This window comes from Manduca sexta, chromosome 21, assembly GCF_014839805.1.
Source record: "Manduca sexta isolate Smith_Timp_Sample1 chromosome 21, JHU_Msex_v1.0, whole genome shotgun sequence".
Taxonomy (NCBI): Eukaryota; Metazoa; Arthropoda; class Insecta; order Lepidoptera; family Sphingidae; genus Manduca; species Manduca sexta.
Window position 1 is genome coordinate 1,107,382 of NC_051135.1, and position 144,179 is coordinate 1,251,560.

General features: G+C 33.7%; 10 protein-coding genes across 11 annotated transcripts; 2 read left to right on the top strand and 8 right to left on the bottom strand.

Moving 5' to 3' along the window:
- Positions 1-9,415: 9,415 nt before the first annotated feature.
- Positions 9,416-15,876, bottom strand: LOC115447733. Of its 2 annotated transcripts, XM_030174951.1 has the most exons (6): positions 15,708-15,876; positions 14,254-14,313; positions 12,158-12,247; positions 11,050-11,155; positions 10,222-10,270; positions 9,416-9,584 (listed from the first exon to the last, which is right to left on the bottom strand). In XM_030174951.1, the coding sequence occupies exons 1-5, from the start codon at positions 15,799-15,801 to the stop codon at positions 10,237-10,239; spliced, it is 384 nt and encodes a 127-aa protein (XP_030030811.1). In that variant the 5' UTR covers positions 15,802-15,876; the 3' UTR covers positions 9,416-9,584; positions 10,222-10,236. The 2 variants fall into 2 exon arrangements, with proteins under 2 accessions (XP_030030811.1, XP_030030805.1); XM_030174945.1 differs by lacking the exon at positions 10,222-10,270.
- Positions 15,877-22,809: 6,933 nt separating this feature from the next.
- On the bottom strand, positions 22,810-38,839 carry LOC115451869 (tetraspanin-5). The gene is made up of 8 exons (XM_037440915.1): positions 38,586-38,839; positions 35,617-35,737; positions 34,620-34,693; positions 32,965-33,039; positions 32,785-32,883; positions 30,541-30,720; positions 27,311-27,427; positions 22,810-26,843 (listed from the first exon to the last, which is right to left on the bottom strand). The coding sequence occupies exons 1-8, from the start codon at positions 38,673-38,675 to the stop codon at positions 26,775-26,777; spliced, it is 825 nt and encodes a 274-aa protein (XP_037296812.1). The 5' UTR covers positions 38,676-38,839; the 3' UTR covers positions 22,810-26,774.
- Positions 38,840-39,773: 934 nt separating this feature from the next.
- On the bottom strand, positions 39,774-47,220 carry LOC115451866 (coagulation factor VII). The gene is made up of 13 exons (XM_030180265.2): positions 46,943-47,220; positions 46,835-46,865; positions 46,495-46,660; positions 46,091-46,296; positions 45,647-45,849; positions 45,232-45,298; positions 45,099-45,143; positions 42,691-42,862; positions 41,826-42,034; positions 41,203-41,396; positions 40,809-40,866; positions 40,387-40,431; positions 39,774-39,933 (listed from the first exon to the last, which is right to left on the bottom strand). The coding sequence occupies exons 1-13, from the start codon at positions 47,081-47,083 to the stop codon at positions 39,860-39,862; spliced, it is 1,611 nt and encodes a 536-aa protein (XP_030036125.1). The 5' UTR covers positions 47,084-47,220; the 3' UTR covers positions 39,774-39,859.
- A 149-nt stretch (positions 47,221-47,369) lies between these two features.
- Positions 47,370-51,439, top strand: LOC115451863 (acyl-CoA desaturase-like). The gene is made up of 6 exons (XM_030180260.2): positions 47,370-48,198; positions 48,836-48,966; positions 49,115-49,320; positions 49,534-49,719; positions 50,341-50,536; positions 51,079-51,439. Exons 1-6 carry the CDS (start codon positions 47,949-47,951, stop codon positions 51,307-51,309), a joined length of 1,200 nt encoding a protein of 399 aa, XP_030036120.1. The 5' UTR covers positions 47,370-47,948; the 3' UTR covers positions 51,310-51,439.
- Positions 51,440-51,790: 351 nt separating this feature from the next.
- On the bottom strand, positions 51,791-55,795 carry LOC115451865 (trypsin-1). The gene is made up of 7 exons (XM_030180264.2): positions 55,612-55,795; positions 55,321-55,384; positions 54,275-54,437; positions 53,718-53,923; positions 52,985-53,190; positions 52,392-52,449; positions 51,791-52,072 (listed from the first exon to the last, which is right to left on the bottom strand). Exons 1-7 carry the CDS (start codon positions 55,663-55,665, stop codon positions 51,948-51,950), a joined length of 876 nt encoding a protein of 291 aa, XP_030036124.1. The 5' UTR covers positions 55,666-55,795; the 3' UTR covers positions 51,791-51,947.
- A 583-nt stretch (positions 55,796-56,378) lies between these two features.
- On the bottom strand, positions 56,379-79,549 carry LOC115451873 (transmembrane protease serine 9). Its single transcript, XM_030180271.2, has 14 exons — positions 79,342-79,549; positions 78,617-78,731; positions 76,548-76,710; positions 72,861-73,066; positions 71,694-71,899; positions 70,460-70,520; positions 69,019-69,135; positions 66,069-66,166; positions 65,883-65,961; positions 64,198-64,360; positions 60,649-60,854; positions 57,113-57,318; positions 56,849-56,906; positions 56,379-56,545 (listed from the first exon to the last, which is right to left on the bottom strand). The coding sequence occupies exons 1-14, from the start codon at positions 79,396-79,398 to the stop codon at positions 56,424-56,426; spliced, it is 1,857 nt and encodes a 618-aa protein (XP_030036131.1). The 5' UTR covers positions 79,399-79,549; the 3' UTR covers positions 56,379-56,423.
- A 3,374-nt stretch (positions 79,550-82,923) lies between these two features.
- Positions 82,924-104,337, bottom strand: LOC115451864 (trypsin-1). The gene is given in 9 exon segments (XM_037440916.1): positions 82,924-84,879; positions 87,578-87,604; positions 87,607-87,667; positions 88,693-88,853; positions 90,233-90,441; positions 91,437-91,599; positions 92,701-92,736; positions 93,240-93,366; positions 103,831-104,337. Coding segments are annotated over 7 exon segments (747 nt in total). The 5' UTR covers positions 92,705-92,736; positions 93,240-93,366; positions 103,831-104,337; the 3' UTR covers positions 82,924-84,757.
- A 7,130-nt stretch (positions 104,338-111,467) lies between these two features.
- Positions 111,468-114,567, bottom strand: LOC115445572 (heterogeneous nuclear ribonucleoprotein 87F). Its single transcript, XM_030171891.2, has 6 exons — positions 114,318-114,567; positions 113,897-114,120; positions 113,389-113,633; positions 113,011-113,136; positions 112,605-112,925; positions 111,468-112,324 (listed from the first exon to the last, which is right to left on the bottom strand). Exons 1-5 carry the CDS (start codon positions 114,345-114,347, stop codon positions 112,609-112,611), a joined length of 942 nt encoding a protein of 313 aa, XP_030027751.1. The 5' UTR covers positions 114,348-114,567; the 3' UTR covers positions 111,468-112,324; positions 112,605-112,608.
- A 1,703-nt stretch (positions 114,568-116,270) lies between these two features.
- Positions 116,271-122,680, top strand: LOC115445586 (heterogeneous nuclear ribonucleoprotein A1). Its single transcript, XM_030171906.2, has 7 exons — positions 116,271-116,471; positions 118,526-118,749; positions 118,889-119,133; positions 119,692-119,862; positions 120,351-120,557; positions 120,830-120,958; positions 121,266-122,680. The coding sequence occupies exons 1-6, from the start codon at positions 116,439-116,441 to the stop codon at positions 120,949-120,951; spliced, it is 1,002 nt and encodes a 333-aa protein (XP_030027766.2). The 5' UTR covers positions 116,271-116,438; the 3' UTR covers positions 120,952-120,958; positions 121,266-122,680.
- A 541-nt stretch (positions 122,681-123,221) lies between these two features.
- Positions 123,222-141,405, bottom strand: LOC115445571 (homeobox protein Hox-D3). Its single transcript, XM_037441122.1, has 7 exons — positions 141,310-141,405; positions 141,073-141,256; positions 132,602-132,658; positions 127,857-127,961; positions 127,117-127,237; positions 124,846-124,959; positions 123,222-124,414 (listed from the first exon to the last, which is right to left on the bottom strand). The coding sequence occupies exons 1-7, from the start codon at positions 141,403-141,405 to the stop codon at positions 124,303-124,305; spliced, it is 789 nt and encodes a 262-aa protein (XP_037297019.1). The 3' UTR covers positions 123,222-124,302.
- Between the last annotated feature and the right edge of the window lie 2,774 nt (positions 141,406-144,179).

Below are 144,179 nucleotides of genomic sequence, written 5' to 3' on the forward strand. Positions count from 1 at the left end.
TTCGTTATCTATAATTAAGGGCACCAATGAAACGATTATATTGCTCAGTAACTTTTGTTGTCGACTGTACAAGACAATATATTATAAAAATATATTTGCTACGATATATTAATGTCATAGGTTAATTATACCATATTATTTGGTAGCATTTATTTTCAATTTCAACTAAAAGAGACGAGAATGTAATTAACAGTGGTTGTGTTTGTTTACTTATATTTATCAAAACATTGAGCTAAAATTGACAACGAGATGAACAGCCGGCAGAAGTTGTGCTACCACAGACAGCATTTTATATAAACTTCCTTGCATCTTTTAGTTCTTAGTAACAGCGCCACCTAGCGGGTGCAAAATGATCCTATGATTGAAATTGAAACAAATCAATCTCTATCAAAAATGTTCATTGAAATTTATTAGATGAATTCAGAGACTAACGTGTGCGAAAAAATATTTTCATACAAAATTATCACCGTAATTGTCTACTTGACCTATTGATTTTTGGAATTTTTTCTTTAATACAAACCCTATCCTTGTAATTAGGAATATATAAAAAATAAAGAATCAGTCAACCCGGTCGAACCGTTCTCAAGTGATGCTTTTACATATGTACATGTAACAAATGATTCTCGCACAATGAATGCAGGTCCATGCACAGGGGAACATTTGCACGGCCCTGGGCACACAGCTCAGTGTGTATACGTCATGGTTGTAAATACACATTGGGACCTATGAGGATTCGCGAACAATTCCTCCCACCCTCCGGCCATCCTAAAAGAGGGTTCCTATCCATCCCGAACACATTCCTCCCCGGAATACTCCCAACTCTCCTCCGGGCCCCTGCAGTCTTTAAGCCGGGGGTTTCCAATATCCCATTCACAAGTTTCCCCCGGTGTTGATTTCAAGGACGCCTATTACAAAAAAAAATATAAATTTTAATATTGCATTAAATCACAGAATAAAGTTTCATCTAAAATTCTCGTAAGACAACCTACAAAATTGATGATGATGGACGGTGAACTCGAATGCTAGTTTCGACAGTTTAAAGTAAGCGATCACTTGGAACTTGCAAGAACGCTTTAACTTTGAAATAAATGTATTCGCAGCAAAGACCAAAGTTATGTTAGTTTTAATTCTTGGCAAAAATGTAATTAATAATCGTATGCTGTCGTAATAAAATTTAAGACAACGCACACTTAATGACAATTGTTCTGTATGAAGAGACGATTAATCACATCCTATATTCAGGATTTCGGTAGCGTCTCCCCGCCCCATTTCACCAAAACAGTTCTGTATTGTTGAGATAAATTAATGCGAATAATGTCAGAAAATTATATTAATTGCGAGTTACAGAAACGTTTGGCCACGTTTATGAGCCAGCTGCAGCGCCACCTACCGGCAGTTACTACGTTTAATATTCGAAACTTCTAGACACTGTGACTCGTCGTTGATTAATTTAACATTACCTGACATAATTTATGTAATAAAGGTGTATGTTTACCTATGTATTTTGAGAACATTAATTGTTTTTATATGTACTTTACCTATGTATTTTGAGAACATTAATTGTTTTTCTGAATAATTTAATAGTAATATTGCGAAGCCATTTTATTAATAGGTAATATAAAATGAAGCACTAACTGTTTATATTTTTTTTTTTTATTTATATAAATTTACATGGGAACTAAAAACAAAAATATGTTTGATAAGTTAATAATTCCGAATCAATATTAAGTAATATTACATCGATTACAATATCATTCATCGGTCAACAAACAATGATCTGCAAAGATTTAACATTTACGCACATAAATTATTTTAATAATGACAAGAACATGAGACTATTTACAACTAATTAAAACAAAGATAATATTGAAAAAATATGAACGCACCCTTCTTTCTAATGTAATTTATTGTGAATGCATAGTTTTTCTTCTTAAAACAAAAAACTCTACGCAGTGTCTTTCATGCTTCAACTCGTGTAATTCCTAATAGCAACTAACTTATATTATATACGATAAATTATTATTTTATCGAATATAAAAGCAGAACCGTCCGACAGATCAGTATCTTCAAAACCCAAGCCATAACCAGACCCTCCAAGACAATCAATGCCTATCCCACCTGTAGAAAATTCAAGATGTTAACGATCACTAGATTCCTGCTTAGAGCTCCTTTGAGCTCCGTCTGAATCATGCCCTTTAAACTTTATATCAGGCTAACTTCTTATCACAAGAGAAGATTTGAGTCGTTTGTGCCTGGTTCAAGTGTTCAAAATTATTTTGATCAAGGACTCACCTCAACTCTGGTCTGTTGTAAATTTCGCTTTGTTCAATGTTCCGTAAAGTTTATGAATAAATTCCAAGTACGCTCCTAATGGCCAGCTTTTAAATATCTCGCTGAGTGGGGAAACCATTGTACTGTGAACTACAAATAACGTTATCTTGAAGCTACGCTCTTGTTTATGTGTGCACGCAGTACAGTTAATGTAAGGTTTACGCATTGGTTTGGGTATATGCTTATCGCGCTAAGAAATACGATTTTACAATGTGACCTAGTCGTAACTACATAAATCTAAACGTATCTTCTTTATAATGATAATCTGTTTATGAATATAACTCGTCATGCGACATGATTACGAGAATTTACTTGTAAAAAAATTACCTACTGTAAAAATAAACAAATAATTTTACAAAAAGACCATCACCTTCCATCTGTGGTGATTGACATAAAAAAAGCAATTTAAAAATCATAAAAAAGCAAATTAACATAGCTCGACGCCTCATGGGAGAGGATTTAACCTGCACAACACGATCTCGAATGCAATTACCGCTTTGTATGAAACATGTTTGGATTCAAATATGCATGACTAAGCGCTGTTCAGCTACAGATTGCGCTGTAGAAACGAAATTCCCTCACGTTAATGCGAATAAAACTTGCCAGCTTTTGATTGTTGAGAAATGTTATTATTTTCACTACGTGGCTTGTTCCTCTTGATTTATTGTACATTGTCCTGAGCAATTTTTTCAGTGGCATATTGAGGAAAAAGTTATGTAGTAAGTGGGCTTGGAAGTAGAGGTCAGATTTAGGGTAGGAATGGATACGTTCTGTAATAGGAATTTGTTTAATAATTTCTAATATTAATTTAAAAATATTTAAATGTTATAATATTAATTAAAATATTAAAAAATAATAGCTCGTAATATGATAATTTTTTATGATCCTTTGAACAACCAAATCGATATTAGACATTAGAGCTAATATTAACTATCTATTCAATGATTCCAAAATTCAATAAACCCTAAACAAACACTAGTTTTAATTAAGAGACGACCATCGCCGCATAAGAATAAGGCTTAATTTGGTGTACACTAAATCATTACCACCTCGAGCACGTTCCAACAAATTGATACACTGTACGTGATCCACTCAATCCGATGACGCTCATTTCGGATCCCTACACCAAACGCCAAAGTGGGTCGTATGAGGAAAGTAATAAAGATGTCATTTTTGTCCTTTGACCTTGCGTTCCGCTTGATGACAGTTTACGGTGTTTAATTGTCTGTGAATTTAGAGACGTTTGTTGCCAAATGCGATGTTGCTCGGAACGAATTTTGCGGTGCTGCCAACATTCGCAATTTGAATTTGTAATGCGTTTTCGACTTATACATTCATGTGTTTTTTTCATTTCTGATTTCTTACTCGCTTTTTCAGATTCGCGAATAATATTTATGATATATTATGTTTTTTTAATAGGTAACCGTAAATCTAAGAGTTCAAAGACTATATCGAGCGGACATTGAATGGTAACTCAATCTACCGTGAAATACCAAAACATCAATGTGGAATACTTAATATTTTTTCCATATCGTTACTCGCACATTTTTGCATGCGCCTATTAGCATATGTTTTGTTTATAATATGTTCCATTTTGTATTAATACCTAAGAAGGCTGTGACATCTTGTCACATGGACATTTCAAATAAGACGACTTATTTCCAATTGCTAATAACTTTCGTCTGTCTAATACTTATGTCTGGTCTATAATTAACTATACTATTTTATGACTTCGCCATAAATATCGCTATTTACTTGAGTATTTCAGATAGCCCCTTTTCGACGTAACATGTCCACAGTATTTACCTATATTGCAGTAAAAAAACCCATACATATAGTCACACAAAGTGAGAACTGAGTTACACAATCATTAACAATCAATAACATAATTATCATGTGTGAGCTCATTTAAAGAAGTTAAACAACATCTTTAGAATCACTTGAAATCCATCGCCAAACATTACAATTTTGTTCACTTAGCTTGCAGTAAATTCATATTTTTAAAATCAATAAGAGTCGCCGAGTTGATTGCTGCATTATCCAAAGATGATGGCCGTGCAATTTGACTAAAATGGAGCCAATCAGCTGTGAGATTGCTTCTTTTACATCATTTTGTAACTTTTCTATAAAAGTTAATTATATTGCTTAAAGATTTTATCGAAATACTGAATAGTTTGCCGCAGTAGTTCGGTCAATTAATCTTGAAATTCTTGCTATATTTCTAGTCCATTATTTAGGTGCAGGTGCGTTAATTACATTTAAGGATTCTGTGTGCTCGTTGTATTTATTCAAAAAGTCAATTGAACATCAATATATATTAACAATATTTTGCACTCTAACTGTTTTTAGTCAAGATTAAAATTAAATATTCCATATGGGTGAGTTAAAATTATGACCTGAAACACAAGCAATCTTAGATCAGGCACCAGTCTCCATAAATAATGTTTATTTGTAATATTTTTTTTGATAGGTGGTTTTGTAATTGTTCATACTGGGCAGAAATAAATTAATAAATTATTATTATTATTATTAAAATTATCTAACTAACGTTAAGTAAAAAAATATTGGTCCTCGATCATTATCATCAGCCAAGAGATATTCATTACTGATCAGAGATTTCCAGACCGGCTTGGAAGCGGTTTGCATGCAACGACCTCTGTCACCCTTAATCACTTAATTTATGTTGTTATAATCCTGACATACAATTAACCAGAACAAAAGTTTTATTCCTCAAAAAACTGAGCCATCTTGTTTATTCAACAAACCACCGACACTCAATATCAAATCTCATACATAAATATAACCCGACGACATTTTAACAAAATCTCCAGTATTTATCACGGATTCATAACACCATTTACATAATCCCTGGCAATTTTCTTAATTAATATAAGGCAATACAAAGTTCAACCCTTTTGAACGAATGACAAGCAAATATCGTTAAATTACCATTATAAATATTTGGAATACTCCGTCAAGAATGCGCAGTATTTCGCCCTCTGATTACCGTCTCTTCAGGTTGAGGTTTTAGCAGCGTTTCACGGGTGAATCAATGGCATGAGCTTTGTGTAATTCAACAATGACTTTTTCAGCAGATACGTAATATTTATATTCATGTTATAATAGTGATTTGACAGCTTTAGATAATTTTTTGTCGTTTTTGATATTTTTTGGGTAGTATTGGATGTTACGCCATCAAGTTGCTACTTGCAACGTCACTGAGCCTCCTACTCGCCCATTTATGCTGATTTTTTAAAGTGTAGTGAATACTTCGTTGAAATAGGCGTTTCGAAATTAGTAAACATATTTTTTGAGAAAAATTTTCAAATTTTCAATAAATAGGGATTTTAGAAATGACTAATTCGGCCAAAAGATCAGCTCGTTGGACGGACTATTGGCTGATATCTCATTAGTTTATTGATGGAACGCAATGTCTTTCATAATATTTGACCTGAACTGTAATAAGCTCCAACTCTACCGTGCCAGAATAGAAATCGAAACAAATCCATATATAAGTAGCCTAAAAACCTGTTTTCTTTGTTGTATAAAATAATAATCATAAACTAAAGTGAATGGGGCCGGGATACTCCCGTTGAAGTACCCTCTTCCTGTGGCCTATATTCCTTTAAGACAGTAATAGGAATTGATGGCAGCCATACCATACAGAAATTTGGGAGCTGAAGTGGTCTCTTTGGCCAGATCCGATAATAATAGCGTAGTTATTATGACGATTATGTTTTATTCCATAAATTGTTTCAATGGTGAGGAGCCGTTCATTTTATTACATAAGCATTTTTTTTTATTTTTAACCCCTCTTGTTACCAAAAGTTAGGAAAGATCTTACCCCCTAACCTATGCTTACGTAAGCATAGGAAGGTACAATGTTCACAAAATCTGTATAAATTTCTTTATTTTTTTATTTATTTATCAAAAAATAATTTAATAAGTATCGCTGACCAAATCACTGTTCAGACCGCTCCCCTCGTACCCATTGTCATCGAAATTAAGTAAACCATAGATCCCCTAACCCCCTTAAGTGCCTTCGGAATACTTGAACTTGATAGTTTAGCATTATATGCCAGATTCTGCCGTCAAGCACCAGTATTCAAAAACTGTTAACAAAAAAAACTGTTGCGTTGGGATTTCAGTGTCAATATGCCAGTAAAAATGTAAAAATGGTGGTTAGCATAATTTATAAGATGGAATCTCAGTGTTACGAACATACGAGACAGAGATGCATCACGAAATCTTTGTAATTCCAAATTCTGGGTATAATTGCTACTACGGCTGTTGCTATAAAACGCGGATTACAAGTCATACGTCTTAACTCTTAACATTCGTATCAACACACAAAACTATAACATAAGAAAATCTATTATCATATTTGGAAACTTATTAGAATATTGCAGGTTGTAATACACCTTTATTAGTAATAAGTGAACCAATTTACTTGAGTGGACGCAATTTTTCGGAACCGCCATCAAGAATAGTGTACAGATTCCCTATGTAGCTCACGTATTATTCAATAAACCCAAAATTAATACTAAGAACGTGAGCGGCGTTCCCGAATGCCACTTTTCCGTTATTCTCCTTAATAAAGACACTGAACGCAAGCCCTATTTACTTAAGACAGACAACTCTCACCGTACCATTTGTAAGTTATCGAAGTATAATTATTTCATTCGAGTTGAAAAGAAAGTCGAGTAATTTGGAACAAGTTCCATCTGCGTTATACTTAACCGCAATAATTAATTAGATATAATAAATTTGAGAACAGCCGGCCGGTTTGGGAAGTCGTCATGACGGCGAAGTTTCCACGCCACTCATATACTTTATTAATTTCACTAGAAAATTATTTAAATCTAAGTAATTAAATGTGATAATTTTGTTTAATTACATGTATACAATATACATGATTTTTGTGCTAATAAATAATACCTAATACATATAAGAAACAAGAACAACGCAATTTAAATAATAATAATTGAATAGCCGATTGTTTCACGACCTGCGATGTTTGTCAACAATACGCGTAAACATTTAATTAGATGCCAAGTAACAATCCTAAGACAGTTACAATAAATATTTTTATTACATAAAATAGAATACTGAGTTTATCTAAGCAGAAAGCAGTAAACAATTATATTATTTTCTTCGGCGGCCAATAATCGTGTATCTAAATTTCACCAACCATTTGTGTTAGTTACGCAAAGGTTGGACGGGCGAGAGAAACCATACCGTAAACAATTTGCAAGACATTATCTTGGATATATTAATTTCTTTTTCCGTAGAAAATAAGGTGCCGTTAAATCTATTTCGGCTGTGGTTCTGTACATTGGTACTACGTTTATTAAAATGATTGAAGACGTTTTCATTATACATTAATAAAATGACTATAGGTAATTTACCAAGACCCATTGAATCTGTTCTCGCCTCCGTCAGATCATGCGCGGAATACACACGGCGAAAAGTAGGTATACTAGTTTCGCCTCTACCTACCCCTTTGGGGTTAAAAGGCGTGAGTGTGTACACACCCTTACTTACTTAAAATAATGCAGACGCGATGCTTCTGTCAAGTATTATTACACCTAAGCACAATTAAGTAAGTACTGTATTGTTTTTATTCTAATATATTTTCTTTTTTCATAATTTTATTTCATCATTGGGCCCTAAAACCAAAATAAATAAGTAAATTACAAACAAATGGATTCTGACGGGGCCTGGGAAAGATCTCACGGGATGAAATTACGGATATCTGGTAACCGAGCACTCTCAATATTACGCCATCCGAACTGATTAGGTGCGCACCGCCTCACAACTTGGTTACAGTTTTCATTTCTACTGATCGTTGATGCATATTATGCCTTTCTGTTTTAATACACCAGGATTAGAAGAACTTTCTGGAATGACCTCCACTGATATATATGTGACAGTTTGTGAAGACGTTCAAATGTTTGGACGCAATAATCGTTGATCAAATTCGTTTACAATTTACCACGCAGATAGACATTTGGACTATTCCCAAAAGGTCTTTCAGACGGCGAAACCGAACAGCACAAATAGTATCCAATAATAATAAATTCTTTATTTCAGGCAACACAGATCTGTAGTATTAGTAAAATAATAAAAACTTAAGCACTAATGTTAATATCAGAACAATAACAACACGTGAATAAAATCGTAATATTCAGTTTATTAGCTTAAAGTAGTAGCATAATAAAATTCCTGCATAATTCAACCCATTTTATAAGGTGTAGAATATAAAGTATCCCGAATCGATACCGTACATCAAGCCACTTGGCATGCAAACTAGCATCTAAGGTACTGCGAGGGAAATTTTCAATCCAACTGAAATCAAATAGTGTTCGCGCTCATTCCGCTTAACTCCAAGGAACTACACAACGCTCTCTAAACTTTACAACATTGTCTTAGAGTCTGAATGCATAAGCGAGCAGGCGAATGGCTGTGTACTAAACATAATTTTCTTTTATAGTTGAATATGGAATTCTGTACGGAGTTTCGTAAAGTTTGATAATATAAGAAAAGCACAGGGGCGGTAGTGTCGATACAAGTTTGCGATCGTAAAGTTTTGGATCGCGTTTTTTTGCTAATTAGATCTAGATTTAGAATTTTGGGGCAGGCCTAAGCCTAGAAGGGGATTAAACAAAAAATATTGTGTACAAATAATATAAATTCTATAGATGCGAAACAAAATATTATAAGAATCGTAATGTAATAATGATTATATTTTAAAGTATTTCCAATGATATCCAAATTTTTACAGGTTATTTTGGTATCGTTCACTAGAAAGTTAGAAACGTCAGTTTACGTCGAAATTACCGCACCGTATATTTTATGGACTCAGTAGTTTAGTAGACGTAGTAAGAAACTAGATGTCGCGAGTTTTAGTCCCACAAAAGACATTTGTATATTTTGTTGTCATGCAAATTTGAACCTTATTTTCAATATCAATGTCTCTTATATCTTACCTAAAGCTTAGGCAATTCAAATGTGTAATCAACAAGGAAATTTTAATGTAATAAAAAAAAGATTATTGTATATGTTATTTTATTATTTTACATGATATAATCCAACATCGCCAGTCGATTAACAACACAATATATAACCTTATTAATATGAGGTAAATGTTTATGATATTTAATAAAACAAGATATACATCAACAGATATTATTTAAATGAATAAGCCAATTTATACTTAAGATACTTCAACATTTCCCGAAGGTCTTTCAATGCTGTAACAAAAAAAAATATTGTGAATAAAGTACAAATATAATGACAATTCAGGAATAGCGAACCTTTGGTATTTGAAAAAAATGTTAAATATTGGTTAAATATTCCCAATAAATAAATATTTGTTGAAAAGCTAAGGGGTGAAAAGAACTCAAGGGATGGTACGAAATTAAGTTTGACGTTATAAAAGGAACTGTTTTAATTATTATATAAAGCTTATTGATAAGACTACATGGAACATTTCACTGGCTCACTATTACATGGTTCTATTGTTACATTTTATGTACACATTGAATTATATATCACATGATTCTATGATTTTTTCAGTAAAGAAAATATGCAAGTCACGAAAGATAAATAAATGCCACAATAAATTATTCCTTTTTTTATTATTCAATAACATAAAAAAAATTAATTCCATTTTGCCAACATAAATAAAAACTTACATTGGACCTTTTAATAGTGAGCCGGGGATTTGTCTTTAAATATTTTTAACTACTTTAAAAAAACTGATGTACCTTTCATTTCTTTTCGCCCCTTAACTTTATCCCCTTTAAACAGCATGCAATATATGTAACGGGTGAAAATAATCACAGAAAAGACAAAAGGTGCGCCATCCCTAAAGGATTTAAACATTACCTAAAGCAGGGTCCCCTATTTGCCGAACAGGCAATAATGATTTACGTCCCTGAAACGAATGAATGTTTTGACTGATTGGATTTTATTAAATAAGGCATACAGTAATTTGTGAAAACAAATGGCAGGGCTTCACATTCGTGTGTATAATTATTTGAGTATTGGTCTGTGATGTTGAAATATGTTTGACATTGTCAGCACGTTACGAAAACATAAAGATTTTTGTTTATTTTTTGATACAAAGAGCTTAACCGATTTAAATTATCATTTTAAGCTTACTACAAAATTAAGGCTTATAACACTCTATAAAATTAGTTAGTATCATGTATTACTAGACAAGCGTAAAATAAGAAAAATAATTTATTAGAAAATTATTTCATCTTATTACTGTTTTCAATGTGAATATTTATAAAAAAAAAATGCTTAGATCTATGTAGGAAGTAAACGCCGTAACCACTGAACGGATTTGGATAAAATTGGCACACGAATAGATTATATTCTGGATTAACAGAGTACTTTATCCCGGTAATTTCCAATCGTGGAAAATAATTTCATTTTTTAATCTTGCTGGCGACTAACAATGGCGATATATTGTATCGCAACAATCATGTAAGAACTTTAGTTACGGGAAAAACTCACGCAGGCGAAGCCGTGAGCAACACTTAACAATTTATATTATATTACTGTAAAAATCTACTTCTTTATCAAATGCGAAATTAGACAGAAAATGCTTGTTATAATGATTTTATCTTTAGATTCTTACTAAAATTATATTCTTAGAAATTGGTCTAGACTCTAGACAGTTTTGTTCACGGTAGAATTCCAACTTACATATAATAGGGTTGTTTATTCTGCATCAATAATGCTAGGCCGGTTTTGGAACTTCTTTTTCCTGGCATTTCCCCGTCGGTCCATAGCTCTTTGTTTAACATGTGATCTGTAAATAAATTTATAATTCAATACAATGACATAAAGTCTTTATTTCAGGTGCAGATAAATATCTTCTTAAGAAACTACTGAGCTGGTATCCCTTCTCCACACATCATGCAAAGAATCCGTTGTGTGCCTGGTATTGTTAACTGTGTGTGTGTGTGTGTTTTTTTTTCTTTCTTTTTTTTGGTGTATTTATGTGTGTGTAGAGAAATAAATGGTTTAAGAAAGCTATTCAATAGGGTGTAAATTACCTAGCACCAAATGTAGTATATAAACAGATATGATATATATTATTGATACATAATTATTTTTTTAGAAAATTCTTTAATCATAGGTACTTGAAAAGAGCAATACTATTCCATATTCAAGGAACAATCAAATTTTATATGCAAATCTGCCCCATTTAAATGACCTATTCTCAATTTATGTTATTGACAAATGAAAAATAAGGTATTCTTCGTTTTTTCCTAAATACAATATAGTATTGTTACAATATTTTCAAGTGACTGAAAGCCTTCGCCGCTCTATCTCACGTACTCTACCTTTTCCGTTAACTTCCTTCCTTTAGATATAATAATAATTCTTCTATAAAGGTATTAGGCTAACCAATGATGCATGAAGTGTGGTACCGCTACCTAAATCGAATATCTCACGTATGGTTGAAAATATATGCAATACGAATTTAAAGATGACTCTACTAAAAGTTTATAAAGACGATAGCAATTTTCGAATGGTTTTTTATTTATGTGGGATGCACGTTTTATATTAAAATGGCAGATTAGAAAAAAAAAGTATTTATGTTATACAATATTTTAATATTTAAACAATAGTTTAATTGTTTAACACCCGTAGAAATTCAATAAATCTCGCGTATGATCAACCAAAGTGGTTTCACAAGTCTTTTATTTTCTATGTATAAAGGAAAATAAAGTAATGCTTCAACAATATCCTCTGTAAAATTGGCCATACGTCTTATTTAAGTCTAACAATACGGGTATGTACTTACTTTTAAACGCGTTGACAGTTCTCTTCTTATATTCTTGCTCCAAAGCTGGCAGTAAACTAGGATACAGCTGGAGCGGAGTCCGGTAAAAATCTATAAAGGACATAATATTATGTAACTACTTAATAATATCTCTGGTAACAATAGGTATAATATTAAATATAACAATCGTCTAAATTCCCTAGCACTGATTAATTCGGAGAAAACAAACTGTCATCTAACTGATGAATTCAGAGAAAGGAAACTGTTATCTAAAGATACATCAAACGTCCATGCACTAAGGTAATCCTGGCAAGAAAAGGTAATGTATAACTAAAGACTATACAAAACAACTATAAAACTATTCAACCAAAATTATAACGTCTATAAAATATTTTATTCGACCTTAAATAAATCTTTATAAATATAATTTTAAGTGAACCATAAATTCTTTCTTTCAGGTAAGTAAACAAATCTTTAGACGTAATAGATATCGGGTTTGCCCAAAGGCATAATAATAAAGTAGCCGAAGTAATAAACCTATTTTATTCGTCCCAAGAACCTCTTGTTGTACGGTCCATACTAAAAAACTAATTGAAAAAGGTGTTTAAGGGTCGCTTTACGGGTTTAGCTAATTAGATATTTATGCTGTGACGTAAACGTGGTAGTTATGGTTGTAGGTACTTATTCCATAATTACTTGAGCTAAATGTTTCATAGAATATGATTTTCATTTAAAAATAATGCAGAGCCGGCGTCATCTTAGTTTCCAATTCTGGGACTCGATAAATTTTATAAATATAAGATAACACATATGAAATTAATTCCCATATAAAAATCTTTTACAAACAAATTAGTATTTTTTTTACTAAATCGTATGAAAAATAGACCGAACGTTTACAGTTAAATCCGCACAATCCTCGCTCCAATAAAAACACTACACATTTATTAGTTGTATTAGTTAAATCACGCATGGAATAAGCAGGTATTTATTCAGTTAGACACGTGGGATTTCATTAGCGCCCCACGTAATTATGTTTGATGTGTTAATAAATCATATAGGGCCATGAGTGTACTTACCTTGAGTGCCGGCAGTACATTCCGGTTGAGTTAACAGTAAATATTGTGTTGGATATTAAACCACATATCTAAATGTACTTAGGGCTGATTTTCAATCGTCAAAAAAATTATCCATCAATTAAATTAATAACGTACTACATGTTTATCACGACAATTTGTAAAGGTCGCTTTTGAAGGCATTGGATATCTGTGTATTTTTAAATCATAATAGTGCCTATTCAACAAATCTAAACATGACCTAACACGACAACTGAGGCAGGTACAGCTGGGGCCTTATTCTCTATCCCGCGCGTTATTTTGACAGTGTGTAACAAGCACGTAACACAACGCATCATGTTTAGGACTATAGAAATTTGGCTTACAGAATACCATTCCACACACATTTCTCGAAGATAACATGACACGGCCGCGTTACGCGTTTACACTATCATACAGAATAAGGGCCCTGGTCTTTCGATGTAATTACACCCTGTGTACTAGCGTTATTGTTTCGAATAGTGAATCAAGATATCGCTAATGCAATGACAAGGTTCTTTTATATATATTTGATGTGCAAATTGAATTATATATCGTATAATTTTAAGTATTTTTCAGAGAAAATTTCCAATAGTCTCGAAAGGTAAATAAAAGGGGAATCGTGAATAATTTTATTTTGAAAATTTTATTATTAAATAATACTAATATTAGCCCTGTATTATATACTGTCCTTCTGCATGGCACTGGCCTCCTCAACTACCGAGAGGCATTAGGCCTTAGTCCATCACGCTGGACTAGTGCGGGTTGTTAGACTTTACACACCCACAAAATCCGTATAGAGAAGGTATATAGGTTTCACGAGATTTTCCTCCACCGTAAAAGCAAGCGATAATTTACAAAGAATACACACATAATTTAAAAGTTAGTGTGTATGCCCTTGGGATTTGAACATTCGGACATAATTTTTTTACCAACATACAAATTTTTAATCTTATTTTTGCAACATACGTAAACATCGGACCTAGTAATAGTGAGCCAGCGCTATAAAAGAAAATATATACTTACAAAGCATTCGCTCTCCCGGCACAGGCCCTTCCGGCAAATCTGAACGCGCTCGTAAATAATCTGAAATAAGAAAAATAACTTATGGTTAGGTTTGTACTAAATTACTACCAAAACGTTTATTCAAAAATATTTTTAGACTAGTAAAGTATGCTTTTATAAAGATGGATTTTTAAAATTTATGTCCAAAAAAGCAATTCTAATATCAGATCACCGAAAAACTCATTACATGTACAAAGAATTTAATTTCATCATGTAATAAATATCTCCATCCCCTGACCCAACGAAAGAAATTAGGGTATTACAAATATAATATTTTTATTTCAAACTCCCTTTCATATTGCGCGTTGAAAGACTGTCTTTGAAAACATAATAAAGGCGTCCATCTTTTATTTTAGCCGGGAAATGATAGCTAACGAGAGCTGCGAGGTGAATTTTCTAATTAAAATTAACCTACAATGAAATCCAACAATACCTTTGGAGGTACTAATATTCTTGTACACACACGAGTATATTCAAGTGAACATACCACGTTAATTGGCATAGCTGTTTCGTTTCATTATTTCATCCTTCGCATTATACCTACTAATTATTTTGTATTAGAAAGAATTACTATATGTTCAATTAAATAGAGTAAACTCTCTATATGTTCAATTAAATAGAGTAAAAAATATAAATATTGCAATATTGCATTAAAATAGATGTAAAAAAAATAATGATAAGTCAACTAAAGTAACAATTAAATTCAATTTACGAAATGACAATTTCATATTTTTTAGTAGGCTTACAAGACGAAACTGTCAACTAAGGACGGAAGTAAATGATTCAACACTCCTTTCAAACAGGCCAGCATAATTTTGTCGACTGGCAAGGAATACTCTCTGGTCAGTCGATACACTATCTGGACCCTACTCTACTTATCAGGTGCGGTGGAGTCACTCGTATAAGAAAAAAAACGAAATATTTGAAATAGATGTGTACTAATTTCAAAAGTTGTTATAAGCTGGACTCCAAAAACTATTTTTTATAAAAGACAGTAAAGTAAAACAAGGTGTTAAAAACGGGAAAACAACCCATGTAAAAGTTTCAAACATTGACCCGAATACCGATATGGTTGTCAGTAACTGTAACTACATATTCGACAGTCGATATTATAGCTATTCCTTTATGCATAAAAAAGTATTGAGGGCCATTGATCGAGGTATTTGGAGGAGATAGCATATTTGCCGCCCCAAATCACCGAACCGATGGGCCATCGTGAACCGTCGTTTTATTTTATTCCCGTCTTGAATCTCACTCCGACCGCGCGGTCGTTTGCGAAAATAGTGATATTATAGAGTTTTGAATGTAAATATTAAATGGAACTATTTCTTGGTTGGGTTGGCATTAGTTGTCACAACAGCAATCCCTGGTATGCCATTATAAGAAAATAATTACAAAATATCACCACACATTACCTTTATAATAGTTGAATCCATCCTTGCCGATGTCGGAGCATTTCGCCTGTGCGAAGATAGCTAAGACGAGAATTGAAATAAATGCCTCACGCATTTTTGCTTCTTTATTAAGAGTAATGAGCTAGAAAACGGACATGGCACGGGGATTGGTCAGGATTTATAGCCGGTGAGCCGGTGAGAACAGTACTGAAGTGTATCCCACAGGTTTCCCTTTTTATAATGTCAAATGCGCAGGACTAGGGCTCGGTGGATGAGGGCTGTGGTAGTTTGAGGTTCGTTTTTTTAACTTGTTGCAAAATGGAAGTTTTAAGTGCATCATTGTGACCATGGTCACAATGCTAATTGTGCAACATTATTGCCATTAGTATTGTGGCAAAACTTTACCAAAAGATTTGACATCGATCTCCAATCAAATTTTCTATGTGTGTCTTTTGTGTTTTCATCGTTGCGGTATTTTAGCGTGTCATCAATAATAAAAAAGTTACTCTTCTTTTGATATTGGCTGTACAAGTAAACAGATATTAATCTGGCATTATTAGCAATAAAGGAAGATTCGATTCCAGATTAATTCCAAGCTCACCATAGATTCTAGATTCTAGTTATAACCAACGAAATAAATAGTCCTCATAAACATATTCATAGATGTCGTCAAATAGCAATAAACTAGAGTGAAGCTACCGCTCATAAAGAAACAGATAAGTATAAAACTGGCGTTGGAGTGTCGTAAAAAGGTCCACTTGCCGACGGCCATGCATCCGACAGAGCGCAGCGGGCGGCCCAACGCAATCTTATGGAAATAACGAGAAAGGCAAACCTTATTTCTACTGGACTTCCGAGATTGTCGTTGCAATACTAAATAGGTTCCTGCAAATGACAAGAATGTGCTATTGTGCGTGTACCGGGTATTCCGTTTAATTATGAGCACTCGGGAAAGGTATTTGGATTTTATACTGAGCTAATTTCGATATTTTGAAAGTACTGTTTGTTATTTAGACAATTCGGGCAGACTTTGTACCGTTTTGCTATTTTATTCAAGGGTGCGTTTCACAAATTACGATATGATGTTGTTCCAAGTTTGTGCAATGTCAGAAGTAATGAAATTTTGGTATATTGGTGTAAAAATCTACAATATCTCTCCTGGCTGCAAATTACGTTACTATTGACCTTAAATAATGAGCCAATACCATTCGTACATCTCAATAGAAAAGTAATAAAAATCCTTTTAAAAACATGGAACAAACTCCAAAAGAGACTGAACAGATAACAACACAATAGTGCAATGAGAACGCAGGAAAAATAGTTTCAAAGCAACTCGTTTTTAAATGCAAAAATGAAACGAAAATGGCCGGATTTCTGACGACACTTCAAGCGAGGCTTTCAGCAAATGAGCGACGGCCTCCGCAGTGCCTCGCGACGCGGACAAAGAGGCCCTTCTGGCGTCCTCAGGTCTTGCACACCGGCCAGGTAAACAAGAGCCCCCGAGCCTCGCACACACCCCAACCAACAACAATGCAAAAAGTAAGGCCACGGTTCTATTTAAATTAGACAGCCGCCGGTAAAATCCCCGGCGCTCCGTTGCACATTTTCTGCAAAAGGCAGTTGTGTTTCGTAATCTTAGGTGCCTATTTATGTTTCGCGTTGCACCGAAAATATAAACTTCGCCTTAAGTATTTGCTTTGTAAGTATAAAGTAATCAAGTGTAAAGTTACCGACCGAATTCGGCAACAAACTTAGTAACAACCCAGTACATTTAAAATGTAAGTGTATTCCAGCAAATAAAAACGTTACCGAACTATAGCTGTTTAAGTGGCCTGCTTTTAAACTGAATACACAATTGTATACATAGAGCATCCTGAAGTTAAAAAAAAACTGTTTATTTGCATCTAAGTACTCATATAATATGACCCATATAATCGCTGTTACAAGTACTAAAAAACTTTATTGCAGTACAGGAAAGCGTTTTTCAACAAAGTACCTATTAGGTAACATTAAAAGATACACTCGAGACCTAAGTTGGTAGGAGGATTGGTGTGAACATCCACTATTTGTGAACCGCGCAACTGTTAAACTGCACTTAAAAAGAAAAATTAGCTTTTTGGTCCATACTTTTATTTTGTTTTCACCGCTTGTGTTACTCCTAACTTGCTCACTAATAAACTGGAAAAGGACTTTTTGCCAATTTCAATGAAATTCAATGTCTATTTGTATTGGAATTTAATTTCGACGTATAAAAAATACCTAGCGGTAATCCTCCATTTAACCATACATTTATTCCATACATAAATAATTGTTATTAAAATTGTTTTATGTAGTAAATAATATCAAGATACCAAGAAAAAGCGCCAAATTCAAACTCTAAGGTAGAAATATAGAATATATCGTAAGTAATCATGACATACTCTTTATCTTTGAAAGACATGAACATTGAACAGAGCAAATGTAGAGTCCTACAAAAACCACTACAATTTTTCCAACACATTTCTTCTTACAATACGATATTATGAGATTGTCCGAAAATTGTATAATCCGTCAACATTCCCCAACATCACAAAACTTGCTAATTGTGTCGTGAACAACGAATTAATTGTATCGCACAATCTGTCCGGTTAATAGGTCGTTAGTCGTGGGTGTCGGCCGTCCAAGCGGAATGATTTATGTCCGTACCGGCGCCTCTTCTCTCGTTATACTCTTTGACGTCTGCAGGATTTGCTTTTTTAGTAAAAAAACACTATGAACTAGCTTTTTTTTTATTTCTTTGACGAGACTAGCTTGCCGTTCGTCTGATGGTAAACGATACGACCGCCCATAAAAAGCAGAAACACCATCCAACACCTTGAATGACAAAGTATTGTTTGGTATTCCACTGCGCTCGTCTGTGACATGAGATGTTAAGTCTTATTATGTCCGATAGTTACACTGGCTTTAGTCTGACTAAACGTTAAGGATAATGCTTTTATCAACCAGTTTGTACTCTACGTAGTAAGTACATAGTACTTAAGTTCATGTAAATATTACTAATAAGATATTGTCTCTATTAGGCGAGTGTGTCCGACCCGGGATTCGGATCCTGGATCTCGGAGGCAAAACCTTACCACAAACGCACAACCACGCCGCCGAGGCAGTCCCCCAAACTGTCAGGAACATTGTAACCAATGTAATTACTAAGTGTTATGAGCATCCATTGTCTGAAGACGCGCGTAATCCATATGAGAGCCACTATCTGCATCGATCACAAATAGTAGCTAATCACTTACCTTTTTATGAATAACTCAGATAATTCATTTTCTAACCTCAAATAATGGAAAACATATAACACATTCAAAACAGACCCCATATATCAGATCACAACAATGATATCAATATTTATTGAATTCAATACCTAATTTTCAACAAGAAAGGTAACTTTTTAGTTTACCCTAGTTGCTAAGTATAAGGTATATCTACCCGATATATCACCCAACACATACATCTTAGTAAACCTGTAGCACTAAAAGCCTTGTATATAACAAATACAGTGCAATAAGTACCTGTATTCGAATAACATGAGAATCCCATTAGGAGCTAATACAATCTGAAATAGGTTACTTACAGATATAAAGGCGACTTTATACTTACGTATTTTGTTTCAATTACTCTTCGTGCCCTGTTATCTTTACATATAATAAAATTGTAACAAGCCGATGTCTGTACATTAGAGATATTGAAGAAAAACTAATAAAGGCGCCTTTTTTAGAGTATGTTTGTACAAGAATTATGCAAAAACTACTGCATAGTATTTAATGCAGTTTCCACTGATGTATTGACAGAGGTTTAACTTAAAATATAGGCTCCATAATATTCCGGAAATATATAACATCGAACTTGTAAAAGAAAAAAGAAAATAAATTTACACCCATTTATTGGCTCTGGATAATTAAGTTATTTTCAACGATTTTATTTATTTCTTACTTCTTATCTTACTAATATTATAAATGCAAATGTTTTTAAAAATATTAGAAGTAATCGCAGAAAATAATGAACGGATTTGGATAAAATTTGACACGCAGATAGACTATGTCCTAAATTGACGTTAGGCAAGCTACTTACATTGACTTATCAATAAATAAATTATGATTACGAAGTTCAACATAAAAACAGTAAAAATGTCGGTTATCTCAACCCGTAGTTAATACAGATTATATTAAATTATATTAAAATCGTAATTTTCAATTTACACAACCATATGTAAAATCTGAAATGTTGCATAAATTAAATCACGTCACTGTTAAGCTGTGTGGCTCTCTGTGGCTAATGACACGTGCGTCAGGCGTCACGCTGCGTGCGACACGCTATTGCATCACGTGCCAATGCGACGGGACAAGCCGCTAATCGAATCCAGTGACGGGTGAGTTTTATTTACGTTGTGTATTTAAGGCGATACCTCAAGGTCCATTTTCATACATTTTGTTTCACCTTTAATCTGGGTAAGTAAACAAGTATTAGCAAGTAAAGAATTTAAATTCACGTCTAGTTAGTGATTAGTTCTCGCAGTTGAAAGAAAAACGTAAAAATAATTAATAATCATGGATATTTCGGCCTTTAAAATTTAATATGACGAAATTTAAGGTGAAACAAAATGTATGAAAATGGACCTTGAGGTATCGCCTTAAGGGATTTTGTCGTCACGTGATTTTAAATTAATATCAACAATTAATGCGTAAGTATACATTAATATAAATGTCATTCGCTAATAGTGACGTGTTTGATAAGGTGGTTTTTCCCGTGGTTGTGTCGCGTCACCTTTTCTATTTTTAAAGCCAAATAGAAATGTCCATGCACTGTCTTCTGAGTTTTAAGGACATTGTACCCTGTGTCAGACGAGGCGTAATTTTTTTGCCGGGTTTAAAAGGCCCAATATCCAATTAAGCATCACTAAAACTTTAAACACTTTCAATGTTCTCTATCTGTAATTAGTGTATAGTCTTTTGTACCTTTTTGATTATATATAATAAATTTAAATGATCAGCTCAATTGTTTTACAAATCCCTTTTTTTGCGTTACCAAAGAGCGTCACAAAATGTTACCCACATAAAATTAGGTCTTGCTCAATTTGAGCAGTCGTGACTTCGACATCAGGCGTACCACTAGCGCGTTTAATTGTTTTGTAAACCAAATTTATATGAGGGCTTATGTTGATAGGGGTTTAAAGAAAAAACAAAGTGAAAATAAGAAACTTCAATAACTATCTCATACTCTCATTAACTACAATACTTAAATATTAGTTATAAATAAAATAATCAAGCTAATGGGTAAGTACCTACCTACATAATATAATTCACCGCTATAGCTCTACACGTCTAAATCACGTTGTGGGTGTTTTCAATTTAACCGTACATCCTTTCCTGAGTCTAGGCAGAGGTACTCCGACGAGATCTATTATTAAAAGAAATATTACCGCTATATACTTATATACAAGGAACATCAAAGGTAGAGCTTACATATTTTGAAAGTATTTTCAACTAAATATTAAGGCTTTCACAGCAAAACGGCGCGCTAAACGGTAGTTTTAGAAGCTAATTCTATATTTATAATATACAGGCTTTTGCTCGTGACTTCGCCCGCAGGAGAGTTATCTGGGATCAAAGACCTTCCATATTTTTCCCACGATAGAATGTAGCCTATTTCCTTTCCAGGGTCTCGAACTATCTCCATACCAAATTTCATCGAAATCCATTGGGTAGTTTTTAGTTTATCATGTTCAGACAGGTTGACAGATGTGGCAGGGAACTTGGTTTTTTAATATATTTTTAATAACTTTTTAAGAGGAACAATTCCGTCATACTTTGTTGCGTAACTTTAACCGTTTACGCAGCGTACGCAACGCAAAAATTTTCCGTTTTCACAATTTTTTCATTGATGATCCGCTCCTATTGGTCATAGTTTAAAATTTTTATTGAAAAACCATAAACCAAATAAACAGGTCTTATCGTGAAAAACAATCTACTCCAACCTATACATTACCCACAAAGTAATGAAGTGAAAACTAACACTAACATTTACAGTTTATATCTGTCTGATCCGAGGTCCGAAGCTAAGTCACAATTCGGTGCGTCCGAGTCCATTTAGTCTAACTAAAAGGAATGCACCATTTCTGTCTTCGCTTATTACTGTTTACGCGTGGTACGTGTCCCACGTGTCGAACAAACTAACTACATTTTGTATTGCAGTTTACTACGCCCATATATTACGTATTCGTTGCAGGTTATCCTTGATAATGTTATTAATGGAATTCTTCTTCTTCTTTTTATTGATGGTATTATTAGAACGTATTAAGATGCTGGAATTAAGATTTTGATGTATTTACAGTCACCTACAAGTTAAGTTCAATCTATTATTTCTTCTTTTTGTAAAATAAATTCTTTTTGTAAAATAAATATAAATTAATTAAACCTTTATTGTATATTATAGTGATGAAAAAACGATTTTTGAATCAGGACACAATGTTCTTCAATATACCTTAATTAATGTACGCCTACCTGAGTATAATACAATAAATATCCTTACTAGGAAAATACAAAGCTTCGACATTGGGTGGTAAAATTTGACCATACGTTAACTTCAAAATAAAAATATAGGCGACTCCTCCAAAGTTTGAAGGCCATTTTGAAAATTTGAATTTGTTAACTCCTTTTGTGGCTGACTGTACCTATACTATTTACATTTAACAAAACACCTTAAAGGGATAAAATGTCTTACTTTTGTCTATTTTGATACTTTTCTTGCAGACATAAATATACTTAATTATAGAATCATTTAAGAACTTGCAAAAAAGCGCGCCATTTGGATCCCATATATCATGACAGGTATACTAGTAATATATAATACTTAAACTTTATTTATTAGCTAAAACCCACCTATTTTAAATTCATTAGTCAGGTCGAAACTTTAACTGTTGTATCACCCTGTATCACCCATGTCTACTTAAAATAAAAAAGTGTATTGTCAGTCATTATTATCATTCCATCAAGGCTATCCATATCTACAATAAAAAAAATTGTATCTCGTTATACTTAATACTATAGATCTGAAGGTAGGAAGTAGAATAGAATAAACAATACAAAAGTTTGCGTTACCATTTTTTTATTGTATGTAAAATATTAAGTCATTTATAAAGAAATAATATAAATGTCTACACTACGTTTTAATACAAATCTGTTTAACTAGTATACAATCTCTAACGTCTAATAAAAGCGAACATAACGTTATAAAATTACAAAATACTTTTTAATATCAGAAAAATAATTTCATTGTTTCATAATAATTTAAATATGTATATTTTTACAACAGCAAATAAAGGCACCGTCGGTAGCAAAACTTGCTGATTGTTTACTTATATAATGTTAAAGCAGAAACCGTAAAATTATATTTTGTGTGCTCAAAATGTAATGTTAAGTTTTAACGCCATATTTCACGTAAACATCATAATTGTATAAAAAGTTGTATTAATTATTTTAAAAAGCATTTTACCACACCATTTTCTTTATAATAAGTGATAATTCAAAATAAAATAAGACACCATAGAAACCACACACTGCGTAAATATTCTTAAATTTATAATAAATAAATTATTTTAAATAATGTACAATCAGCAAATTCCGCATAACATTAACAACATGTTGCGTCTAATGAAGCCAACATTAGCTTATAAATTCCAGTACTATTTTGCGCATTTCTTAATTCCTTTTGACAATCTATTATCAGAAGTAGGTAATTTTAGTACTTTCTGCGTATAACATCCAGGAGCCTTATTCTCTGACCATGTTCCGTTTTTTTCGTAACATTTGCTATCCTACAGTGGCGTAAAGGACGTGAGGCCCCAGGCAAAGTAAAAACAACACGACGTAAAGCCCCGGTCGGAGCAAACGAATGTTCCCCGATATTACCAATTTCACGGGTAAGATAGTAAAATAGACCCAAGGCACCCCGGATGATTGCGCGGTCCACCTTCCCTAAGGCCACCTTTGGCTGAATGCAATTTTCAATTCTCATAATCGTGGCTATACGTTATGGACTGTCAAAATAGCGTGTGACATGAGGAATCAGAGCTAAGGAGAATATAATCTATTTCAACTCAGTATATCAACATTGTGGATTAAATTTGCCCTTTACTCGATTGAATGGCGTAGACAGTGAGATCAAGAGGCTCGTGTAAGAGTTCTCGTTATAATAGTACTTTTATATATTAAGATATATTATGTAGAAGTACCAAAGAAAAAAATACGCTAAAATTACCTACTTCTTTAACATCGTGGCACAAATCCGTATAAACATTTTCTCAATAAAATTAGCCTAAGCAAAAAATAAATTCGAGTGTAGCATAAAAATAAATGTATAGTGCAAAAATATAGTTGTATTATTATTTTCTTGCGATTCAAAATATGCCAATAGAGCATCAAATCTGCAACACTAGTGGAACATAATAAATTCATTATAATACTTCAATAGGATTTTAAAACAAGACATCATATATATTATACAAAAAATTGGACAGAAAAATTATAAAAATATTAGTAAACGACAAACGAACACTTTAAGGAATGTTAATATTGATGATTCAATTAGAGATTTCAAAGTAAAAAAAAATACGAAAACCAGATTACAATTAAAATTATACTAAATCTAACTTGTGCAAAAAGAATTTTTCACGTTTTAATTTCACGTCAATACAGCATATTGATTTGTTATTCGTCACTATTAAGTAAACTCTGGCAATGTATCTCATCGGACAGTAAATTCCAGGGCAAAAAATTGTATAAAAACGCACACGCCCCAAATTATTAATTCCTATTCTAAGTCGATAAACGAGTTATCTTCAAATTGAACAGTTGTGTACAATATCAATACTGTTACAAAAATACATTTACTTACACGGAGAATTTTCAAAAATCTCATTTATATGTTTTTTGTTACTGAATCTTCTTGCATTAGGGATGAGATTCAATTAACATTTCCTCATTATTCGATAACTCGTTAATCGTTATGGCTTCTAACTTACATCAGAACGGATAAATGAGTATTGCCTATAATAATAGTAAAATATACTTTTTTAACTATAATGTAACTTAAATATTGTCAACCATTATTCTCCTGCAGCTCGACACTCGACCTCTATGCGCTTTACTTTAACAGGCAGTTTAGATCTACATCAGTTAATACTATCTATAAATCTACATTAGGATTGTCACTCTTGTACGTTATAATCGATATATCGATTCCAAATTATTAATCGATATCAATAGTATCGATTTTTACAACTTAAAAATATCAAAATAATTCTTTTAAATTAGTATTTTATAGATTTAAAGATTGCATTTTTTACTCTCCATTTTTAGTGTGTTATTGTCGATTTTGCATATCGTATCATATCGATTGAAATGAACACCTGGTTATTATTAAATCGTTGCTAAATCGTAAGAAATTTTTAACCACCTTTATTATTTTCAAAACACGTAAAAACAAGTTATCATTGATCTTATTGATAACTTTTTTTCATTCTATTGGCAGAAATGCATCGACTTTTACACAGCGTAACAATCCTATATACAATGTGGCTGTAACTTTATAATACTAATTTCTTTCTAGATTCATCTCACAGCTCCCATTAAGGCTAATATTGGCGAATTTTTGAACACTTCACTATAAAATCCAATCAGTTTTAAAATTAATTTTGATATAAAATTGTATATACTGAAAAAGGATTTTTGTTTCCATATTTAAGGTGTAAGTTCAGTTTTTTTGGATTGTTGAGTTATGGCTCCGTTTGTATCAGTTTTATTTAAAAATATGCCATATATAATGTATATTATAACGTCAAGGTTTTAGTCAATCTAGCGATTTATTGTATCCAAGTATCACTATCAAAGGTAAAGATGATTTATATCGTATTTTAATTTTAAAACTGACCGTCTCTATAGATATTTAGATACTGGACTATCTTAACAATTTAATAACATTTTATAAAATTCACTTTGACAGATGTAAGGGTAGGGAAAGTCGAAGAATTATCCAAGTAGCAAGAAATTTCATGAGATAGCCTGGGAATAGTAAGAGATGAAATTGAAGCGATTCAGTTATAACACGCGTTAAAATTTTTAAACACAATGATTTAAGCTTCTATCTACCATTTTAATAATAATCCCGATCTTAATCTTCGATCCGATGCCAAGAATAAACCAATCAAAATGAGTCATTTGCAATGTCAAAACAAACTTTGTTCTGATTGGTCTGTTTTAGCGATACATCGAAAAAGCGATTGGGATCGTTTATTCAAAACAGCAGGGTATGGACATTGTAAGGCATCATTCAAAAACTTTTCTCGCATCATAAATGCCCTTTTAGTCAGTCAGTCATCTACATATCTAAAGGCTTATTCTTGCTGTATCTAATCTAAGTAAAATTACTGCCCGTTGGAATAATCTAGAAACCAGTAGTCCCTGTGACCTCGCTGACATCACGGTCGTTTTTCACTTATCAGGGACGGCAATCTCGAAATTAACTCTTAATATTTCGAGTGACTTAACAGTTAATTCCCATGGCAGGAGTTTACGTTCGCTGCTTTTTCTCGAGACTACCGCCTCAGCATTATAAAATTCTGGTCACCTAGAAACACTACAATTGCTATTCTACCAGTGACCATTTCACCCATATTCACAAACAATACTATGAGGACGCACAGTGCGACCGAACGCATAGTGACGGTAATTTCCAGTTTTATTTGACTTTTCGACAGCCAACTAAAGTAGACTTGTATGTCAATATAAGCCACTGCGTCCCTACGCTTACACACTGCAAAAGCTGTCCTGAAAATCAGATTTATTATCACAGCATTGCTCCGTACTTTTGTAAGTAACGTTTGTGAACACGGGCCTTAGTCTTGAATTAATTCACGAAGAGACCTGTTTAATTATTAGCCAAGAGGGACTATCCCGGAGTGACTCGTTAGGTTCCCGGGCGGAGTTAAGAGTAGAGCGCGGTGTAGAGGGCGGCGGCGCGACGGTGACGTCACACGGCGGCAGGAGAGGCTGATTGTCAGTGCCACTTCGCCTTCTGCGCGAATATGTCCGCGCGCAGGTTCTGAGCGAAGCAGATGCCCAGGATCTGGTATTGGAAAAATGTTTTATTATTTGGAGTGTTCGGGCTAATGGATTTTGGATAAAATGTAAACATTTATGTGATATTATTTGTCTTCATATCGAATGCGTCAATACATTAACATAAAGTTGACTATTGCAATTCATGCACATCGTTAATGAAGTACAAAATGCTGCGATGTTCATTGGAGATTCAACCTTAATATTATTTAACTGTAATTCTTGTTTACATTTTATCCAAAAATTGTGGGGTCACACTATAGCGACAATTATAAGTAAAACTTTAATAATATAATACAATGGAAAATGTAGCGTGGATTAACAGCCAATGTGCTAACTAATATTTATACCTTTTCATACGTGTAAACACAATTTTATTACAAACTAAGCTAATCTGAATGCAATATAAAATGAAACAAACTAAAAAAAACCTTATATACAAACCTACAAGTGCCACTACGAATGAAAACTTACTTGTGCAAAAGCGATACAAACAGCGGATGTAGCTACAGTCAACAGGTTTCGGTCGAGCCACTCCTCGGCCGCCTCTATACAGCCCCTGTCATATATTATCTTAGCAACATCAAAACTCTAGAACAAAAAGAAACGGAAAACAATGAATCCAACGAAATAGAAACAGTGCTCTCTACTGGCATTATATAAAACAATTTATTCACAAACCAGTCAAAGTACAATAATAAAAAAAAATATCATACAATAATGTGTTCATTTTTGTGATACTTTCTTCACGATAATATATTAACTATATCAATGCAGAGTAATTCAAATTTAAAGTTGAAAAAAAAACATATATATCCGCATAACTGACGGAATCAAAATACTGATAATATCGTGAAATAGCTTTTGTTTAAATATATACTCGTGAAAAGTTTAGTCACTTAGTGAAAAGAGAGGCCTATTTCTGTACGAAACAATTAAGACGTACTTAAATTCAGGCATCATATTACACATCTATTTTTATTTTTATAGGGTGAAATTGTATGTACAAAATTTTTTAGTGCCACAAAATATCGGAGAAAATGAAGTAGCCAATATTTATTAGAATTGCGCAATTTGTATTATTTGTGTACGCCTTACTTTTAGACAAGTTTAGACCCTCTTTATAATAAGCGACTCTGGTAGTCAGCGCCAACGAATAGTCGTAGCGATGAGACTAAAGTTAAAAGCAAATTCAAACTAGTTTTTCGAAAAAATATGGCTCATATTCGTATCACCAAAAAAAACGTAGCGTATCTCTTATCTGTGATTGACTTGATGTCGGTGACCATATCCGCACTGTGAATTCTACAGTTTCTCACATCCTCTAAAATAATAGCTATGATTTCAATCCAAGGCTATAGTATGAGCTGTTTGAAGTTACCTCCTAAATCGCGAAAATATAACAATTTTAATATAGGTGGTGTTGGGACAGACACACTTGCGCAGCTATGTAAGTGTACGTGCGTAGTTGTGCGAGAACGCTGTGTCACACCATACCTCCCATATAAAAGCAACGTACGCCCTTGTTGAATTACTACGTCTTACGATTTGTTACTATTACCACCTAAGTACGCCACTGTGTATTATACGTACTCTGGAGCTTTGAAATACGTAATATATTTAATGCCATCTTTGGAGTTTCATTATAGCTAGAGTTGTGACTCCCATACATTACCACCAAAAACACAACAATAAACTCTACAGGTGGCTTAAAAATGATTAATTTTGATTGGATTATTCTTGGATCATAGTTATTGGGGTTTATTATTCATACTTTGACCTCTTCGCTACGACTCAGTAGGCTAGCAGTGACCCTAAACTACTCGCAGCATGTACGAGACCCGCGTGGTGTGACCTTGACGGCCCCGGGCGTGAGTAGCGCGGCGGCGAGGAGCGGCGCGCGGCGCTGCGCCCACTCCGCGCCCGCCGCCGCGCACCCGCGCCAGTGGATCACTCCCGCGCCGCCCGCCTACACAACGGCACACGTGTACACTCCGCACGATCTCCGATGAATTTTAACATGACAGCTACATTGACATTTACGTGTGTCACGGGAATATAACCTTATATACTACATAATAAGGTTATTTTTCCGTGACACGCGTAATGTCATGTAGCTGTCAGGTTTGCCGGCAAACCAGAGAGGACCCACGAGTTGACGCTGTCGCTTTGTGCGATAACTTACCCCCTTTTTCATAGACGTTTTTTTTATCTAAGGACGGAGTATTCCTGTGATAACAAGTCTGTTTCTGAGTGCTGACGGCATGGCATTGTTGTATCTCAGTATTAGATTACAACGGTCCTATATCTACGCACTGGGAAGGCTGCCATGCCGTCAGCACTGAAAAAACAGACTCGTTATCACAGCTTTACTCCGTCCTTAGATAAAAAAACGTCTATGAATAAGGGGTTAGTCGATATTACGTTACCAAAGTAGGTAAGGTTAGTCGGCGAAATACGCTATCAATTTGTTTAATAAATTCAATATAAATTAAATATTATACAACACTTTACCCTGACTTCAGAGTGATAATTTAATAAACTATATTTAGTAGTTTGTGGTTACAATCGCTGTCCGTTCGACCAAATAACAAAATTAAGTATGTAAAATAATAAATTAACAATAAGTGTTGCAACTAGTCCGTAAAATTAAATCGACACACAATTAAAATAATACGAGATCAACATTAGTGAATTCTCGCATGAAGCCAACACTCGTACTGGGAGTGTGCGGTACGTTCGAGCGTAGCGGCACCCGTCCCGTTCCTCGATCGCTGATTCCTCGGAGCTCGCGCGGGGACTATACATATATACTTACTACTCGATACCCAGTTTCATTACTACCCACAAATAATATTTCAGGATGACGAATGCAATATTGTTATTATATGGGTAGTCGTGTCGCTAAGCCGAGCGGCTTGCTATATATCCTTCATTACCATCAAAACTAAACCGACTGTTCAATTTAGCCGTAGCGATATAAATGTGCAATATATAACAATACTTCCCAAAAAGTTTGAATGAGATTTGAAAAATGAGTCAAACAGAGTGCAAACCAAGAAATACCATTTTAGTATAAATAATATTACATTAGCTTTTGCTCGCGGTTTCACCCGCGTGTTAGTTTTCCGCGATATAATATAGCCTATCTCTTTGCCGGGGTCCCAAACTATCTTCATAACAAAATTTATTAAAATCCGTTGGGTAGTTTATGAGTTTATCGCGTTCAGACAGACACAGATACGGCTCGAGACTTAGTTTTATATTTTTTAGACCTTTTAAAAGGAACAATTCCGTCATACATATTTGTTGCGTTTCACAAAATTGTTCATTGATGCTATTAGGAAATAGCGTTTGTTATAAATATAGGCTTCCTCGATAAATGGACTATCGAACACTAAAATATTTTTTAATTCTAACCAGTAGTGCCTGAGATTAGCACGTTCAAACAAACACTCTTCAGCTTTATATAATAGTATAGACATAAAAGTATAAATGTACATCTTAGATAGTCATTTTACCTTACTGGCAATTCTGAAGTCTAAATAAATCATAACATTATTATGTCTGTCAAACAAAACAATATACATGGCAACATTTACCCTGTCTCCTCACCCAATATCTTTAACATAAGACAGGATATCCAAATATCACAACACTAACTTAAGGACAATAAAACTCCATTAAAACCAACAAATACTCACAAAGGTAGGTTTCCTGACGTCATACCCGCACTGCTTGTTCCTGATGATGTCCTGCGGCTTGTTGCGGCAGCAGCTGAAGGGCACGCCGCACGCCTCGCGCGACCCCACCGCGCCGCTCGAGCAGTTGAAGTACGCGTTGCGGTCCCAGTCGCGCGGACCCTCCACGCCGCAACATTGCAGCTGGAATTTTAACAGAACTTTTTTATTGCGTTATTAGAACTACCTAAACGAGCAAGCAATATAGCGACGATAGCCTAGTTGGGTGTGGAATGGACTGCGAAGACGAATGTCCGCAGGTTCAAATCCCAAGGGCACACACCTCTGACTTTTCTAAAATCATGTATATTCTTTGTGAATTTATCGTTCGCTTTAACGGTGAAAGAAAACATCGTGAGGAAACCAGCACATCTGAGAAGTTCTGTATAGGAATTTCGAAGGTGAGTGAAGTCAACCAATCCGCACTAGGCCAGCGTGGTGGACTAAGGCCTTAATCTCTCTCAGTAGTAGAGGAGGCCCATGCCCAGCAGTGGGCAAGTATATAATACAGGGCTGATATTATTATCTATACTATTATATAAAGCTGAAGAGTTTGTTTGTTTGTTTGTTTGTTTGTTTGTTTGTTTGTTTGTTTGAACGCGCTAATCTCAGGAACTACCAGTCCAAACTGAAAAATTCTTTTTGCGTTGAATAGCCCTTTGTTCGTGGAGTGCTATAGGCTATATATCATCACGCTATACCCAATAGGAGCGGAGCAGTAATGGCTAATCTCAGGAAATACCGGTCCAAACTGAAAAATTATTTTTGCGTTGGATAGCCCTTTGTTCGTGGAGTGCTATAGGCTATATATCATTACGCTATACCCAATAGGAGCGGAGCAGTAATGGCTAATCTCAGGTACTACCGGTCCAAACTGAAAAATTCTTTTTGCGTCAGATAGCCCTTTGTTCGTCGATTGCTATAGGCTATATATCATCACGCTATGACCAATAGGAGCGGAGCAGAAATGAAACATGTTGCAAATACGGGGACAATTTATTAGTTTTGAGAGCTTCCGTTGCGTGCGCTGCGTAAACGGTTAAAGTTATGCAACAATGATGTATGACGGGATTGTTCCTCTTAAAATGTTCTAAAAAAATATATTATAAAACAAAGTCCCCGCTGCATCCGTCGGCCTGAACGTCTTAAACTCAGAAACTACCCAACGTATTAAGATGAAATTTGGTATGGAGACAGTTTGTAACCTTGGGAAGAACATAGGCTCCCGGGAAACTACTATTTTTATAATGGAAAACTAGCCTGAAAAACTTTATAACGCGGGCGGAGCCGCGAGCAAAAGCTAGTTATATTATAAACGAGCAAGCGGTCCGTGTATTTTTCTATTGCCTAAGAAGGCAAACGAGCAAGCAGTCCGCCTGATGGTGAGCAACATCCAACATTAACATCATGAAAATAAAATAAAATGCTGTATTAATAACGTAGGTGAACATAGTTGCACTTAGGATAAGAAAAGGTACATGACAATTTTGAATTATTACTCCAATTATGTCGCTTATATAATTACAGACATTTTATACTGGATATAAAAAAGATGAAAATACAAAGTAAATAAAGAAGCCAGCTCGGGCTGGCAGGAAAGAAGAAATATGAAAAATGGACTTTGAAATGCCAGGAGCACAGTAAAGCCGTTGCTACCGGGACGTGAGCACTCATTTTAAGCCTAGTTTGAAGAAGAAAAAGTAATAGCACTCAGGGAATACCGATGCAGGAAGTTCATTTCAAAGTTTGTACATGCGCGGTAAGAAGGAGCGATCAAAACGCACCGAACCTTTTAATTACGACCAAAATTGTATTGAAACGTCAGGAGTAAAATTAAAGAAGTAGTCGCGAAAACATCTATGAAGTAGTTTTATTTCTATGTGATGGTAAAATTCACGAAAACATAAAAAATCATTACGACAAAATGATCACTCGGCACACATTCACACTCATAACACCTTTTATCCCTAGTAGGTTGGATTACGATAAAAATATTCGCTTTTTACCATGTTATTTCGTCCCATCATGTGAGGGGAACCTATAGCCATATCGAGCACAAATTCCAGATTGAGAAAAAAAAACAATATCACTATCCAACTGAGGAATCGAGATCTCAGCCCTGTAGTCGTAACATAAACAACTACGCCACCGATGCATAAATTATACATTTTTAGATTATTGCAGCTTGTTAAAAAAGTCAACACTCACCCAATCTTCTTGAATCCAATCAATCAAGTTTTGCTGGTCGGGATCCTCTCTGTAATGCGTGATGTATGTTTGGAATCCAGTTGTAACATGTAGTTTTATCTGAAAATAATATACAATTTATTCGTTAGTAAAAAAAAACATTTTTGTATACTCAAAAAAATAATTTTAAATATTACCTACCCAATCCTTGAAAACGAAGAATAAAATGCCCGTCGTCATTTCGGCCAGCAGCAACAACGCCAAGAACACTGCATACTGTAAAGAAAAAATTAATGCATATTTATTTCTGCCTATTCCACACGATAACTTCCCTTTTAATGAGTAGGAAACCAAGTCACATTCTATGTAGCAGGGAACCTTTCCCCCTTTTATAATACTTAGTCACGACAAAAGATTTTTCAATGTATATAAATGTCAATAGTCTATTCTATTTTAGTCTCAATGTACGAAATACAATGTAACTGGAATAGTACATTGGAAAACATATTTTATCAATCTATAAAGTCACTGTTCAAAAATAACCTTTGTGCGTGGCCTTGCACATTTGTTGCGGCTTAGAGTGCATTCATTGTTGCAACATTTGGTAGGCACATTTAACTTCTGCAGGACTTTAGATAATGTCTTATAGTGCCAATGTGAACTCGTAAATTTCTTATATTTCTGTGATAATTTTCAAAAAACATATCAACATACTGATTTCTTACGTTTACGCGAATGTTAGACTTCGAAATAAAACTTATTTTCTTATATCCGAAAATCGCGAAAAAAATATATATTTAATTGTAAAATGTAGGTAGATATTGTAACTTTGACTTTATGGACGACCAACACATCAGTCCGCCCCGTGATTATGAAAACTTGAAACATGGGAAGAAAATTAAAATATTATAAAAAACGCGATAAAATCCGAAAACTTTTGTTGTGAAAACATGTCAATATATATTATCCATACACTTTAGCATTTATTGTATTAGTAAGATACTGATTCTACTATATGTACGAGTAACTAAACACTGATCTTGTTATGGTCTTACATCACTTATCACTTTGTATTATGTAACTCAAGTTTCTATTTCTAGTATCTATTACACCATATCAGGAACAATATGGTTGAAATGTAGATTCTAGCTGTAACCAACTACAAAATTAAATCGGTCCAACAAAGCCTCAATTCTTATTTGTGCAACCAAATTTTCTGAAAACATTTTCTTATTGGAAAAATGTTAGATTTACAATGTTAAGGCTTAAAACTAATAAAAAAAATTGGTCAGACCTCAAAAATGACTCAAACATCAAAATACATCTATGATTGAATGCATATCCATCACAATACCTGCCGTAAAATTAAACACTATTATGTAAATTTATTCAATACATTCATAATATGCATGTGCAACATTATAAATTAATGAGTATGAAACAGATACAATACGGCTACCACCTTTGTTTCTTCAAACTTATTCTAATTTGTTGGAAAAAAAAGAGTAAACTAAGACTTTTCTTTTTAGACATATCTTGATTTTCTGGTCTCCATAAAGTTTTTTTTATTATTAAGTATTTATAATAAAATATATATATTCTAGGGAATTCTTTCTATGGCTATTAATTGAAAAATTTGATATGTGACATTCGGAGATATTTTGTGTAGACTTATTCCTACATTTTACAGTTTTAGCTTCCACCATTTTGTTATGATGGCAACATTGTCCCACTGATTGTTTTTGAGTAACATGATATCAAATTTAAGTGTTCAATCGTTCTCACTCTCCCCTATAACTAGTTTGAGCTATTAAACTGTTCACCCTGAAATTGTTGAACAATAGTATAATACTCACGCAAGCCAGTAAGCACGTGTTCTCACGCAGTGCGCCCACGCAGCCCGTGAACCCAATTATGAATGTTATCGTGCCTGCAAAACAACACAATCTTTTGTTACATCAACTTTGCTAATATGACATATATTTGTTCATTTTTTTGAAGATTTAAATTGTAAATACTTATCAGATCAAATATTAAGTCAAATGGAAAATAGCATCTTACCATGTAAATAAGGTTTCTCATAACTCTCACTTTTTATTATATAAGTATCTACGCCAAAATATAATAATCCATTTGGCAGTCTTTGCGTCTGTTACAGCATAATATATCACCAAAGATTTTCTGATAAAGTTTCATTAGTTCTATTAATCTCTGATAGATTTATTTAACTAATAGGTATTATTTAATAATCTGTGTGCTTTATATTATATATTACTAGCTTTTGCCCGCAGCTTCGCCTGCATGAAAATGTTTACCGGAATTAAATATTTTCCCAAGATAAAATTAGCCTATAGCACTCAGGAGTAATGTAGCTTCCTATTAGTGAAAATAAAAATGGTGTAGTTTTCCTGAGATATTATAACGTATAAATGCATTAAGGATGTTGGCTAGTACATTTTATATCTATTATTTATACATGATATACACCAGGTAAATGAACATGTTGCATTAAAATGTCAGAGCTAAAGGAAAAAACAGAAAATATCTCTTTAGACGAGAAATTATAACAATATCGAAGGGCTTAATAATTATACATAATGTGTCATTGAAGCAGCTAAATTTTACTAATAAACTCATCTTTTTCACTATGAATTAAGTTTTGGGACTTATTGGCTTAGTTATATTAAGTACATTTGGTCATACATGTCTCAATAAACTGTTTAAAATGTTAATTAAATATGATGTAAGTTTTCATGAGAATGAAAATATATTTTTTTTTGTAAGATTTACAATATGTCCACAAAGAATTTAGTTTAATATTTATACAAGAGATTCATTTCATATTTAACTTACCAATGCATATCAATAAGAATGCTGGGTCCAAAGCTATACTGGTTAGTCTAGATAAATTGTTGAAAGTGTCTTTCTCAGTCCATGCCCACACACCAACAGCCAGTATTATCAAACCAAGAAACTGTGAACAAGGAAATATTAAAATCACAATATAGCCTTGAAGATTATGCCTTTCACTGATGACACAATATGTGTGCTTTATTTCAACCAAATGATTGTCTATATCAAAAATTATGCATTAAAATTTTGTAAGCTGTTATTTAAGCTATTATATTAACTATACAGGTCAGATTTTAAATAGTTGGATTTAGACCAGCATACAAAACATACTTGACTAAAATATACATTTTATATGTTTTGTTTTTTAGTTCTTACATTACTAATATATAAATGGTATGAGATTGAGTTATGAGTGATAGGAATTTGTAACTTTTGTAGGCTTGCTCTCTATAGCATTATAGAGCTGTAACATTGACAAAGTAATAACAATAATTGCTAATATTGAGGCACAAATGTAGTGGTGTTAAGATATGTGGAGTGTAGTAGTATAGCAAACTCAAAAATTTCCTATGACTGTATGACACAGTTTAATCTAAAAACACTAGCTTTGCTTGCGGTTCCATATCCATGATAGGTTTCTGGAATAAAATTCATGCTATATATTTTCCCGAGACAAAAAGGAGTCTAAGTCCTTCCCAGAGACTTTCACTATCTCCATGGCAAATTACATCGAAACAGGTTCAGTGGTTCAACCGTAAAAAATTATAGACTGCTATTACTTTCCTATTTATATTATAAAAATGGATATGCCTATTCTGTTACTTTAAAAAACTGAACAAGTGTATTTGATATAAGTTTCAACTTACCAGCTTTTCGCATTTATGAAAAATTGGATTTTGACAGATGTACCAAAAATTTATTTCATTTGAGGTACAAAAACCTACAAGTATTAAAATTGTATTTAAACAAAAAAATAATTCTACCACAGGAAAATATTCAACAGAAATTGAATTTGATAAAACTGATTGTACTTTAATTAATGTATATAATATTTTCGGTTATTAATAAATTCGAAGCCATAATAGTTGAGTTTGTGTATTATAAATATAATTAGGTCAAATTGCAGTGTTTATTCCCTTTTTACCATCATCGTTATTTATGTATATTAATATTGAAAATTCCAGTTCATTTTATTTATGGAAACTAAAGAAGCCTTTATAAAAGACTAGGTGTTACTTGTGGTTTGCATAATGTGACCGGACGTCCGGTTTTCAACGGGACTGTCCCTTTTTTCGGTAATCTATCCTGTGTCCCCACAAAAATCTCAGGACACAAAATTGATCCATTTTTCGAAACCGTGCGAAAATTTAAGAGCCGACCGGGCTGCTACTCTACTACAACGCCTACGAATCTTTTCTCTAGTGAATAAAATGTGTGTAATGATGAGATGAGTCTTGAGTTAAAAATTTATCTTTGTGGTTGTTCGGGAAGACGAGATTTTCCGAATTTTCATCCAACGCTCGACCGCCGAAGTACAAATTTTCTAAAAAGCGTGAGTTGTTTTTTTTACATTGAGAACCTATACTTAACGTAAATAAACCGATGTCCCGTTTTGAGACGAAAAATAAATGGTCATGTTAGGTTTGCATGAATGACCTTTTCCAGAATAAAATTTGCATTGTGTATGTTTACATTTTATGGTCTACATTATAAAATATGCCAAATGCATTTACATAATATTATGTTTACACATATATGTGTTGTGTTTACTTCCAATAAACATTTTAAACAAGTACTATTCAGTATTCAGCTTATTCTGCTACCTTTATCTCACTCAGTTGAATACCAAACATGGCACAAATTGCCCAAATACTTAATTTGTTTTATTGAAGTCAGATAATCTATCAAATAAATTCATTTGTTTATATTATTTTAATTCCATTACAGTAGTGAAATATATAAAATTTTCTTATTATTAAAATTAGTGAACAAAATTGAGTATCCTTGAATTTCATAATTAAAATTTATAAGTGGGATAGTGTGGTGCAAGACAACAGTTTTTTCTGCATTTTCATACAACAGTTTACTTGGTTTACAAATAGAATGATAGAACTATTCCCATCACTTTCTTCAGTCACTGTCAGCTAGGAAGGCTGTAGAATATTCCATATAGGGTCAAATATACTATTTGTTCCAAATCTAATTTAAAAATCCTTTAAAAATTATGAAGCATAGGTCTAGAAGCATATATGCATGAAATGGCCTATCCATGAAAATATTGTTAAAAACCTTCACCTGATTTTATTAACATGACTCATGACATTGTTAATCTGCAAAATAATAAACCTAAATATGCTACATAAGCAAAAATACTAAAAGTTTAATTGTAAGTCAATTATTGCTATTTTGGACAATAATTTTACAACAAAAGTATTGCAACCAACTCATTATTTGTTAGGCTTTGGATATTTTAATCAGCTATTATAACATTTTCTAAAAGATTTGTTGAATTTGTGACTTTTGTTTAAAATTCTTTTATGATTTCAAATTTAGAATGAAATCTATATATTCAATTATTTTTTGCGAAAGCAAAGGCCAACCAAACGTAATAACTGTTTAGCATGACAAGTTCACGATCTTATTGGTTTAAGACACAAAGTACTGTTATATTATCGCAATTAATATGAGTAATGATGTATTCACTGACCCCAATGGTTAGAAAGTAGATACAATAACAACGTTTGACTACATTAAGAACGTGCAATGAGATGAAACATCTTATAGTCATCTATAATGGAAGTAAGCAGCGGAGATGTTTTTTTTATTAAGATGTAATAATAAAGCCATACTTATGAAAGATTTAGGTTCGGATTACGGTTAGGATTTATGCGTTATAAGTATTGTAACATGTTTCTTCTACTCCAATTGCCGTCGTCAAGAATAATAAAAGTAATAAAAATCGACCTTACCCAGAACAAAACATTAACACCAAATATAACATATTTTAAACAACAGCTGACTTCGCTGGTATCACGCCGATACTTTCTTATTCCAGGCATTTTATATTGATCACTTAATCATGTCAACAAATTATAAAAATAAGGGATTAAATAACTACATTGGAGATAAATTGGGAATGAAACTCAGCAAAACTAGGCCAGGAACGGCCAAATCAACGAAAAACAGACGAGTGAACGACCGTCAAACAAAAGAAAGGAAAACGAAATGTAACTAAGATAAAAATACACTAAATTTCGACATATAACATAAGCTCTCTCGTCAACATTTTACCAAACGACTTTAGTTAGACAAGGATAAATATACACGTCAATAATAGAGTTCTCTTTCATTTAGCTACATTATACTTGCGACGTTCAGAAATGTAATTCTATGGATTTAATTGATACGTCATTCAAAAGTAAACACAGTAATTTGTTGTCTGTTTTTAATAAAAACAAATGAATTCTTAAACTTATATTTATGCAATAATTTATGTCAAATTGGTATGTATGTATTCTGATAATATCTCTTTTTTCGTACATCTATAAACAGAGGTAAGGAGCACCGTCTCAGTGTATCAAAAAGTGTCCATCAAAACAGGGAAAATAAGGGTGGCGCTGCGATCGTATAGGATAAAATTTTAATGAAAAAATTTAATGAAGAATTTCATGTTAATTATGTAAATAATTGCGTAAACAGAATAATTATTTATATTTACATTTGCAACAAGTGTCAAATCGTTTTATACAAAATTTGAAAAAATTACTTTATGTAAAGAGTATAAATATTTAAACTTATTGAATATACTTACATTGGTAGAAAGGTTTATTGACTACTTGACTCATGAAAAGATTTAATTTGTTCATTTGGCTTACTTCACTCACTATTAAAGCAACCACATTCGTATCGTAGTTTTTCGTACGCCAGCGCTATTGTAGTAGGTACTTGAAACTCTATTTTCAGCAAATGCTGGACACTTTTTCGAGTTCCCCTCCATATCAGACGGTGCTCCTTACCTCTACCTTCCATACTATAAACAAACATGCCAGTGTTGGGCTTAGCTCAAACTTCAAACTATATTCACCAATGAGACATGAGTATCTAGGTCTACAGTGCATACAGAGGAAAATATATATATAAATAAAATTCATTTATTTACTGTTTAAACTTTAATAATAACTAAGTAGGTACCTATATACTTTAATAATACAAATCAATTTAATAACGCCTGCCATTTCTTTTATCAATTACACATCTCGCCGCCTTTCAGGTGTTGCATTATCCAATCGATGTAGTTGCTTACTTTCGTGTAAACTCCTTAAATGAGAAAAATAAGGTTAAGTAATTATATATTATTCATTATCATCATATTTTACATCTTACTATTGGTCTCAAATAACATGTAATTTTGGTGAAATGTTCACTGAATGTATATACCGTGTTTAGATATTTGACAAATAAGTACCTTAAGTAATAATATATACATTGTATCAATACAAAAACTACCTAGCTACCTACTGTTTGATGGGACCTTTAATCCGTATCTACATGGACTTTTATATAAACGTAGAAAAAAATTGGAGAAAAGGCAAATTAGATGATGTGGTTTCTTGGACACCGCCCAAAACATAAGAGGAAAGCCTTTTAGTATTTCACGTCGCATCGGTTGTCTGGAAGATAATGGCATCATGATGCCGGATTATAATATTTGTTTTAAACAAAACTATAAATTTTAACCTTCGGACTATAAATTTATATAATAATCTTTACCTGGATATCTTGGATCTGCACACCCAATACCCCAGGAGACAATTCCTGCAAAAAAATAAAGGTAGACTGATTGCTAATTTTAATTGAACATACTTACATATTTCAAAGATAATTAAATATTAATTGTACATTTCCAATAAGTAATCACTCCCTTAGGTAATATCTTAGTAGTAGGTATATTTAGGCTATAAAAGTCCCGTCGTCTGGGTTCTATTTCTATGGCGCGAACACTTATATCAGTCAGGAAGGCGGATGACCGAAAATTAAAAAAAAATCTACAACATGTGTCATACTTAATTAAAAATGGTTGCATCGTCCTCACATTGAAGGGAAAAAAGGATAGTGATTATGATACAAATATTGGCTTCAATTCAATTCAATATTTGAATGTTTTGAACGTTAATTACAATTACACAATTTACCTGCTTGCACATATTTTCCTGCAGGTTGAAAGACTATCAAAGGCCCTCCACTGTCACCCTGTAGAAAAAGATATGGTTATTATTAATGTTATCTATGTAAAAATATGGTATATAAAATGCAGAACACCTAAATACCTAAAGTATACATTTGTTTGTAGAATCATGACAAATATACTGACAACCAGCATTTAATTATTTTATCGTAATAATTATCACGTAGTAAAATCTCATTTCTTAATTCAGAGCCATATGAGTCCATCTAAAGGAGTCATACTCTAGTATCAAAAACAATTCAGATAAATAACAACTAATTTACAAATATCATTGAAATGCCGCGCAAACTACAACAGCATAGAATTTAGTACCTAAATACTTCAAATTCCTATCAGGTTACCTGGCACCCGTCCTTTCCTTTAGAGAAAGCGCACATCATCGTGGGCTTGAGATGTTGTGCCAGCTGCGACTGCATGCACTTCTCGTCCGAGAGTATTCGTAGAGAGGCCTTCAAGAGGACCCTTGAGGATGATTTCTCCACGCCCATCCGGCCCCAGCCGGCTATCGTTCCTACTCTGTCAGCGAAATCTTCACCTATGTATTACAATAATATGATAATAACGTTATATGTGCTATTCACAAAATACCGAAGAACTATTTTTAATCAATAATCATTATTTGTGTAGATTAATGCCTGACGATAAAATTTCAAGAGTACCTACTTAGATATCCCTTTAAATAAAAATTACACTTTCGCTTTCCTCGTTTTAGTAAAGTTCAAGCTACTATATAATAATATTATGAATACTACATATAATATTAATGTAGACGTAAAAAAATACAACTGTCGCAAATTACGGTACGGTTTCATTTTATTACTTATTAGACAATTATAATAAACAGTATGAATCAATATTATAACTAAGTACACTTTTGGCACTTTCTTCCTTATGTCAAATAATTGCAACACTCAAAATACTGACTAGTTAGTCACCCATTAAAACATCGAAGGCATATACTCGCCTGGCAACGGCAAACATATTGGTACTATCGTATCGCCAAACGTGACCGGGTGATTTAGCGTAGCTATCGCTATATCGTTCTCGTCTCTAACCGCTGTCGACGTGAAATCTTCATGAATAACCACGTTTGATATAGTTCGCTTTTCAACGTTCGACAAATCATCGAGATTGTCCAGACCTATGAGCACTTTCATTGATTTGAAGTCATCCCTGAAATAATAGATCTCATCGGTTATATCATGTAAAAAAATATAAAGCAGCTTGTATGTGATTGATATAATGTAAGGACATTGTTATGTATAATAATATATAGTTCATATTTTTTATCTTTTGATTCTCATTGTAAATTAACTTATTTGACAAATTATATATGTTGCATAGGCGGAATAAGTGCCATAAGCATTCTCTACCAGATAACTTAATATGATGCAAAGCTATAAATAATAGGTGGTCAAATAAAACCATAACAGATACAATTATTTAAAAAATTACACATGGCACCAAAATATCGATCTATTTTCTTAATCGAATCTAATTGGTGTAAAGATTATCTAGCATTTCATTATGTTCAATGTTAAGATGAACTCTTTTCATCACTTAAATGATTGAAAAAATGAAAAAAATCTGCAGACAACAACGCAACATTTCTGAAATTTATTAATTTTCTCATTTTAACTTCTTAGCTCGCAACTACTGACTAGGGACTTTTCCAGTAGAAATTTGATTATAATACAAAATATTATAATCAATACACCTAGCCCTTAACTAATCGTTTTCTCTCTTCGATGAAAAGTTTATAAATAACTACAATACTATCAAAAACTCATAAACACAACAAATTAATAACAAGTACAACTAATACAAACCATTTGAAACAATGTCCAGCGCTCAAAACATGTTTGTTAGTGACCACAGCACCTCCACAATGCATTCTCTCGTTTTTTAATATGGCCACTGTCCAAGGAAAGGAATGGGGTTCTGCTCTCCGACCGCCCACTATCCTCATCGACACAACAGCATCCGATGGTTTCCCGCATTCTGTTATTATTCATTCAAAATAAGTTAATGACTAATAGTAATTGCCTGTATAACAAATAGAAAAGACTAGATGCCAAATTACCAATGTTGTGACTTGAAACGATTACAATGGACTACCTATATTCTATCTACAACGTTGCTCTAAGAAATTATATTTAGTGTTTTTACTCATAGCTAAATGTATTCTCCTAATAATTGAATAATTTAAATCTAAAACCTCGCCAGTTTCTAAGTAATTATACGAAGAAAAAGTATAAATTTACTTACCACAATCCAATGCCTTTTTCGGGAAAACCTAAAACAATTGTTCTTTAAGCATATCTTCGTTCGGAAACTCCATAAAAAAAAAACAAATTTATCAAACCTGATCAATTCCGACGAACAAGTAAGCAATGAAATATCGGTAAAACATTTTAATTAATAAAGTACACTGAACACATAACACATTCACAGCACTGTTTTCTTCCGCGAAGCTGGCTTATTTACCTTCCAAACGGATTTAAAACGGAGAAATTATTCACAGTATAATGTCCTTGCAAATACCACTCCGAGTTTATCACAAACATTAGAACTATAATTCTTATCTGTCATTCTAAGGTGCCATGAAAACAATTAATGCTCATTAGTGAGTTTAACAACTTGGATTAATCGAAATAGCCGTAACAAAAGGTTTCGAAACTGAAGTGTGTTAAAAATTCGACATGCGTTTACCGATACAAAATGGAAATTATAATTAAGTTATTTATTTTCTTATCGGCTTCGTTACGTTGAATACAAGATTTTTAGTCATGGAATTTCACTTAAATAAGGTAAGCTCACGCCTGTATCGACGAAGGTGTGGGCAGAGTCTATGTGCAGGGAAGGTTCATCGTGTTTATTTATGTTCTATATATGAACAGGCGATGCGAACCTACTAGGTTGTCTGTTATAATTTCAATCTCTAGAATGCCAAATATAATCTTTTAATCATAAAAAAAACAGTTATTTTATAAATCCTTGAATGTTACCCGTCGATCTACATAATCTGTAAGGTCCTCATAGATGTTGGAGGCCTAATTCCTTATTCCACCGATAAAGTAATTATAAACGAATAAAATACTATATTATTGATCTGGCGAAGCATTCCAAGAAATTCTGGCGTACATCCAGAATTTCGCTAAGCGGGAATTTCTTCCATAAGGTCACGGTCCTATGATAAGTAGGTTGCAAATTCTGTTTGATTTATATAACACGAAGGTTTAATTTTACTTACGCCAAGAATTAGCATGACTTGATGTTATGTTATAAAAATGTATTCAGTAACGGCAGTAGCTAATTTATTTTTTATTTCTGATAATTAAAAGCTAGTGGTGTATAAGTAGGAGGCGATTTTATATTATATAATAGACGTTATTGACTAATATAATCACAGGAAATGTAGACTTTTGAATACAATGACCATTAGGTACCTTCGAATTTACTTCGACCTCTTATCCAAAGGTCGCATTTAGGCATGTCGTCAAGAATAAAAAAAAGTTTCAATGCAAATATTATGTGTAAGCACAAAGACAAATACATAAATACACCACTAAAGTGGAAGAGTTTATAAAAAAAAAGCTCGTGCAGCAATATTCTGAAAATTGCACTCATTTGATGATTACAATAAAAGTAGCAATAAAACAAGGCAATTTATAAATTTCTCTACAGGATACTTTCTTTTATTCTTTAATAAAAAATAATACAATGCGCAGTCTAAACACAATATACTCCATCTCTAGTCTGTTGCTTTATCCAGTCTATGTATTTAGATACCGTTGTGTAAACGCCTGCAAACAAAATAGTCACAATTATTATATTTTTACACGCGTTTATCCCAGGTTAAATGTGTACTCTATCATGACGTGATACGGGCGAACCTATCGCCATATCCGGCACAAATTCATGACTCCGGGCTGATACTGAGCAAGAAAATTTAATAAAAAACATCCCGACCCGGGGAATGAACAAGAGCCCTCAGGACGGCAGATATCTTCTTGTAGTGCCTCCCCAACTAGTGAAGATTGTCAGTCAACTTAGCATATCTTTTTTGATCTTTGGTGGAAGGTGAAATATTTCTACAGCGCTAGCAATCACCGTCCACTCGCGGATGTTCTATAACCACGACTTTTTCTTTCAACCGATTTTCCTCTTGTCCGCTACGTTTTCTATCATTATAAAGAAAAGTAAAGATTTTATGCTTTTTAAGCACATTACTTACCCGGATATTCAGGCTTGGCGCAGTCTATTCCCCACGATACGATACCTTTGAATAAAAATATGAGCGTCCAATAAAACCTATACAACATATTAAACTATTCATATTTTTTTTTTTTTTTGATTTTTAAACTTACCAACATGATACCATTTCTTATTTTTTGTGAATGGATGTGTAGCAAATAAAGGTCCACCGCTATCACCCTATAAAAATAAGTAGCATCACAAGATTAAACACAATATATAGATCCTATATATTTGTATTCTTATTTTTATATGTGGACACAGTAAAGTGCCCGCACTGCATCTGATGGAAGTGGAGTAGGGTCCAATAAAATGTCACCTGAGGAGAGATGATTACTCCTCGGCAGTCGACACAGTTACGCCGGCCTATTGTAACCGGATATGCACAGGCTCATCCCGAAATGCGACACACTTACGTGGGCCACTATGGCGGGTTTTAACACCTTTTGTACTGGTGGTCACTATCTGGGCGGATATAGGTAAAAAGTATATCTTACCAACAGCAAAAAATATTATATGTATACACACCTGACAGGCATCCTTCCCTCGATTATAAGCGCACATCATGGTGTCGCTAACAAGATTGTCCTTATAAATTGTTGATTTCTGGCATTTTTCAGAGTCCACCATTTGAACTTTTGTTTCTAGTAAATATCTAGATGACGCTAGAGCCCCCTGCCTCGTTTTGCCCCAACCGGCAACAGTTAAGGGCATAGCGTGGAAATGCATGTCTGCAACAAACGTATTATTGGATATTAGAAAACTTAAAATAGTTAAAACAGTTATTTAGATACTTTTCTGACGAGTTTTACTTACATTACTTTATATTTAGTAACAAAAGCAATGATATTATTCTCCGTTAACATTTTACGTCCCACGTCTTATCTTATTGTGAGTGGTTTTAGGTGTTAAAATATTCAAAGCCCCATGAAAACAGGCATAAATATTAAAATAATAACTCAATAAACGTACCCTTCCGCGGCAAACATAGCGGCCGAATTTTATCTGAGAATGTTAGTTTCTTCTCGAGTGTCAGAATTGCAATATCATTTATATCCCTTACAGCGTTCGAGGTAAACTTTGGATGTTTAATCCCATATTTAACACGGAGCACAGAATACGAGGCGTCTAAGCGATCGTGCATCCCAATATATACAGAAAGATCACGATAATGGACCCTGGAATTAATATTAAGCTAGATCTCAAGATATAGCAACAATACTATTTTTAATGGCATACAATTCTCTCTTAAGATCATCTATTTTACTAAATGCATATTAAGTTAGCGTTCACCTATCACTGCAGACAGAAATTTGAATACAAAAACATTTTGTAAGTAGGTCATTATCAGTATCGTCCAAAACAAAGGCACTAACCCGAACGTAATGCAATGTCCAGCCGTCAGAATATGCAGATCAGTGATGATAGCGCCGCCGCAATGTAACTTGGGTCCAAGCATCAATGCCACCAACCAAGGATATTCGTGGGGCTGGACCGATGTGCCGCCGACAATGCGCCGATTCTTTCCCGCTATCCCGCATTCTAGAACAATCCAGATGCTAGTTGCCAGATCAGACAAATTTCTAACATATTCTGACGTAATTTCTCGAAAAGACGTTAATCCGGTCAAAATTGATATTTTGAATAAAAATGTTCCATTGCTTTTTCAAATAAAATCATTTCGAAAAAAAAGATTAAAGTTATCAATGTATTTACCACATGAACTGTTAATTCTTTGCCCTTGTACCTGTGGAAATAAAACAATAAGAATCTCCAATGATTTACCCATGAATGCATAAATAATATAATTAATTAAGTACTCACACTCAATATACTGGCGACTAAAAACAGGAATAATGCCTGCCCCATATTAAGGGCGTTCTTAGGAACACGTAAACAAAAGAGAGATTTTCCATCACCATCGGCATTCTTAATGATTTTTTTACCCACAAAATGTAAATTCATAGAAAAATTTTAATTAAAATTCCGAGTTTGTATGAAAGTTAGATTGTGCGTAGATTGTTTATCGAATTTTATTACTTATTGCATTAGGTTTGTGTCACTTCGCTTGTTCTCGAAAATTCTCTTATTATGTTATGAAATTTATGTCTTATTATGCATCAAAAGGCATCATCCATATTACACAGGTCTTCAAATACGAGTATCTACTGTCTTCTTCCAACTTCAATAAATTCTTTTAAAATTTTCTTCCATTATGTTCTCCAATTTCTAGAATATCAAAATTGTAATATAATATCCGTCTTATAATGCCAATTGCATTTAAATATTCATTTTGATCCATACAACATCCCATACATTTATCTAGATATGAGAATTACTTGCATTAAACCTTCTTGCGGAGACTTTATGTTAGAGTAAAGCAATTACAATTTACAACGCGAACATAATTGAGAGATTTTTTTTTACTTATAATACGCGCACTTCTTTTAACGATTTAATTTATAGCACTTTTTTCACTTTCCTTGTCCTATACCAATATAGAGTCGCCCAAATATATTTCAATGTTGCAGAAAATTTTTGGCAAATTTTTACGTTCAGTCGCCTGCCTGGCGTCAGCCCCCTGATTTCTGACTGCTTCTAACACTAAAGTTTCAATTCGGTATTCGAGAAAAGAATAATATTAGCGCAACATATCAGAATGAAGACATTACAGAAATTAGCCGTGGCCCGAGTCCTTGCACAATTCCAATCGAATACAATGCGCTTCAGCGTTTGAAACAATAGACCAGTTTTCTACTATAAAGGTTGGCGGTTAATCTCAAACATCAGTATCAAGAGAACGACTACTCCAAAAACTAGTGGCTCGAAAATGGCTGGCATCACTCAATTCCAATCACAAACTAAAAATGTGGAATATCAAAAATATAAAGATATTTATGAATTGGAAGATGTGGATCTTAAAAAAAATACTATACCAAAAATAATTGGAACCGATTATTCTTATAAACACACGTGGGTGTGGAGAAATGTGATTGGATTTCTAATTTTGCACTTATTGGGGCTGGTTGGATTTTTTTTAGTTATCACAGGACAAACTGGATTTAGAACATTTTTGTGGAGTAAGTTACCATTGTTGTTTCGCTTATAAATCGTTACCAAAATATTTATTTCGAATATAATATTAAAATGTATATAATGATACCAACGCCTCGCGCCACCTTAATACGAAACCTATATCAGGGTAGACTGGTCCAGGGTTCGATTTCCAGATGTGGCAAAAATGATGTTAGTTTTTCTAATACAATAATTTAGATCTCTCAGAATCAATTGAAACAATTTAGTGCATGTACTTTACAATGTAAAGGGGTAAGGGCAGTCGGAAGTTAATCTAAATAGTGAACTATCAAAAAAACACACAAAAAAACATCACCATATCGAAATCGAGAATTTTATCAAACCAACTTAAGATCAGCTGCTTTAAATCTTTGAGTACCTTAATTATTATGTTAACATCCTATCATTGAGTCCTATGATTCAAAGCGAAGATTGTTGTAACCATGCTTAACGACATTGGTTTAATATCAGTTTCAGTTTTAACTCTTTTAGTTATTCATGCTTTAATTCTTGCTCTATCTACTTTGATCTACTTGTTCATGATTTGAACAAAATATGAGAGACTATGGCTTTTTTTTAATTATGAATGTTTTGAGATACATATCCCATAGAAGGTAAATTCCAATTAATTATGTATTTTAGCATTACTCGTGGCATACCTGGCGGCTGAAGGTGTAACAATAGGAGCTCACAGATTTTACACACACAAATCTTTTAAAGCGAAACCTATTCTCAGGTTCATTCTGATATTGATGCAAACCATGGCGGGCCAGGTAAGTGAACTTTAAAAATTTCATACACAAAAGAGGAAAGATAAACATTTTCTCCACACGAGTGTAACAAAACAAGAGAAATATTGATGAATTCATAATTTTGTACACTTATCAAAGTTTTTTAATGGCTTGAGAGATAATATTTTAGAATTCAATGTTCGTCTGGGCGCGGGACCATCGCCTCCACCATCGTTACTCCGACACCGACGGCGATCCTCACAACTCGAAGCGAGGCTTCTTCTTCTGCCACATTGGCTGGCTGATGAAGAAGAAGCATCCGTATGTTATCGAGTTGGGCAGGAAAATAGACATGAGCGACTTGCAAGCCGACTGGATGGTCATGTACCAAAAGAAGTATGTATTAAATTTACGAAGTGATGCCTTCCTGGTAAGATTTTATGGGCTCTAAATGCCATAAAGGTAAAAGCTCCAAAGGATCCGAAAGCAAAATTTTAAGGATTAGGAATGAATATAGTTTGATAAATTATACAAGTACAGATTGTTATAATTAGTTCAATTCATAAAAACGTGCTTCATCATATGAACTCTTATTTTTTTTTCCTTTAGGTACTATTATCCCCTCTACTTGGCTGTTGCGATCCTGTTGCCAATGTTAGTCCCTGTATACTATTTCAACGAGGTATGGTGGAAGTCACTCCTAGTGGTTTACTTCTTCCGTTATGCATTCTCGCTAAACGGGGCATGGCTTGTGAACAGCGCAGCTCATATCTACGGAACAAGACCTTATGACAAGTAAGTACGGTAGTAAAACCAATCATGAACACCCAAGTTATTAATAGTAAGCGTCACCCATTATAATATTAGTATCGATAATTGTAAGTTTTGTTTATTTTTGTTCTATAATTAACATTTATTTTAAAAAGTAAAAATATAATATTTGAAAGATATCTTTAACACATAATATTATTTAAAGGACTATAATATGTAACCGAGGTTAACAGCTGTGAACAGTGGTGTTGGTTACATGTTCATTAATGCAGTACCTATGTAATAATATTCTTTTTTTTATTGCTTTGAATGATGAGACGAGCTTACCGTTCCCCTGATGGTAAGCAATATGACCGCCTATAAACAGTAGAAACACTATCAAACACCTTTAATTAAAAAGTATTGTTTGGTATTCTACTGCGCTCGCCATCCTAAAACATTCTTTACTTTTATAATGTTTAACAGTTTTTTGTTGCTCTTAAATAAAAATTTCAAAAAAATAGAAATGTAATCTCATACCGCGCCATACTTACCTCGGCCACAATGATGAATTTTACAGTTTACACTACAAGTTGTTTACATTTAAATATAATATACTCCGATCAGCTGACCACCGATTTTGTTAAATTTGTTCTTTCACTCTAGGAACTTGCAGCCAGTAGAGTCCTGGTTTGTCTCGCTAATAACCTTCGGCGAAGGCTGGCACAACTACCACCACACGTTCCCCTGGGATTACAAGGCAGCGGAACTCTCGACACATCTGAATTCATCAGCATTCATTATTCAACTCTGGGAGAAGCTTGGATTGGCGTACGATTTGAAAACCGCTTCTCCAGAAATGGTATGTACAAAATATTTTTTACTATTATTTTTATAAAATATACACCAGCGATGATTTTTATGATGCATGACTAATATCGGTGAAAAATTTTACAACACTAATCGGCAAGTGAAGACTGAAATATATTGCCGATTTTCCTCGTCACGCTTGGTCCAAATCTCTGTTCAAATGGTGTTTCGAATACCTTCTTGTAAATTGCATTGATTGGGAAACTAAAATAAATGCATTTTCTTAGCTTGGGAATGGAATATATGTATGAGAGTATAGACGATTGCAGTAAAAAAGACGTCATAAACCTGCGAATTAGGGCTGATGTTCAGTAAGTTTTATTAAGCGGCACAGCAGCTGATTCATATTAAATGATGTTGATACTAACCTACATCGCAATACAAAGCATATGAAACTTCAAACCTGCCTATCAATACGTTACGAACGACTCAATTATACAAAATAAATGTTCAGTAAAAAACGCCCGCAACTGTCATGCCAGTAAAAGAGTCCTTTACCCTATATTATAATCATTTCAACTTCTTTCAATTAAGGTAAAAAACAGAATCATACGCACGGGTGACGGCACTCATTACCTACTAGGTAACGATGAGTGTAGAACCGCAGTGACCGCATTGGGACCTCTACATCCACTGAACCCCTCGTACACGACCACACAGGAGGCACCTGACGCTATCCTCAAACTGGAAGGACTCCCACTCTTCCACGAAAAAGACTTCTTTAATGCCGACAGTGTTCTTAAGAGAAAAGTCGCTACTGCTTAATTTAAATATATATTTTTTTGTTCAAGACGTTCTATTTATGATTGTGATTATTTTTATTTTTGTAGAAAAATATACGATTTATTAGTTACACTTACTTTATTTTTTTTGGTCATAAAAATTACTAGACGTAATTAAGGGGGAAACAAAAACAAACCATAACCAAGAGATAGTGTTTTTCAGTAACTATCACTCCATAAAAATTTGTCTCTGTCAATTAGTGTTGGTTGTCCGGAAGATATCGCTTTTTAGAAATAAGACCCATAATTGTCGCACTTTTTTGGAAAAAAATATATTTTACTTATTTTACTCTTTGTGGCGTCTTTTAAAATGTAGTCATTCATTCAATTATCTTTTCGAAAATTAAAAACAAATCACTGTCACGTATCTATATTTAATATTTCTCTATGCATTAATATTAAATAGATAATAGATAGATATTTTTATTAGTTTTAATAAATTTAAAATCATTACACTTTATTTTAGAATAACAAAATGCCATTTATAATAATTTATAATCCAAATCTTAGCAATTTCTTATCTCTGTGCTTAAGTAACCACCAAACTCATGAATAACACCTTATTAAATTTTAAATAAATAACACTAAGCAGGCATATTAGGCATTTAAGAATCGATATCGTTAATTATTAGCACAAAAACAGCCTAGTTGAGCATTCTTTCGTATCCAAGGCAAATATTTAGTAACTCTAGTGTAGACTCCCGGATATCCAGCTCTACCGCAGCCTATTCCCCATGACACCACTCCTGCGAAAGAATATCAAATACATTAGGCGTTATTAAATTTTCATGACTTAATCAAATGTGAGAACAACAATAAAATTAAATATTTATTAATTAATTTTGCATTAATATTTCAACCACAAAGTTATGACTTTAGTTATTGTTCCGTGATTTCACCAAGGGTAAAGCAAAAATGAATTATGAATGATAAAGAATCTTAGAAGAAAGTAATCAATGGTAGATATCTTATTTTAATTAATCTAATAATCTACCACATTTTAAATAAATAATAATGTAGATTTATTTATTTCAATTTCTATTAAAGTGTAAAATGACTACAAACCTAATAACTCATACCGCTTATCCTTCCGTTCGGCTGACAGAGCTCCTCCACTATCCCCCTAAATAAGTACACCACTTTAAATTACGAAATAATGATAAATACCCTAAACTACATAATGGGTATTAATCCCGAAAATTAAAAGATGGGAAATCTTTTGCATACAACAGGGTTGACTAGAACCAACACAATATCTACTGTTTTTCTATTTGAAGGACGTTATATCCAGTTTAATTTGTAATTACCAACTCTTATAAGATTTTAATAACGGACTAGCGCAGTGCCCTATTCATTGACTTACCATCAAATAAATGGCAGGCTCGTCGCCACATTATAGTTTCATAATACTAAGATATTACGTCCTTATTAAACCCAGTAATGAGACTAAAGATACAAATCATCATCATTTCAGCCGGGAATCGTCCACTGCTGGACATAGGCTTTCCCTATTGAGCGCCATAGGGACTGGTTCTCAGCCGCCCTCATTCATCGAACTCCGGCGACCCTCACCAAGTCGTCAGTCGGTCCTCGATGGACCGAGGATACAAATGGTTCGTTATAATTAGCAAGTACCATTTTACATGTAAAATTCATACCTGACAAGTATCCTTTTGACCTATTTCGGGATATCCAGCACACAGCATACCTACACCAATCATGGAAGGCTCGTATTTCGTCTTTTTGCACTGCTCGTTGCTAAGTACTGGTAGTTCGACATCTTGTAAGACGCAGGAATGGTTTTTTTGTTCCGCAGTGGAGCCCCAACCAGCGGCTATGGCCTTTATTCCTTCGTAGCTATTATCTGTAAATACAGCAGTTTTTATATTTGTAAGTTTTTTTTCTTTTATACTTTTTTTGTTGTGTGTGTGTGTGTGTGTTTAAATGGTTTATTGTTCTATGTCTAAAATGAAAATGAGAAGTCACATATTTGTTCTGTTTAACCCGTGAGGTAGCTGAATGTTTGCCGGCAAACATTGACAGCTACGCGTGTGACGGAAAAATAACCTTATTATGTAGTATATATGTAGTATATAAGGTTATAATCCCGTGACACACGCAAATGTCATGTAGCTGTCTTGGCTCGCCGGCGATTCACGAGAGACCAAGAGTTAAGATGAATGCAAATGCACGAAAATAAAGACTTCTTTGCAAGGGTTTTTTATCACTGCCTTTATTGCAAGAAGTGTTGTATTAAAGCGTCACATACACACTGTCAACTTGATTAAAAATCGTTATTATGAAACTGTCAATTACTGAAGATGCAAAAATAACTGAAGATTTCAATAGTAGTACTCCTCAACAAAGTGACAGCGTTGAATTGACACTCACCATCGTTCACCGGCAAGCAGACAGGCTTCACAGTATCCGTGATGGTCACGCGGTCATGCATTCTGAGCACCGCGATGTCATCTCTGAAGTTAGTGTAAGTGAAGTTGTGGGCCACTAGCTGAACCACGTAGCGGGTTAATGGGCGATGGGTCTTGTTACACCGGTCGTGCTCGCCAAGGGTCACCTTGATCATGAACCACATGAAACTGGAAAAGGAAATGTTGATGACATCACTATAATTGGTATATATTCCAAAATCTCTATAATATACCTAAAGCTTTAATTCGATTTTCACAAAATTTCGGAAGCATAGTTCGCATAGTACAATTAGCTATTTATATTGGCTAGTTATATAGTTTAGCTTTGATTACAAGGTTGTAATCAAAGCTAAACTATAATATTGATAATTTTTATCATGTAGGTACACGAAAATTGCAATACGCCGAAAACTGAACCTTCTGGACCTGCATCTAGCGTCACAAGACTACTTACTTAACATGTTCGTTAATAAAAAAAATAAAATTGTATCAAATATTAAATAAATACGAAATACTAACCTTTTAACACAATGCGCGGCGGTAAGCACATATCTATCGTTTACAAGGGTGCCGCCGCAATAGAACTTATTGAAGTAAGAAAGCCGCGTGACCCAGGGGAACTCGTTGACTGCTGTCTCCACACCCCCGATTATGCGAGAGGCCTCATTGCGTTCTCCACATCCTACATGAAGTACAGATAGAGAGCTATAATACTATTAACTCAAATAAACGGATATGCTAGTAGGAGTTATATTATGGTACTCGACTAGATAATCACCACTGTAGTCACGATTAAATTCTTTTTACGGATCGGCATAACACTAGTGCTACCGTAAAGATTTTCTCACGTAGGTCGTGTGTAACTATCAATAAAAAAATGAAAGAATTAAGGGCGTTAATATTCCAAATATAACTTCTTTGCCCATTCGCACTTTATGTAGAATCGGCTCATCTAATATTAATTTGTCTGCGCGAAGCTCTTTTGTCTTGAGTTGTCGGTTCGGGTATTTTCTTTCAGTTTAAAGATCATTCATGCTGGTCCACCAAAACTGGTCAGAATATATCTATCTAACTCAAAATAAAATCACAACTAAGAATATATCGAATGTAACTCATGGCATGACTCATGACTTAAACTTTTTCCTCAAAACAACCAAACTTGTTCCATAAAATGCTAAGTACTCGACCGTGTATTGGACATAAAGTAGAACGCTCTCGACAACTTGTAAACACTTTTTAACAGCACCTACTTTATGTAGGTACATATTACAAGTGCGTATGTAAATGTAGCTTTAAATACCATCATTCAATTTTCGATATCATTTTTTAAAGTACTCAATTATCTACACAAAAGAATATAAGTAATTAAAAATATTTTAGGTATTCATGTACTCGATATTAGCAGTGTTTTGTCGACTCCAGCTTTAAAGGGTTTTGTTAAATGTTTTAAAAGTATAAGAGGAAATGAGAAGACACTATTCAAAACGGATGTACGAATCGACATAGTCGTGAACGTACGACATGATAAATAAGAATTTTAAAAAAATACATTTGAAAACACTTACGGCAATTACATCTACGTCCGTAATCACCTTCGTCTACCGTTGCGGGTGTATCTTCGCCTCTTACCTATAAAATAAATATAATTACCAACATGCATGTTTAAATAGCAACTTATTTATAAGAATAAAAACAATTTGCCTTAATTAACGATAATAGAATGTGTAACAAAAAAAAAGAAAAAACTGTTAAATTTTACATGAATAACTGTATCATTAAAAAAAGGAGGATAAAAATAGATTCGTTTACATTGACATACGTAACAAAACAAAACATTAAATAATTATAAAACTCACCATACACAAAGTAGCAGACACACTAATTAGAATAGCAAATATGATTTTCCACATGATACACGAAAGATAGGGATTTACGAATCAAGAGTTTGCAGACGACTAAATGCACCAAGAAAACGGGAAGCTGTGCTTGCAATGAGGACGTTGCACTCGCATCGCATCTCAATGCCTGGCTATAACTATTTTACATTATAACCAACCTATACCAGACCCTTAGATCCTGTATTCATTGTATTTGCTAGACAGAGATAGATTGCAGATAATAGTAAATGGATGTTTATTTATGCAAATATGTAAGCGATTTTTATGTAAATCTATTTGGACTGTTTGTCATCCAAATTCTGTTTACCTAAATTACAAAATAAAAAATTCTTGAACTAGATTAAACGCATAGTCGATGGCATCAATTAAAACTGCTCAAACCTTCCAACTTAGCGGTGATATAAAATCATCACAACACATGATACGGTTCCAAAATTAGCTGTCAAGACAACTTTAAGGACCCGAATTCATATTAGGATTACGATTCTCCAAGCAGATAGGTATTCTTGCATATAAATTTCAAGTTACAGCCAAAAACTGGGCACATATGGAACATATTTTTATTTTTAATCACTACATAATCCATTTAAATTAATCTCCTAAACAAATTATCTTAAACATAATCTACATTCGTGGAAATTGCATTAACATATATTATAGATTTTATCGTTCTTAGGTGTTAATTTATTTAGAATAAAAACGGCACTTTTTTGAATATTTTTTACTTAAATTAAAGAGCGAGGCTTACAAAAGTTTTATAATATGTGCGATTAAAATTTACAGTAACATCCTTCTTGCGTGTTATCTCGGATCCAATCTAAGTATTTTGTGACTCTCGTGTATACTCCAGGATATCCTTTTCTTGCACATCCGTAACCCCAGGACACGATACCTAGAAATATTTATTAAGAATAAATATTTTTGACGGTTTCATGAAAAAGTTTCAATATATGGCGCTTTTGTTCTTATGCCACAAGTTTGGTCTTGCTTCCGATTACCAAGCTGAGCAATGTTCGTTTTTTGATCAGCTATTTGAATTTACCCCTGATATGGAGATAACACCATGGCTCATGACTGCTCTATATTCATTCTTATTTTGCCTTCTGGGGATACAGGCGCATTCTTTTTAATTTTAGAAAGTACAGTTAAAGAATATTTTTATAGTAAGGACGTGTTTTAAAATAGAATAATTTACCTATTAATTCAGATGCAAAATCCTTATTTTCTGCTATCAGAGGACCGCCGCTATCTCCCTAAAATTACACAATCATATCGAATCAAATGAAATTTCTCGATCTTTTTCATTATAAAATTCATACAACAAGCATTCATGAAAATTAAACATTGTTACAAAAAAATCACTCTATACACATGCAAACAAAAATCAATCATGTAAAATCCTTATATATTACGTCGTCATCCTTTGACAATGGGCTATAAATAAATAAGAAACACTTACTGTGCACGCATCTTTATGAGCCGTGGCGGGGTACCCTGCGCACATCATGACGTCAGTGATCTTTGATGCGTTGTATTTTGTTTTTTTGCACTCCTCATTACTAAGAACAGGTAACTCTGCTTCAAGGAGAGTGCAGGACCAATTCCCTGTCTCACTTCTAGCCCCCCACCCAGCAACGGTTGCTAATGTGTCAGTGTATACTTTACCTACAAGAAAAAACAGACGTTTACATCCCTATCTGTCTATTTGACTAATTTCATTGTGGGTTTAAGCTACTCGCCTTGCAAGCGGCGTTAAGCAATTTATTTTATACTAGGAGACCATAAATTTTACGTTCACTTTAAAAAAATAAAATTACCAAAATTATTTATCTCTTTAAATATTTATCTAAGTCTTATAGGTCAAGAATAAATTTCGTCAAATTAATTCAACATGTTATTTATTTGTCATTTCTCAGTTTGAAATAAAAATATATCTGAATCGTCGACTTTACTCAATATTCATATTAACAATCATCATTACCAGTTGAAATCCACTGCTAGACACAGGCCTCCCCTAAAGATTTCTAGACCGACCTATCAAAAGTGACCTGCACCCACCGTGATCCTGGAACCTTGATCAAGTCGTCTGTCCATCTTGTATGTCGACATTCAACGCAATTAGCTACTGATGATGCTAATCTCGTTTTTCGAAACAAACGAAGTTGTTAATTTTAAGAAATTCATATGTTTGGCGCTCGGAAGACAAGCTTATATTTTAAAATATGTTATCAAATAAACACCTTATTTCGTCTGATGTCTAAATAAAATACGAATATATTCTAATATAAGTAATTTGTTTTAACTATTAACAATATTTTATCGTGCTAAAATATTCGACTGAGTCAATGACCCACGGACTATCTATATATGTGCGAAAGGTTCCACGGATCCAATAATCTTTTTAAAAAAACTTGTATCAACCAGGAGAATTCAATAATTTTCGTCATTCTCAAGTAATTGCGATAAATTGAATATGGATACATTGTGTATGTTCTGAATTTAATGTAAATTTCATCGTTTAGATTATAGGTTAACTTGAATAGGCATTAATTTCTTAACATAATTAATAGGAAACTGAGCGTAAATTTTGATTCATAATAAAACAATGTACCTACCAAACCTTTAACTTTATGTTATTTATTAACATAAGGGTAAAACTCTTCGTTAAAAAAGCCATAAAGAATTTAAGGGATAGAAATTATATCATTAAAGTATTTTAGTGTCTCCAAAATTTACGATATTATAAAAAGATAAACATTTTAGGACCAACATCATGGGCAAAAATATGCTCAATAAATGTTCTCGCTTCAAACCTAAAATCTGCCGAAAAAGATTTATTAGGATACGAATAAATTTTTTGTGTTGCGCAGACGCAAGAAAAAGCACTGCATCGGCTATCTCGATTATCTTAGGTTTGGATGAACCCAAATTTGCATGACGTGCTGCAAGTTTCAAAATAACTCCAATAGTCAATATAGGCATAAGGAAAGATGTCTCTAAAATGAAACTTGTGTCCCTAACATTTGCATAAAAGTCGCATGGGATTATAAAAACATTTTAGAGAACAAAATTGAAACACTTCAACCCACTCAAATATGCCTTTGTGGTTATAAATTACGATGTCTTTATGGCTTTTTTAACTTTGCGAAATATATTATAAGGAAAATCTTGTCATTTGTAAAATTGAATTCAAATGTATAAAATATGTTAGGTAGAGACCTGTCCGTCATGTCTGGTGATTAAAATTGTTGCGCAGTTTCTTTAATAACGATATTAGCCTGCTTCATTACATTACAAAGCCATACATTCGCAAATCTGACAAAATACCAAATTCAGATTTACATTTGCGAGTAATTTTTTGTTTGGATTATTAGAAGTTAACGCTCATCTGCTAAATGATCTGTATGACATTTAGAACATCAGAACAGTAACTAAACATAAACTAAGTAAGTACTAAGCTACTTTTATCCTAGAATTAAATGATAACATTTTATTCCAAGAAAAGCCTATAACGCGGGCAGAGCTACGAGCAACAGCTAGTTTTATAAAGCTGTCAAAACGAACAACCACACAAACTACTTTTAGTTATTTTGATAACATCAAATCTAAATACGAGTAAATATTGGGCCTGTTTCACAAGTTTCAAGTAAGTTTTATTTGACAGTTATCGTATTCAACAGCTGCTGTAGATGTAATTACTCATTTTATTACTATTTATTTGGGAGGATAGATTAAAGTATGTCTTTTGTATTTGGTCGGTTTATACATTTACTAGCTTTTGCTGGCAGCTTCGCCCGTGTGAAGGAGTTTGTCGGGATAATTTTTCTCCCGACTTACTTGATATGTATCGTTATATTATGACCAAATTACACAAAATTATTATAAATTGTAGCTTGTTGTTATTTTGATATATAACCAATATTACTGTAAAATTTCGTCCAAATCTTTCAGTAGTTTTTCGTGAGAGAGGAACAAACATACATCCATCCTCACAAACTTTCGCAATTATAATATTATTATGAAGTGACGACTAGCATTTATTTAAATGGTGAAACAGGCCCTAAGTCTTATATTGTACAATGACGATACAATGTGCCGTTAGACAGGTCTGAGTGAAAAAATATGCAAACACTGTTTTTGTGACCAACATATTGACAGTCATTGATATTCATATTATATTTCAAGCGTGGTATCGCTTGAGCAAAAAATTAGACACTTGACCGATGTCTTACACAAATAAAGTTTTGGAGTGTGGAAATATTGAATATATACGTTACCAATTTGAATAAACATTGTTTTGAAGTAACGATAGCATAATGGGTAATGGAATGAAGTACCAATCCAAATATAATTAATTTCAACCCAGCTCCTAGAAGAGGCACCCCTGAATTTTCGAAATGATGAGTACCTAAATGTATATTCGCTATTTTTATTTACTTTAATAATGGAGGATTACTTCGTAAGGAAACCTACCTGCGAATTCTCAGTAACAAACAATTTCAAAGGTATGTAAATCCAATCCACATAAGACCAACGTATTAGACTAACCGGTGTCCTATAGTAAAGAAGGCTCGTGACCAGCAATGGGACAATAATATATTAAAATATTTTAACTAACAGGAATTACTGATTGATATACGTAATGGCTTTTGGACCTTCTATTTAATAAACTTCACTAAGTGACCAGTGGGTCTAGAACATTCAAAAACAGATTTTTGGACTACACCAGACTATCAGATCTCACGTATCCACTGTCATACCAAAACCTTCAAGGCATAATTACGTCCCTTGCCAATTGTCATTTACCTTGGACTTCACATAAGACGTGCAGTGAGAAGCGGAGGCCCGTGCCCAGCAATGAGACAGTATATAATACAGGACTGATATTATTATATTATTCAGTGAGTCATTTTGTTTGAGCCCTCAAAAAAGTGACTCAAAACACCGATAAACATTCAATGTACACAAACCGAAACTGCATCATTCCAAACATACCTGGGTTAGTCGGCAAGCAAACGGGTCGAACGTTGTGTGAATACGTGACGGGCCTATTCATTTGTATCAACGCTATATCGTTACTCAGCTCTGTCAGTGTGAAGTTATGTGCTATCACCTTCACGACATATCTCTGCTCCCGAGTTTGCTCGCGGTTGCATCTGTTGTGCTCGCCGAACGTCACTCGGAACATGAACCACATAAACCTGGAAGATAATTGGTGGAATGCTTTTTATGAATATATTAATTACTGAAGGCGTATTTACTTACTTTATATCTACACACACACACACACATACACAACATCATGCATTTATCCCCGAAGGGGTATGCAGAGGCGCAACCAGGGCCGTGGAGGAGTGGCGTTTCAGGCTGGAGGCCCCGTCAGCGGGGCTTCGGGCCATCGCGGCAGTGCGTCCTGTCTTTGCACAGTGGCTGGACAGGCGCCACGGCGTGGCGACATTTCGCCTGACGCAGGTGCTCACCGGGCATGCTTGCTTCGGTGAGTACCTGTGTGAAATAGTACGAAAGGAAGTAAGCGCCGTGTGTCACCATTGTGACAACTGCCCGCAAGATACGGCCCAACACACGTTGGAGTCCTGCCCAGCCTGGGACGAGGAGCGCAGCGCTCTCGTTTCAGTCGTCGGAGGAGATCTCTCGCTGCCGGCCGTGGTCGCTTCCATGGTCGGCAGTCGGGAGGCCTGGCGTGCGGTGGCCCACTTCTGCGAGGTGGTCCTCTCGCAAAGGAGAGTGCCGAGAGGGATCGGGAACGGGCCGATCCCTCCCGCCGTCAGAGGAGACGAAGGAGGCGCCGGGTGGACGACTGACCGGCGTCTCCCGCCCTGTGGAATGGGGGCGTTTGGAGAATTCCACCACGGTATCCCCTGCCTGTCGTAAGAGGCGACTAATAGGGGCCACGAAGGGGGTCGTCGGCGGGCAGTAGGGGGCTGTCCGCCCTAGTGCATTTCTGTGCATCTTTGCACATTTGTCGGTTAACCCCCGGGTTGGACGGCAGTGTGTGTAGTTGGCCTCACGCTGCCGTAGACGCCGAGAGCATCCTTCGGTGCGCGGCGGCTTCTGAGCCCCCCCCATAGGAGACGGGCCGCAAGGCGGCACCGCGCAGGGGCGGCTGCGGTCGCACACTAGACACTTCAACGTCAGAGGAAGCCCGCAGCCGTCCCTAATGCGCCGAAGAGGGCCACCGCGGAGTTTTAGCTGGTAGGCCGTGCATAGGTTTAAGTTGTATAAAGGGTTAGGGCCTCGGCCCGGCGGTCGCCCGAAGGTCGTCATCAAATCCGGGCGGCTCAACGCCGGGCCGTAAGGCACGGTTACCCCAGCATAACCGCTCAGTCGCCCCCCACGAAGGCTGGGCGGTAGTAATAAGGGACATTCTCCGCGAAAACAAAAAAAAAAAAAAAAAAAAAAGAGGCGCAACCAGGGCACCCACTTTTCGCTAAGTGTGTTTCGTCTCATGATGTGGTAGGGGGTGAGCGTATCGCCATATCGGGCACAAATTCCAGACTCCGGACTGACACTAAGCAGAAAAATCCAAATGTCACATTGCCCGACCCGGGATTCGAGCCCAGGACCACAGAGCGCTGTCATACCGCGCATGCTGTGTAACTACGCCACGGAGGCAGTTAGTCTAGTAGGTACTTTATAATTCAGTTTTATATTATGGTATTACCACTGTTTATAGACGGTCATGTCGCTTACCATCAGGCAAGCATGAACTTCTTAACATTGAAGTGCAAAAAAGAGGGTTTACCAGTGGGTTTACGTACGTATTCCTTTTTTCAGAATGAAAGTAATGATAGTAAAATAAAGCCTGTATTGTTATTAGATTTTTTTTAAGCGGTTCTAAAAATGAACAGACCAAATTTCCTCTTTATCGAATATGTCTTAGCATTTTATGCCACCCCTCACCTTAAGCTCGACTGCCTCTAAACGCTAGCCATTGCTACCCGCGTCGAATATTGTGTACAAGTTATATCTTACTAATAATAAAATGCAAAATTAAGGCTTTTTACATGATATCTCAAGGTCACTTCTTGCGAGTAATCTTTATATTGACTTCTATCACATTGTGCTTCAATTTCACATTACCATAAAAGTATATTAACATTAAAAGTATTATAACTTTTTACGCAGGTGAAACCACGGACGAAAACTAGTGATTCCATAATTACATCATATCCAAGGTACCTAAACGATTCTTATTAATATTAAAGTAACGTTCCTGTTTACAGCAAGATGCACATTTAGTTTCGATGCTAACAACGTGTGTTCACGCGTGAGGAATCTTTGAATATATCCATAATGGTATTATTTCACTAGGAACAAGAAGAGTTATTTATTTTGGACAAATATTTATGACAGGGGCTTGTAAGTATGTATAATATATCCATTAGTATACCAATTAAAACCGTCCTATAAGGAAGAATTATACGGTTTCTAATTTTTAGCATTTAATAATATTAGTTTATCTAAATGAATATCTATATTTTATGCAAATAACTTTACCGTTTTTTACCAATCAAGAAAAGAGATCATGATTCTGTATCATTTGTCACCATCTGTATACATAGGATGAGTAACGGAAAGACGACTCGCCGCTGACGACTATTGTATACCGTTAAAATTATACACAATGCAAGTGTTAAGAGTTTAGCCCGTAAAGGTATGATTAGATACATTATTTGCTTATTGAATTATTATGTTATCGAAAGTATTGGTAAAGCAAATTACGTTTAACCACTGCAATCCGATATATTATAATTGGTATTTGTTAGTTCTCTTAGCATGGTCCGCGTGTTTAATTAATAATACTTCTACAATGTATGAAAATCATATACCTTATGTATTAATGTAGGACTTGGTCTAGCTATATGTTAATTATCATTTAATTATTTTTTTTATACGTGAACTGACAAAGTGACTCTAATATACTACACAGGTTGATCCCGGAACGCGACGCACTTACGTGGGCCACTATGACGGGTTTTAACATATTGTGTACGATGGCCGCTATCCGGGCAAATACAAAATATATCCTACAACCAACAAATCTAATCTGTGGTATTATTCCATTCATACTAGAGTATAAAACAATTTTCATTTCTTATATAGATATTATTAATTCTTTGTGAATTTATCGTTCGCTTTAACGGTAAAGGAAAACATCGTGAGGAAATCTGCACATCTGAGAAGTTCTCTATAGGAATTTCGAAGGTGTGTGAAGTCTACCAATCCGCACTAGGCCAGCGTGGTGGACTAAGGCCTAATCCCTCTCAGTGGTAGAGGAGGCCCGTGCTCAGCAGTGGGCAAGTATATAATACAGGGCTGATATTATTATTATATATTATTAATTAAAACATTGTCTAATCCTTTCTTTTTCCTCTTCTGCTGTAGACATTATAGACTATGTTTAAAGATTAATAATTTCTCATATTTCGTAATAATATCAAATCTTAAACATTTCAATTGTTCCTTTGAACAGGAATATAAAGTATATAGGTACATAGAATTATATATAATATAGGACCTTACCCTTTCAGACAATGCGCAGCGGTGATGACAAACTTATCGTTTATTAGTGAGGCTCCACATCCAAAGGATTTGTGGTATATCAGACGAGCGAGCCAGGGATACGCGTTGACCCCAGACTCTCTACCACCCACGAGACGAGGCTCCTCATTGCGTTCGCCGCAGCCTGGGGAAAGGTATTAAACCTTCTTAATAACAAACAGTGACGAATTGTGTAAACATTTTTGGTAGCCTTTATTTACGAGTTTGTTTAATGGCTAAGTATTGTGAATTTTCTATTTTGTAAGATAAAAATGTTATTTAGTTCTATGCAAGTTATATGAATTGCAGCTCTTGAAGCGCATTATTAAAAACGATTCTATTCATCATGGTAGTCAGCTAGTGTATGCGACTTCTTCAATTAATGATGGACCAATACAAACAATTTATAAAATAAATATTATATACTTATTAATTATAGTTTAATCAGTTATGGAGATCAAAAGAATTTATTCATGATTATAATAAATCTACTCACAAAATATGACTCAACTCAATTTGCAAAATTAAAAAAAAATAATTATCCTGCAAACCACTTTTTCAAAAATCCTTTTTTATAACGAGTATTAAAATGCAAAATTCGGAAGCCAAACACTTAAATTTTATCCATCTGTTTTGATGAAGATATGATTTGGTGGAGATAAGTAACATGACACCCACTTTAAATTACCTGAGAATTTAAGCAACCAACACCCCTACCTTTGAATTGTGTATAAGAAAACATTAGTATCTCATTTAGTCATCACACTAAAAAATAATCGATATTGTCATCTCTTAATCTGATTAAAGATATAAGAAGTAAAAAAAATAGAACGATATTCTGGAGTTTATTCTATAAATTATTAATTCTAACAAAGAGTAAAACCTAAATCAACACTAATATATTTATTTTAAGATTATATTTATGTTGACGTAGGCCTTATACTACATTGAAAAACATGAAGCAGCGGTTTGACGCTCGCGTTCATATATTTAAAAAATATTTCAAACACAATACTAATGTTCTAATCATAATTGATAAAATTACTTTGAAATAAAACTAAAAACTATTTAACGGATTTTATCGCGGTTTTTTATATTATTATTTTCTCCCGACTTTTATATATTTTAATTGTCACACACTAAATTATTAAACCATTTTGCGACGCACGGACTACGTAATAAAAAAAAAATCTACCAATTAGAAAAAAAATTTGGACCAAACAAACAAAAACATATATTTTCCGAAACACGTTTAAAATGACCTCTATTTAAATAACAAAAAATGTTATACTTAGTAGAGAGCTAATAGATATACGATGCAATAATTTGTCGGATCAAATTAGATCTAGTAAAATAGACACACATTTGCTTTTCATTAACGCTAATAAAAATCTTTTATATTATAGTTTCTCGACCCCTATGATTAACAGGAAAAAGAAAATTATCAGAAAACTGTTTTGCGTGGGAAATGTTTAACTTTTAATTATATAGTTCTTTCATAAATTATAAGCATGTTAATATATTATAATTAATTATTAGACTGAATTATTTTTGTATTAATCCTTCTTGATAAATATTTTTGTTTTAATTGTTAAGTCATATTCAACGAAGATATTATTATCACACTTGTTCACTGAACACTATAAAATCAGTAATTATTTACTTACTACAGTCTTGACATGGTGGTAAATGTTGAGCCCCATAATGACCAGGTCCCGTTTTTACCTCATAGGATAATGAGGGACCCTAAAAAAATATAAAATACTAATTTAGAAATTTTATCGTAAAATTTTATTTAAAATAATATAACTAAAATCCTAATGGAAAAAAAATTCTTTTTTTAAAAAACTCACCCTATTTAGTTCGCGCGGCGCATATCCAACCACCGTGCATAGACAAAAACACAAAATATACCACAACATATTCACAGTGTGAAGTGAGAAACAGTCTCCTTATAGAAAGTTCATGCGCTTATGTCCCAGTATTTTTGATACACTAACTCATGCCTTCGATCTCCGCGCACTTTATGGTTATAGGAACTCTAAAATGTAACATTTGTTTTAAAAATCACGTGTATTTCCTTCGCGTATACAGGCGGTAGAGTAAGGCAAATATTTTTTTGCATACGGCTTTATATGCAAATGCAAGCCCACACCACCCTCTACTAATTAGTTCCTTTTCATTTAAATAAGTTTCAAATATAATTATCCATCGCTGTCGCACGCTAAAAGCATAAATTTGTAATCTATACTACTATAAGAAGCTGAAGAGTTTGTTTGTTAGAACGCGCTAATCTCAAAAACTACTGGTTCCAATTTAAAAATTATTTTAGAAAGGCTTTAGGCTATAAAACATTACTCTATGACCTGATAGGAAATTTATCCTTTTTGAGAGTTTCCGTTTCGTACACAGTGTAAACAGTTAAAGTTACGCAAAAACAATGTGTTACAGAATTTCTCCTTTTAAAAAGTTCTAAAAAATATATAACAATGTACCCCGCCTAATCTATCTGCCTATTTAAACGGGATAACCTGAAAAAGTACCCAACAGATTTCGATGAATATCAGTATGGAGAAAGTCTTTGACCCTCGGATGGATGCATGCTACTTTCTACCCTGGGAAAATATATAGCGGGATTTTCATCCTGTAAAATATTGTGTCGCGGGAGAGCCTCGAGGAAAAGCTAGTTTTTACACTTCTCTGGTGTTATACACAATTCAATAATAACGTAATCAGATAAAGCTCAATTCAAGAAATGTAAAGTTTCTTGGTAAAACTTTCTAGTTTCTACAATTAAAATTTTACTAATCCGCAAGAAAAATATCAACACTAATATTACAAAAATATGTAATACGCGTTCCTGGCCATTTAAACATTGGTATTTTTTTTTTATAAAAAAAAAGATTAAAACAAATCAAGTAGGTAGGTCCATCTAATATTCTCAGTAGTAGAGCGCAATCTTAGTAGCCCGCGACAGCGGCTCCAAAGAAGGCGTGTTATTTGGCAATGACCTCTAAGAACGTTCACCCCGACATCGGCTGACAGTTAACACGTAATTATTTTGAATCTTATAGTTTAAACCATAAGAGCAAAAATACACATCAAATGTCTGTATGCATGCAATAAAATATTATAAATTTAGGGACACGCTCGGCAAACATATTTATAGCTTTTGGTTTTAGATTGCCGGATTTAATTATAGCGGCCGACTCAAACAGTTGGAAGAATTGAAAAATGCCCCTCTGCCTTTGTAAATTTTTATAAGTTACCCTTATTAATTTCAAAAATTGGAAATATACAATGCCATTAAAATGTCTTAACCTTTTTTTAATGACCGTCTAATGAGGCATCAAAGTTCCTAAATTAAAATTAACGTCAAGAAAAATAATTCCATATTTCCAATCATTAAACAAGATTTATAATCCAGGAATGTTATTATAAATAGTTCCCTATTATTTTTAATGAAGACGACACCTAAACTTACTAAATATATTATTATTGGTAGGTATATTCATTTTAATTTAAATATGGAAAATAAATAGTTATGAGATATATATAAGATAAAATTAATTAAAAAAAACACATAGTTTTCTGAGGTACTTTATTGGTCACTTTACAAATTAATTTAGTAAAAAAAATACCAAGTAAGTACTTAAGTAAATCTTAATTATAATTTGTATGGCATTTAGAGTACGTATATTATTACTTACATTATTATACTTAAATAATTTAGATAAATAATTATTTAACCAAAATAAATTACAAACATAAATCTAAAACATATTTTGGCACATTATAAATATCGACCAAAAAATTAACTTTAAAGTATACATTTCCTTAGATGTTCGGTAATTTGGAGTAAATTACACCAAAACGAGTGAACTGTAATCCAAATATTTATTTTTGTTAAGAATGTTTAAAACAATATATATTATACGGATTACAGTTAATCAGTTAAGTTACTTTATTTGGAAACAAACAATTTTAATATCAATGATTTCTTATGTTTACGCGAATGTTAGACATTGAAATGAAACTATTTTTCGGATTTTATCACGGTATTTTATATATTAGATAAATGTAGGTAGATATTGTAACTTTGACTTTCCGGACGAATAACATTTCAGTCCCTCCGTGACCATGAAGTCTGCAAAGTCTTCGAAACGTCTGGAGATAATTATAACACATAGAAAACCGTAATAAAATCCGAAAAAGTGTTTTATTGCAATATCAAGATCATAAATTTTCACGCCCTTTTCATCCTATTTTACAGTTGTCAATCTTAAATAATTTGTGAAGAAATGTCATTTTAAACTCTATTGTTTTCTTAATATGTCTTCTAAATTAAGTTGTTTGATACCTAAAAATATATTATCATTCTATCTAAATTCAGGATAATAATCTGTTTTGTTCAAGAACTATATATGCATTATGCAACTTGCTGTGTCGTAATATTCTTCCATATACTTTTAATGGAATAGGAACAGCTTTGCAAAAACCTCTGTCAAACGTATACAATATTTTGTATTGCTTCAACTACAAAATATTGTATACGTTCAACCTTCATTACAATTTTTTTATTATTTGTATTAATTTGAACTTGAATCCTCATAGGATTTAAAATTTGTGAACCTAAAATCTCACAGTAAAACGCTACATACATAATTACTTGAAAGGCCCAGAATTCATTTACAATTTTAAAACGTGAAATTATAACGCAGCATAATTCTTGACAAAATTAAAACAGGAATGCATTCGAATCCGACAATTCTACGAACAATCAGCAGTGATGTGTTGTCTAATCGCTGCAGTAACATCCATCCTGCGTGTTTTCCCGTATCCAGTCCAAGTAGTTGGTAACCCTGGTGTACACGCCGGGGTAACCCACTCGAGCGCAGCCGTTACCCCAGGACACCACACCTAAAGAAGAAAAAGAGTATTTTAAAACTTATAGATCAACGTGTATCCGTTCGTTCTCAGATTATAATAAAGCGTCGCAAGACGTTACCTGATCGTTTGTACAAAATATTTATCATTAAAAGTATCGTATGATATTGATCCCCATATTTCAAGAAAGTTGTTCATTACATTTATTTCAAAATCTAATTTATAAATACGAACTAAATAAGATATATCGTTTGTATTTATCAATATTTATTAAATCAACAATGTCAATCACTAGCATCAAATAGTTAAAACCGATGACAATTTTGTAAATTTCGAATGCATCAACGAGTATGTATCTCTTTCTGACACCTTATCAAAACCATAGTTAAAACAGTATCAATATATTAAATTAGTATTTTAGTATGATTTCTATGGCTTTAACTATTATTCTGAACTATTCTTAACTAAAGTTGACGAATTAGGGGTATACAATATTTATGAAACTGACCGCGTTACGTCGGTACTTGTCAGGTACTTGTAATGTAATGTAATATTACTTATAAGATTATTTGTATAGATCTTTCCAATATTACAGTATGCGGTATAGTATGACTAAATGAGTAAATCGTACGAGCTAGTTCACCTACGTAAAGTTGTCAACATGCGGGTATAACAGCCTATTTTAAAAATATCTCATAATCCCTCGCTATATGACTATTTTTACATAATCTCCATATCATTAGTATAGGCGCGTCGTGATGAATTTTATTTATTTAAGGCATGGATGAGCAGGATCGCCTTAAACTGCACAATATCAATATTTATTAGGACGGTGACACACAGTGGCGAAAGGTGAAATATGTCGAAAGGGAATCCGACACAATATACAGGTACTAATATACATTAATACAGTCTTGAAATTGCTCTAATGTAATTTGATTCTACATAAATTCTACATAATAGGAAGTCGGCAGGAATCGGCGGTTATATGTACCCTTCGGCACTGCTGACATCCATAAATATATGACTACCTCGATTGCATAACTGTATTGCCTCCACGGCACGACACCATTCTTAGGTCCTGGGTTCGTATTCGGGTTAGGCAAAGTGAATGCAAACATAGCATAAGTCTTTCTACGACTTTTGACTGCTGACGCCAACATAGGTCGCCTCTAAGACTAGGTGGTAGCATTAATAACACTTTCCCCGGAGAAACATAAAGGGACCATATAGAAATAGATCAAAACTAATTATTCGGAGACTTATTTGTGTGATGTAATTTAGATTTAACACCAACGATCTTTGAATACCGTCGACGTTATGTATAGGTATTAGAAAGGGACAAGGAAGTGTTTACCTATTAATTCATATCGCTTGTCGTTCTTCCGTTCTGTGATGAGGGGGCCGCCGCTGTCACCCTGAAAAATAATAATATATATTTTTATTATTATTAAATATTATGGTTATAAAATGTTAATCCAACATTTAAAGTATGGTTGGTTAGCAGTACTTCAATTTTATTAATAATTTTTATTTATGTCCTAAAATGAAAAAAATCTATCCTAACAAATTGTTCATTTTCTTTAATTAAACTTACTAGTAATTATTATCACTGGTCTTGTTCTAGTGGTAGCTTATAAAAAGATAGAGCGGAAGGTCTTGGACACAAATCCCAAATCGGACAACACTTTGTGTTTTCTTAGCTAATTTTTCCAGAGTTAGAATTCCCGCAAGAGATTAATGCCAGACAGGCATAAAATATAAACCAAATCATTTCACTAACATGCGTGAAACATTCTTGCAGCAACTCTAATTCAGAGTGGAATAAGGGCAGGTAGGTGGAAAAAGATTATTAAATTTTCTTTACCGACTTAAAAATTTCTTACAATTAACAAATAATAACTAATCAAATAATGGAAATAGTAACTTAACTATCTTTGTGGGGAATAAATAGGTGTTGCTTATACTGCACACATTAATATGGCATTTTGTACATGTTCATTTGACAGTACAGTTCACACAATACCAAGCAATTCTATTTCCTTTCCAGTAAACAATAAAGACATGTTACCAAAAGAGATTTTAATTGTTGAGAAATATTCCATATTTGGATAACTTTGTATCCAAAAGATACTCTGTAGATATCCACTTTATCTGCGACCCATGTCATAACAGAATAGAAATGAAACAATTAGCAACTTTAAGTTGTCCAGAATCTAGCAACAACGTCCTTCAGAAAGACATTCCAGAGAATTATAATAGTTGAGCTTACACTTGTCTCATAGAACCTTCCGCTCTCACCAAATATTAGTCTCATGACCAATATAGACAGCTTAATGATACTAATGAATCAATAACCTTTTTTATCATGGCAAAGTTGTTACTTTGTTAAGTGAAGGTCCACTGTAGCTGATACTCAAAAGATAATAGAATTATGCAACCAGTCATATTGGATCTACACAGACTGATCCCCGAACACAACTCATCGAAACAAGCATAAGACCTTTCTAAGAATATGACACCACTAAAAAATTCTCAGAGTACCGTAATTGCTACTTACTGTATACTCAGAAAGCAGCCACATAACTTACCTGGCAAGAATCCTTCTGCCCGGTCTCGGGGTAGCCAGCACACAGCATGTTATCAGTGATCATTGCCGGCGTGTATTTGGTTTTTCGACACGCCTCATTGCTTAACACGGGCACTTCCACTTCTTGTAATGTGCATGACACCTTTCCTTCTTCACTGAGCGTTCCCCAACCAGATGCGACAGCTTTGACTCCAACGTATAGATTATCTGGAATTATTGATATTTTATTAAATACCATATTATTATGTACTTGAGTATCTACAATTAAATTGTTTACCTCAATTAAATCTAGAAAAGTGTTATTATATTTAGAGCAACCAAACCAATAAAGAAAACTCCAACGAGAAATGTAATTTATTTACAAGGCATTTAAATCAATTATGTTATTTTTATTAATCTGTCATAAATTTATAGAAGATATTATAAAGTATTTTTTCTTTGAAAGAAATCATCTCTCCTGTAGAGGTTTAATAAGTAGATAATATTGCGCTCAGGCGAAATATTACATCTAAGTGTTTGATCATAAAATGTTAAAATTTGCCTCTCATCCAAGTTATAAAATCTTGGGATAAAAGATTACTCTTTTTTTAAACTTTGCAAGTAAGTTAAAGAAAATAATATTACCAATATTTAAATTAAACTATGGTGAGTCCCCCCGTGACCATGAAGGCTGCAAAGTCTTCGAAACGTCGGGAGAAAAGGAAATATTAAAACCGCGATAAAATTCCTAAAATAGTTTAATTTAAATGTCTAACATTCGCGTAAACTTAAGAAATTAATATTACCAATATTTTTGCATGTTTAACAAATACGACAATAAGAATACAATTCAATTCGATTTATTTCTATTCTCAATCGAATTTACTTTGATATTTCCATTAACAAAATGTTGACATAAACTCAGGCCTGTATTTGCAAACATTACTTAGGTAAGTAAAGAGCAATTGTGTGATAAGTCTGTTTCTCAGTGATTTCAACCTACTAATAACTTATCAGTAAAAGTAAGATATTTGGATATTAATTGGTAGTGAAGATATAAATCGCTAAATGGATTTAAATGTAATTTTATACACAAATATACCACGTCGGAAAAGTACACAGTGGGACTTTCATTGGAGATTTCCCGCAGCTGAGTCGTAAGTATTTTATAATATATAGCTGTACTCACAATTATTCTTCGGTAAACAAATAGGTTTGATTGCTTCAGAGAGAGGAACCCGCTCGTTCAGTCGAAGAAGAGCAATATCGTTGTCAAAATTCTGAAGACTAAACTTATTAGATATAGCCCTCAGGACGAATCTCGTCTCTGGCCTTGTTGTGGTATTGCATTTATTATTCTCTCCGAATGTGACCTTTATCATAAACCACATGAATCTGGAAAACAAGATAAAAGCAAAACTAGATTCAACGTACAAAAACAAACATATAAATATTAGCATTTAAAAGCTTATATTAACGATCTAACATAACAATGATAGTGTCGATTCTTTTTGCGTTATGTTTAATGTGTTCGGGAGTAATGATTATAATTTTGTAGACATTCTAATTACGATAACATTATTCAGGTGATAATTTCATCAGGCTTACTGGTAGTAAGCCTATCATATGTGAGAGTCCGCCTGGGTAGGTACCACCGCAATGTTTATTCCTGCCGCCAAGCAGCAGTGTGTAGTCACTGTTGTGTTCCGGTTTGAAGGAAATTGTAGCTAGTAAAACTACTGGACATACTAAAACTTAACATCTTGTGTCTCAGGATGGCGAGCGCAGTGGAATGCCAAACACTTGCAATTTAAGATGTTGGATGGTATTTCTACTGTTTATGGGCGGTCGTATCGCTTACCATCAGGCAAATGGCAAGCTAGTCTCGTCAATCAAAGGAATAAATAAAATATATATGGTTAACCTATAGTCAGGGGAATTAAATTATAAATAATAATAAACCTTCAAATAAATCCCATGGTTAAGGACGTACGACGAAGCCTTAGATACTATAAAAAAAAATCTGCCGCGTCTGTCTGAACGCGATAAACTATAAACTATATAACGGATACTGACGAAACTTGTTATGGAGATAGTTAGAGACCCCGGGAAGGACAAAGGCCATTTTTATTATCCTGGAAACACTCTTTTCGGTAGGCAAAGTCGCGAACAAAATCTAGTGTACTAATAAAAATAAACAGGATGCAAGATTTCAAAGGTAATTTAGAACATTTGCGATTGGAAAGCAGAAAATAAAAAGACAGTTTAGTTTTACTTCAACTATTGTGTAACTATCATTAGTTCTTTGATTGTGCGATGGTCGTAACTATTTGTGTCGGCATTGAGCGAAAGTGACGCTGTATTTTGGCAGCCCAGGGTCATGGATACCATTTATGTCTGTCCATAAACTTTCACTTACTGCGCAGTTCGTTTTCAAAATCGCATAACCATCGATTACCAGTAAATATTGAACTCACAACTACGATCTATATTTGTGACGCAAAATGATATGAAGCCATGATCCATAACAAAAAAGCGACGCATAAAGCCGATCAAAATGGTCATTTGTGGAGGATAACGAACTTTAATTCGGAGCCTGCTCCTGGGCCGGTTTGAAGGTGAACGCACTTATCGATACTGATTGGAATTCACAAATTCGGACACCGATTTTATTTCGGACTTGTTTGCCAAATCATAGGTTATCGGACTCGTATCTTGATGATTTACGGTTTCATCTGCAGTAACCGGCGCCGTGCATTAATCGAACTAAAAAAAGTAATAATTAATCGAAATCTTGATTACTTTTGTAATGACATACATTGAAATTAAAAAATCATTACGGAAAAGCAATTATCCGATAAATTAATTTTCCGAAGTAGTATTCCTCACCCATTTGTCATTAACCTACATATGAGAATGTGTCAATAACCAGTAAATAATTCAATTGTTTTGTGTCGTCACCTTTGTGCCATTAACCTTAATTATGCGCTGTTAGATTTATACCATTTCAATATCATACCTTATTTATTCTCCGAAATTGGATATATGTATAATTATTATTCTCAGTAAATGTTATATATCATGTTCTACTTCAAAAAATGATATTTAAAGTGGCACATTTTTCTTATCTATTCGTAACAATCAAAATAAAGACTTAATAAAAAAGGAATAAAACATGCTTTTAAATGGAGGTAATAATTAATTTAAAAAAAACCCTAACGATCATCACGCAAAGAAACATAAAAAAAATTAAATTCATATTTAAGAAAACGCAAATGGAGTAGTGTATGTCGGCAGCCACAATTTTCGCGATAAGCAAAATATATCGTGTGCCTACAAATGGTTTGTAGAGTCAACATCCTTTTAAGAGTTTAGATAAACACTTGGGGTCTTGACTTCACGTTCGTGTGCTAAACCAATGGTCATTTACCTATCCATGCCATGCCAAAAAATTATATTAAGTCATTATTTAGGTTTGCATGTGTAAGGCCAACTTACAAGAAGACAAAATAAGAGTTGCCTTGAGTTTGACTTGACTGAGTTGAATTGAGAATAAGAGTAGTGCCGATGAGAATTTATTATACGATCACCGCCGGCCTATTTTTGCAAACTTATCAAATATTACTTTGTATTACTATAGATTAATAGAAACAAAGACACTATTTAAGTGTTAACCTCTTGATTGTAATGTTCCATCCTTCGCCACTAGTTGACACTACTGTGACTTTATGAAAGCACTCCTTTACTATTCTGACTCTATAATTATTCTACACTCGACTGGCGACCCGGCCCAGCTTCGCAAGTGTAGCAGAGCATATATGCCTATATTTTGTGTCGTACAAAACATTCATAAATTATAAGTAATACAACCCTTCCTCTTGAATCATCCGTCCATTGCTGAAAACCGATTGGTTGGTGAAAATCCGTTTAATAGTTTTTGAGTTTATAGCATTCAGACAGACAGACGCGGCGGTGGGTCATTGTTTTATAATATATAAGGATGATCTATTACCTTTTAATTACATTTTTATCTTGAGACTATAACATAGAAAAATTTGATCAGTGGTTCTGCGCATTAATGATTGACTTAAATAACACTAATTTGAACATTTATATCTTGCAATCAAGCAAGAGATTTAATTTTCGTCTACAATTTATGGGTATTTTATAGCTTCAAAATAAAGTCAGATGTAAGGTCAAAGAACAAAATTATACCTAACAATATTCTAAATGTATGTTTTGATGTTCGTAGATCAATAATTCGCTAGAGCGTACAAAATATAAAATTATCGACTACTCACAAACGCTAGTCACCTTTCCCGGTAGGTCAACGGACAGGGGGAGGGTGAAAAGAGTGGGGAACTACACCGCCGATATCCACATTAATGAAAGGGTTGAATAATTTATACCCCTAGCTCTACAATTATTGTACTTATTGTTTCAATTTAATTATTTTACGCAAGTGTGTCAATAGTTCACGACAGAATAGATAATTTGTCTATAAATACATATTTTGACTATTTGTGTCACATGTATCTTGATTTACATGATATTCTATAAAAATAGCGGGCATCACCAAAATAATGCCTAGTCTGGTTTTGTTTTTTCAAACTACAGTTGGTCACAATTACCACTACTTAATAGCGATGTCTCTTTTATAATTTCATTTCTAGTAATAAGCGTATAATAGTGTATAAGCCGGATTTTTAGAATATTCTGCAGTGCAAAACAAATCCATCGCCTAACTCCTTTCTTATAATCGGTTCAGTAACTAAGACCAACTAACTTGCACCTTACATACATATGTAGCCAGTATTACATACGTTTCTTGCTCCCGTAATCGTATAAAAATTTAGTTTTTTGACAAGCAACTAACCCTTTAACACAATGCGCTGCAGTTAGAACATATCGATCGTTGATAAGCATGCCGCCGCAGTAGAATCTCTTGAAATATATGAGTTTCGCCATCCAGGGGAACTCGTTAAGCCCGGCCTGATGTCCTCCCACTATACGGGACGCTTCATTCCGCTCGCCACATTCTGGAATCAATATAACATCAAATTATATATTGAATAATAATATAAAATATTTATCAGTATCAGAAGATTTGGTATCAAAAATATACATTTGAAAATAATACTTTTGATATCGTAAACAGTGCTCAAAATTATAAAAATCTATAAGAATACATTTATTTTTACAAACACTAACTTCAGGAGAATTAAATCAATGAACAATGGGTTAAGTGTAAATACACTACCATTCTTTCTCTTTTCATGAATAGCTTCTTAGTTTAATAAAGAAACTGTATCTCAAATTGCTTTTTTTCATGAATGAAGCTCAGACTTTCACTTAATGTATATATAATTTGCGGTTATTTTTCATATTATTTTGAATCAAGTTAGGAATTAACTGTCAAATTATTTTCACGACTAATCTAGATATCATTATCGAAAGTGATGTCGGTCTTATTTCGTTTTATTTTTTGACTACCCATTTCTTTTAACTACAATAATCACGCAGAACAATGTTAAAAAGTAAGCCAAGAAATGAGAATTCGTTATTTTACACAATTAAATGTTCCTGAATTTAAATTAATTTGATATTAAAATACTAATAAATTCCATTTTTATGATAATATCGAATGCGAAAATTGACACCTTATTAATATTTATATGACATTAGTCTTTAAAATAACCCTAATATGACAAGGAAAACATCGTTAAAACCTAACAACGCATGCGCACATTTTGACATCAGATAAAACAAAAAGACTTAAACTGGATTTAAGTGCTGACAACCTATAGTGTGTTATGAATTTTTAAATGCGCACAACAAAGGTATGCCTAAATTTGGTTCTTACTTTATGCTTTATTTACGTAAGTTAACTCAAGATGGAGGATATTAGGCGGAACAATAACAACAAAGATCAAATAACAGAATCCAGAATATGTTAATAAACAAAATATGGTATTTGGACATTGCATTAACATTTTTTTTAAATGGTGACACGTATCAAAGATGATTAAACAAATCTTTCGATTGTCGATAATGATTGAAATTGAAAAAAATCATTTATCTACATTTCTAATTTTCATTATGAATTTGGATAAACATTTGTATTCTAATAGCAGTAGCATATTATCTATATAAATATTTGTTTGATTCTATCGATATCTCCAAAAATATATGTCTCGGTTTATGTAGTTTCGCGCGCATTTTAATACGTATTCCAAAAAAATTCTCTCCGCACTAACACACAACATTTGATCTATTTAAGTATTTTAAATTCAGCACATTAAAATGACATATTAAACAATAATAATTTTCTTGATTACTATAGGGAAATATAATATTAGGGGATAATGACAGATGCTTCGTTTTCCTATCCTTCACTGGTAGACAGAGCACTTTGTTCCCAATATCAATGGGAGAAAATTGTTCATCGGTGGGGGACAACGCTATTTTGTTCCGTTGTCTGAGTGATGAACAAATTGTGGGAGAGAACAGGATTAGTCATCAAAATCGCGTTATCGCTACCATCCCTTGGGGAATTAGGGGAACAGACGGATGACTAGTCTGATGGACGTAACGCCCTAGAAAATGTGGTAAATAAAAACTTTTGAGGTTAAATAAATCATTGTGGGTAGTTTAATAACGACGTTAGGAAATAATAGTCGTCATGTTTAGTTTCTTCGTCTGTTGATTCAAGCGTTTCAAAAAATTACCTAAATCGGCAACCCCATTATGTTTCTAATTTCTAGCTACAATTACCATGTTTAATAATTTTAGCTTGCTTCGTATACCTGATACATCAAATAATGGAATGTAAAACATTTGGCGAAAAGTGGATGCCCTGGTTGCACCTCTGCATCACCCTTTGGAGATAAATGCGTGATAATGTGCGTGTATGTAATTTTTGTAAAAAAATATTCAATTACTAACTGCAGGTACACGTGGATCTCGGGAGATTCTGCTCCAAGAGTGGTGGACGATTGCCCCACACACCGCCGAAGAAGTTCTTCGTAAACACGCCTCTAGTCTCGCGGCTTCCATTATCCTGCGTCACACAAAATTCAAATTTATGCTAAAATATGCAAAGGAGCAACACCTTTCATGTTTCTTCTAGTTTTCAAATACAGCCATAGCTTTTGTATTCTATCTTGTTTTGTAATCAATACCTATAATGTAATGCTAAAGGAATAAAATTAGAAAGCTTAAGAAATATTCTATAATAAATTATATTGTAACAGTAGTTTTTCACGGTGATCATCCATGTTATTTATTAACGTAACATAAATGGTGTATACAGCTCATTTTAGCAAAATAGGAGAAAATACACAAACACGACGTGTTTAGAATACGCATGGAAGATTCAGGAGATAACTTTGTTTTACATTCAACGCGCGAACCAACATTAGGATGCGTTGCAGTTTGAACTTTCCACTTCCGATTTATGCATTTCTGATAATAATTATTTATTTATTATTTTTGGTTTTCTTATATTTTATATTTTACAAATCAAAAATTATGTTGGTAAACATATAATGATTGAGTGTAATTACTTAGGTATTAGAAAATATTTTGGAGGAAAATAATATTTAGTTAAACTACGACACCGTAAGCAACGTTAAATAAAAAAAAATGTAAAAAAAAATGAAAGTACAAACCTCGGAGCTAGTGAAAGTCAAACCCACAAGCACCAAAATAAAGACGCACTTCCACATGCTGGCGTTTTATAAACAAATGAAAAATTGATAAATTATATTTTGGCAGGTGTCTGTCGCATCGTTGTTCAACACGTAGCGCGCGATCGCCGACACACACTGAGATGTGTTGCTCACTGTCCGATTGGTCGTGTTTTCGTGAGGTTACCCCACTAGTCAAAGACCATTCTGTATTCTTGGCCGTTAGAGAATAAATCAGGTGCAGTGTCAGGGTACTTAATTGATGAGATCGTGGTGGGCCAACACCCACTAGTTTACCCATAGACATGTAAATAGGCTTAATACAGTTATTATTGGCCTTTTATAGAGGGACAATAAAGCCATAAATATGATTTGGTCCCGTTTTGTTTGAGTTTATGATTTTATAATAGTTTGCAGTATAATATTAAATTCTTGTTCTCCCACTTAGTAAAAAAGTATCAAATTGTAACAAAATCTTTGTAAGAAACTTATTATCACTCAAGCGTCTTTTTTTAAATGCTATGTGACAAAATAAAAACCAAATTTTTATTAGTACTGGTTTTGCTATGGATCGATACTTGCCACGCAAGGATTTAAGAAGATAAGCTCACTAATGTTATATAAACACTTTTGGATATTGATATTACTTAAGCAAAGTTGAAATATAATAAATATTTGGTTTCGCACGCACCGCTATTCGCATGAGTCATTTTCCGAAATAATTTCACTTTATAAGTGCTTCTCCGAACATCATGTTATAGGTATATTTTCTAAGAGCATGCCAGTATGGCTAAGGTAGTGCTACACACTAACCTGATAAATGTACATGTGTAGTAAACGAAATTTAAAGTATTTCCCAATACTTTTTCCACTCTTTTAGAGGTGGCTGTACTGCTCCATAATTTTCTGAGTAATCCAGGCATAACCGTACTTGAAAATGGATAGGTATTGTTGAATAAACAACACTATTTGAATTACGGGTAAGCCTAAATTTAATTTTATAAAATTAAATGTTATAAAGTTTTTGCACTTTCCTTCCCTATGAGGCTCCTCGTTGTAATGTTCTCTGGCGGATATATTTTGTAATGATTCCGAAAACTAATAAAAACAAATAAATTCCCAATGGTTCCAATTTTTGAATTCAATTGCTCCACATAAACCTCAATAGGTATAAAATAAAAAAAATGGTGTTAAAGAAATTCATTCCCAACTTTCTTACATTCTTAAGGAAACATTGTTGGATTCCGATACAACATAAATCTCTTGTCGCCGACGCTCAGCATAATGTCACTGTGCTATAAGAATGGCAAAATCGAACGCTAATTAATATTCCGCACTTGATGTAAAGTAACAGCGGCAAATAAGCAACAGAGTCTGTGTTAACGGTACATACAGGTACATTAGCAATGAAAATTCTTTACCGTGTCGGTAAATAAAACCTCATCGGCTACTTAACCTTGATAAACGGTATTTTAAAAAGTTTCTAATACCGATCGAAAAAACGAGTGATTACTTATAAGGTGGAATGTGTAATATGTGGCTTTATTTAATATAAGTATATAGCTGACATCTGATGATGTCAGACGTCTGACATTCTTTAGTAAATCCAGGTCAAAAGTACCCTGAAATGGCGGGAATGGATGAAAAGATTGATAAAGGTGGAGGAAACGCGAGAAGTATGCCAGAAACGTGAAAAATGGCAATCCATAATGTCTGGCTACCCCTATGGGAATGTATGTAAGTTTATACCTTAAAACCTGACATCTTTGCCACTTTTGGCAAGTGTCCAGTGTAGGACGACTTTTTTATAAAAAAACATACTGTGACTATATAATCCACAGAGGAAAGTAATTTCTTATTCATAACTCGTGTAACAGAAAAGATTATGAATTCAGTGTTATAAGTAGCAGGCAACTGAATTTATAAAGTGATAAAGATTACCACCCTTATTTCATACAAATTATAAATTTGTGCTAAGGTTGACAAAATTACACGTCATGACTATTTTTTAAATTAAATATTCAAATGATATTCCCATAACATAAAATCGCCAAAATAATCTAAAATAATCTCGCATCAATTAGAAAAAAATGATGTTGAATTTTCTTTTACATTATCTTTGCATTATCTACTACTGCTATCAGACATCTTACGGGCATTGTTTCATTGAACAAAATAAAAGTTAATACATTTGTAATCATTCGATCCTAATCCTAAGTAGATTCTTACTATAATACAATTATATTTGCGCCGCCGGAAATAAGTGACAACCCTAAGAGCCAGCAAAACATGGCAAAATCATCACGTATCATTTATGTATTGTTACTTTACCCAGCCATTTTTGAAAATAAATGAAGTACAATGTTAATGAATTATTTAAGTTTCCCAACAATGTTTACATCTGCATTTGTAAAAGTTCTTGGCCCCTTAAAATGAGAAATAGTCTTTTTATCCCGTAAAAATATAAAACGGTACTTTTATCCCGCAAAACATTATCATACGGGCAGAGCCGCGAACAAAAGCTAGTATAAAATATTTCGCCGACCAGGTATCAAATACCTTACGACTCGCAACTAACTTACACCATCTAATGAGACTAATGGGAATGGTTTAAGAAAATTCGGTGGTTATGTGATGCGTACGACCGGTTCAACGGTTAGCGAAAGTGTCACTTTCCAATGCGCATGACGAGCTACAATGTCTTCTGTTTACATATTCTTCTCATACGCACTATTAAATAAAAATATTACATCTAATTAGACTTTTCTTCATTTGTAAAACACGTTGTTTATTTATATTATAGGATATATTTTATATCCACTCGGACCATCGTACACGAGCTGTTAAAACCCGCCATAGCGGCCCATGTAAGAGTGTCGTGTTCCGGGATCAGTCTGTGTATGTCGGATGCCAACAGGCCGGCATAATTGTGTCGACTGACGAGGAGTAATCACCTCTCGTCAGTTGACATGCTATGGGGCCCCACTCCACTTACCATCAATTGCAGTGGGATCATTTTACAGTGTAAGTATATAAAAAAAATACTCATCTCTTTTCATCTTTGGGTTAGACAAACGTGCTAACTAACGTACTCACTCTTCGCCATGCTTAGTCCGAGTTCCGACCTATAAAGTAATAACGGGCGAATAGGTAGGCTGGCATATAGGTACAACTAAGAACTATCCTCGTCAACTGGATTTTCTGTTTTCCAAGATATGCTCTTCTCAATAAACTTAATAAACCTCTAACAAAACTCTACATATAGAGCCTAATAAAACTCTACATATAGAGTTTCAGGGTGCAGTTTGTTTATGTACAAGCAATAGATGACTCAACGTAAAAGCCGTTTGTATTTGTTTCATAACAAAATAAAAGTATAAGATCATATGTATTATTCCTAAAGTGGTATGGAGAGTTTGTGGTTTTCCTTATTTAAAACAAATGGAAAGATTTCTTGGAATCTAAATGTAAACACAAGTGACGCATTTGTGGTGTCATACACCTTAAAAATAAATGTAGATCGATCGATCTCTCTTCCATATATAAATAAAAATAAAACGCAAATTATTTATTTACATATTATAGATTTATTAACATCAATAACTGAGTATTTTATAAAATTTACAAACAATAAAATATATAAAGTGTAAATTAAACAATAACTTAGAGACGATAATCGAACGACATTGAATTAAACAATTTTATCGTGATTAAGATCACAGTCGTAGCCTAAAGAGCGTTTACTTAGATCTAAAACGGATGCCGTTTCTACATGATCCCTTGGTTGTTTTCATTTTAAATGACTTACCCGCAAAGTCATGCTGGTGTGTATATGAGTTATAATGCTTCAGATAAAATCGCCCCATTACCAACCGCAGTATTAAAATGGGCTCACTTTAATGAGACGAATAGCAATTTTCTGTGGTTAGCTTATAGCATGGCGCCTGCTCTCTTTACGTGACCCATTTATAGGTATTTGCATTCGCTATTCCTACACACGGTGTAGCGTCGCGCAGTGAAAATATTTGTGTTGATCGATTTAGACACCTTCCAAATTGTGCCGTTACTATTATTATTTCTCAATATATTCTAAGCTTAAGAAATAGAAAAAATAATTATCTATAATGAGGTTAATATAAACTTTTACTTCACTTAATAACAAATTGACTTTTTTTTGTTTTACTTACAAAGGCCTAAATTATTGAGTAGAATAATGCGATGGACTTTTGATAATAACCGGTTTAGGCCGAAATGTACAGTCTTAAAACTTAATCAGATTGATGTAGGTACTAAAAAAAGAATAATATATTTGACGATCTCATTTTATCTTGCATGTCAGATAAATTATAATATTTTGTCAATATTAATATTACCAAAATAAAACGTCAAGTTAACGATTTTGAATTAGTAATGAAGCCATAAAGCAATTAAAAACATAAAGTAATGAAGCAAATCAAATTCAAAATTAGGTACTCTGTTGTAGCCGTTTACAATATGTTGAAAACATTTACACTTACAATACCAATTAAAATATAAATTATTTAAATTATGTATAATAAATTAACAAATATGTACAAACACGTTGAACACTTAGGTAGTAGTATACGTCTTAAAATCTAATGGTAATCTGCACCACCGGCCTGTCCTTAGATCAGCTTAAATTACACTTAAGGAAATTTAAAAATAGAATTAGACTAAAACAATAAATGAATTTAAAATTCATTAAAATACATTTTAAAAATTCTATCATTAAGGCATAATGAATCTACTTCCTTCGTCTTAAATAAAATCTATGAGCAAACTACACACATGATGCAACTGACCCAAACATTTGCACAAATCTGGTTTACAACTAAAAACAAAACTTTAATTAAACAAATTGTTTTGGCTGCTGGTTGTACGCTTTTTATTTTGATGGTGCATTAAGGCAAAACATAATTGCCTTTAACCTTAAAGCTCAAGCAATTATTTTTGTGAGCGGGTGTTTTATTTTGTAAGGGTGTGTGATATTTAAAAAACAAAGACAATAGGTATTTACAAAAAGACTACTAATAAAATATGATATTAACAAAGACTATTATATCAGTTGTTCATATGTTATTAAATACATTATCAAAACGCTATACATAACGTAAGTGTCTAAATTAAACGTTCAATAATGTCACATTACAACCTATTATGAGTAACATTTACAAAATGTTTCAAATATTTAAGAATAAAGCTTTGCTAAATCTCTTACTAATCGAAGAAGATACAAAAACTAAGATAATATAAAATTGTTTGACAATCGATTCAATACTTTTCTTTAAAAAAATAAATCTTTATTTCATTAAATATTACATTATATTTAATATATAATATTATATTATATTTACTATTTAATAATAGTTTTTATATATTAATCTTCACACAGACACGAATCTCTTAAGTTAGCCCTTAACCAAGGCAGATACCGTGTTATCCTAGTGTAAACTCCTGGGTATCCCGGTCTTCCGCATCCCACGCCCCATGACACTATACCTGGAGAAAAAAATATAGTTAAAAGAAAGCACGAAAAATCGAAATCGGAATATGAGGTATCATTAATCTTTAAACTTCTGAACACATTTTGAACACTATTAGACTTATAGGAATTAGGAAGCTACGCACATTATACCTGGTTAGTTTATGCTTGTTTTTGCCTCCGGGAACTCTTAAATGATTTATTATTTTTATATGTATTAACCCTACCTACTCAACGCATTGCTGGTAATCGGTGCAACGCATTGATGCAATAGACTGTTGTTATAAGTAAGTAGCTGATATCGTCTACTGTTGAATTTGATTGTGGTGATTTTTGTATGAAATCGGCTAACCCCTACACTGTAGTCTCAAATACATTGAAATTTAATCTAAATAATTTGCTACAATAATTAATTTGATCCCATTATAAGGAGTTTATGATAAGATAAATTTTATATTCATTTGAAATAGAACACTTTTGTATTTAAAACAAAATACGAAGAAACTAGATTTTACATCACAAACACGCATAAATAAGGTGAGTCGGGGGAAGTGCGCCATAAAATTTTCATAGCTGGATTCAATGCAAAATAATTTCTTTTTGTGCTGACTTAAGAATATAATTTTATTAATTTAAGAATATTTGGTATTTTGTGATAAAACCTATAGCCATTCAAGGAAATTGGACCATAAATTAATAATATTTTGCTCAAAGTAAAAAAAAATGGTAGTAGGCGCACTTGCCTCCGGGTAAGTGCGCCTGTGTAAAAAAAAACGCCAATATGAAACATTATAAAGAAAACACTCATTTTAGTCCATAGAGAAATAAGTTTTACTCGCAATGCTCTTGGATAATTTTTAATCACTCAATATTATAACAAACTATGGCTGTCAAATGAAATTCGGGGTAAGTGCGCCATATATATGTAAATCAGGGCTTCAAAACATTTTAGATTTTTTTGCTATATAAGATTTTTGCTATATTAGAGTTTTGTGTGCGGATATGTTGGAATAAAAAATGGTAGCCCTAATATAAAATCCATTTTATTTCTAAAAACTAAAAAACGTACAAAAAGTAGAAATTAACAATTTCGAATGCGTTATAACTCAATTACTTAGAATTTGGCCTTATGACATTTGATATGTTTTAGCTGCATTATATCCAGATAACGTGCCTGATCGAACAGTTGGAACCTATTCACGTAAAGTTGCTCTAGACCAAGGTATTTCAGTTTTTCTTTTGTAAAACGAATTAACTAATACGCCCTTTTATTTAAGTCGGCTCGAAACAAAATACCTTGAATACAAAAAATTCTGCTGTTAAGTATAACATTTTTATAATAATAATTCATATTAGTAAAACTTATTCTCAAAAAAGGTTGGTTATATATGGATCAGGGGCAAGTGCGCCATACGACTATTAACTGTGGCGCACTTGCCCTACTCGACAATTTTAAGTACATTTTTTCGCATTGCTAAAAATCCTTTATTTTAGTATATATAAATAAAATTCAGACAGGAAGTTAAAATAAAAGGTTTAAACTATGTATTCACCTTACTGGTTTACAGAAATATGTTAAATATCTTGAAATATTTGATGTTATCTTTCACGGGGTCATCTCTGTTTACAGGTCTAAATGACACTTAAAATAAAATGGCGAATAAATCGTATTAAAATGAACATAGCCATTTATGTTTTTAGTGGAACTGTATTTCAGTTAGTAGCATCGATATAAGATTGCGGTAATTGTATAACATCAATAGTTTTCGATTTATTTAGGGTAGGTGCACTTACCCCGTCGGCGCACTTGCCCCGACTGACCTTATATTTTTATGCTCGTTATCATAAATAAAACGTGTTCATTTAATTTATCATGGCTCTCCATATAAATTTAAACACAAAGATGTTTTATGGATATTGATTTACCTAGAAATAGGTGTTTTCACATTAATTATGTAGGTAACGAAATTAGCCATGTTTGTCATATATTGTAAAAAATATTTTTTGATAGCGGTTGACGAATGAGGAAATATTTATGTTACGCTATTTTTAAGCATGTTTCGGGATCTATTTATCTGATATAAAACTCTTAAGAGGATATTATTTCGAGAATATTGCGTTTTAGAAACCCCACATTGTTTCGATACCCAATCAACCCTATTATACCAATTCGATGCCCATATACGTTGTGACTATACCAGCAGTGATTAACCCTTTTCTTATAAACGCAAAAACATCTTAGATGTAGTGCCTCGGGCCACAACATAAGTTCAGAGGCATACTTAAGAATCTTAAAAAGTAATAAAAATTTTACTTTTTAATTATTTTAACACAATTCACAATTAGATTAGCCTTGTTGAAAGAGGAAAGAACTGCCGAGACCAATGTCCGCAGGTTCAAACCAAAGCGCACGCGATTCGAGCTTTTCTAAAGTTATGTGCGTAATCTTTGTGAATTATCACTTGATTTAACGATGACCGAAAATATTGTGAAGAAAACTGCATACTCGAAAAGTTCTCTATTACAGTTTTGATGGTATGTGAAGTCTGTCAAGTGATGTTTCGAAAAATTTCTTTAGTTTTAGTTAAATTTTTGAAGTCAAATGAGCCACTTAGAAAACCTCAGCACACACGCAAAACCATCCCGTACAGCAGGTTGAGTATAGATGCACTAGGTTAATAAGACAATAAAATACTGTTGATAATGATGACTTACCTACTATCTGAAATTTATCCCCGTTTGTATTAGCAATGGCCCTCCGCTGTCGCCTTGACAGGAATCCGTGGATGCTCGACCCGCGCATATCTGAAATGTATATAGCGAATTTGTTAAAAATGTTATAATTTACTGGTGGTAAGTCTCTCATATGTGAGATTACGCCTGGACAGGTACCACCGCAATGTCTATTTTTGCCACCAAACAACAGTGTGTAGTCACTGTTGTGCTCCGATTTGAAGGACATTGTTGCCATTGTAACTACTGGATATAATAAGACTCAACATCTCATGTCTTAGAATGGCGAGCGCAATGGAATACCAAACAAAACTTTATTATTCAAGGTGTTGGATGTTGTTTCTACTGTTTATGGGCGGTCGTATCGTTTACCATCAGGCGAACGGTAAGCTCGTCTCGTCATTCAAAGCAATAAAAAAATAATCATTTTCCAAAGAAAGAGAATATTTTAATTCTACCATTTAGCTTCCTAACGTAATTGCAGTCTCCCTTTCAGTAAAATGGTTTATAATTCTTTGTATAAGCACTTGAAAACTATTATAAACCTCAAAAATTATTATGACCTCGGTGCCTGTTATTTAGATTACAATGGGCTGTGAGCTCAGACATGGTGGCCCGCGTAAATGTGTCGCGTTCCGGGATCAGCCAGTGTAATCAGGTTCAAACAAATCGGCAAAATTGTGTCGACCGAGGAGTAATCATCTCTCCTCCGTCGAAATTTTATTGGACCCCACTCCACTTACCATCAGGTGATGGGGGTTACATTAATGTGATATAAAAAAACAATCAAAGGTAAAGTAATTAGTAAATATTCGTAAATATGTACCAATGAATTCAATACGTCCATTAAAATAAAACAATTTTGCGAATTTTATCGCGTTGTTTATATTATAATTTCTCCCGACCTTTTGAAGACTTTACAGTTTACAGCCTTCGTGGTCACGGGGTGGACTGAGGTGTTGGTTATCCACAAGGTTAGTCTGTAAAGTCTTCGAAAAGTTGGGAGAAAATTTTAATATAAAAACCGTGCTAAAATCCGCAAAATTGTTTTATATTAATGTAATACGTGCAATAAATACTAGAGATAAAATAATTACCATATTGGTAGTGATTCGTGTAGCTCTATATTTCATGTTTCTACACTGCGTGAGAGACAGGATTGGCACGCGGACCTCTTGCACGATGGCTGGCAGCTGTCCTCCCTCCGATAAACGCCCCCAGCCCACCACCAAACCCTCTTTACCCGAAGGGTCAATACCTGGAACATTAATGGTTAACTATTATAACACTTTCTAACTTTCGAGCAAGCTAAGTAGAGCAAATGTCAGGAATCTACTAACTAATATTTCATTCATTTTCCAGTTGTATAATGTTTACACACGAACAACTTTTTTTTATGTTATCAGACTCTAAAAAAGTGCCTAGAACATTATTCTTAGTTGTAAACTTAAAACCTAGCAAATTCAGTAAGGATTGTATAGCTTATTAGCCTTATAGACTAGATTGTAATTTACTACTAAGAACTTTATTCTTACAACAAAGAAAAAAAATCCAGTAGTATAAATAATTGTTGTTCTAGTATTACTGTAAAAACTGGTGTATAACGACAAGGCTAGCTCGTCTTATTATGTAGGTATATATCTAGTTACTACCTCGGTGGCGTAGTTGTATTAGTGATATTAGGTGTTTCTACTCAGTATCAGCCCGGAGTTTGGAATTGTGTCCGATATGCGACAGGTACGCTCTCTATCATATCATGGGACTGACTATACATAACGGAAAGTCGGTGTACCAGTTATACCTCTGCCTGCCATTTAGCAGGTAAAAGGCGTGAGTGTGTGTATTTATAGATATCTAGTTAAGGACGATAATAATAGAGCAAATTTAGTCTCTAAAACTATTACCGCTTATTAATAAGGACTGATGATGTCACCTGACCGTAAATCCCCTAGTTACATCTCTGCCTATCATTTTGGCAATACAGAAATGAATTGTGGTTATAAACTCCTATAAACACAATTACGCTCACACACTCCGCGACAAAACTATCTGCAGAATTTTCGCAGGCACTCTGAAATTTTCTATTTGTTCGCTTGCAGAGCCCCTTAATCGGGTTCAATGGTTAACCGGTTTTCTTTAACCTTTTGTTTTAGTTAACTCTTTTACATATAAACCCGTAAGAATGATTACATATTGTAGATATATCCTAATGTTCACATATAATAAAAATGTGATAGGCCGAAGTCTGTACATTATAAATTGGAGCGAGAGGTGCCAAAACGGCAGTTATAGAATTTTTGTATATCAATCTATATGTTTCGACACGCATCACGCAAAATCTACTGCGTGGAATTGAATGCAGTTTTCACCGATGTATTGCTAGAGGTCTAGCATAAAATATGGGCTCTATTTTATACCGGGATAATATGAAGCAGGAATTTTATCCCAGAAAAATTTTTACACGCGTACAGAGCCGCGAGCAAAACCTATTTAAAAGAGAAGTAAGTTGGCTCATGATCCTCGCCTGTCTCTTACTACGATCATCATCAGCTATAGAAAACCTACTGCTAACCATAGGCCTCCGCTAAAGAGCGAAATTTCAGGGTGCAATTACAATCAAACGAACAACAGACTCACTTGGCGGCGGTAAGCACACTGGTTTGATGATCCTCGAGAAGTTGACCGGTTTTCTTAGCTTAAGTAGGGCAATGTCGTTGTTGTAGGATACGGCGTCGAAGTTCCTATGTCTTACGATGGCTGTCACGGCTCGCATGATCGCCGCGCTTTCAGTCGTTATGGTCTGGTCGTGGTCGCCTAATATCACTCGTATCTTCGACCTTTTGAGTCTGGAATTTAATAGGATTTATTAAGAGGTGTTCTAAAATGAACTGCAAATGATTTGAAATTAGGTTGCAGTTTTTGTGATTTCGAATTAATGATTTTTTTAATAGTGTTATTAGAATGTTTGTGATTTATGATTTAATAACTACTGGTTCCAGCAAGTCTTATTCCGGATTTATTCGATGCTTGAATTTACATGTAGGTACCTACAGACATTCTGTCATAAAATTTCAATCTGATAAAGGAAGTAACATCCTCGTAAGCCGACATAATATTTAGTCCACTATCTACAATGTACCAAGCCCAGTGTATAATTTGCCAATAAAAAATATGAATTCACAAATTATGAACCATTTTCCTGCTCAGATAATTGGGTGCATTATAAGCTTCCTGCCTATAAATAGTAGCATTTGGATTTATCAGAATAATGACTATGCGAATATTAACCGGAAAAGTACAGTATGATAACGAAGTCGTAATTAAAGCAATGCAATATTGCGTGACCATGGACTCATGTAATGTAAAAGACTCAGTTTTCTACGTAGTTACTAAGTGGTCATTTTGTATTTCATAAAAAAAATATTTGGAGATTATTTTCGCTTGATTTTTTTAATTTACATTTTACAAGTTTCTAATGGTATGAGTTGTTTCTGGGAGTATGGCGTGCACAATATTCTTTTATGTTTAACATAAAAATATTCAACTTCTAACTGGTACTCCTTTATCTAATATAGTAAGTATAGTCTCGAATTCAAGAGATGATATCAAAAACGACCTATTTTAAACTATTTTCCTGGTTCCTTTAGTTTGACATAAATCTGCGGTCTGGTTATGCATTCCTTATTACTTTAAGCGGTATAGAATATATACAATTACCGTTACCGACGCAGATAAAATTATTGATTCAACAAAACTGGTTTTACCTCTGTCAACAAGGAAGTAATGGCGCCCAACATGGTGTCTCGAGAAACGTGTATACAAGAATATTTCCTGTACTTACTTCTTGACGCAATGTGCCGCTGTGAGAACGTACTCCTTGGTCAGCAGAGAGGCTCCGCAATGGAACTGGCCGTTGTATACAATACGGGCCATCCATGGATATCTGTTGGCGCCTGTCGGCATTCCGCCCACGATGCGGTTCTCCTGGTTAGACCCACCGCACTCTGCCGATGAGAAAGCGAACGTTAGTTTATTGACCTCAGCGAATACGGCTAGATTTCCGCCTTAGGTATGGTTAGACTAAAAATTTACTGGAAGGTAACTACAAGCAAGGTGCTAAACAAACAAACAATAACGAGTGAACACACGTTTTATACAAAATATAACAATTTTGTGTTAATTATAATATTTATGAAGTAAGATTAAGACAATGGACATAGGAACAGGAAGAAAAAATATAAAGGGTATTTATAAGATAGCAAAAATAATAAATTACATAGCAAAATACAATTATATATATGCATTACAAGTTAAATGAGTTGTAGCAACTTCAACGCGAGTAATAAAATAACACCATCGGCGATTTTAATTAAATTTATCTGCATTCACTTTCGTATCAATTGAAATCAATTTGTTTTTGCCGATGGTACCGGTTCAAGGAAAGTGGGAAATTGCCAATAATCGATTGAGATTGTGCCGTTCATAATGGCCGTAGGTACAGATTAACATCAGGTAGTAGTCAGCAGAGCGGTTGTATCCAGTTCATTTACACTTTCACTGTCATTGCCACGGTTCAACGCTCAACGTCGCCAGTCAGCGGCTGTGCATCAGCGCTATAAGAACCGCTAATGGAGGTTTCATGAGCTTTCCGGTTATTTTCTAACCTATCTTGTATCTATCTATACATATAGTCTGATAATTTCCTTATGATTTTCCTCGTTACATGAAGCAATCAAAGCTTGTTGTGTTTTTTTATCTAATTATCATCCGAGTTAGCAAAATTATAGTGAAAATCACAAACTAAATAATTCATTTGCCAAACTACAAGAATAATAGCTTATTCGATATCTACATCTACATATTGTTCTAAACACAAAAACAATTAGCAAAAGCATGCAACATCTAATTAAATATAAATATCATTTGACATAACATCCATTATAATAAAGGTAGCAAAGTACACAGTTAAGGTCCGTAGCAACCATTAGGTATATTATTAAAAATAATAAATACCTATAAATAATTATATATAAATAAAACATAAAATAGATTAATACCAAAAGTGCAACATAAAAAAATAATTTGTGCACGCTATCATAACTTACCCATCTTTCTAGGAAGTGGGTTTGCCCTGCCGCACTCTAAAACGTGAATGTGAAAATAAAAACCATGAAAACATTATCTATATGCTAAAAGAACAATAGTAAGATAAAAAATAGACTAAAATATTTTGAAATTGCACAGAAATCTGAGGAAAGAGAAGTTGTGCGATGTACGAGTAAAAACTACGAATGTATTCGCAATTACACAATAGAAATATTATATAATATAAAACTACAGATATAAATAGAGAAATTAATGCTAAAATTTAAAGAAATTCAAAAATGTGAATTAATTATAATGCATCGCTATAATTCTGTTTTAAATTTAAAAGAAACAAAAATGAATTTAATTTGAAAGGTCTCTCCGTTACAAACGGTAAGTAATAGGAACTATTCTAAATCTACTCTATTTATGAAGCATGGAACCTTGTTTATCATGACCACGTTATATATTTGTCTATGTTTCAATAAATGATGCGACTTAACACACATATTCATAAAACAGAAAACACTTCTAATAAGTAAGAATATTTATAACTTACCACATGAGCATGTTTTGATGGTTGTGTCATCTTCGTCGTCCTCCACGCTCTGCTCTTCGAGGATCGGCACTTCCAGGCCGAATATAGCGTCGAACAGGAACCGCTGAGATCTATTGCCTGTTGACACCTGGAAACGATAACCGCAATATGTTGAGTGCACAAAATATAAAAGAAAAGTAAACGATCCTTACAATCTTACAGACATTTACACAATCCTTGCTTATTTTCAAACTAAAGTTCTAAGATATTTAATGTTTATGATTATTTTTTACTGCTAGTACAACTTGTTAAGATTGTACAATAAAATCATAACTTTATAAGCACGTTTACACTAAACAAGGTATTTAACTTATATTTATTTTATAGAGTACTAAATACTAACGTCGTACAAACTAGACACCACTTAAATAATGAAACTAGTAGTAACAGTCGTACACTAGTGCAATAAAGTCATAGCACGCACGTGCAAGGGAAATTATTATTTGTCTGCCGGAAATCGGAACCGGGATTACAAAACCAATAGAGGTGGCTGTATCACCGAATGCTCTAGCAGAGTTACTTATATAACTGTCATTACTGTAAAGCGATCGTCAATCATCACGATTGCAGCTATATGTCTAATCGTCTGATCGCATGTCTGCATCGAAAGTGGGTAAACGTGCTAAAACTACGTCGATACTTACATAACACTACTTTTATCACGAATGTGGTGGTTTGTTACGTCACATGTGAATAAAACTGGCATTTAATGATTCCGTCGGAAATTTACCTTACATAAGTTTTGTTTACCGCTTTGAGTTAACGCGGGATGCGGTTCACTTTCGATGTGCGCATGCGCACGCGCGCGGCACCTCGCAGCACGGCGCAACGCTGTGGCACAATTGCGCAACAATTAATTGGCTTGTAATGTCAATGTTGCTTTCACAATAAAGAGCATGTTCCGGCTATTATTTTTTTTACTCTGATTTAATTTTCAAGTTTAATACTTTCTCGTTACGTCAGTAGCATTATATAGCAGTTAGTCATGAAATTTAATGATACTTGCAAATAGTATGACTCATACATTATTATAGAGTGTTTTTGGCGAGGTATCCGGCAGAAATTTGCAGTAATTTGATGAAAGGTGGCATACAACAAAACAGTTTTGAAAACGACGACCTCAATTATTTTTACATGCATTGTCATCACTCCAAGAGAAGGAAAAATACAAACTCAAGAAGTAATTTCTATCACCATTCCCTTTCAATATGCCCCTTAAAAATACTTAATTTTATTATTAAGCCATTGAACTTAAAATTGAAATGAGCGCTATCACTATCTACATCCCATTTACACCATAAACCAACAATCATGGGTTAATCCCTAGGTAGTACATAGGTCAGACAATTAACACGTTTCCCAACCACTTCGCAAATGGAGATATGAGCTTACGTATGGGTCTCACGAAAGTATAGAAATTAATTAACGCTCAATTAGTGAAACGCATTCCTAATTTATACACCCAACGTAAAAGGAAGTATATTTCGCCATTCCCTTTCTAAATAAGGTGGACACAGATCCGAGTTTAAATGTAACAAACGCTCGGTGTTCACGATTCCGCTTTCTCCGTCATACGTAACTTCATGATGAAACTTATACTAAACATTTTTGTATGTATTAGCTAATAGTTATGGTCGGTGACATAACTTATTGGGGCTAAGGTTGTCGTTTATGTACAACAGGTCAAACGTGAGTAGCAAATGAGATGCGTATGTTAATTATGACGCAATTAAAGCAATGGTAGAGTCAGGAGTGACAAGCCACGGTATTTGTTTTGAACTTTCTTAATTGATGGTTAGGGTAGAGTACCTTTGATTGATAGTTAAGTTTTCAACAAAAATATTGACAAAATTGTGTTTGCATGTAATTAAGTATTCATTATTGAATAATTTTTTGTTAAGTAAAATTATAAAGAAAACATGCGTTTGAAATAAAAAAAAAATGTATTTATACCATTTCATTCTTAGGTAATTTCCATGTCCATTCCGATTAAAATTAAACATTTCGTTATGCTCAACATACAATTGCTTCCATACCCTTTACTTTAAACCATTATTCCGAATTCGTCTTCTTAAAATCAAACAAATATACTTAGTCTGGCCATAAATACTGTTACACTTAATTATAAAAAAATATTACATTTGAATTTCGAATCTGTCATTTTTATACGATTGTTCATTGTGTTTTCTCATTTTGGCGCCAATACATTGTAAAATATTTTGCGATATTAAAATGGTGTGGGGTGATAAAGAGAACCGAATCGCTGTGATAGCATTACACAAAGTAGGTATGGAGCCAAATGCAATTTTTAAAACTCTCCATACACTTGGTATTAGTAAAATGTTTGTGTACCGGGCTATTAATAGGTACAATGAGACCTCCTCTGTTTGTGACAGAAAAGATCTGGCCGTCCACGTAGTGTTCGTACGAAAAAGGTGGTCAAAGCAGTAAGGGAAAGAATTCGAAGAAATCCTGTCCGAAAGCAAAAGATTTTATCTCGGGAAATGAAGATAGCACCTAGAACCATGTCGCGTATTTTAAAAGATGACTTAGGACTTGCAGCCTATAAGAGACGCACTGGCCATTTCTTAACTGATAATTTAAAGAAGAATAGGGTGGTAAAATCGAAACAACTACTGAAGCGGTACGCAAAGGGAGGTCACAGAAAAATTTTGTTTACGGATGAGAAAATTTTTACAATTGAGCAACATTTTAACAAACAAAATGACCGTATTTATGCTCAAAGCTCTAAGGAAGCTTCCCAATTAGTCGACAGAGTGCAACGTGGACATTATCCGACTTCAGTGATGGTTTGGTGGGGTGTTAGCTATGAAGGAGTGACTGAGCCATATTTTTGTGAAAAAGGTATCAAAACATCGGCACAAGTGTATCAAGATACCATTCTTGAGAAGGTAGTTAAGCCCCTTAACATCACCATGTTCAATAACCAAGTATGGTCCTTTCCAGCAAGACTCGGCGCCGGGTCATAAAGCTCGGTCCACGCAGTCTTGGTTGGAATCGAACGTTTCGGACTTCATCAGAGCTGAAGACTGGCCGTCGTCTAGTCCCGATCTTAATCCGCTGGATTATGATTTGTGGTCAGTTTTAGAGAGTACAGCTTGCTCTAAACGCCATGATAATTTGGAGTCCCTAAAACAATCTATACGATTGGCAGTGAAGAATTTTCCCATGGAAAGAGTGCGTGCTTCTATTGATAACTGGCCTCATCGTTTAAAGGACTGTATTGCAGCCAATGGAGACCACTTCGAATAAGGATTAAACTGACACACTGTAAAAGTAATAAATGTTATTTGCAGTTAACAATTTTCTTTTTTCTTTATTACAATATTTATGGCAAGACTAGGTATAGGTGATCTGTTATTTATCTTAATAGATACCTTTACGTAATTCACAATAAAATTTATATCTATCTGAATACTTACAAGACGTAATTTATTAATGGAAGCCGTCCTCCTTTCGAGTAAAAGTAGGTGGCGATATTATCTAACATCCACTTTTCATTCGGAACATCGAATTTATGTAAGCTATATAAAAATAAACACGCAAAAGATTTTAATTACATCATAACAAATAGAATAATCGAAAAATAAAACATTAATAAATTCAAAATTAAACATCAGCCATGAAGGGCAATGCTTTGTTAAAGCAAAAATTAGTGCCATGATCATAAGAAATCAGCTATACGTGTCAAGGCATTAAAAGTGATAGATAAAATCTAGAAATCACAACACATTTGAACCTGAAAGACACGACCCGAATAGTAATGAAAAAGTTTCCCAATCGACCATGACAGAATAGGATCATGATCAATTGACGAAGTGAAGTTCAAGTACAATCAGCAAAGTTGGCGGTCGACCACCCTAAGGGTCAAAATAACTTGGCAAATTTGTTTTACTACGTTTGGGAGGCGGGGTTTGGGATCGATTGCATAGATCGATATCAGTCGTAAGTCTGCTGGCTACCTGCAATGACGTTACGTAACACTACCGAACCGCTGCTGAGTGTATAATAGAAAACGAAATTAAAATTGATGCGCGCACGTCTATGCTATGACGATAATTCCTATACTTGTAAGATGCATATCGTCGACGTAAGGAACGTAATAACAAAAGTTTTATAGTTTGGAGACAATCGCGATTTACAGTGTTTATATTGTTAAATTTTTTGGCATTATTTTTAATAAATAAGAAACGACATTATGTTAATTATTTTATATCATATTACATGCCTGATTACCTTCTTTTTAACTTTTAACAAACCAAACTTTATGTTGTATTAAAAAAATAATCATTTTAAAGCAATTTCCGCCATATTTGTCACAACTATATTTTGTTAGTAAATTATGATTAGCTACTTTTTTAAGCCGTTTTTTTAGTTTTCGGTCTCTTTAAACCCATAGTCTATAATTAATTTATTAAATAAATTCAATGGCTGCATAATATTATGATTGAATTTTGAATCGTAAAAATTTAAACTGTTCAGTTTATTCAATTCGTTCAATAATTCATATTATAATAATAAATCATAGTTAATAGATTTCATTATTTGAATTGTTATTTTATTTTATTTCAAAAACTTAGACGATAACATTTTATTCCAATCTCTGTATTTACAAATATTATGTATTAACATTAAAGTTAAAATAATTGACCTAAAATTATTAGCTTCTTGGAGATATTGTTTTTTAAATTTCCTCTTAATGATCTTTTTTATCTTAAATATGAATAGTTTTGAGTTAATAACGAAATACCTTTTTTCATCCTAATTTGAACTATTTAACACCTTTTGAAGTAGTTAATTGGACTATTTATCGATATGCAGCGATTATTATTTATTGAATTTGAGGCGAGTTTAAAGATTTTATGTGTAGGTGGTAATATGCTTTTATTAGAGTAATATTGAAAGGCCAACATTTTTATTGCTGCAGATGTTGTTTGAAAAGAATAAATATATCACAAAAAATGGTTTGTTAAAGAGCGCATTTTTATCAATGTTTGTATTGACACCGGTCTTACGTGGACGCATTTATCGTTAAACTGAGTCGATTGTTATGCTATTGAATTTAGAGGCATTTAAAGATTATAAGTGTAGGCGTAGATTTGAATTCTTATTACAGTAGTATTTGCAAGGCTAACATTTTATTGCTGCACATGTCCAGTTTGTAAATTTTAGTTACTTTCTTTAGCCAATTATTTAGTTTTCGCTGAGTTAAAACCCAAAGTCTATAATCAACTTACAGTTATTGATTTTTTTTACCGATTTAATAGCTGCATATTATGATTGAATTTTGAATTATATAAATTACTTAAACAGTTCAGTTTATTTAATTCGTTAAATCATTCACATAATCATAAATTATTGTTATTCGTTTCATTATTAGAAATTATTATATTTTTTCTCAATTGTTTTTATGCTTTTTTGAACATTTTATTTACTTTTAAAGGACATGTCCGTTTTTTGTATGGGCGCTGGTTTTATGTTTCGAATAAATTCCAACCAACCTCAAACTTATTGAATAATAATGTGCCAAAAATTAGTAACTTGGAGTCATTAAATAATAATTTTAGACCCTTCATTGATAAGAAAAATAAGAAAGAAAAGTCATGGCTGAGTAATTCATACAAATAATTTCACGATTCGTCAAAAGATATAACTACCTGTTTTTTTTTTTTTACATAAGTAAGTGTTATTATTATCATTTACGGATATAAAGGAAAAATTGTAAAAATAATAAAATTTTAAAAAAAAAATATTTTCAGTAAGTAATTATTTTCAGAGATAACTAAACAAGATTTTTGATTACTTAACTTTTTTCGGGATGCCTTCCAAATGTAATAACGTTTATATTTGCAGAGTTCATTTTAAGAGTAGTAAATATTTTTTTTTAAATCTCACAATCAAATCTTTCAAATAAAATGATTTATTTCAATAGGCTCGTTTTGTGAACCAGTCGATGAGGCTCACGCACATATCGCTACGATATATAATTATCAAAAGTTAAAATCGAATATAGTAGATAATATATTTGCAACACCAATAAATAATGAGATACACATGTAAAATGAAATTTCGTAGAAAGTCTATGTAAATAAAACACATTTTTTTTGTTACTTCAGTGATATGATTTAATTGTATTCATTACAAGTTTGATACGCTCAGAAGGCAGGTTGAGTAGAGTGTGCGCTCTGGATCGGTTGGCGATGAAGCTCTCATCCGCATCCTAGTGTATTATACATCGAGGGACAGTGGTTCTCTGTAATACAATTAAATTATATATTAATTACTAAAATCTATTATTCTAATAATATTTTAACGTAATGACTACAGTGCCAAAATAATAAAATTTTTATGGGAGCAGAACGCCAGTGCGGCCGACACAAAATACGTGGGTCAAGTACGAAATAATCCAAATTAAGTAAAAAATCAGCTCTGTTGTCCATAATTGCACACATTTTATTGAGATAAAAATCCCAAATTTGCATTAAATCGGATTGTAATTCTACTTTAATTCAGTGCTACATATTATGTAGTTGTAAAAGAAACAATAATAACAGAAACCTCTGGGTTAAACTGGGTGGGACTTAAACGTCTATAAGCGGATCTTAAAAACGCGCCGACATAGTTAATTACTCTAGTAAGAAATCATATTACCACTACTTAAAATCTTTAAACTCGTCTAAATTCAATAAACAATGGACGCCGCTTTCCGATAAAGGCGTCGACATGGAACCGGGGAAGACCCTTTTATGTGAAATCTTTACACTTTTAAACTGCACATGTGCAGAAAAAAATGTTGGCTATGCAATATTACTGTAATAAAACAAATTATCGCCTATCCATAAATTATTAATACTCGTCTATATTTTTGGCATTAAATAAAAATTATTAATAAAGGAGATAGAATTTCGGGCGTCTTCTTCTTTAAATTGGAAATTTCCTCCTTATTTCTTAAATAAGGAGGATTTAAATTGGAAATTTCCTCCTTATTTCTTATTTTTTAAGTTATCGAAGAACCTCTTTATCCTCTTAATAACAATTGTATTTTTAAGTGCCAATGAACACTAAAGATTATTTTTCTAGACGTCATGTTATCCAAATCGAATGAGCTATCACTCATATTTTTGGATCTTTATAATACATAAATTGACACCTTTTGAGCTTATTGACTGGACTAAAAGGCTTACCGGCCTGTCTTAATATATTCCCAACATTAAATTAGAGTTTACTATTAAAAGTTGACGGTAAAAGTTACGCTTAATGCTACTGCTGTTTCAATATCGAAAACTCTGAATTTTTAACTGAGATCAAGAAAAGATAGGTAACACCTATAAGTATAGTGAGTATACCCGTCGAAGTAGTTTATTTTTGCATTGAGTACTTTTAAGTTTTCCAATTATATTTCTTTTCAATATTTTGACATTTGATTATTCGTAAAGCAACTTAAATAACATACTACATAGATTACTACAAGTATGATCAATAGCACTATGTTAATTTTTGGCAAAAAACACACAATGACTAATGATATTTGACCCTACGATAGATAGGATAACTTAAGGATTAATATAAAATATAATAAGTAGCATATTGAAGTCTGTTTTACACAATTAAAGGAATAAGTATTCATCAAAACTCAATAATATTATAATTATATTTAAAAGAGCTTAAAAAGGTGGTCTATGTTGGCTTTAAATATAATTAATTATGATGACCAATAATTAAAAAAGCCATAAACCGCGATTTTCTCAAAACTGCAAAATTTTAATTATTAGTTCTCTGCCCTGACGATATTTTTCCCACGCATATTAACGTCCACTAGTTAAAATTAATATTAAAATATTATATAGTATAGTATGACTGATTTACTTACTGTAATATTTAATTCCCGGAATATATAATCCATGGTGCAGTAGTCACATGACGGGTCGGCGACTAAGTAATTAAGAGTCCAGTAAACGAACATAAGTCTACGTAGTGGCAAGATGTCGGTGTCCGTAAACGAAAAAATAATTGTGAGCAAAATACTACTGGTACTCAATAGTTGCGTGCGCGTCGTCAATCAGTAAAATACAACTAAAGTAAACAATAATAGTTATCTGCTGTTCCTTTCGCACATCTCCAAAACTGTCGTAATTGGTGAAATATGAGACAGGGGCGTGTCTAAATATCTCGGGACATTAGACCGGTCAAGCAAAATGTGTTTGGAAGTGTACTAGCACCAACTTGTCCGATTGTACATTGGACATTGTTGATTGTTTGCGCCGCGCTGGTACGAACAATACGACTTAATTGCCTAATACGTTTGTGTACAATTGAAGCTAATTATTATTGTTATACATTACTATGGGCCAAGGCAGTTTTATTTAAAACTAGGTTCAATAAACTTTCGTAACAAAATATCCCTACATATCCAAAAATAAATTGTCTGTGTTACGAAATTCTTTCACAAGTTATATTTGTCATCATAAATTTCGAAATGAGTTGGTCTTTCCACAAATCATATAAAATGCCAATTTGGTTAAACCCACGAAATGCTTTCATAATTGTCTCGATTAAAAGTTGAGAATGAGGTAAATACGTATGTTTATTTTATTAGGGATAACGAGAAAAGTGATTTAAGGAAAATAAACAATAATAAAAAGCATTTGTTGAATTACAAAATAAAATATGTAGAGCACAATATAAAACAGTGCAAAATGAAAATAAATTTATCTAAAACTGAATTGAAGAATTGAAAAACGTATAATATGGAAAATTGACTGTTGTCTTTACATTTTGATATGGTATCTACCTATTTACCTAGCTTCATAACACCCGAAATACACAAAAATCAAATTAAATTTTCGCTTGATTGCGTTAATTTTCACCTCATTTTGCTTTTATCATATCCATGAATCGGTAAGGTCAACAAGTAAACTACTTTCAAAAGTATAAGTGGCGGGCCTTTCACAAGGTAATTGTTGTGGTGATCTCGTTTTTTGTCCGGAGTCGTTTATCAAAATGTAAGAAAGTGCAAGAACGTTGGCGCCAAAAAAAATGTAAATAAATAAGAAACCTGTAAGCAGCCAATATGAAGAAAAAAAGAATTTTAATTCTTATTTATATTAATAATTAAGTGGATGTGAAATTTTTGAATCTATGGATGTTTGTTAAAAGTATTCTTAGAAACCGCTGAACGAATTTGAATGAAATTTGGCACTCAGATAGACCATGTCCTGGTTTAAGGCTACTATTAATTCCGGTAATTTGCTCTTGCGGAAAATATTTTTTTGTCAGATTTTTTAAATTAACATTGGTGTCTCACAGATAGCGCTATGAATCGCTAGTGATTTAGGGGTTTATAAAGGAAAGGGCTTTAAAACCTATATTTCTATTAAATCAGAGCATAGGTAGCCTATCCTAAACTTTTATCCTTTCTTTCCTTTACGGCTCAAATAGGATCTATATATTTTCAATCCAATCGTAAAGCCTTATCAATCATCATTAAAATTTTCGACCACACTAAACACAATACTTACACAAAAAATGATAACTTGAAATTGAAATTCTATCTACTCTCACTGTTTTGAATAATCTGAATTCTTACGTCGTATTTATCAATCAATTTGAATTATGGAAACAATGGCTCTATGTTACATGCAACAAATCTACGCGGAGAATATGTAGAACATATCGTACGATTAATTAATTCATTCATTTGCATGATATTTGCGATTCTCAGAACTAAATTGCAAATGAATAGTACATAGATGCAATAACATGCGCCAATTAATTACATTCGTAAACGATAACGGTAATAAAATATCTTTCTCAATTTAAAGAAAGATTTGTTATCTATAAATTTAAGATTGTTCCGTGGGCTACAAAGCTCTATAATTGCAACTTAGGTTTCTGCATTTGATCGCTAGAATTGCGACCTGGATAATAGTTACTGTAGGTAAGAATCGCTGCGCCATAATTTATTTACTTACAAGATGTTTAATATTCATTTACTTAATAGAATAAATAACAAAACAATGTTAGTAAAAACCAACTTAATACGGCTATTTTTGAAGTCGGTATTAATTTTAAAATCATTCGTCTAAATTTCAGAATCAATCATTTTATGAAAATAAATAAAAATCATATTATTTGCAACATTTTGGTATCTACAGTGCAAAAAAAGGATTTAAAAAAATGTATAATTATGACTTTCTGAAAATACATTAAACTAAGTTAGGTGATACCTACTACGTAAACATCACTAAATCATTTAACTAATTATCCCTAAAAATAAAAGTATTAAATGATAAATATAATATTCAAAATCATGTTTAAAAACAGTTTGTAGTAAATATTTAACTAAATACATTTATTTTACATTTCCTTTATTGTAACGTGATAATTACATTTGCTTCAAGAAGCGCGGATAGATGCGCGCGATGAAAGTAAAAGTGCACGTTGCAAGGCATTGCTCCTAGCCCGTAAGCACATACAAACAATAATCAATATGCCGTGCTTTCCGATTAGCCAACGGCCTCTGTGTACTTACATGGTTGTCAAGAACAGCTGCGTCCGGCGAACTTATTTCCCTGGCGTCAGTATTAAAAGCGAAGACCACGTAAATTACTCACAAATCTCTCCATTGGCACATTGTCGTGGGAACAAAAGCACGGTGGTATCTGTGCGCACCACTATTTATTTGCGCGGCATCTCCGCGCACGGCGCGTTTAGTGGCGAATTGGGCGTCAGCAATTCAGTGGCATTATTTCGCAAACCGTGTATAAAATGCAGGCCGAATGTCGGCCGCGGGCGCGCGGAGTCCACCGAGTGCCGCCGACATCGCCGAGGTCTTCGGCCACCACCAAGCGTACTTTCTCCTCGTGCCAAAAAGTTAATGCCGAGATCCAGCCTCGCCCCACCAACGCAACCAGCGGTGATGCAGAGACGCCGCCTCGTTCGCACTTTGTCGTCATTCCTTGTTCGCAATTCCAATATTTACAGACGTGTTATGTTGTAATAAACAACGAGTATCTATAAGTACCTAACTATAGAATAATTTAAATCCAGTCGCTAGAATAAAAACAATTTATCGGTGAAAATACTCTATCATGGGCATACCACGTTTAAAAATAAGTATATTATCAAGCATTATTATAAACAAATCTTTAAGACACCAGCTATTGAGGTTGAGTAGGGCATAATTTATTTTTAATAGGAAACGTGATTGATAACGAAGTTTTTTCCGCAACTCACGCAAACGAAAGTGAAATCAGCCGTCGCATTGTCGTTTCCGCAGCAAACTCTACGTGACTGCGCACAAACACGTAATCGTTATGCGATTCCCATCTTACATCTATCACTGGTTGGTTTCCTACATGTTCATTTTAATATTACTTTACAAGGTAATTACTTGACTGGAATTGACATTGGGTACACCATGACAAGCCTTAAATAGACATAATTACTCTTAGCCGTATATACAAACGCCCTCAATTTCCGTTACGGAAATATTTAGAGGCAATTCCATTTGAGTCAATCACATCGGCATCCGCTGTGCTTATGAAGCGAGAATATGTAACTGTTTTTAGATATTATATGTTCCTTTGAGACCTCGAATAATATCTATAAGTTCTATATACTTATCACAGTAACATGGTTTATTAAAAATAACATAAACACATCTTACGTTTATCCCCGAAGGGTAGGCAGAGGTCATCATTTCAGCCGGGAATCGTCCACTGCTGGACATAGGCCTCCCCCATTGAGCGCCATAGGGACCGATTCTGGGCCGCCATCATCCATCGGACTCCAGCGACCCTCACCAGGTCGTCGGTCCATCTCGTGGGGCGCCTGCCTACGCTTCGTATTCCAGTTCATGTTCGCCACTCCGAGAACTTTTCCTCCCCAACGGAAAGTTTAGGTAAACGGCAGGCAGACGTGCAACCAACGATACCACTACGCTGTTTCCCCATGATATTGTGATAGGGACCGAGCCTATCGGCATATAGAACACTGATTGGATTCCAATTGATACTGAACAGAAAAGCTTCCAGTATCACTGAACCTGGGACGTCAGCGCGGCGGTCATACCACACACGCTATACAACCACGCCACCGATATTCCTAGAGCTTTTTTTCTACGCTATAATATTATGTTTTCTCTTTTTATCTACACTTATCACGCTTCTATATGGTTAGCGTAATGTATGTATCTATTTCAAGCATGTCTGATAAAGGATATTATGGCAATTTTCACGCATTACGACCAAAGATCGGCGGCCTACGCAGCACCTAGTACCTACTCAGTACTAGTACCCGTTATCAAGGTCTAGGGCAAAAGTTTTCATAATAATAAAATTGTGAAAAGGTTGAAACCTTTATTTATACAAATATATACTGAGTACCGAGGACCAGGGCCGGGGCTTTCGCTGAATGTAAGTGCACCGCCTGACAAAAAGACAAGCACTACTATATAAGAAAATAACGCTGTACGTCTGCATACATAAAGAATAACATCGTCTATTAATCTAATAATGTTCATTTAAAATTACATTATTTATTTAGAAGTGTGATTCCAAATACGGTTATACCCGTAGATTTTCTCAATAATTTTTAGCTTCATCATTCATTTAACCAAGTTAATTATATTTCTTCCCTTTATATTTCATTCCATTTGTCGCCTTCTTGGACTAATAGTAACATATATTACGGTCTGCCGCGAGGTCGTACTGTAATAAGATTTGCTTAAGACTGGGACACTCCCCCCAAAGATGAGGGTTACGTGTTAGGCGCCCGCCTGCCAGTAATAAAAACCAAACCATATCCTTTCAGCAACTTGAATTAAGATGAGCTGGGCCGACCCTACATGAAGGAATTATATGGACATTTTTCTGGGCCACTTTTTTGAATAAGAAGTCATTCGAGTGTAACTACACATTTGAAACCATCTCGCGCCTAAGCAATATTTTTGTATTCTCTTAAGTTCAAATAATGAATTATCTTTGCGGCACAAACACGCCAGGCGTCTTGTGCGCTCGGTCTCCTCACCGAATGCACGCCCATGCAAGAGGGGACGTTTGCCGCGGCCCTAGACCCATATATCAGTGTATACTTTTTAGTTATAACTACACATTGAGACCTATGAGTGCTCGTGAATATTTCCTCTCCTCCCTCCGACTATCCTAAAGAGGTTCCCATCCTTTCTCCAAATTCCCTCCCGACTCTCTTCCGGGCTCCTGAAGACGTTAAGCCAGCAGTATCCAGTTCGCAGGTTTTCCCCCGGTGTAGACTGCTAGTAAGCATACTCTAAAAAAAAACACGCCAGGAGTAATGTTCCGCATTAACGTAGCGTCATGCCATTGAGACTGGGTGCCTGCGCGTCAAGAGCTACGAGACTGGCTCAAACAAATATAGGGTTTTACTCCGGACTCAAGAAAACTGGGAGCATCTCCAAGCAACTTATTTGTGATTTATTTTTATCTCGCAATATACAGATATAGCTCAATTATAGGTATAATAGCATACAGTGACTGCAATTTACATGGTCCAGTTGTTTATTTTACTTTGGCAAAGGCGCTTATAAAACTTTATAATTATTGACAAATACTAAACAAAAAACTATAATATTCACGATGAAAGGTATGTTTATCGTGTACATTAAGTATACATAAATGGTTTATCTTCGTTCATAAAGTATAGCCATACGCCTGAATATCTTGTATAACAATTAAAAATTTTAAATTTCTTCATAAATTATAACGATTAATGTTAGAAATCGAATCGATTACGTATTATACACTAATAGATTAGTACTCAGAGCTATCAAAAGTAAAATAAATGTTCGGACGAAGTATAATCGTTGTCTATGCAGCATCAGTGAGTGCTTGCATCGCCCAAAACCTTATCTAGGCCCTGGGCACAGTTCAGATTATACTAAAGAAACCATCGCTGCTTGGTAAGGAATGTTCAAATGAAAACACGAGTAAATGTTTAAATATTTATTTTCAAATTCCTTAATAGTAATATTGATGTCAACAGTTTTAAATAAATTACATAACTTACCTTGGCAGCTGAAAAGGAACTTTGCAGAACGATTAGAACCCGACGACTCCGAAGATTGTCATCATGGAAATAAAACATAAAATATTAGAAATTAAAAATAACGGGAATGTGTAAACGTATTTATCGCTTCTATAAAATGTTGAAGTCTAACTTTGAGGATCATGGGGTTCCAAACAAAAAAATATAGAAAAAAAAAACTGTAGCTTTTTTCAACAGCAATATTTTTTAATTAGTCTTAGTTTAAGGGTTGCAATTCAGGAGAAATGAAACCCTTTTTAATCATGACATGTTATGACGGAGACTCGAAATGAATTGAAGATATATTGAGTGAGGTCAATAAATGATAGTTATAGCGATATTAGTTAAAATTCCTTGCTACCTGCGACCAAGCATTCCAGAATTTATATCTCCCCAAATAATATTAGGTACTCCTATTGATTTGAAAGAGAATCGTGTGTAAATTCATCCTTTCCTTTCACTAAAATCTTGACCTTTGAATTAGTTTATCGTTACCATCGACTCCATACAACGTTGAGGTGTCTGAGGGTAGGTAAAGTATCTAACTTGGTTAGCAGATGCAAACTTATATACGATTTTAGTGGTTTTCAAGCTTCTTTATTTATTGCTCGCGAAATTGGAACGACCTTGCTATTCACTTACTGTGATATAATAATAGGGGACCGGCCTATGCTTGATTTTGTACATTATTCTATATGTAATGGTTAATAATACGAAAAAGAAGCACTCCTGCGAAAGCTGCATAAATATTGGTTAAAAAATGAGCGAGTAATTCATATTTAAAATATTATAATGTGCAGAAGTGGGCGCGATGTGGGGATATCGCTTCATCTTTCTTTAGCACGTGTCGTAATTCCAGATGACGTCACATGTGGGTATTTCGTCTCTTTCTGTTTCTTGTTAATTACCCCTTCTACCGAAATTCAAAGGTTTATAACTTGCTGATTTTTTACCGGATTTCAATAATTCCTTCTGTGTTATAATTTATATTATTTAAATATTTAATAATAGTAAACAACAAAAATGAGTCCGGTACCCTATTATGAATACATTTTTTTACTTTTTATTTGGTATAGGATCGCTTCTTTAAATGTTCTTGCGGGCCCACAAGGGACACAGAGGACAGCAACAAGGGATTACATTTAAAAATTTTAATTCTTATTAATTTTGCAATTTTTCTTACTATTAACAAATAAGACGCCTACAGGATATCTTATTGAGTCTTAAATAGTTACGCGGGACAAGTCCCTACGCGATCCCAATGACTGCGAGAGTCCAACCACCGTTATCCATCTAACACACATCACGCATTTATCCTCAAGGGGGTATGCAGACCGCAACCAAGGCACCCACTTTGCGCCAAGTATGTCCCATCCCACGATGTGATAGGGGTCGAGGCGATCACCATATCGGGCACAAATTCTAGACTGCGGGCTGATACTGAGCAGAAAAACCCAAGTATCACCGCCCGACCCGGGATTCGAACCCAGGACCTTAGAGCGTAATTTTATCTTATCTCAGGGTTTCATAATTAAAGTCTGTAGTCTGTACGCGAACAGCCCTCCCCTGCTCGCTCTGCGAATCCTTTTAGTCTGTAATTAGTCGCCTCATACAACAAAATGGTAGGTGACCTGCACCAACTTTGGCAGTAACTGAAGAGAGCTGGCTAATGATAGCACCATCTAAAGGATTAGTGCCGACACATGAATCAGCTAGATGAACCAAGGCCCACTTTGGGTCGCCACGCCAGCCACATTACTGAGTTAGTTAACTTTTTAACTGTTGCATCGTTATGCTTCGATTAGTATGAATAATGAAAATCGTATGGTTTATTCCTAGCACCGCTACTGATATGTAGCCTCGCCTTTTTAAGAAGTAGAAACTTAGATTTGTCTCAACATTAACGATACAATCCGTCAACTTTTGGATGAGAATTATAACCGAACCTCGCCGAGAATGGCGGTAACTACTGGAAGCGTTTTTTCATTCACTACAGTATCATTAAAGTTTTGCAAACTAGTCTCATAGGAATGTGAGCATCCATATTTTTTTAGAAATGTGCCCCTAATGGAGTCAAACCAAGCTAGTAAACGAATAGAAGAACTTTTAAAACTATATGAGGTAATTATTGGGGCTACTCTACTCGCAAGACTCGCGGTCTCCCGGAAATAGGATTAAGTATTATTTTATATTTCGTAGGCTATACGGTGAGCAAAATTATTAATTATTTAAGATTTAATGTTCAATTTTGGCAGACGCAAGCCTAGAAAAAATGTAATTACATAGATATCATAAATATTTCTGTTGTAATTAACTTTTTAGCTGTACCTATCATAAATTCGTAATTTGCCGCTATATGTACCTAAATTTAGAATTATTATAATTTTAATAAATATCAAATCGACGATATGATACGCATATGAAGTAGATAAATTATTGGAATAACGTGGTTAGAATTGAATTGCATTTTTCGGCAATTACAGAACGTGTTGTATGACAATACAACGGGATTGATCGCGTATTTTTATGAATTCGTAAACTTCAGAGTTCAAAATAAGTACATAGATAGGTTTATAATCAACTGTTTATAATTTCTCTGGCAGCTCTTTTTGGCATTCCATACTTCCCTTTTGCACTATTGTAAAGTTGAACTGATGATCACTGATCGAAGGCTTACTCTGGATAAAATTGAGACCTCAGATATTCGACCACATAGCAAATTGAGACGGCAGTTTCTTCCTTCCTTTTACCAAAACTAAAGAATACATAAAGAAAAATAATGTGCAATAACGATAAGCCAAAACCTACGAGTCATCAATCAGGATACCAAAACAAACAATAAAAATTAACGAATCAATAACGACCATAAAAATATTTAAGATTGAACCCAGAATCAATTTAGAATAACCGGTTATAAAAAAATGGATACCTAAACTGCAGTAGGAAAAGTAGACAAAATAAAAAACAAAATTCTAGAAAATCAGACGAGAATTTACAAACCGCAGTTATTGGTTTGGTTATAGTAAAAAAATAAATAACAAGAATCTGGTTGGCTAAATTGCATAGCTACAACTGCTATCAGTCACCAAATTATCATATACGCAAATAAAAAAAAACGTAATCTTTTGTATGAATCCGAGGAACTAAAAGTAGATTGAAATAGTAAACTGAACGAATACAATTATTAATAACTAGATTATCTTATTCGTACTTTGCAAACACTACTTACATAAAGAACCATTGCCTGAACACTAATTCACCTTGTAATCAATGCACCATTACAGTAGGTATTGAAAAGTATCTATTCGTCATGGACGATACTATTTCGTAGTGTACAAATTAGCATTGCCAGATGTCCCACAATCTTTGGCTTCAGGGTATCCTGAGCCAGACAATAAAATGCGGAAACTTGAATACACCACTAATTTTTACAAAAAATCGCTATTTGCTGCTGTTACCGAACGCAACAAAAAAAAGATATAAAATGACCTCAAAAAAGAAATTTTAAGTCCGTTTTATTGATACTTATTCTGTTTTTTTTTGCGTCAATAGTCAATTTATACAATTTATATTTATTATGTTATTGCCATTCATGAAATAATAGTTCCATATGCATATTTAGTAGGTATTCATTGAGGAACGTAAATCTAATGTGCGATCGATTTAGTATTCGTTACTTACCTACGTGTTGTGTCCATAATTTTATGCAACATTTATAAAAGTTATAAAGCATTATATAACCTTGTCATTTCCATAAGAACACATCACCCATCTACGTAGGTACCCAATTTTGTCTTGGTACCTACCTAACTAAAAACTATTGGTGTATCATATTATCCAAAAAAAAAATCGAAGGAAATAGACTACAGAATTTGTGCAATGCCTCGATAATATGCTATTTCAGTTGCTTATTTCTCAGGTATGTGGTCTGGCAATACTACCTGCATACATATCGATAAATTTATTGCGATGACTACACGAATAGATACCTACGTAATCAAATAGTTTGGTGTCCCGTTACAACCTAACGGCTGCTTGCGGTGCCGTTCGCCGGATGCAATCTTTTTTGGGGTAAAAACAAGGTCATTCTAGGGGCTAAACACTGAATCATCATACGACTAATAAAATCTTTTAATATCTTATCGTAGACGTACACAAATTACATGTAAACACCTATATCATAGCAATCATAAACTACACTGTCAGTTGAGAATGGTCTAAGTAAAACGAGACTAGACAATTTCCAAAATGACAAGTTACTTCATGGGAACTATCCATATAAATGTAATTAAATTTTACATTACAAAACCAACATAAATAAGTCAGCAAAATTTGCTTTACATAGGAAACATCTTTGTAAAGCATCAGAGCACAAACTCTAAAATGCCGACAAAATAAAAATAAGGAATATTTACAGATCTAAAGAAACAACCCTACTGATTTTTATTAAAATTTATTTTTACATTAATTATCCTACAGTCCATATTATATTCTATGCGTACGATTCGACATAACAGCTATTTGAGAACTTAATACTGAGTAAAGTCAGAAAATTCAAATAATCATGATTCAATTACCTATGTCAACTATACTCTGTTACTGTTCACCTAGCGTCTATTTAATGGGATTTGTTATACAACATTAGCCTAAATTGTACTTAATTATTCGTAAAAAAGTAACTAATTCATTTTACAAATCTATAACCTTAAAGTATGTCACGATAAGTACCTAAGTACTACAATAAATAGAAGACCATCATACAATTCAGTTCACATTAAAGATATATTCTATTCTTCCTTCTAAATACTTAATGAGCCAAGAGCTCCAGCTACAGTTCTATCGGTATCCTGAGGGCTTCTAGGTGGTCTCGCATGTAGACCATGAGGTGTGTATCTAGTGCTCCGGAGCGTACTGCCTACACTAGCACGGTTAACACTGCTTTACTAGTGTACTTAGCACGAAACCTAGAGATTAAAAAAACCTTTCATCAGTCATATACAAATAAATACACTAACAGCTGTGGGCTACCTGCATAGCATTAATCATGGGAACTATCAACGTCTGATTACATATCCACTGACTACAATGTCCTAAGCTCAATTAATGCTATGTAGTGCTCAGTCACAAGTAAATATATCATACCACATCTAAACCAAAACATTTTGTGAATGAAAAATTAGCAATATCATTAAGAGTCCATAAAATTCATGAGTGATATGAATGAATTTCGTGAGTTTAACTTACGTTATTAGAATCTGCCCCCGCGGCCCTGGCCACCCCCATAGTTGCCACCGCCGCCGCCGCCGTAGCCGCCGCCACCGCCACCACCGCCGCCACCACCCTGGTTCATATTGTATGGTGCGGCCCTGTTGTTGCCATAAGCCTGATTCCTAGTTGGTCCCCCACCATAACTCTGCTGGGTATAGTTACCGAAATCTTGGTTACCCCACCCTCCTCTACCATTGCCACCCCCGTATCCACCTCCCTGGTTGCCACCCCATCCACCTTGGTTGTTGTCCCAAGGGTTGGAATTGCCCCATCCACCCTGGTTGTTGCCATATCCACCTGCAAAATATCATAATCAAACCAAATAAGTAAATTGTTGATAAATAAGGTACATAGGATTTGATCCAATGTTACAATATTGTACCTGAATTACCCCAACTGTCATTTCCTCTGGGTCCACCCTGTCTTCCTCCCCTCTGATCAGGTCCATCCTTGGGCAATGCTTTTTTGACATCAAGTTGCTTTCCATTGATCTTGTGGGGTCCATTCACTGTTAAAATTAAAACAAATATATGCTTTTCTTTCCAAATGTCCTTCTGGCAAAAATATTTTTAACTTTTTAAAATTCAATGATAAAAAAATAATGTATATTGCCTTGCGTACCAGATCTACCATAAAAAGTTAGTCAGGTATAGCTAAAAGCAATAGTTACTATCCACAGTCAGAGGAAGCCAGACTAGGACACAGAGTTCCTTCCTGGGGCAAAGCTGTGGGAAACAAAAAAAAATGAAAGGACACTTACAGCAAACTTTGTCAACTGGGTCATAGTCATCAAACTCAACAAATCCGAATCCTCGCTTTTTGCCAGTACTCTTGTCGGTGACGATGCTAACATTCTGTACAGTTCCATAGCTAGAGAAGTATTCTCTGAGCTGTTCCTCGTCGTGATCATCCTTGATACCACCAATAAACAGTTTCTTTACTGTAGCTCCAGCCTCTGGGTTTTTAATGTCTTGCCTTGCGACGGCACGCTTTGTTTCGACGACACTAAATAAAGCAATAAAATAACACGTTAGAGAACGTGAACGTCCAACAAATTGTATACTTAAATAAAAAAAGAAATATGAACTCAAAAAATAGTTGAATCTAATTATGTCGACCTCACAGAAAATGCCACATGTACAGGACGCGTGACATTCACCAAGCAAAGTCTTTGCTATTCGCAACTTGAAACGATGTAAAAGAGAGATCAAAACTTTTACATAGCTGGGCTGCGGTATATAATAGCATAATTAAAAGAAATAACTCACCGCCCATCGATACGATGCGGCCTGTGGTTCTGCGCATCATCCACCATGTGCGCTTTAGAGTATGTGATAAATCCGAAACCACGCGACCTCTTAGTCTTGGGATCTTTCATAACCACCACATCCACAATTTCGCCCCATTTCTCGAAATGTGCTTTCAACGACTCATCAGTCGTTTTATAGTTAAGACCGCCAATGAAAATTTTGCGGTGCACTTCGGGTTCCTCCTGAAAAGTAGGACGCCGCCGGTTACACAAAATGGCGGATAGCGTGGCTTGTTGTCTTATGAAAGAACATTCGAGCCTTTTGAACTAAATTATTTAGAAAATAATCGAATCCAATAACTACTGTAAACCACTACTACACAAATTAAAAATAAAAAAGAACATTTCTAAGTAAAGTAAAAATTTACACTGATACTTACGAATCCGTCGTCTCCGTTTTGTGGCCTCATGATGTACTATGAAGTCCTAGTTAAACTAAATAGATAAAATAAGGGTCCTAAACGGATCCTACTTAATTTTAAAATTATGACAATACTTTGAGATATTGATTTTAGACGCAGTTATTAAAATTCCGAACACCACACAACCACTCGCTAACGACGCCACGCCTAAAAGAAAGACAGTCGAGGAAAATGAGGTCTTGTTCGTTCGTGATACAGCGAATTATTTAGGGCGGCCAGAGTAAAATTTAAAATGCTTACCTTTTCTTATGCCTCTTATCGATAATATCGATATAAAGTAAGAAGAATATTATATATAATTTACGCCTTTTTCATATTACCTTATTGTGACATTCATTTTAAATGTATAATGTTTCACTTTTTTTTTTTTTAAATGTTTCATTCTATGATTTTTCGTCAATAACTCTTAGATTTCGTTAATAGGATAACAATTGTTTTGTTATTTCAAAAATAACTTAATTCTGCTTCTAAAACATTCACGGGTGAAAAAAATTGATTGCAATGCCCTACCAAAATCAGTTTTCTACGTAACCGGTAGCAAGATTTCAATGAAAACATTTTTTTTTAAATCGCTCATAATTTTGTCTCTCAACAAATATAAATTATACAGTAGGTTTAGTTCGCGGCCCCGTCCGCTTGACAAACTTTTTCCGAGATAAAAGTCCCATTACGTACTATAGTGAACAAACAAAAACCCAATATTCAAATCAGTTAATCTATTTTGAATTGCGAGACGAACGCATGGCAATAATTTTTACGTGTGGTTGTGAGGAAAGAGGTGTGGGGAATTTAGTGGTTGCAAAATAGACTTTTAATACAGAAGCTAGAAATATAACAAATTCTTTGTGACAAGGGAGACTATACTGAATAAAACAATCAATATAAATGTGTTCCCTTTATAATCTTACTGTTTTAAAAACTTCCAAAATATGAATATTATAATACAATATTAAATTAATATCGTCAATAATTTTTTTTTGAAACATGTCTTTTTTTGAAAATATAGCTTCAAACAGAACCTGAGTTCCAAACAAATAAATCTGAAAAAAAAATACACGGAAATAAATCAGAAATATTTTTACCAAATTTTCTGTTTCATCTGTCTTTTTTTGTTTATCTTTTTTCATTCGTTCCGACAAACAAATGAGACAAAAAAATCATAAGAACGTCTCTTAAAAACTATTTCGTTATACACGTATACATTTATTTTTAACTCTACCACATTGTAACTCAATGTCAAGAAACCATCTTGAAAAGCTACATTTACGAAAAAAAAACTAAATCATTTTAAATTAAGAAAAATGAGTTAAAATTCTGGTAGTAAAATTATGCTTAAAAATTTCCTTGATATATTATAATGTATTTGTTTAGAATGAGTAATTATTAAACAATGAGAAGGCCAGAAATAATTATTTTATCTTGTTTTTTTGCTTGAGCACAAAATTTTCTAAACAAAATTGTCTAAACAATTTGTTTCGACCTGCTTATTACATTGATTTGTTTATACAAAATAGTAGGATCCTGCTGAGTTTGGTCACACTGACCAAACAGTTCATGGCCTCAGGCTTAGACCAGGTTTATACATTCGGAGATTACGTTTCCGAATTCAGATCCGAAATCCATTACAATTCATCCAGTTTTACAAAAAAGCAGTGTATGCTTGTTTTACTTTTATAAAGAAAGAAACGTATAATTTATTGAATTCATATTTTAATTTCAACTTTCGAAATGATTTTATTTGTGTGTCTAATATATATATTTTTTTCAAATAATAAATGGACATTTTTTCATAGGGAGACTGTTTCTTTTTAAATACTTGTAACTACGTATCTATTAAATATCTATGCATTTTTTAGACCATCTGTTATTTTTACAGAATAATTATATTTACACTTTCCACATATTATATTATAATTCTCTTTGGTGGTCACACTGAATGGGATTTGATTTTGACTTTTGGTTTGTTTGCGTCGGCTAAGAACTAGAAATTTGCAATAAATTGTATTTATATATTTATTGTGTCACGAATTTTGATTTTAATAAATAATTAAAAAGTTGGACTACTAATACATAATCAACATGAAGCCGACTGGAGGCGGTGACGAATATATTGTATGTATTGCACCCATTGGCATTGCTATTGTTTTAGAAAATACTTTTTTTTTGATATCGTTATCACTAAAAATGAATTTTGCATGTTGTACGTTGGCATCTAAACATCCCTATAGTTTTGCATCACAAGAAAGTTATGTTTTTAAGGTTGGTTTATATGTTGGAAACAATTTCATACAAATTTGTGCTAGACATACTAAGAGGTAGGTTGATTGCGTAGGTACAACTGTACAAGTAGTGCGCGGTGCACCCACGATTAATAAAGTGTTATAAATTACCTATTTTCAAATTATCTCTAACAATAATTTAAAACTATAACAGCAGTCTTTGTACAAATTGAAAAGAACACTAAATAAGAAGAGTGATTATTGTCATACTTTTTTTATATTGATGTATCATAAATGTGATTTTCCTTTAGTATTTCAATGTTTAACACTAGAATGTATTATTATGACGATAATGTATCAAGTAGGAATAAGAACAAATGATATTGATTGTTGATCAGAAACTATATAATAAAAAATAAATACTTAAACAATTTATCATTGTGAGATAACTATCACAGTATTTTTCTTTGAAGTTTTATAAGAAAAAACAAATAAAACAAATTACAAAACTAAATTCTTTTTATGTAATACCTTTTGTTAGCAAGTTACAACTATACTGTCAGTTCCATATGTGAATGCAGATCTCGAATTTGAATAAAAACTTATTACAAATAATTATTACATATACATTTGATTATATGGACAATTAAAATAATATTTATTATTAGAAATAATGTTAGTTTTGAAAAAACTATTGTAATTTTTATGATCGTATATACAACTAGCATATGAAAGTACCCTGGAACACCTTTCTGTTGATTGTCCAAGATGCCCTTTTTGCTTTATGAGAATCTTCCTGCTGTGTCCTCCACTCTATAAATATCAAATCTTTATTAGTGAATTTCTTAATGTTAAAGATTACTTTCTGAATTTATAAAAATTTATGATCTTTGCCTATCTTTTATATACCCTTATTCATTAATTGCACCATATACACTTACCATATTCTTCTCTCTATTTATAGTAATTGCCTTCTATTACCTCCCATTTTTTGGTCGTTTTTCTTTATATTTTCTTTGTTTTGCAACAAAATGCTATTACCAATTACTATATAAAAATTAAGTTTGTTTGCCTCTGTCCTATATGCTATTTCTTTATTTCAGTGTTAGTTTGCTGCCTGAATAATTTAAAAATAACTATCTATCTAGTTAATTTTGTGCTTGTTTTTTTATCTATACCGTATGCATTTAGTTCTAATCATAAATTGCTCTTTGTAATTGTCAATATTTTAGTCCACTTTGGATCAAAAGTTCTAAACTTTAATAAAGTTATCTCAATATTTTAACATCTACCCACTTAACATTGGCCCATTACTCATGTTGAAGCCATTTTTAGAAGAACTAGAATAGTTATAAAATTGTCACCTAATATTAATTTGTAGGTTAATTAGACAGGACTTAAAATTTGGTAACAATTCTCCAGAAACCAGCCCATTCAAGCATAGTTTGGCCAATGACATTGACAAATGTGTAAACATCAGTATTCCTTATATTATTTTTATGTGAAACAGTATTTAATTTCCAACAGCCTTTTCTCATTAGAGAATTCTGAATGCCATAATACTGTTCAATATTTCTTTTATAACTGTTTTAACACACTTTAGTACTGAAATATGCAATAATGTTATTCGGTGTTTGTCTTTATAACCAATCATTTATCTAATATAACAAGGTTTGAATTTGAATAAAATTATTGTTGAGTTCCACAAAGAATTTTTACTGTGTAAACTTAATGGTTTAACAGCAAGTTGCATGGATATAAAATTATTGAAATATTAAAACTAATAATCACATCTAGAAATTCCCGAGCAATATCTTGCGAGAACTTGCTAGTCTAACCTTAGCTTCTGCCTATATGAGCAACATCTTGGTGACGGCACAAATAATGAATCCATCTGGCTCTCGTAAGTTGAAAATGGTATAGTTAAATTCTTTATATTTTACTCAGGATGAACCAGAACACCTGCGGAAACTGTTTATCGGTGGCTTGGACTATCGGACGAATGACATATCCCTAAAAGAATTTTATGAGCAATGGGGTGAAATTGTTGATGTGGTGGTGATGAAGGACCCACAAACAAAACGATCCCGTGGCTTTGGGTTCATCACTTATTCCCGAGCACATATGGTTGATGAAGCTCAAAGTAACAGACCTCATAAAATAGATGGAAGGTAAGGAATAGTGTTATTAGAATAAAGTTTCAATTATTTAAAAAAAGATTTTCTTTAAGCAATATGGCCTTTTTGACTTAAATTATTTGACATACACAATTTGAACAACATAATATCTTTACAAACATTTTATATTCAGAATTGTAGAGCCAAAAAGAGCTGTCCCGAGAGAGGAAATCAAAAGACCTGATGCTAGCGCAACCGTTAAAAAGTTGTTTGTCGGAGGAATGAAGCAAGACGTAGAGGAAGAAGATTTGAGGGAATATTTTGGTACATATGGCAACATTGTGTCAGTGAGCATAGTGACCGAAAAGGAGACTGGCAAGAAACGAGGATTTGGATTTGTGGAATTTGATGACTATGATCCTGTAGATAGAGTCTGTTGTAAGTCAAGTATAAAACATATTATTTAAACTATTATAAGGAAAAACTAGCAATGCAGAATTAATCTCTGTTTATACTTAAATGTTTTATCATGTTGATACAAAAAACATCATTAAAAAATATGTAACACTGATTAAATTTAATGTAGGTTAGGGAAAAAATGTAATGGTTGTTTCTTGCAACCAGTCATTGTTTTTGATAATGGGTATATCCAGTGATATTTATTATGTACTGATTAAAGTTGTGAATATCACATTTTTGGCACATACTTATCTGATTGCTCATAATTACATATTGATGCTTTTTTTGTTGATTCAGGATAAAACTAATATATTTTTTTTCACAAAGAACAAATATTGCTATTACTTGCAACAGTCATAGCAATGTATATTTTAAATACCATGACACTACCTATATTCTCATACATAAAGGCAGCATACATAGTGAATTTTCTTCTTCCTTTATCTTGGCCTTATACTTGGGAGTAATTAATGAATTGGAACCCGGAATAGCCCTTCAAAAATAAAACATGCTCATTGGAAGTAATTACAATTGCAGTGCAGATGAACCACAAGATAAAAGGCCAGCGGGTGGATGTGAAGAAGGCACTGTCCAAGTCCGAGATGGGTGGAGGCGGTGGTGGCGGCGGCGGCGGCGGCGGCGGAGCAAGACGCGGCGGTGGCCGAGGTGGGGGTAATGCCTGGGGCCGGAACAACGACTGGGGCTCAGGTACTGCCGAATTATACAAGTGCTAGACAGTTTTAATCTACCCTTACTTAATTTTTAGAGTTCTGTACCTCAGAAGAGACCCTTATAAGATCTCTTCTTCAGTCTGTCTGTATTTTTTACTCAGAAACGCATAGACAAGGAGAAATTGATATCAAATTCTCTGTAAATAGTTTTATTTCAATGTCAAATACTCGAGACTATGGGTAGGAAAATATTTACTATGTAGATATACCTGAAAATCAGCTCATTTCTTTTCTGTGTCTGATCAAAGACAAGATAAAGGAATTAGTATTTTATTATTTTTATTTTTATCTGCCCACAATAAACAGTTTTATTTTTTGTATCAAAATACTAGAATGAAGAAATTTATAGGTTTTAAAAATTTTCAAATCTGGAAATATTTACTTTAATAACTTTGTGTATTGTCCAGCTTAATGCATCGCTTAGAATATACCAAATCTAACTTATGGAAACATCTTATATTTTAGGTTACAACTCTGGCTACTCTCAAGGATGGGGCAACCAGAACGCGTGGGACGGAGGCAACTCTGGTGGCAACTGGGGCAACCAAGGGTATGGCGACCAGGCAGGCTGGGGGCCCAGCAACAGCTTCGGGGGCGGATATCAGCAGGGGTTTGGTGGTGGCCCGATGCGCCCCAATTTTAACTCCACAAGGTCTCAGCCATATAACGCAGGTATGTTGGATACATTATAAGAATTTTTGTATTTTTTTTCTCTTATTAGATCTATCATTAAACATAAATCAAAATTATATTTGTACCACATTCAACTAATATAATATATAAATTAATAAAATAATCGGGCATTATTTTTTGTTTATGTCATTAGGATATTTTTATGTCAATTGTTTTAAGGATCATTTTTAGAATTTTATATTCCACTTTAAAAAAAAAAATAGGATATGGTATTATTTTCTTAATACAATGTGGCTGCTCTGGTTACACAGGTGGCGGTGGTGGTTTCGGTGGCAACAACAACGCCCCCGGTGGTGGTTCGGGTAACAACCCCGGCTTTAATAGCGGCGGTGGCGCCAATCCACCCTCGGGCGGCAACCAACGCAGATTCTAGACCTCTTGTAAGTATAATTTTCTGATTATTACGCCTGTAACATTCATACACAACTTTTTTTATGTCCAGTACATGTACAGTGTACAGAAAAATTATCTAACTTCATACATTAACTAACCAACTCAAACGTAACAGAACCGCTGATGTTAATGATTATTTTTGACATATTTGTACAAATAACTATTGCACATCAAACTTTGATCATATTCCTCATTAATGTTTCATTCACAAAACATTACACACTGGTGTACGTTTTGAACACATACTAAGCAATGTTTTAATGTGTACTTACGAAGGTATTTTTCAATACGTAGGTATCAAGTTGCGCTTAGTTGAAGCTAGGCAGGCTGACGGTATTGTAGTGAACTGTGAAGGAAGGTAGGCCACGCGACAGCTAGCTAGTGAGGGACAAGCGGACTTAGTGAAGCGACTCCGATAGTTACAGTCCGATTGATCTTAACCGTGCAGTTCGGGATATCGATTATAATATCGATATAACCTAAATTCTATCAAAATTGTTTTGTACGTGTATCGACTTTTATAAATTGGCGTAAGTGTTGCACAATTATCATGTTCCGTTGTTACTACAATGTGACTATATTGAAATGTAAATTCGCGGGACCAAAATCTTGTTAGGAATTGATATATTTTCATGCTTTTTACTGTAGTGGCTATAAAATCTAAAGGATATGGAACTTCAGGAAATATTCACCTGTGTTATCACGCTATCTCGCGGTATCGTATTTACATTATTTGTTTCAGGAATAGAATGACTAAGCGTTATATATTGGGATAGCGTATTTGGATTATATAATCAGGAGGTGCTTTTGAAAATAAAATATATTCACTTAACCCCAAAACGAATTGGGTAAAATTTTGTAACCGAATTTCAATTTAAGATCAAACGGACTGAACTTTTGTTATTATTTCTCATCGACTCAGGTTTGTTCAACAAGGTACTGTAGGTGCCGATAAACACTTTTCTAATCATTAGCTATTATAGCACTCTTATCACAGTTTTTACATTTCAAGTGTAAACACAATTTTAGCACAGCCGTGTGTTAGTCAGGCATTTTATATTGAATTTTTAAAATATTTGAACTACTGTAAAAGCTGTGGCATAAGTTTCTACGTTATTAGTTAGTAAGTGGAGATATAGTTTGTGTTTATATTTTATTGTTGGTGGATTTTTATTTTTTCAATTTCGTCGTAAATTAGATACGCATGGGTATGACATTCCAAATTTTATGTTTTTATTATATGTGGGAAGTACAGGCATATTTAAATATTATAAATAGTTAACCGTACGTAAGTATATCAGTATATTATAGAGGTGAAAACACCAATATCTAACTTATATAAATATATACATATTTCGATGTTTAAATTAATATATTGAATATAAAAAATTGCGTCTCTAAACTAAAGAATATAGGTTAAATATTTTAATATTTAAATCGTTCCATTAAGAAGATATTAAAGACGTTATCTACGAAATTATATAACTTTGTATCTGATGTTTTTATTTTAGTTTACTATTATAAGAAGATAAACTTTATTTCTCTTTGTGCTGTGTTAACATAGTTATAACTTTGTCGTGTATGTTGTGTGTATATTAAATCGTAAAACTACTGTTTTCCATGGACTCTTCTACATGTGGCGAGCTTTCCTCCGTGGAAAAGGCCATGGTAAGTTGATTTTATCAAAATAAAACTATTTCATGAAGTAATTGTTGTTTTATTTCAACATATATTCGTTACAACTATATCTAACGTTAATAAATATGCATGTCGTGAGTAGACATGCTAAACTATATTTACAATATGCTAGGTATAATTCTATTTCGTTGAAGAATGGTTTTCACATGTAACAAAGTCGAGACCAATAAAACCAAAATTTACTAACGTACAGGGGCCTTATTCTCTATCCCGCACGTTATTTTAACAGTGCGTAACAAGCACGTAACAGAACCCATCATGTTTAGTACTATAGAAATTTGGCTTACAGAATACCATTCCACGCACATTTCTCGAAGATAACATGACACGGCCGCGTTACGCGTTTACACTATCATACATAATAAAGGCCCTGTTAGGGCAACTCAGTTACGCTCTGGGGCCTTATTCTCTATCCCGCACGTTATTTTAACAGTCCGTAACAAGCACGTAACACAACGCATCATGTTTAGGACTATAGAAATTTGGCTTACAGAATACCATTCCACGCACATTTCTCGAAGATAACATGACACGGCCGCGTTACGCGTTTACACTATCATACAGAATAAGGGCCCAGTACTATGTAATGGATTTTGACAGCAATTTTATTTTTACGCAACAACGCCGACTCAGCTAAAAACAAGATATTTAATTCAGCTAAAGATTACTCTATTAAATAATACAATATATTTTATACACTAAATTTTATTCACAGGTGATTCTTTTATTAATGCGGGCCTTAAATAATTATTATGATTGACAACGGACGTAGTTAACAAACATCTGACTATAAGATGAGTACTTCTTCGTGTTAATATTTAAACAATTTCTAAAATTATTGGTTCGACTTTTACTCAACAATGCGGTGAATTATGAGCATAAAAGACATTAAATATCATTATTGTACCTTCTTAAATTATATTACTAAAACACAATCGATTTTGGCAATTTAATAATTTTTAACTGAATTTTGTTATATCATTCTAGTTATTAAGTGTTGACTAGTGGCACTTTTTCCATACAAATAGAGCTAGATACTAAGACGTGGTCGATGCAGCATAGCCTATCGTAGAAATGTTAAAATATTTTATCTCAATATAATCACACGAGATGTTGCCTTGGCGTCCAAGTGGTACATTGTCATGTTATCTACATTGTTCTGTGCAAGTTCTGCCTTGCTTAATAGCGCCTCGTTGCTCCTCTGGACAAATGTTTTACGTGTAGGGTTCGGTAGGTACGAAGTAAATAGTCACAAGTTGTAAAATTTACACTAACCAGGGGCCTTATTTTGCTACGTTATTTTGACAGTGCGTAACAAGCAAGCAACGCACCGCGTCGCGTTTAAGACAATAACTGTCATACAGAATATCATTCCACGCTGATTTCATGAAGATAACGTAGCAAGGCTATGTTAGCAGTTTACACTGTCATAAATAATAAAACCCCTGTTTGCTTAGAATGTAGCAAAGACGAGAGGAGTCCGTGTCGTTTTGTTGACATTGGTTAAGAGACTAACACGTGACTGACGCATTGGTGTCTCGATCAATCACAAACATCCAAATTAAAGTACACCGAATTACGAGTCAATTTGATGGTTTTATAATTTGTGGTACTGAGCTGAGGTTCTCCTTGTCTATTTATCAAGACTAGTTGGATGCTGCGGTGGTAAGCAAGGACATGCGGCCGGCGGGCAGTATGGATTTCCTATAACGGTCGGGAACAAGCCTGATGCTGCTGCTAAGTGCCTGTAAAAAGTATTTGTTTTTAAATGTATGTGAAGGTTGGCTAATGTTTCAGTGGCTAAAGGTAAAATATTCCGAAAGAGAACCCGACACAACATGTACGCACTAATCTGCATGAATGCAAATCGTTATAATGATTATAATTAGAACAAGTATCCGCTGAATGGATTTGTATAAAATTTATAGGGAAAGATCTAGCATGACATTTGGTAGGATTTATAACCCAGGAAAACATTTATGCAAACTGAACCCAGACAGCGGACGTCAGCTCATGCCGTTGTATCCAGTCCCATGTAAGTTGTGTTAGATAAAACGATAATGTTGCCAACCAGGGATTTGAATCCAGGGCATCGTAACAAAGCTCATTTGTGTCGCCATTATACTAAAATGAACCTAAGAATCTTAAGTCAGTATTTTATAAAATAATTTTTTACCTGTATTGTTGATCAAGATGTGCTTTTTCTATTCTTTTGTCTTTTGCTCTCCTATTTTGAAACCATATTTTTACTTGCGTCTCGCTAAGAGATAATGCTGAAGCAAGTTCACATCTATAACAACAGTTGATAATCTTAAATTTATATTCACAATAACATGTAAAAAAATATCTGGAATCAATTAAGGCGATACCTCAAGGTCCATTTTCATACATTTTGTTTCACCTTTAATCTGGGTAACTAAACAAGTATTGGCAAGTAAAGAATTTAAATTCACGTCTAGTTAGTGATTAGTTCTCGCAGTTGAAATAAAAACGTAAAAATAATTAATAATCATGGATATTTCGGCCTTTAAAATTTAATATGACGAAATTGACCTTGAGGTATCGCCTTAACATCTCTCAAATTAATTCATAAAGTATGTAAGGTCAGTCGGGGGAAGTGCGCCATAAAATTTTCATAGCTGGATTCAATGCAAAATAATTTCTTTTTGTGCTGACTTAAGAATGTAATTTTATTAATTTAAGAATATTTGGTATTTTGTGATAACAACCTATAGCCATTCAAGGAAATCGGACCATAAATTAATAATATTTTGCTCAAAGTAAAAAAATGGTAGTAGGCGCACTTGCCTCCGGAAATGGGGTAAGTGCGCCTGTGTAAAAAAACGCCAATATGAAACATTATAAAGAAAACACTCACTTTAGTCCATAGAGAAATAAGTTTTACTCGCATTGCTCTTGGATAATTTTTAATCACTCAATATTATAACAAACTATGGCTGTCAAATCAAATTCGGGGTAAGTGCGCCATATATATGTAAATCAGGGCTTGAAAACATTTTAGATTTTTTTTTATATATAATATTTTGCTAGGTTAGAGTTTTGTGTGCGGATATGTTGGAATAAAAAAATGGTAACCCTAATATAAAATCCATTTTATTTCTAAAAACTAAAAAAACATACAAAAATGTAGGAATTAACAATTTTGAATGCGTTATAACTCAATTACTTAGAATTTGGCCTTATGACATTTGATATGTTTTAGCTGCATTATATCCAGATAACGTGCCTGATCGAACAGTTGCAACCTATTCACGTAAAGTTGCTCTAGACCAAGGTATTTCATTTTTTCTTTTGTAAAAACGAATTAACTAATACGCCCTTTTATTTAAGTCGGCTTAAAACAAAATACCTTGAGTACAAAAAATTCTGCTGTTAAGTATAACATTTTAATAATAATAATTCATATTAGTAAAACTTATTCTCAAAAAGGTTGGTTATATATGGATCAGGGGCAAGTGCGCCATACGACTATTAACTGTGGCGCACTTGCCCTACTCGACAATTTTAGGTACATTTTTTCGCATTGCTAAAAATCCTTTATTTTAGTATATATAAATAAAATTCAGGCAGGAAGTTAAAATAAAAGGTTTAAACTATGTATTCACCTTACTGGTTTAGAGAAATATGTTAAATATCTTGAAATATTTGATGTTATCTTTCAGGGGTCATCTCGGTTTACAGGTCTAAATGACACTTAAAATAAAATGGCGAATAAATCGTATTAAAATGAACATAGCCATTTATGTTTTTTAGTGGAACTGTATTTCAGTTAGTAGCATAGATGTAAGATTGCGGTAATTGTATAACATCAATAGTTTTCGATTTTTTTAGGGTAGGTGCACTTACCCCGTCGGCGCACTTGCCCCACCTGACCTTAATTGAACTAATAATAATTAATAATATTTATTGTATACAGATCGTTAAATCCTTCATAAGATCCAAACATATAAATTGTCAGATCTGAATACGAGTATTTAGTCGGAGAGTATGCCTAGCCATTCGTGCATTAGTAGGTATTTAACATAATATGTATTACGTTACGTTACACCAGTTTTTTGGACTTGTCGTCGACTAGAAAATTAGGGACAAAGAGCTCTATCTTGCTTTACTATGATGAAACACGTAGCTAATGCTGACCCCTATTCTACCGAGCTAAGCTCAAAAGCGGTATCAAATAAAATCAAAATCTTGATTTTTATGTCGTCAGATAGCTTAAAGAAATACCCATGCAATGAATTTACCTAAATAACGGTATCTTGTTTAGAACTTGTTAAAAAAAATCTAAAAGGGTTTCTCTATCTCAGTTTTACATACAAAACTATATTTACAAAACTTCGATTATCTTGAACAAAGGTTTCCTGACATACCGCTTGTGCGCTTAGCCCGGCAGTATGGGTCAGCATTATTAACTGTGTTAGACTTTTACCTTCTTGTTCTAGCCACGTATTCGCCTCTAGCATATTCGAGCTCGAGCCGTAGAGTTTGATGTGCAGAAAACGTTGTCCTCTGTCGACGAGGCCGGCTCTCTTTGCGTCTTCTTCGGGCCACTAGACAAAAGTAAACAAATATGAAAAAAGGTAGATTTTTTAAGGCAATACTATCGTTATAAAAACTATTTTATGCAATAAGGCACTATATTTGCCTTCCTTTGCATCAAGAGACGAACGAAAATAATAATATGTATTGCGAATAGCGAAATCACTGTGTATGAAAGTAAGGATTAATACATATTATTATGTCTTACAAGTAATATAATATCCCTTCTAATTAATGTTTTTCTCAAAATCGATTAGCAACGCAAAATAAAATAGAAAGAGATCTCACGGAAGATGTTTCACATTACGCAGAATGAAATTTACACCCTTCTCGTAACATGTTACGTTAAGACGAATTTTTAAGGTTTCAACTTAATTCCTACACGCACTAAACGTCGGTAACTGATTGAGCCATGAGAAAAGTGTGCTTGTAAGAGCTCTGTGATTCCGCACCATATTGTCCCGGAAGTGAAACCTTGCCGCGGCGGCCCTCGTGAATCACGATAATCGTTTATGCGCTATTTGATACAATACCAATTTTTTATGATTAATATTTTGTTCAGCCCTACTTTTAACAAGCAGGTAGTTTAGAGATTAATTAAAACGTAAGACAATTGGTAGATTTGATTACCTGGCTTACAAACCGGCCATGTTGTTTTTAAAGCTACGTACTGTTTTAGGTAGGTAAGAAATTTAGCGAAGTGTATAATTAATTTATAAATTACGTGTTTTGATTAAATTTATTGAATTCTATAATAGACTGAGATAAAAAAAAAAACAAAATCCACATAGAAAATGCATCCCCGTCACGTCTGTCAGTCTGCTGTCTGAATATAATCTCTTGCCAAATGGATTTTCGATGAAATAGATGATTCAAGCAGAAGGTATATATATGTGTATAATTAATGTTTATACTGAAAATCTAGACATATACGTATATGCGCTGTTACCCATGTCAATATAGGACAGGTAGCTAGATAGTATAAATTAGGAAAACGCACGACATTTTCATCCGTACGTGCACTTTTTAGGCTTACGTATTTAATACTTGTCTAAACCCATTTATCTTATAGATATTTTTGGCTAAAGAAGCTTGAGGAATAAATTTTTGCCTCATAAATACCAAGGCAAATTATACATTTCATTTTTGTATATTGCGTTACTAAATAAAGCCACATACTTATCTGCTTGCAAATAAGACTTTCAAATAAGTTACTCTAACCGTAGATGTAAAATAAAAAAGTAAGTATATGTTTCAAACAAAATATATATCTACCAATAAAAAGTAAATTTAATTTTATACGCCCTAACGCCACTACAACTACTCTAAAAGAATTATTCGCAGCGGCATAATCACACTTTTATACATAAATACACTCACGCGCACATCATATTTGCACTAAATTACAAAAAAGGTAAAACTGGGATGATGGTGAAAATATTCGTTATTTACGAATGATTTTTGGCACAATATTACCATAGGTTATTACGAGTATGTGGTTTCATTTATTAACGCAATGTCAAAATGACCCTGTATACGTAGTAGAGATTGAAGCGCTACACAGGCGTCATATGGCGTCTCGGTGTCCATTACAATGACGTCCGGTCAATTAGTGATTGATTCACGATACGTTGCACACCGTCCGCAGGATTTAGATTTTTATTTTGTTACAATAAAGATATTGGCGGCGGTTAATAAATGCGTTCAATTACATGTGATAGATTTCGTGTTATCGGTAGGAAACTGTGATTAATACTTTAAAGTTTAGATAATAGGGCGATTATTTATCTAATTTTTTTTTCTAAATAAATCAATTTACCGGAAACCTGTTTTGAAACTTATATGGCACCAATACATTTGTCGTGTGGAAAATCCATAAATCACTACCTATAGCGATCATAGGGCTATACCTGTACGCAGCATCTATTTATAAAATCAAACTTCCTACAGGAGCAAATCACTGGATCACAAAAAATCCTATATTATGTTAGCCCAAGATATAATCTATTCGAATGTTACATGTCATCCAAATCCCTTCACAGGACTCTACGTTTCAACAATAAAAAAAAAGATTAGCAGGATATGGACCTTCATCGGTATCTTATAATTGCTTGCTTGATAATAAATAAATATTTGACATATTAGCAAGCCACCTCAAAAACGACCTTTGACCTTTGAGGAGGCCTATTATGTCTTAATTAAACTGTATATTTATGTAAGAAGTAATGAATTTAAGAGCATGTATTCAGTTCATTTAGTTATCATCCATCACGATTCTTTACGCACAAGTAAAACGTTTTCAAATTGTTTTCGCTAAACAATCACGCATTATATTTATAAAGAGGATAATAGAGTTCTAATGGCTCGCATGTTGTGTATCGTTAGTGGGCGAATGCGTGCGAAATGTTCCCGATTGTTCTCTGAATTAGTTCATAGTTTTCAACGTCGATTTCTTCTTCTATAACATTATTATTGTTTAAAGTATTGTACATTGGTTAGAATTAAAACCAAAAAGCATAATATAGTGTAGAGAAAAGGGATAACGATATCGAAGTGTGTGGATTTTGTAACCCCGGACGATCTGTATGATCATTATATTTATTTGGCTCTTCTTGATATTTAAATTTATTAAATATTTGTCTTCTATAAATTCTAACGTAGAAAGATTGATTAAAATCCGGTGAAAATTAAATAAGTTGTGAATTCCTTTGATTTCGGTAGAAGAGATAAGTGTCAAGAATCGAGAAAAGAGACCCAATACGCGCACGTGATATCTACACTACATTCCCACTCCTGCACATACCCTATTGGAAAATTTTAATTCATAAAGTTTGATTTACTTATTTATTTAACTAAATTAAAAATAAAGATAATATCTGCTTTTATTAAGTATAATAGATTGAATACCAAAAAAGAATGTTCATACTCAAACTATCCCATGTCCATACTAATAATTAATATGTCGACACGCTTTACAAATAGGTATTAATTACGAATAAATTATTCATAGCTGAAATCGAGTGCAACAATCACAGCAAAATAACAATTTATATCCAATTTATCAATTCGAAACGAAAACAGAAAGGGGTTGCCGTGAGAGACGTCAGCTGTGAGCGTCCCTTTTGTCCGGACTACGGGCATAAGTACTTATGTAATTGGGCCACAATGGCCATATTATCTGACTGAGTGTTGTCACATTAAGTTGTCATGCGCTCAATCAACTCGAATTAATGAACGGATTATATAAGTTTTAAGAACATATCTGCATAATTATCGTCGAGTAAATATACTACTTCGTTTTTATTTAACTAAATAAAGGGTCTAGAAACTTAGGTATTTGCCTGATTTATTAATTAAGCGGTAGAAACCTTGTTAATTTTAGTATAGGTTCTTTTTGTTCAAATAATAGGTAAGCCGCGCTGGCTCGATATTTGCAACTCCTGATGTCCCAATATTCCTATTAATAATTTGTTTACGTTTTAAAATTGATTAGAGTTCCCAAAGACACGAATTACTTCCCCACACGGTATCATAAATGCGTTCCAATGTTGACCTTGCTAATAAAAGTGGACAGGAGAGTAATTTGGAATCATAATGCATAAATAAAGTATAATTAATTCCATCAATCCAACTGGAATCGGACCTACGCCCTTTCTTATGATAGACATCGTCAAAATCATTAGTCGTCGTCATTCAACAATTCTAATTGAATTGTTAATCTTTCGTTATGATATCTGTAATAAAACACCCCTAAGTCCCCTAGCGGTCATTTACCCTAAAAAAATATCCGCATTGTTAAGGATTACAAAGATGATAGTGATTAATCAACAATGCTAACAATACGCTGAGGTTAGGGTTGCCAGCCCCTTAAATATTCATTACAGATCCCCTAATTACGATTCCACTCGACCATTTACACAACGAGATGAAAACACACACCTGACTTGTTCGATATCTATCTTTTTTATTGTTTTCAATAGCTTTTATACAAATAATAATATCGCGAAGTAAACGCTTCGCCGCATTCCAATTGAGCTCAATAGACTCACAGGAAAATTGTGAGGAAATAATTTACTTTTTGTTTATTTTCTGAAGTCTATGCTGCTTGTATTGTTGAATAAATTAGAGTTTTGGCGGCAACAATGCTGTTAGTAATTAAAAATGTGTTATGTTTGTCATTTATTTTATTAATTATCTAATAAGTAGAATATGAATGTAGGTAGATATTTATCTATCGCTGACTTGAAATCATGTTGGGATAGACACAAAGAAATGATGACTTTATGCAAATGTGACGATACGCATATTACTTATATCTTAAAATAATATATCTTGCATAATAAACCCATTTAAAATTTATATGTTATAAGCGTTTGGTATTGACGATTTCTAAAAGCTACCTAATTATACAGAGGCAAAATGTGGACATTTTAAAAATATATATATAAGTCCATTATTTAGAGCTAATCTCCAACAATTAGTATAAAACAATATATATTTTGCTAAAAAGGACCCTAACATTTGCAGATCTAATAAAAATCTAAATGTTGTTTCCAGACGAATGCTTGCGGAGGATTTGCGCGCACGTGTCCACTCTCACGAACGTCGATATAAAAATTGACAATGCAACGAGTTTTGTAGTATAATTGATAGAAGATTAAGTATATATTTTATTTGTTAACATATCGAAACATGCATTGGCTATAGTATACATTTTCTATATCAGGTTCTGGGACCTAACCCATGAAAGGCATACGATTTTAGAGAGATACAATTTTAAGGATATCTTTATAGCATTGTTTGAACCTGAAGAGTTTATTTGATTTAACGCGCTAATCTCGGAAACTCCCGGTTTGAATTGAAAATAATTTCAATGTTGTGTAGCCAATTTGTTAAAGATGGCTAAAGGCTATATAACATCATGCTATAACTAATAGGAATGGAGCATCAATGAAAAGTGACGCAAAAACGAAAAAAAATAGAACGAGAACTTCATTTGCGTGCACTGCGTAAACGGTTAAAGTAACGCAACCATCATGTGTGACGGAATTTTTCTTCTTAAAATGTTCTAAAAAATGTATTTTGATATATAGTCTCCGTCACATCTGTCTGCCTGTCCGAACGCGATAAACTTAAAAACTACCCAACGGATTACGATAAAATTTGATATGGACATAGTTTCAAGTTAGGAAGGTCATAGTCAATATAAAATATTACCCCTTAACCCGGAAAACCTATTTACGTCGATGAAGCTGCAAGCAAAAGCTAGTATTGAACAAATTTCAATTTTATGTAAAGGAAGTAATCGATAATATAAATAATATTTTATTGGATCAGTCGTAGTATTAAAACAATATTTCTTTTCTTAAATGTACCATCAGCTACATTGTGAAGGAAGTAATGTTTGCATTCTGGTTTAAAGAATCCCTTACCTAAAATTGATCGTATTGGATTGTTAAATACTGTTACATTATTATAGCACATAAACAACAACGTTGAATATACTAATAAACTAAACTAAGTAAGTACCTAATTACCAATTCTCGAAATTACTGAAACAAACACGCATTGTCATAATCACTTTCATGGACGGTTATTTAGTAATAGTTATTAGAGTTGAACAATGGGCAGATTTTATAGCGGTGTAGCGGAACACTGCCGGCAATTTTCACATGAGAGCGACTCCGAATGGATGCTGGCTCGTTTGAATTGTGAGGCGACGAGACGTGGTGCTGTAATCGCATCAGCGCCGGCGCTAAGCGAGCTGTCGCCGCCCACGCCTCGCCTCCAAACACCCCTGAAAGCTTTTGCACCGACGCGACAAACCATTATGATTCTATTTTTATGGCGTTAAGGATCCACGCGAAACGATTCAATAAACAGCTTAAAATGAAAATTGTCTCCTTTGTTCTGTATAAATCTTGATTGTTCTAGATTCTGAGTAATGTTTGATAAAATTTTGTTTTTGCTGATTTTAAATTAACCGATAAATTTAAAGCGATTGATTGCGTAACGTGTTTGTATAAGTAGTTGATTGATGAATATGCCGGCTTCATTGGCTGACTTACACTGAACTAGAGAGGAGATAGGCAGTGTTGGTGGTCAAATCAATTTAAAAAATATCCAAATGCTTCTGATATATCAATGGACGACCGTGGAGTCAAATCTTGGAACCGATGTTCGAGAAGCACACAATGATAGATACTTTTTCCTTTAATCACGGAAATTATGAGTAATGAAGCGATATTTTGTATGTACCCATTGACAATTGTTTAGCAAATTTCCGGGATAAAATGTAGGCTATGTGTTAATACATCTAAATCCGTTTCAGGCATTTCTGTGTTTACTTCTAACAAACATATATACATCCAAACATTTCCACAAACTATTGCCGGTGTAATTAAAAAAATATATATATTTATTATGAATCAAATTAAACACTTCCATTCATTTCCTGCAATAATTTATTATTCTTGGTGATGTCCAATGTTTTATGTATTAGTTTACCGCTATTTAACTAAAACTAAAGAAATAGGGATTAGGTAAGATACAAGTACTACCCCAATGAGCCGCCCAATATATCATACAGTATGGCCGGTTACTCTATTACTTTTTAAACTGACGGGTCGAACCGAAGATCAATCAAACCGTTTATAAAAAATATTTTTACGATGATGTTTTATATTAATATAGAGGTTGACATGGCATTGAAATGTGCAGTCTTAAGATCCATAATTGCTTCCATTGGGACGTTTTATACACAATGTGTAAACGATAAATACTCGCTGTATTTATTATTCATGCTCATTGAAATAGGTACTTTCACATAATCAGTCTTACTTATAAAAATTTCGCAAAGCTATGCTCAGTTAAAACACAAATTTACTCGATCAACTGTAAGTCAAAACCCGCCATCCAGCCTCTTAATAAGGTTTAAACTAGTAAACTGGTGATTTTTGACGGCTATTAAAGCAATTCTTAACCACCTCTTTACGCCAAAACAAGTCTATAAGTAAGACTGGATACGTCAAAGAAAGATTGTTTAATATAGTATGCCTACTGCTGTTGCCTACGGAAGATCTTTTTGTTTAGTTTTATAAGAGTATAAAAATCAAATTATTAAAAATATCGTTGATTTTTCAGTATTTGCCACTTCTATTGTGGTCGCTGTCATCAATATTACAACTGAGCTTGTAATATACATACATAACATAACATCACGCATTTTTATCCCCGAAGGGGTATGCAGAGGCGCAACTAGGGCACCCACTTTTCGCCAAGTATGTTCCGTCCCATGATGTGATAGGGGGCGAGCTTATCGCCATATCGGGCACAAATTCCAGACTCCGGGCTGATACTGAGCAGAAAACCCAAATATCACTTTGCCCGACCCGGGATTCGAACCCAGGACCTCAGAGCGCTATTGTACCGGACGTGCAATACAACTACGCCACCGAGGCAGAGCTTGTAATATACCTTCCTATAATTTTGAATGACTACGATATTTGATAGCTTATGGCTAACTCCGTCGTCTATAAAGAAATGCTTACCGACGCGAAGTCCGAATACCAATTACGAATTCCGATATCGACATTTGAAAGAATGCCGAAATTTACATAACTATACTTATGTCTAACTACGTAGACCCTAGCCTAGTTCTAGTAGTGGTGGATATTTTATATGTTCACAGACAAAATGAACTTAAAAATACATACGTATCGGAAAACATATAAAAACCTGGCCTATTTTTTTTATTGTTTTTCGTATTATACATTATCGTACCCCTGGCCTAGAACGCCTGCTATACTCGTTCTAACCGTAGGTCCACCCTGTGAACATAATCTCACACCTTTATTCCCGAAGGTAATTGCGATACCGGACACAAATTTTAGTCTCAGGCAAATAATGTGTCACCGAATTATCAAAGGAAAAATTTTGCACCATTAGGAAGTCGAATCTAAAAGCTTACGATTTACTACTCTAATACGCTACTATAGGGCTATTAAGAAAACAAATCTAAATGCCAGACATTCAAAGAGTTTTAAGATTACACGCGAACATTAGGAAGATTGTAGTACAAAAACTATTCGTTTTTACGATGGTTACTCAATTTATCGTGAAATAAAACAATGTAAAATATTTCATACTTTTTCCATATCGTGATTTTTACGTTTTTAATGCGTATATTAACATTTTTTCTGAAAATATGTTCTCTTGTATTTATATCTCAATATTCTATAACATTTTGTCACAGGGACATTTCAAATAAGACAATGACGTAGGTATTACCAATTGGTAATAAGTTTTGGAGCACAAATTTAGTCCTGTTGTCCGGTCTAAAACTAACTATAGGTACTGCTTTATGCCTTTGCAGACATTCAACTTTAGGTTAGGTAAGAACTCTTTGGTATATACATTTGCTAATAGATATTATAGCTATCTATACTTTTAAAATATAGTGTAAAAAGACTAGGTGGGTAAGTTGTATGAACAGAAAATACAAAAATGCAAATAAATATAAAAATGTTTACGCAATTTTTCATTGATTCCACAAAGAAACGTCCGGCAAAGAGATGAGTGAAAGGATTAGGGCCGTCTGTCCCCTGAGAAGGCTTATCTGGACCGATACCTCCCATTATATTGAAATATTTTTCTAGTTATATTTTATTTGTAAGTGTAGCCAGGTAACCATTTGGAGGTATCGTGTTATCTCTGATCTTTGTACTTGTATTCAAAAGAGTTTGCACGTTATTTTTATTAAATAAATATAAAAATATTTATGAAGTATTTGATAAAGCATATCATGTCAGAGAATCTTCTTATTGAGAGAACGGCGGTGTTTTTTTTCACGTTTTGTCTATAATTATAAGATTAACCTGCTTCGTTGTAAATATCATTACACCCAAACTTACAGATTATGATTTTATTGATTCCTTCATAACCGTATTTCGGCCATGGCGGCCAATCTTAACGTTGATCAGCCAGGATATATAGTGCACAGGTACAGTACAGATGTATGCAATACACAGGTGAAATTTCTGTTCCTTCACTCTCATAGTCCGATGAGACGGCAATCCGACATGATCGGAGAGAGTTTAGGCGCAGAACCAACGGCATAACGTGCTTACTGAGGCACGAGGCTATCACACCGCCAACTTCCTGACTCCGTGCTGCGACTGAGTAATTTTTAAGATGGAAAAACCCAGTCCCGATTAGCCCGAACCGGGTTTCAAACCGAGGACCTCAGCACGGTTGTATTTGTACCGTGAACGCTCTACAACTACACCACCGAAGCAGCCAATTTAGTACCTATTATAGATTATAGGACCTGAACTTATACCATCTTCTACAATGTCTTTATTGTATTATAATGTTTAATTGGTTCAAAATATTTTTTTAAAACACATATAAATTATTGGCATATTTTTTATAAATAGCTGTGAGACTTGCCTCTGCTTAGAACCAATTCCAGACAAATTAATAATGTTAGAAAAGTGTTGCCCGAAGTTATACGCATATTAATTCGAACACAGGACCTTCCCGTCTACATATTATTAAGCTGTGGACCGGAAGGTTCTACCAATACTGCCATACGCTTCTACAAGCACGAGAAACCACCACACTTTTTATCTACAAGACACATAAACTGTCGTTTATTATGGACTTATTAGCAATATCAATTACTATAATTGATAAAATATGCTTATAATTGGTATGTATTATGTGGGTATAAATGGTATTTTTGGTTCCGGAAAAAAAATTCAAAGACGTCATAATTAATTACATATTTAATATGAATCTAATTATAATTATCACTATACCTATCTGTAATTATATTTTTTGCACTTTATATTTTGTTGTGTTTGTTATTGTTAGGGACAGGAGAAGGTTCTTATGAAAGAAAAAAATCGAAAAAATTGCGCGGCAAATTAGAAAATTTAAGAAAACTTAACGAAAATATAATTTTATAACTGTCAATGTTTGAAATAACTGTCAATGATTGACGGAATGCGCGCTGCAAATTCATAGTTAAGACGGGACAACATCTGTCGGGTCAGCTAGTTCTTAATAAAAATTTAGAATTACGCAAATCGAAAATGTAAAATACGAAGTGTTAAGTTTCGAAAATTATTAGTATCAATAAAAACTAATTTTATTTTTACACGCCCTAATGCCACTACTACCACACTCTGAGAATTGGTCGCAGTGGAAACATCTCACTTTCAGTAAAAAAATACACTCGCGCCTACGCTATATTCACACAATACTACAAAATGATCAAATAATCAGAAAAGTAAAACCAAGATTTTTGGAGAAAACATTTGTTAATCATTAATGATATTTGACCCAATGCTAGCAGAGGTAAAGACGAGTATCTGGTTTTTTTAACTAACGCAATGTCGAAATGATCCTGTATGATGACGGTTTTTATGAAAGTAGTTAGATAATATTTAACATTTTATGGATCCGAATAAATTATTTCATTTCATTTTAGAGCTGTGCCGTTGAGCATTCAAAGATTCAACATTTTCGGTAGTGGATGATATTCTATTGTTCAGAACGAGCGCGGAGCGGCAGTACGCTTATCATCAAGAGAGTGATTTTGTCGTCGAGTCACGAAGTTGATTGATTTAAAGACTTTGTGATAAAACCTTTTGACGAAAATTAGGCCCCTACTCCAAAAAATATTTAATCTGCATATAAACATAAAAATACGAATTGGTTATATCATATTGCTTGTTACACATACCTGGTAAAGTTGATTTATTTTTTTGGATTGTTGTGGTTTTCGGAGTCGGTTTTTCTTTTGTTAATATGTTTTTATCTTTAGATTGTTTGTTAGTTGCAAAATACATCTAATTGAACTCAATACAAAAAGAATAATTATCATCCTATTTCGTTTTGATGAATTCCCTACTACATCTTCGAAATTCAAGGTCGAGTAGAAATATTTTTTAATATACCATTTTGTTGAAGCTATAACAAACCCTACAAAAAAGAATCATCAAAATCCTATTTAATTTTGAGTATTTCCCTTTTCCAAGGATGTTTGCGGAAAGAATTTTCTATATTTTTATGATGACGAGCACAATATTAAGTACCTTACCACCCTGCTCCGACACTTTCTTTCAAAAACCCATAAACTATTTGAGTAATAACCTCCTCTTGTGAAATAAAAACCTATTTGATTTGCTCCTATGTCTTGCATTAACTCCACTGCAGGATTCAAATTATATCTAAACTAAAGACTATTAACAGTAAGTACAGCATAATCTTAGATCTCTTTGATCTAAACACAATAATAATGATAAACTTCTTATTATCGAATGTATCGCAACAACGTACTTATTAAAATCATTTTTGAAGCGAACATTTTTAAGTTTGTTAGCAATTATCTTGTACTATCTGTAATTGTTATGTTGTTCTTTAAAATTGAACAGTTGTTAGCGGTAACCTAATAGTACGTTCCAGAAAAACTGAGAAACCTTAGATCATATTGTTCTAAAACTCTTCCTACGGCCTATATTCCCACGTCACGTCTGCCCGTATTTTAGTTAAGAGACATATTTAAACACACGGAAGTTCCTGTTTGCATGTAATTAATAAAATATACTTATGCAAAAAATGACGCATTGAATCTCAATAAAACGTATTAAAGCTCTCAATATGCATTTGTACTATCTTCTAGTTTGACCTATCTTATCGCTCATTACGGATGCGTATGACATTTATGATCTGTATTCCGTCATACTTTAAACCTGGCTAAGGAAGGCAACCACACCATATAACCATACAATAATATTTTGTTACGGAAATTTTATACCGAGATTCTAAAATTCCCGTAACAAAACATGGTTATATATTTTATAAGTTCATATATTATGATGAGTATCGAACACTGAATACCGTCCTTAAACAGGACCCTGGACTTATCTTACATAGGTACTGTATATTTTTTTTACCATTGCTTGGTTTTAGCGTTAAGACAATTTTTGTAAACTATATAAGTTTCTTAACACCGTTATGGGCCCAAATTTATTTTCACATCAAACGTTTTCATCCTATTCAGTCCTTGAGGTATAGGTATATGATTTTTTCTACACCGCGCCATTATCAATGGATTTATACCGACTGACTCAAATAGGAAGCAGCAGAATTAGCTCTTTAGCTAGTCTTACACTGAGTTCCCGTAACATTTAGATTTCTGATATTAATGACTAACATATCCTATTTTCGAATTAAAAATAGGATATGTTAGTCATTAGGAAAATATTTAAAACATACATTCGTGAGAATAATTCGTTCGAATTATTTTCACGAATGTATGTTTTAAATATTTTCCTTATAATGAGATTAAATATTTCCCACTGTCTGTACTTATTACTTATATAGATTATTTTTTAAAAATAAGCTTAGGTTCATTATATTTAAACTAGCTGCTTCATTCGCGTAAAAAGCTTTTCCTGTTACAAAAGTCGATAAATTGCTTAAGCGATTCATAGGGCTACTATTAAAGCTAATATATTAAATTCCATTATTTCCCATGGGATCAAATTGCCGGGATAAAAAGCCTCCATGTTAATTTAGGACATGGTCTATCAGTGTGCCAAATATCATCCAAATACGTTTACCGACTGTGCGTTTACAAACATTTTCACAAACTTTCGCATTTTTAATATACGTAAGAAGAGTAGTAGAAAATGAAACAGTTAAAATAATGTGGGAAATTCCAATTCAGACCGATGTCACTGTAATACATAATAGACCAGATTTAATATATGTAGATAAAGTTAACAATTTCACCTACCTCATAGATGTCACGGTACCTTCAGATTATAATATAGGAGCAAAGGAAATAGAAAAACTTAATAAATACCACCTACTCAAAACTGAGATTAGGCGTTTATGGAACACGGAAACACAAGTCATCCCCTATAGTAATAGTGGTTCAACTGGTATGGTGACAAAAAGTTTATCCAGATATATTAACACATTAAATTCCGGCATAGATATCAACATCCTCCAAACCAAGCAGCACTCCATACGTCCGTTATATTAGGCAGAGTGTTAGGAGACACGTTTTACGTACACGGGGAACAACAGGGAGACTGAATCACCTCTTCCCTGAAGGTATCAGGGCGGGTGGTCAATAAACCCGAGCAAAAAAGCTCGAGTCAGAGAAAACTTTGAAAGTTGAAGTAAGAAGTATAATTTCAAAACTGGTTATTATATTTCGTGGACTCCTATTGAAAATAGTTTTTATTCATGATAAAAAATAAACGAAATGAAAACGTCAAAACAGTTATTCCAAATTGGCAGGGTCGTAAACGAAAATCACACATTTTTTTTGTTCAGTTAAGATAATGCGTTTTGGGTGTTTTGCTTTGCAACTATCACTTATTTCTCAAATTTTAAAGATTTAATCTTAAAACTGCCTTTTTACGCCTGTGGTGTTTCTGGATATGGATGGACTCTACAATTTTGGTTCTAAGTAGGTAATTAGTACTTACTAAGTACTTATTTCTAAGTAGAGATTCTTACTAAGTAGAGTCCATCCATATCTTACCACTTATTTCGATAATCTCAAAAAAAAATAAAGTATGTGATACAGGATACGTTTCCTTTTGTATTTTGGGGAGCCTAAATTAGATTTTAATGCACTTATTTAAATATAGATCTTAATTCTTACGTAAGTTTGTGCCTATAGTTTTATTAGTTTTTATATTTTTATCCGTCGACCTTTTTTTACAAGATATAAGTTCGTGTACTTTGTTTAAAGTTTAAAAAAACAAAGTTAAATAGCAATGAGCATGATGGGAAGTAGTTTCTTAGAATTATAACTTACAGAATGCTGCTAATCCAGCACCGAAAGCCAACTGCTGATGTGGCAGCAGCATCGGCCTTGGACATAACGGCATAGGAGGTGGATGCCATAATGGAATGCCCGGCGGCAACAAAGGGTTAGACCTGTTCTCTCGTTCCTCGATCTCCTGCTCTACCTCCACATCCGAAGACGACTCACTCTCAAACTGAACGTTATTGACAGCATCACTAGTTTTAGGCTCCTCGAGGTGCCTCGTACAGTCGAGCAAAAGAACTTCCTCGGGGAAGACGGACGCGGCGCGTGAACTACATTAGATTCGGTTTGTGTTTTATCAGCTTCCAATTCATCACTCATTTTCCCAACCTGAATGCGTGCTCCCCGAACTAAATGGTCACGTGTAATGACATCCCGTCAGGTGCAAGTTGACGCGAGGACGATGCCCCGCCCACATTTATCGCTCCCGTTTTATCCCGACGAGAATATAAGGGAAAGGGTGAGTTGCGGCCAATAGAGTCTCGCGAGGCGGGCTAAAGGCGGAGTTGGGAAATAATATGAAAAATTACGAGATAATATAAATGAATTCTATTAGTTTTAAGTTTTATTTGTTCTTTAATATAATTCATGGATTCAAATTATTATGGATGGTAAAATATTACTAAGACTAAATTTTCTTTACTTTTTTTAAAATGAGTGAAATATTAGAACCTTTTTTTTGCGAACAGGAAGCTTGCTTTTTTATGACTGCTGTAGAAATAATGATCTTGTCATTTAAGCCACGACTGAACTTAAATATTAATGCTCTTAGTTGAAAAGTAAATAATACCTAAAATTATTTAAATGTGTAAATATTCTTTTACTTATATAATAATGCAGAAAAATACAGCGATGATGACTGCTGCTTGTGTATTGTTGTGTCTTACGTTTAACTATACATTCCCTTTGCATAGGCAGAGTAAGGATTGGCCACGCTTTGATGCGTATACAAATCGTAAGTAATTTACTGACGGTTCGTACTTTCTAACTATGACTGCAGATTTTTTAGTTTCTTCACGTAGTAAAAATAACAATAAATGCAATTGTGATATTTGTACTGAATTTAGGTATTAAATAACGTGGAGACTTATTTTAATTTGGCTCGTAATTATTATCTGACTCTATCTAGAGATCTTAGTCTATTATTCTTACCTGATATGTAGTTCATACCATTCAATAGTATTGTATATTGTTAGACATATGTAGTAGTCCGGCAAATTCCAGTAAGCTATATAATTATTGGTAATATATGCTTACTAAGCAGTCTTTAAGGACTTGAGAGGATTCAAGTTTCTTGAATGTTAAACTTGAGAGAGTTTAGCCAACTCAATTGAGTGTTTTTTAAACACAATATAGGGGTAAATTTGGCACCTATACTTAATTGTAGCTAGCAGCAGAGTTCAAAACTCCCGTTCTCAGTATGTTTAATTACTCCAGAATTATTACAAACCCTTTTTTCAGATTCCAATGTTTGCCATAATGTAGCACATCGCGCGATACTTGAACGCACCAAAAAAATGGCTTCGAATATCGAGAGTGCATTGAAAAAAATTAAAGATTCAACACAAGATCTCGGTAAGAATATCTATGGCCATATTAATTCGGGCAAAGATTCCGATAACAAGAACGCATTGAGCGATGAAAATTTACGGCAATACGAGCAACTAGTCATGATGAAAAAGTATCCTTATCTAGATTTAAAGGAACTAGACCTAAAATACAGTCCTTCGTCGAGTAAGAGCGTGAGACATTTAAATTTGGAACTGCATACCAATTTAGATAATGAACCCAGTCTTTGCGAACAGATGGAGGAGGGCCTTAATGTGGAGATATACAATAGAGGCCTTTCCGGATTTTCCATACCTACCAAACCGAAAAGCGAAAACACAGACTTTAAACAAAAATTAAATACAAATGTGCGAAACATTGAAAATCCAGAATCGACAGGTCTAACTAAGTTGGTATCAAAGCATAATAGGCTACAAAGTCTTCGGAATGATATCAGTAATTTTGAAGATAAACTTACATCGGATTAAAACCATTATTAAGACATATGTTTTTATTTTGCTTAAAGTGAATTTTTGGGACTACGCTGGCGTTCAAACGTCTTTTCCGAGATAAAAGTCATACTGACCTCATACTTTTCCGAAATAAAAAATATTAAATACTTTATACTGTGACTTAAGTTAGTATTTAATCAGCAGACTCGGTATAAATAGGGGTTTGTGTATAGTGCTGCATATATTCTGCGTCTTCATAGTAAATGGTAATGAAGCTATGATGTCAATAATAAAATTTTGTAAAATAAGACATACACGATTCAAATAAATACTTAAGTACTTACTTATTCACAAACTGAAGTCACGGTTTTTGATAAATTAATTAAACACTATTTGAACATTATTTTTTAGACAGCGTTAATAGAGATGATGATTGTGATTTAATTTAATAACTAGGGATCAGATTTATACTTATTTATTTAAATGTTGCTGTTGTCTGTATCCTAACGCGCACCCTGACTAATAGTTAGGGATCAAGAGTGGCAGAGCAACTTTATAAGCGTATATTATGTCTACGAAATTAATAGTTCCGCACGATGATGAGTCTATAGCGATGTATAGCACCATTGTGTAACAGAAAGATTAAAAAGCAGCAGGATATGACAGCATGTTGTTGGGCCACATTAATTTTTCGCAGGCTCAAACACGCATCGCCGCCAATGGATCCGGGATTCTTACTATCTACTAAATATAAAAATAGTAAAATAATATAAACTGTTAACATTCATCACATTGTCACAAATTGACTAGGGTTGCCTAAGAAGGTTGGTACAGTTGTCAGCTCTGCATCTGATCTCAAGCAGTAGGGTAAGTAGCAGAAGGCTTTTTTAGACAACCACCCTATAATTCAACAAAGCATACAAAATTGTTATCGTTATGTCACTAAATATATTCCTACTTAACTATAAAAATCTCTTTAATTCGTAGATACCATCACGCCTATATCGCCTATATATTATAAGGTACGAAAATATACAACGAGTAAATTAATTGTATGCGGACGATAGAGTCGGAGTCTTTTTTTTTCCTCCCGCC

What these genes read in the sequence shown, in the direction of transcription:
- LOC115447733 (XM_030174945.1), bottom strand. Translation starts at nt 15,801, where the DNA reads ATGCGTGAGGCATTTATTTCAATTCTCGTCTTAGCTATCTTCGCACAG. An exon ending in GCCGGGAGAGCGAATGCTTT is followed by an intron (nt 12,248 to 14,253) that starts GTAAGTATATAT and finishes TGTCCTTTATAG; the next exon opens with ATTTTTACCGGACTCCGCTC. An exon ending in AACTGTCAACGCGTTTAAAA is followed by an intron (nt 11,156 to 12,157) that starts GTAAGTACATAC and finishes ATTTATTTACAG; the next exon opens with ATCACATGTTAAACAAAGAG.
- LOC115451869 (XM_037440915.1), bottom strand. Translation starts at nt 38,675, where the DNA reads ATGCCTGGAATAAGAAAGTATCGGCGTGATACCAGCGAAGTCAGCTGT. An exon ending in GTGTTAATGTTTTGTTCTGG is followed by an intron (nt 35,738 to 38,585) that starts GTAAGGTCGATT and finishes CCTTGTTCACAG; the next exon opens with TTTCTTGGTTTGATAATACT. An exon ending in ATTGGATTCAAGAAGATTGG is followed by an intron (nt 30,721 to 32,784) that starts GTGAGTGTTGAC and finishes TTAAAATTCCAG; the next exon opens with CTGCAATGTTGCGGCGTGGA.
- LOC115451866 (XM_030180265.2), bottom strand. Translation starts at nt 47,083, where the DNA reads ATGAATTTACATTTTGTGGGTAAAAAAATCATTAAGAATGCCGATGGT. An exon ending in GGACATTGCATTACGTTCGG is followed by an intron (nt 46,297 to 46,494) that starts GTTAGTGCCTTT and finishes TATTAATTCCAG; the next exon opens with GGTCCATTATCGTGATCTTT. An exon ending in GCTGGACATTGTTTCAAATG is followed by an intron (nt 42,035 to 42,690) that starts GTTTGTATTAGT and finishes CTATTATTTCAG; the next exon opens with GGATGACTTCAAATCAATGA.
- LOC115451863 (XM_030180260.2), top strand. Translation starts at nt 47,949, where the DNA reads ATGGCTGGCATCACTCAATTCCAATCACAAACTAAAAATGTGGAATAT. An exon ending in ATTTAGAACATTTTTGTGGA is followed by an intron (nt 48,199 to 48,835) that starts GTAAGTTACCAT and finishes TATGTATTTTAG; the next exon opens with CATTACTCGTGGCATACCTG. An exon ending in AAACCGCTTCTCCAGAAATG is followed by an intron (nt 50,537 to 51,078) that starts GTATGTACAAAA and finishes CTTTCAATTAAG; the next exon opens with GTAAAAAACAGAATCATACG.
- LOC115451865 (XM_030180264.2), bottom strand. Translation starts at nt 55,665, where the DNA reads ATGTGGAAAATCATATTTGCTATTCTAATTAGTGTGTCTGCTACTTTG. An exon ending in GTCAAAAGGATACTTGTCAG is followed by an intron (nt 52,450 to 52,984) that starts GTATGAATTTTA and finishes GTACTTATTTAG; the next exon opens with GGGGATAGTGGAGGAGCTCT. An exon ending in TAAGCGGTATGAGTTATTAG is followed by an intron (nt 52,073 to 52,391) that starts GTTTGTAGTCAT and finishes ATTCTTTCGCAG; the next exon opens with GAGTGGTGTCATGGGGAATA.
- LOC115451873 (XM_030180271.2), bottom strand. Translation starts at nt 79,398, where the DNA reads ATGTGGAAGTGCGTCTTTATTTTGGTGCTTGTGGGTTTGACTTTCACT. An exon ending in GAGATCCACGTGTACCTGCA is followed by an intron (nt 76,711 to 78,616) that starts GTTAGTAATTGA and finishes TATTGATTCCAG; the next exon opens with AATGTGGCGAGCGGAATGAA. An exon ending in GCTGCGCATTGTCTGAAAGG is followed by an intron (nt 60,855 to 64,197) that starts GTAAGGTCCTAT and finishes ATTATCTTCCAG; the next exon opens with GTTTATGTGGTTCATGTTCC.
- LOC115445572 (XM_030171891.2), bottom strand. Translation starts at nt 114,347, where the DNA reads ATGAGGCCACAAAACGGAGACGACGGATTC. An exon ending in CCGCATCGTATCGATGGGCG is followed by an intron (nt 113,634 to 113,896) that starts GTGAGTTATTTC and finishes TGCTTTATTTAG; the next exon opens with TGTCGTCGAAACAAAGCGTG. An exon ending in CCCAGTTGACAAAGTTTGCT is followed by an intron (nt 113,137 to 113,388) that starts GTAAGTGTCCTT and finishes TAATTTTAACAG; the next exon opens with TGAATGGACCCCACAAGATC.
- LOC115445586 (XM_030171906.2), top strand. Translation starts at nt 116,439, where the DNA reads ATGAAGCCGACTGGAGGCGGTGACGAATATATT. An exon ending in CCTCATAAAATAGATGGAAG is followed by an intron (nt 118,750 to 118,888) that starts GTAAGGAATAGT and finishes TTTTATATTCAG; the next exon opens with AATTGTAGAGCCAAAAAGAG. An exon ending in GTCTCAGCCATATAACGCAG is followed by an intron (nt 120,558 to 120,829) that starts GTATGTTGGATA and finishes CTGGTTACACAG; the next exon opens with GTGGCGGTGGTGGTTTCGGT.
- LOC115445571 (XM_037441122.1), bottom strand. Translation starts at nt 141,405, where the DNA reads ATGAGTGATGAATTGGAAGCTGATAAAACACAAACCGAATCTAATGTA. An exon ending in TGCTGGATTAGCAGCATTCT is followed by an intron (nt 132,659 to 141,072) that starts GTAAGTTATAAT and finishes GATCAATTTTAG; the next exon opens with GTAAGGGATTCTTTAAACCA. An exon ending in ATGGCCGGTTTGTAAGCCAG is followed by an intron (nt 127,238 to 127,856) that starts GTAATCAAATCT and finishes ACTTTTGTCTAG; the next exon opens with TGGCCCGAAGAAGACGCAAA.